This window comes from Hemicordylus capensis, chromosome 5 (genome assembly GCF_027244095.1).
Source record: "Hemicordylus capensis ecotype Gifberg chromosome 5, rHemCap1.1.pri, whole genome shotgun sequence".
Taxonomy (NCBI): Eukaryota; Metazoa; Chordata; class Lepidosauria; order Squamata; family Cordylidae; genus Hemicordylus; species Hemicordylus capensis.
Genome location: NC_069661.1, coordinates 169,715,223 through 169,832,890, shown reverse-complemented (window position 1 = coordinate 169,832,890; position 117,668 = coordinate 169,715,223). Strand labels below are relative to the sequence as shown.

The following is a 117,668-nucleotide window of genomic DNA, read 5'->3' as shown; positions in this document are numbered from 1 at the left end:
GGTTGTAAGGATTTCCTTAAGGTTCCTTCTCTGGAACTTCCTAGCATGGGATTCTTGGTCCCAATACTATAGATTTTTACTCAAAAGTATGCCCCAGAGAAATAAATGGGGTTTCCCCTTCAGAAGAGGGGATGAATAAATAAATGGGGTTCCCCCCATTCTATGCTTTGCTGAGGGGCTGGGAGGAAGGAAAAAAACATAATCCACATTCCTGGCTAGGATCTCTGCTGGTCTTGATTACCCAGCATTTGGATGGGGTGGTACAAATATGTAATTTAAAAAAAATAAATATGTTTAGTTACGCAGAAGTAAGAACCAGTGGAATCAATTGACTTACTTCCTAGTAATGTATTCCAACAAATTCTGAACAAATTATTACGCAAAAATCATTAGAGGGATGTTTTTCAAACCAGCAAAAGCACCAGTCCAGTATGGACCTGAGTTTTTGAGGAATTCTAAAAAGCATTAAAAATGCAAAAAATATAGATTATCTGTGCTGATAAAAGGTCACCAACACTTTGAACCCTCTTTTTAAAAGGTAAATGTTCACACTGCTGCTGTATCTCAGCCATTTTGCAACATATTTGCACTGGATTGGGCGCAGTGGTGCCTCTTGTCCCATAGTTGATGTGTAGTAACTTTCATGGGCCTTGGATGGGTAATTTTGATTTTATAAGCAATAGAATGTTCAGGGCTTATAATGGTGAAATGTTGAATACACTCCTCTATACTGTTGTTGCCAGTATAATTGTTGTTGCCAGTATACTGGCACAGTTTTGCCAATATAATCAGTAGAAGAATATGTGCTTTTTATGCATAAGATCACTGGTTCAGATCTTGGCCTTTCCAGTTAAGAGGATCTCAGGAAGCAGGTGTTGAGACTTTTGTCTGAGTCCCTAAAGAAATGCTGCCAGTTAGAACAGACAATACTGAGCTGAATGGACCAATGGTCTGACTCAGTACAAGGCTGTTTCACACATGTTCAATGCAGACACCAACATCATTTTTGGGAGGATTGATATTTCAGATCTAGAAGAAGAACACAAATGTTCTTGGTGTGTACCTGTTAGTTACTGTAAATGTTCTGTGCAGTTTATGTAGATGAGTAGGAATATGCCAGTTTGTCATTTGTATTTTGAATGGGATCATCTGAATGTGGCACAGTGGGGAGATGCTTGACTAACAAGCAGAAGGTTGCTGGTTCGAATCCCTGCTGATACTATATTGGGCAGCAGCGATATAGGAAGATGTTGAAAGGCATCATCTCATACTGTGTGGGAGGAGGCAATGGTAAACCCCTCCTGTATTCTACCAAAGAAAACCACAGGGCTCTGTGGGCACTAGGAGTCGGAATCGATTTGACGGCACACTTTACCTTTTACTTTGTATTCAGTCAGGCCATTGGTTCATCTTATATGTCTACTCAGTGTCTCAAGAAATGGTCTTGCTCATCAACTGCTATGCGACCCTTTAACTGGAGATGCCAAGGAATGAACTGCTCAGAAAACACGTGCTCTGCCATTAAACTATGCCCCCCTCCCCTAGTATTTGTACTCATCTGATTGTACAACATACCTTATTTTGCAATCATGGCTGAAAACTAAGCTATAAAAATAAATAACACAAACTTGCAAACAAAGAGCAATATAGTACTAGATTCTTCTAAATGCTCTTTGTACCAGTCAATGACATTCTTGAAAATGAAGCCTACTATCCTCTCTCCCAATCCCATGATATTCTCACCCTTTCATGATATTGTCTGTTGTCTTGCCAATAGTAACATGCTCTCCTGGCCCAACATCTTTTTAACTCAATGAGACCTCTATAATATTATCTGTTGGATGGATTTTACATATTCTTCTACATTTTAAAAATTGTCAGAATACCTTGGGGTTTAGTTCACTTTTCAAGTTTCTTCTTTCCAACTTTCATGTCTACATTTTAATGAGATTTTTTGAATGTTATATTAGAAGTTCCACTCTTCCTTACCTAATTGACCCTTAGTACTATCATAGGTGCAGAAGTTTTATATTAGATGGGATTTAATATTCACAAATTAAAAGCATCTCATAAGAACTATGAATAGAGATAACACTTCCTAGGCTAGAGCTGAATCTCTTAACATTGGTTTTATCATCACTGGCAATGTAAATCCATTTGTGGAGTCCTCTTCTGAGACAAATTCTGCTTTTTTCTCACCTTTCTTTTCTCACTCTTGTTTTGGCGTCGTTATTTTCATGCCACGTATTTTGGTACTAAGAGACCATAAGATAGAGAAAGGTGTTTTTGTTTGAAATAAGACATGAAGCTAGTAGGGGCGTAGCAAGTCAGTGAGGGCCTGTGTGCAATAAATGAACATTGCCTCCCCCCCTAAATATTTTTTTTGCTGTGCCTCTTACTTTTCCCCCAGCCTACTGCTGCTTCTCCTCCTCCTGTTTCTGCTGCTCCCCACCAGAGCAGGACTGGCTACAAAATGGAGGGTGTACATGCACCTGGATTAGGCATCAGGGAACATGCACACCCTCCATTTATTAGCTGGCTCAGGCAGTGCTGAGGGGTTCTGTGGCTTTTCTCCGAGGAAGGAGATAAGCCATGGAACACCCCCACCACTGTGCAAACTGGCTACTGAGTGAGGACCAGTGGTACTGAGGGACAACAAGCAAGCTGCTGTTGCTGCAGCAAGCAGCAGAAGTGGGAAGGGGCAAGGGACAGAAGGCAGGACCCCTGGGGCATGGCAGCCTGTGCACATTGGACACCATTGAACACTGCTAGCTATGCCTCTGGAAAGTAGGGATGAATTGTAATTCATTTTAGCTGTGCTTTAAGATCTAGTCAGACATTGTGTTGTATGTGCATATAGATGTGTATACACATGTACATGTGTTTATGTGAACAACTGTACATATGTTAACCCGAGTAGAGGCCCCCCTCAAATGCGGGATACAGATAGGAAGTATAACTCTACATGTGTTAAACATAATGTGTAAATAACTAAGTGTATACTCTGTACACAAATTGTATGTGTGTTGCACATAACCTATGAATTTAGTCTTCATCGTAAGTCAGCTGGTGTATGTAGAAAAAAAATCTGTTGAACTATAGCTCATGGATAGTGCATGGTTCATGACTCCATTTCTTATTACGGAGTTTGCCTGAAAATTCATGGACAAACATTCATAGCCTGTGGCCTTGAAAGCACACCAATTGATTTAATGAAAGAGTGATGTGTCTATTGAAAATGTGGAAGCCAGCAGAACTATTCAGACTGAGTATGTTTGTCTAAGGGGCAACATTTAGCAGAAATTTGTCTCCCTTTATTAATTTGGCATCATAGCTAAGTTGACACACCAAAATTACAGTGACTTACTCTAAAACTCCTCTACCTCTCAACTGCTACCAACTAAGGAAAGGAATTCAAACTTACCCAGTTACTTGGCTAAGGGATCGTACATCAATTCCTCTTTCAGAAAAGGCCGAAACCTTTGTCTCCTGCAGCATTTGAATGCACTTGCAGATAAATCCTCCCTCTAAATTGACATGTCATTGTATTTCTCCAAAAACTATTGCCACACTTGTGGCCTATCTGTATAACTCTAATAAAATGATGAGAAGCCTTCATGCAAATGCCCCCAGATAGAATGATAACAAAAAGGTTTATCCTGGCACCTCTACTCTGTAAGTAGAGTTCAAATGCCCAGTCAAAACCTAGATTTCCCTCCTCTTCCCCAAAGATCAAGTTTGGACCAAGATAAATTTTTTAAGTATCCCAAAATTCTCCCCCACTAATTCCCTGAAATGTGAGACACACACTCGGAACCTCAGTCTTCTCAGGTGCAAATAGCACCCTGAGCTCATTGGCCATGAAATAATAGAATCTCAGAATGTCTCTGCATTCTTGTAATTCAGCCCTTCCTGTAAACAGAAAATCATCTAAAAAATGGGTGACTGCATAATGACCCATCGAAAAAGAAAAGCACCATTCCAAGAAAGTGCTAAAGCAACTCAAAGGCCACACATGGGACAGAACAGTCCATTGGGAATGAATGCCTTGTCAAAATAGAACTGCCTGTGAAAACAAAGCCCCAACAAATTGAAATTGTCAGGGTGAATGGATAAAAGTCTAAATGCTGAGTTGATGTCACAATTGGCCAGTAACACCCCCTCCCCAAGACACATACCATGGCTACTGCAGAATCAAATTAAGCATATTTAACTGAGCATAAGCTTGGGCCGACGGCATCATTTACTGACTGCCCTTTGGGATAAGACAAGTGGTGAACCAATCTATACTGCCTTGGCCCTTTCTTAGGAGCCACTCTGAATGGAGAAATCAGAGAAAGAAGAGGCAACCAGAGAACCTGCCCACCCCTACTTCCTTGACTAACCCCTAAAGTGACATAAGGTTGATCATCCTATGGACCCACACCCTCTCATATTGAATCCTGAATGCAAACTGAAACTCCTCAGCTAAATAATCTGCCTGCTCCTGCTTATGATAAAGTGCTAGCGATTTAAGCTGGGCATGAATACCAGTCTTGATGCCCTTCCCTGTGACACCCCTTTAAAGGGCATCACCACTTCCTGGCTACTGCTGCCCAACTCCTGGTCTCTTCCTAAGGCCTGCCTTGTAGCAAGTAGAGCCACACATGCCTGCACTACTCTCAGGCCTCCAGCAATGCTTCTCTCCTCTTCCAGATGCCCCAGACTTCCACAGACAGCCTGCAAGGTCATCTCAGCTTCTTATTATCCAAAGCCACTTTCTTACTGACCTCCAGTGGGGCCTTTGTCACAGTGAGCCTCCCCTCCTCTTTGACAGCATAGCCCCTTACCTAGCACTGTTGTTGCATCCAGACCCAAGGAGACACGGAGACGTTACTATGGTGGAATTGGTCACTTTATTGAGGCTTAATTATATCATGTCTACAAGGAATGTCAGCTGGGATTGGCCCTCCTCCCCTTATTCCTGCTTCCCACTCTAAAGCCCTGCCTCCCACTCTAAAGCCCTTCGTCCATGGGCAGTTGAGGCTGGCGTGCCGGCCTCTGCAAAAGCCACATTCATGCCTATACTTGCACAGTGAGCAGGAGCACTGTCCGCTCCTATTGAACTCCCAGCAAACCAGGGGACTTTGAACCCCCTGGGCGCCTGCGGGCGAGGCCACTGATGCTGCTGGAGTTTTGGAAATCAAGTGGCTGCTTTCTGCGCGCTCCCCTGTCAATGGCCTGGCCGGTGTCATGATCCGGAGCCACCGCTCGGAATGCTGCTTCTCCCATGGCAGCCCAGGGTTGTTAGCTGCCCTTTCCTTAAAGGCCTTACCATAACACTCCCACGAGTTGCCTGCAAAGTCCATGAATGCCCTATGAATGGTGTCAAAGTACTTAATGAGTGTGGGGCCCTTCTCAGGGTACTTCTGAGTGATGACTCCCATATATATAATGAACCTGGAAACCCAGTTGTTCCAATTATGCTCTACTGGCTTCCTCTTTGTGAGTTCCTTGTCTTTTTCTTGCTCCCCCTCCTTGCCCACGGGCTCGGGTTCCTTGAAAAGCATTTGGAAGACGTCCATGTACTCGCCTTCCTAAATGCGCTCCTTGACATGAGGCAACAGGTGGTCCCCAAGGGGATGGGCCTATCCTCAGTGCTGCTGCTTGTGCTCACCGGGGCAGCTTGCGCAGGGTTGGTGCTTGCCCCCCCCGCCTAGCCCCCCCTTGCCAGACCTGATTACAGGTGGCATGAGGTGATACCCAGATCAACGGGCCTGGGTACCACCCATAGGGCCCGACGGGGGGGGGCGCTATAAGGCAAACCACATGGCCACACTTCCTGGGGAGACTCACCTGATCCCTACCCTTGTCCTTCCGTTTCCTCAGTGCCGCCTCCTGGTGTGGGTCCCTCCAGTGTTCCACTGCCCCCTGGACTGGGCAATGGCGACGCGGTCACCTCAAGTGCTGCTAAGCGATCAACAAAGCCCTACATTAGTTTAGCTCGCTTCGCAGCCCTGGACAGCCTCTGTGTGTGGGAACCCTCGATGGGCCACCTCCCCCACCTTCCCCCTTGAGTGCCGCACGTTCCCTTTCCAAAGCCTCCAGGTGGGTGATAAGCGCCCTGATGGATCCCAGTTCCCTGCCGCATTCATCCTCAGATGAAGAGTCCGGCAGGATTGGGGGCCACTTGGGGGTACGGGCCTGCTTCTTCCCCTTCCCTATTGGCACCTTCTTGGGGCCCATGGCTGAAGGTTCCCCCAAACCACCTGGCAAAACACAGGGTGTGTGTGTGTGTGCGCGCGCAAATCCTAACCTCCTGAGCCCCCCATGCACGCATTCGTAGCCCTAATGTCACGCCTCCTCCCCTCCCACACCACCGCTGTTGGGGCTTGTGGATCTGGCGCTGAAAGGATGCTCACCCCCCTTTAATTGCTCTGTCCCCACCCAGCCTTATTACAACCTGTAACTGCCCACCCCACCCCCCCAGCCAAGCCTCAAAACCTGAGCCGGGTTAACACCTGGCTGGTTTGCTGCCGCTGGTGCTGATTTGGCAGCCTCAGAGATGAGCAGGCCAAGCTGCTTCTTCTACTGCAAGGGAGTGTGTGTGTGGGGGGGGGGGGGTTCGCGCAGGCTCAGGCCACCGTGTCCAGGCCACGTGGACAACCCACTCCTTATTGAGGCCAAGATGGCGGCCGCGATCAACCAGCGTTCCCGGACCAGGCAGCGCCGTGGCTCCAGGCCGCACAGCACCAGGAAAAGAAAGGCGGGCGGGCCTCGCTGTTACAGGCACATGAGTGGCAGCCAACCCACTAAAAGGCGGTGGGCTTAAAAGCCCAGGACCTGCCGCTACAGCACCCCAGGCACTGCCGCTCCTAAGGCCCGGCCACATGCTTCGTGACCGGCTTTGGAGCACACGCTGATACATCCGACCTCTTTGCTGCCGAGAGGTGGACTGATGCCGGCTCAGGTGTGCTGCTGGCTCGCCTTTTCCGGCCCCGCCCCAAAGCCTGCCATGGCCAATGGGAGCTAGCTCCCAGGTCCCGTGTGCTCCTCCAAAGTGGGGGCTGTGGGCAAACCAGCCACACTGCCTAGGAGGGCAGCGAGCAGCTTGATTCCCTCAGATAATGCAAACTTCCACTTAGGATTTCACTTTGCACTCTGGTCAACCAGCACCATGGAGAAAAAGAATAACATCACACAATCCCATACCATAGCCAATTAAACCCCAAAAGCATACCACCAGTCAAAATCTGACAGCCACCGATGAAGCTTCGTGCATGTTCCTGGTTCTTCACCCATGCAGTCTAAACCATGTGCTGCAGAATATATAAAACCAGCTTTTTACCTCTTGAGAGTCACATCACAGCTAAACCAATTAGGGGTGTGCACGGAACCGCACAGCTGCGGTCCGCCACTGTGGGGTGGGTTCCTTTAAGGGCAGGGAGGGTTTACTTACCCCTCCCACCACTTGTCCCCCTCCAGCGCTCGTATTTATTGTAAGAACTGGGGCGGCAGGATACCTCCCTGCCGCCCCTTGCCCCTCCGCAATGCAAAAGGCTCCGGCAAGCCTTTTGCGCATGCGCACGTCGCGCGTGAGCTTCACGTTTCCCCGACGCCGGAGGCCCGGTCTACCCGGCCTCGGCCCCTGCCGGTGGGTAGACCGGGCCTTCCGGCGGCCGGAGCCCCACCCGGTCGGAGGCCCGGTTTACCCGCCGGCAGGGGCCGAGACCGGGTAGACTGGGCCTCCGGCGTCGGGGAGACGTGAAACTCGTGCGCAGCGTGCGCGTGCACAAAAGGCTTGCCGGAGCCTTTTGCATTGCGGAGGGGCAAGGGGCGGCAGGGAGGTATCCTGCCGCCCCAATTCTTACAATAAATACGAGCGCTGGAGGGGGTCAAGTGGCGGGAGGGGTAAGTAAACCCTCCCCGCCCTTAAAGGAACCCCCTCCACCCGGACCGTACTGGCCAGGTCCGAACCGGTCCGGACAGTCCGGAGGCCTTTATAATGGCTTCCGGACCGGTCCGGACCCATCCCTAAAACCCTTTAAAGAAAAACAGCTCCATCTAGGAACATAGACAGCTGCCATATACCGTATCAGACCATTGGTCCATCTAGCTCAGTATTGTCTACACATACTAGCAACGGCTTCTCCAAGGTTACAGGCAGGAGTCTCTCTCTGCCCTATCTTGGAGATGCCAGAGAGGGAACCTGGGACCTTCTGCATGCAAGTATGCAGATGCTCTTCCTAGAGTGGCTCCATCTCTTAAGGTGAATATCCTTCTGTGCTCACATGTGGTCTCCCATTCAAATGCAACCAGGGTGGACCTTGCTTAGCAAAGGGGTAAATTCATACTTGCTACCACAAGACCAGCTCTCCTCCTGCAAGGAACCAATCCCAGCCAACTGAGTCATGAGGGAGAAATTTGCTGAGTCATCCCTACCTCTGAGTTACAAAGCTGACTGGAGTTTTAATCTTTAACTTTTAAGGCAAGAAGTTAAAGAAATAAAAAGGAAAACTCTGGTAGTTTAAATTCGTTGCCACCAACACTATAAACTTTCAGAGATCAGACCATTGGACTAGAGCGCTTTAGTCCAGGGTCTCTCTTGCACTGGTTATTGGGCAAATACAAACAAAAACCTGCTCCCCAAGTGCTTGCCTGCATGTAGAGCTACTGATAGCTGAGCTGAACTCTTAGAGATGCTGTGCACTAGTGGGGGTCCCCTCCCTTTTTCTGAGTTAATAACCAACTCTGGGAGGCTTGTAAGAAGAAAAGACAAAAAAACTCAGTTTATTCAGTACTACAGAACGGTTTATCTGAGTCCTTAGCTTTTTACATGCATTTTAAAATGCTTAGGTTGTTTACAAGATTGTTTCAGAACGCCCAGATATTTTTTTTTAGGTGGCACACATTGAAATCTTATTTACCCAGTTACAAAGAACAGATATTTAGCAATTGATTGTATTTTGTTTTATTGTGTCTTAGTATTGATTAGTGATCTTTGTATTGGATGTATTTGCTACCTCTATTCTTGCTGGCCAATGGCTGTAATAAAATTGATGATGATGATATTTAGCAACTGCAAAGCACACACAGGAAGCAAAATAATTCCTGATGCAAGGTCTTTCTAAACATACTTTCCCCTGTGCTAGATTCCAAAAACCCCAAAGCCTGGGCTTCATTATCCCTTGAAAACTCACCAAAGATCCTGATGAGATCAAGCCTCCTGCAATCCTGTCTTTCAAGATCTGCAATCACCACGCAGAGGAGCAAACTCCATGCTGGATTTCCTGTCCCTCTGCACTCTCCTTTTGCACTTCCCGCTTCTTCTTCCCAGCAGCAGCCTCATGTCCCACTCACCTGGTGGATTGATTGGTCAGCCCTTAGGGTCACCAGCCTTTCAGTCAAGGCCAGGGGTTTACTTCCTGTCAGCTCTATTGGGGGTGGGGAGGCTGTTCACAACACCTCCCTAATCTGTTCTTGTTCTGTAAAAACACATGGAGGAGAGGAACTATAGATTAATAGATGATGTATGTTTGTATCTCTGTATTGCCATGCTGTGACTGATTATTTAAACAAGTTTTACAACAGTATATGTTGTAACTGGGCAAAGAGGCACCTTTTACCGTGGTGATTCTCTTTATTTAGCAGGGGGAGAGTAACTGGCCCTATCTACCCCCAGCACAGTACTTCCAGTGACTGTTGCTGGTGTCTATCTTATGTTTCTTTTTAGAATGTGAGCCCTTTGGGGACAGGGATCCATCTTATTTGTTTGTTATATCTCTGTGTAAACCGCCCTGAGCCATTTTTGGAAGGGCAGTATAGAAATTGAATTATTAATTTATTTATACTCAGTCAGATAGGTGTTATTGACTGGTTTGTTTTATCCAGACATAGAGTCCTTCCCAAGGACCTAGGATGGCTGAATTTTATTGTCAATTTTGTTGCTGTTGTTATAGATATCGTCGCAGAATATAGGCTGTTCCCAGTAAAGCTGCTTTTATTATTATTTCTTGTTTACACAGTCAGACAGGTGTTATTGACTGATTTGTTTTATCCAGACATCGAGTCCTTCCCAAGGACCTGGGATGGCTGAATTTTATTGTCAATTGTTATAGATATCGTCACAGAATACAGGCTGTTCCCAGTAAAGCTGCTTTTTGTAATTGGCTGATGGTGATTTCTGTGACTCCTATGGTGTTGAGGTGCTCTTCAAGGTCTTTTGGAACTGCACCCAGGGCGCCAATTACCACTAGGATTATTTTGGTCTTTTTCTGCCACAGCCTTTCAATTTCAATTTGTAGATCTTTGTATTTGGTGATTTTTTCTATTTCTTTTTCTTCTATTCTGCTATCCCCTGATATTGCTATGTCGATTATTTTGACTTGTTTTTCTTTCTTCTCGAGTACAGTTATATCTGGTGTATTGTGTGGCAGATGTTTGTCTGTTTGTAGTCGGAAGTCCCATAATATTTTGACATCTTCATTTTCTTCAACTTTTTCAATTTGATGGTCCCACCAATTCTTGGCTACAGGTAGCTTGTATTTTTTGCAGATGTTCCAGTGTATCATCCCTGCTACCTTGTCATGCCTTTGTTTGTAGTCAGTCTGTGCGATCTTTTTACAGCAGCTGATTAGGTGGTCCACGGTTTCATCTGCTTCTTTGCAAAGGCAGCACTTGCTGTTTGTTGTTGATTTTTTGACTGTTGCTCTGATTGCATTTGTTCTTAGTGCCTGTTCTTGTGCAGCCAGTATTAAACCCTCTGTTTCTTTCTTCAGGTTGCCATTCTTAAGCCATTGCCAGGTCTTAGTGATGTCTGATTTTCCACTTATATTGTGCAAATATTGACCATGCAGGGGCTTATTTCTCCATTATTCTGCTCGGTTCTTGACTTGTTCTTTCTTGTAGGCCTGCTTTGTTTCATTGGTGTTGAATAGTTTCTCGTTATTGACCATTTGAAGTGCATCTTCTTCACTGTCCTTGATATATTCTTCAAGGCCTCTTTTCTCCTCCTCTACTGTTTGATGGACTTGCAGCATTCCTCTTCCACCTGATCTGCTAGGGAGGTATAGCCTATCTACATCACTGCGGGGGTGCAGAGCATGATTGATGGTCATGATTTTCCTAGTCTTACGATCCAGCGTCTCTAGCTCTGCCTGGGTCCAGTCTATTATTCCTGCAGTGTATCTGATAACAGGTACAGCCCAGGTGTTTATGGCTTGTATGGTGTTCCCGACATTGAGTTTGGACTTGAGGATTTTTCTAACTCTCTGATGTATTCACTTCCAATTTTTCTTTTAACTTCAGTGTGTGCCATGTTATCAGCCTGGAGAATGCCCAAGTATTTGTAATGTTCTTTCTCTTCCAGGTTCTTGATCTTGCTTCCTTTGGGCAGTTCTATTCCTTCTGTTTTTGTTATTTTCCCTCTGTTCATTATTAATGCAGCACACTTGTCTAGTCCAAACTCCATTGCTATATCGCTACTGAATATACGGACAGTGTTTAGCAGTGATTCGATTTCTGACTGGGACTTTCCATACAACTTCAGATCGTCCATGTACAGCAGATGGTTGATTTTACTGGATGCTTTAGATGTTTGGTATCCGAGGCCTGTTTTGTTTAGTATTTGTGAAAGTGGGGTCATGGCAATTACAAACAACTGAGGGGATAGTGAGTTTATTATTTATTTATTTATTTATTTATTATTATTATTATTATTATTATTAAATGGATGTATTGGATATGAGCATTAAATAGTACAGTCGTTGTATACTGTCCATCCATTTATCTATTGGATACTGTATAATGTGATTTATGGAACTTATTTTTATATATTTATTATTTAAAGAAAAGAGGAATGTGACCATAGCAAGACAGGGGCACTCCTTTTGGTATGGACCACCTACACAGTTCCTTGGTGAAATAGCCTGGCCTGATCTTCAACAGTTGTGCAATTAAGCTAGACATGAAGAAGCCTCCAAGAGAGCAAGATATGACTGGTGTTTATCTATACCCTAGTGTATTCTGCTATTCCATCATATGGATGAAAATAGGAAGCGTAGAAAAAACCACTATTCCTAGTTCTCTCTCTGTATATATGCTTTGTAATGCAGTAATTGGGACAAGGTTGAAAAGCAATTCTTACTTTTAGCGTATATTTAGACTTTGCTTTCTCTTATCTGTCTTACTGCCTATTTTTGTAATACTTCCTTGACAATATTAAATGCCCACTGCAAATTAATCCTGAATATTATGATGATTTATTGGCTTTGCTAGACACCCACTTTTGGAATTACATTTGTTTGCCCCCTTTCTGTTTGATGCCATCACCTGATTATGTTTCTTTTTACAATACGACTGATCAGTTTGGGCTTCTTTCACAAACTGTAGGAAGCAAGAGTAATTCAGTGCATTAAAGACCTCAATCTGTTCTTCGCATTGCACTTCTTGCAATGGAAGTAACAAGCCTGGTATACATTTGAACTGCTTCTCCTGGAGGTCACACTGAATATGTTTGGTTAATCTATTTTAAAAGTCACTACTGATTTTGAAAATGTTGAAGAAAATGTTCCTTAGAACATTTACATAATTTCAGAATTTATTGTTGAATGACCCTTAGGGTCCCATCTCTTTACCGATTTCAAATGGCTGAAACTGTATCTTCATTAACTTATACATATGTAAATGGTGGCAAATCAAATGTAATAAAAGTTTATGCCAATCATTACAGAAATTGAATAGCTGACATTCCATTTTAGATCACCCATAAATATTTTATTTAGCTTAGTCACTCTTCCTGGAATATAACCTAGAAACAGGTCTTTAGATATGCTAACAAAATGCAGGAATATTACTGGAAATGAATAAAGTATATAGTCATGGCTAGTACATAATGAATCAACCTATGTAAGGTCATAATGCTTTTGACAGCTTCAATAGATTTCTTTAAAAAATAGTAACACTAATTGGAGATTTCTGATAATATTTGGTTCCTGTTACAATACGTAATAGCAGAAGAATGTGATGTTCCAGCCTTTTTCCTTTTTCCCTTTTGCTGTTGTGTGGGACAAATGCATCTAGTCTACCATAAAACATGACAGAGGAAATACAATTTCTTCTTTGGAATGTCTCCTGAAAATTCATGTATTATAAATTCAATTATAAATTCAAATTATATAAAAAGAAAATAGCAAATTATGATAGGGAAAAAGAATAAATGTACTAGATGAAATGCTCAGTCTGTGAAAAAGAAAGTAGCCAGGTATGAAGTATGTGTTTGATTTTGTAACTCAATGACAGTTTGACCACATAGCCAGCTAGGCCTATACATGGGGCCCCTGCCTCCTCAGGGCCCCACCCAGATGCAGGGCAGCTCCACATGACTGCTGGCAAGCATGTAAGTAGGGAACATTTAGGTCAAATTTGGGAACCAGGAACACACACTTAGCTTGTGCCTAAAAATCCAGCTTGGCGTAGTGGTTAGAGTGCTGGACTAGGACCGGGGAGACCCGAGTTCAAATCCCCAGTCAGCCATGATACTAGCTGGGTGACTCTGGGCCAGTCACTTCTCTCTCAGCCTAACCTACTTCTCAGGGTTATTGTGAAGAGAAACTCAAGTATGTAGTACTCCGCTCTGGGCTCCTTGGAGGAAGAGCGGGATATAAATGTAATAATATTAATAATAATAATAATAATAATAATAATAAATCCAACACTGTTCAAATGGATCCCTTGTGGAGGGACCCCCCACATTTCCTATGACTTTATCCAGAAATGTTGCTCATCTAGCCACATGGTAGAGCCAAGATTACCAACCTCCTCAAAAAGGAAGCAAAGCAATGCTGGATTTATCAAATGATTTGAAGTTATACACAGCCACTTCTACATTATTTACAGTTATTACACAGAAAAACTTAAGTGGCTGCTGCATGGTTTCCACCCTCTCTCTCTGATCTTCTGAAGATAATTATGGTGCAGTGAACAATGCAATCGAGTCCATCCTTCTGTAGCACAGCAAGTTATTTGGATGGGTGGAGGGAAAACAGACAGAAATATGTGCTTTTTGTTTTAATAAAGCAAAGATCAGTCCCCCCCCCGCTTAAAAATGAAGTGAAGCATGTGGTATTATCAGATAACATTGATCTCAGAGGGGCCTTCAAAGGAAAAATAAAATTGATTGACTTAAAGGTATAAGAAATGTTATCGTATCATTTAATGCAACATTTTCCATCATGTGTTTAAAGTGGCACAACAAAGCAGATTTTAGAAAACATTCTTGGCTCCTAATGTAAAAACCAACCAACCTAGGTGCTTCCTTTTAAATGAAAAGGTCATAAAAATATCTGTCTGATAAATTGCTTGTGTTATTCTTATTCTATCCCAAGTCATTTTTAAGCTGACAAGGGGTTAACAAATATTCCCCCAAATACCAATGCTATTCAAGAGTCAATTTGTATTCATGGAAACTCTGAGCAGCCCAACTCCATTGTGCTTAAGCTAAAATCTAATTCTTACTTTGGAAAACCTGTGCCTGCGTTGCACTATTCCAGACTGATGGAGTGAGCTACACATGACTGAATGCTTCTGCATACAAAATAATCCCACCACATGGACAATTTGATATTAGGGTCAAGGGTTCTGCTGTAACCTTTGTGTGACACCTGATTTTCTATGTGGAGGAGATGTTATTAATGGAGAAACCTTCAGGCATGTGAGCCTTTGCAGTCCAAAGTGGTACAGACACAAGTTTACAAGCTCAGAGAGAACTAGACTCATGGACATACTCAGCTGCCACATTCACACATAACAAGGAGGCAGAGTTGCCAAGTTGTCACATCCGAATGTGTGCAACTTCAGACCTGTTTGTAAAGCGACCCAAGGTTGTACTCTGCAGACTCCAATTTGAACCCTTGGTTTGTAGTGAGTTTTGCTTCTCATAACCAGGGTTTTGGTCCGGGAGTGTAATGTCTGAATTGAAATGAAATTCAGTGAAATGCACTGGAGGCTGCATTTGGTCTAACTAGAGTTAAAGGAGGAAGCTCCTTCCTCTCTCCAGCCATGATGGGCTGTGTGGGCTGTCCTTCAGGCAAGAAGTACCTCTCATATTTAGCAGGAGGAGAACAGCAGCCTCTCTTCAGTTCCAGCACAGCTTATTTCCAGTGGCTGTTGCTGGTGCCTACCTTGGATTTCCTTTTAGATTATGAGCCCTTGGGGACTATCTTATTCTTTTTTTCTGTGTAAACCATACAAGTGTGCAAACCACTTTGAGAACTTCTTAAAAAGCAGTATATAAGCATGCTTAATAGTAATAAAAATAATAATAAAAGTGTAAGCCTTTCCTCATAGGTAAGGTTCCCCACCCTCATGCTAATTTTAGTTGCCCTTCTCGGTACTGTCCCTTCCACCTCCTTTAACAGATCAGTGACCAGGGAATATGCATAGCTGAGAACTAAGATTCCTCAGTGTTTTCCCTTTGAATACCTTCCTTAATAAGGCCAGTTTTCTGAAAAGGGTGCTGGAACTAAGATCTGTTCCTTAATATTTTATGTTAATAAACTGAGCTGTTTTAGCATATGTAGGTCACATCCGAATTTGGGCTTCTCAAAGAGACTAGAATCTTCGCTCTTTTTTGCATTTCACTGAGCTCCTAAATCCATTAACATTCAGTAAGACCACTTAATATTGCTTCCCATTGCGAAGATTCAAAGGACTGAAGAAAGGGAGGAGATAATAAACACTGAAGAGAATAAGCATTAAGCAAAGCACATTTAATCTGAAAGCTAGGAGGAAACTATGCAGATTTATTATATATGGGAAATACAAGGGTGAATCACCTACCCCAAATGAGCTGAGATGAGGGATGAACAGATGTCCCCAGTTCTGTTTCGTTATGCTTCCTTTGTTTGGTTCTGCCCTGCATTTTGCTCTGTCTTCCAATTTTATGAGAATGTCTAATTATTTCAAAACTGGTGCATGCCGTTTGTCTCAATTTGTTCAAATTCCTTTTTTTTTAATCTCTTCAAGCTTTCCGTGTGTGAGCAATCATGAGCTGAAAGTACATTTTGTGTGTGTGCCAGCATGTGCAGGCACACACATATACATAATTACCAAATATGGGCCTGGATGGAGAGATTATCAGCAAACAATGCAGATTAGAGATGTACCTGAATCACGGTTTGAAGCACGGTTGAACACTTTTAGGGAAATTAGAAAAGGAACTTTAAGAAAAAGGAGAGCAGGTGCTTACCTGATCTCTGCTGCCCCTTCCAACTTCCTGCTGGGGCGGAGTGCATCCCCAAAACTCCCATGCACCATCAGCAAGCACATGAACAGTATTGCAGAGTGTAAATTCAGTTCCTCTCACTGACAGACAGGCACACTGGCAGGCTTCCTCTGCCTCTTCTCTCTTGAATCACTCAGCTACTTAGGTCCTTCCATGAGGTCCTTCCATGGGAGGCATGGGTGTCCTGGGGTGAGCAAGGAGGGCAGTTGCCCCACTGGATTGAACCAGTCCCACTGGATTTAATGCAGTTTATTCAGGTGTAGGATTGCACTCTTTGCCCAACCCCACCCCATCCCGGAAAAAGTCCTGCAGGTGTTTATGGAGGGAGGGAGCAGAAAGGATTTAACAGAATACTGGAGCATCAGTAAGGTATCTCTTGCCATCCCCTCATCCTCACTACCTCACCTGTCTTACTCTGCCATCTCCACCAATAAAGCAGGTCTTTGCTGAGCAGTGGCACAGCCACCACTAAATGCTGCTCCTCTCCTCCTTCTCACTTCCCCACTGCTGCTGCCTATATCAACCTGTGTACTCCTTTACCTCCTCTTTTGGGTGCCACCCTCCTGGTCATGACAAGAGGGAAGAAGCAGAAGAGGAAATGAGGGGAGGACAGTAGAGTTCCTGAGATACCTTACTGATGCTCCAGGGTTCTGTTAAATCCTTTCCTCATTTCTTCTTTCTCATTTCTACTCCCTCCCTCCATAAACATCTGCAGGACTTTTTCCGGGATGGGGTGGGGGTGCCCCAATAATCCACCACTTAGACAGCTCACCTCACCTCATGGAAGGACCACCCCTGGGAGCAGCTTTTGAGGTAACTCCTCCCAAAGACTGTGCTTGCTATTTTTCTGCTCCCAATAATGATTTTCCCCCAACCAACATACCAGTAATTCTTCCCTGTAAAATCTCTCAGTTCTGGGACACCCTGTCTCTGCCACAATGTTGATCGCTAAAGGAATATGAGACATATTAGTCTCCCTGAAGTATATGCCTCAGAACCAGAGCAGTGCCCCTTGAACTGAGAACTGAGGTAATCCAGGGAGGTAGAGACTAGAACACATTTCCATGCAGGAATAATTAAGCCTTCAGTGGGTTTCAGACTAGTGCTAGAGCAATGTCCCTATGTTATCAAAGGCCTTAGTTTTGCCTTCTAGTCCTATAGACTGCTATGCTGGATTCTGATGCAGGACTTACATTGTATGCTCCTATTTCCTACATGCCCGCAAGCCTGTGTGCATGCCCCCATGGACTAAATCAACTTTGAAACCCATCTCTGTATCCAGGACAATAAATATTTCACAGTCTCATCTTTCTCCCCTACTAAACAGTGGCCACACTGCTGAATTATTTAGGCACAAACAAGATAAAGCTTATTTACACATCTGTATTTGTGAATTCAATTACTGTGAATCATCATAGTTTTGCCTTAAAATGATACTTGATTATATAATGAGGCTGTTCTCACGAGCAGCCAAGCCCAGGCTTGGACAGGCAACCCTGGGCTGGGCTGCCCATGAGAGCTGCCAGAATCCACACAGATCCCAGTGCTGCTGTGCACCGCCAAACCTGGCTCTGTAGCCTGGCTGTTAGCCAGGGTTGAGGGTGCAAGTGAACCCTTAACCCCAGTTCCACGCTCGTGTGACTCCCTTGGGCTGCTTGTAGCTCGAGTGGTCATAGAGACAGGTGCCTAGTATGACCGTCTCATGGGGGAATCCCCCAATGCACTGCACTCACTTGCGTGGTGCCTTGTAGGATTCTTGCAGGACGGGACAAATTGTCCCAGCCTCCAGAAAGCCAAGCAGCTCATGGGACACCCACTCGTGTGTGCAGTTGAGCCTCGGGGCCAGGGTGCGGTTGGAAGGGCATGGGGGGAGGTATGTTTTGCTCAGCCTTCCGCCCGCCCCACCCACCCACCCCACCTCTGGTCATGTGAGTATCCTTATGGAGTGTGACATAAAGAATATTAATGTTGTTTCATATTTGGAAAGACCCCCCAGAATAAGCAATTCACTTTCAGGGCTGAAATCAGCTCAGTACTTGGCAGACCGAATATAAGAAATAGCATTCTGGCCATTTTCATGAATGCTGAGATTCTCTTTTCAAATTCTCCGTGGGAAATTTCAATTCTAATTCTAAGAGGGAGAATCATTCTCCAAGGACAGCATGGGGATCGGAGAACCCCTCTGTGCACTCCCTGCTGCTGTTCTCCAGAAGCGATCTGCAGCACATGTGCATCTTCCTGGTGTCCACCTGCTTATTCAGTTAGGCCACTGTATGCATGGCCAGTGGCAGGGGGGAATAGCTAAGAAGCATTTCATGTACAGCATCCATGGTTAAATAACACCTGGAAAGAGTGAGAAAGAGAATGACAGAGAGAACTGTGAATTGACAGAAGTCACCTTTGGGATGCAGGGCCTCTCCCCAGGCATGCGATATGGTAGTGGATTGACTGCTTTGGAGAGTGCCTGCTGCTTGTCTCCCCTTATGCTCTATTTGTAGAGCATAATAGTGGGGAAATAGCACGACTTGCTTAGTGAGCAAGAGGTTGCTGGTTCGAATCCCCGCTGGTATGTTTCCCAGATTATGGGAAACACCTATATCGGGCAGCAGCAATATAGGAAGGTGCTGAAAGGCATCATCTCACACTGCGTGGGAGGAGGCAATGGTTAACCCCTCCTGTATTCTACCAAAGAAAACCACAGGGCTCTGTGGTTGCCAGGAGTCAACACTGACTCAAGGGCACAACTTTACCTTTACTTTAGGAGTGTCTGCTGCTTGCCTCCACTTATGCTCTATTTGTATAATTGTAAATAAAGCAAATATTACACAGATGCCATAGATGCAGCTGTTCTCTCATCTAAATGAAATTAAACTTGGTATTGCTACCCTTGGAGTATCACTTGGGGAAATGGGAAGCATGTAACAATATATACATTACTGCAGGGACATTAAAGAAAGCTATAATTTTTTAGAATGCACAAATAAGTTGCTTTCAGGTGTGTCCTGAATGACAAATTGGCTAATCCCATCCCCAAGGAAATTAGTGTGCTAAATTTATTTGAAAACATAATTATTAGGATGGTGACACCTTTTAACACTGTTTGAAGACTTAAATGGAAAAGCTTCTTTCAACAAACCTGACAGAATATTGAACAGGAAAGTGGCATATTTCTTTTTCCAGGAAAATATATCATCATCTGCTCATTTAATCATCCTTGTCAATGTTGTTCTAAACAAAAATCCATCAAATGTTGGAAGACCTCGTGATGGAAGATAAAGTTGGAAATGCATTCTTTATCTGCCCTCTAAATTCTTTTGAGATAAGTTGCGGTGCTGCCGTTAACCTTGTCCCTATCTGTCCCTATCTGACATACATTGTCATACCAAGGCTATGGACCTGATCCTAAAGAAAATCTACTGCAACTCAAGCCACTTAGGGGTCTGATGGGGAGAATATACCCCAAAATATTCTCAAGGGGAGAATATGAGGGGAGAAATTCTGGAGAATTTCTACTGAACTTTCAATATTCTCCAAAATTCTCAAGAGGTGTTTTTCTTCAACCAAGCAGATGACTTTCCAGATATGACATTATTTTCCAGTGTGAAGCTCATTCAGGAGAAGAAAATAAAGGCAAAACAATAGTGGCCAGCCATCACTGAGGGGGACAGAAACAATTGAGACTTCTTGAATGTTTTTTTGCTTTCCATAAAGGGTAAGATAATCACTTCACAAATGGCTGATAAAAGCTATCTAATTTTATAACCAAGTTTATGAACACATTTCACTTTGTACATGCTCAGAAACTGTGGACATACTTAGATTCATAGAAATGGATTGGAGTCTCACACGCCACACATGCTCATAGTGAGCAGTATGCATAATTCAGTCACAGGCTTTATTGAATGAAGGGAGAAACTTAAGAGTAGAGGTGTGTGTGGAACCAATTTTCATGGTTTGGTCTGAATTTGAATCGAATTCGGACCAGACCGCGGTCCACAAACCAGTTCAGTCAGAACAACCGGCCGGTCCAGTCCATTTGACCAGATTCTCTCAGACCGGTTCACCAGTTACAGCTTCAAGCTGTAAAGGGGAATCGATGATGGGTGGCACTCCCACCCATCCTTGCAACGGCGGCAATATCTGGCCTCCATGCATGTATGGAAGCCAGATACTGCCATCGCCACCACTGCAGGGATGGGGGAGAGCACCATGGACCTGCCAGTAAGTGCCTTCCATTTGATTTTTAAAGGTGCTTCTGATTCGCTGCTCCCCCATCACCCTTTACAGTTTTTATTTATTTTTTACTCCAGAAGCAAAGGGGAATCCCCACCAGATTCCCCTTTACAGCTGCTCAAACTGGCAAACTGCTCTGCAGATGAACTGGGTTTGGTCTGGTTTGATCGCACCATACCCTTTTAGCAAGGGCCTGGCCAGTATGCAATTGAACTGGTCAAACTGGCCCAGTTCACTGCGGACTGGTTTGATCATGGACCAGTTTGGCACACCCCTACTTAAGAGGGGTTGATGAGGTACTGAATAAACCTCTCCGCATGATCTCTCAGGAGTCATAGTTCCCACAGGAGTTGGTGACAGTGAAAAGCTGCCAGTTTATAACCAGAGAGAATTTTTATCTTTCCTCAGGAGGGAACAATGGATTAGTCCTTTAATCCTTTATATCAATGAGTAAAGGGAAGCCACTGATGAGGAGTACGTGACAAAATGTGTTTGGCTTATCCTGCAGGTTTTAAAAACAAAGGATCTATAAGATAACCTAAGTAGGGATGTGCACGTATTGTTATTCGTTCACTGATTCAAAGCACAGCCTGGGCACATTTAAAAGGGAGGAGGGCAAGTCCATACCTGCTCCTCCTCTTCTTGTTCAGCTTCCTGCAGTGGCAGCACACCTCCCAGATGCCTTTGCACTCCTTCCAGCTGCCCTTGCACATGGCCTCCATGCATGCATGGCAGCCATGTGCATGCCACCGCTGCATGAATGCAGCTGGAGGGAGCACCGCCTGCACGCGAGGGCAACTGGGGGGCATGCTGCAGCAGCAGGGAGCTGTGGCAGAGGAGCAGGTACGGACTTGCTCTCCTCCCTTTTAAATGTATCTGGGCTGTGCTTCCAACAGGTGAATGAATTACACTTCATGCTCATCACTAAACCTGAGTGTGGGGCTATATTTGTGCCAGCGGGGGGGCGGAGTGGGGAGATTAGTAAGTGCACCCTCCCCCGCCCTTAGAGTCCTACCCCCACCCCTGCCAAACGTTCGAATCAACCAGTGTGCAAACTTGTTCGGAGGCCCATAAAAGGGCCTCCAAACAGGTTCATGCAGATCCCTAGTGCCAATCCCTTTCATTGACTGTTCTGAATAAATAAAGTTGTGGTCCATTTTATGCGGTTCTATTGTTTCACGTCTCCTTTGAGCAAAGGAGAATGTAGCATTAAGTAGATGAACATTGTCCTGCATTAGTTAAAGACAATCTGATATGAATGATTTTATCTTAGTAGCTTGACTGCAGCATTTTCAGACAGCAGGCTTTACTGAGGGTTTACTGCAAGGCTTTACGGTGAGTTTGAATTTGCCCCACAAAACCATTGCAAAAAATGGATTTTTTTTAAAACCCTGGACATAAATTGGGCTACTCTCTAATGCACAATGAAAAAGCCAAATTGTGTCTGGAGTGCTCCCCCATACCTCGCAGGGACTTTGGGGTAAATCTGGCCAATATGTCAACACACGTCCTCCAGAGGAGAAGCAAGCTAAAACGCCCCATCTGGAAATGTTCCTGCAGACAGAACAAAGGATCTACCATACCCAATGCAACATTTCTCAGAAACAAAACTCCATGGTATGTGTATCCTCCATGCATCAATTACAACAATGCTTCCTAGTGATTACAAAGTTTACAAATACTAAAAGTACCTCATATTCATATAGCACTTTCCAACAGTTCAAAGTTCTTTACATACCTTTCAGATATTCAGATATCTCAGTAATTCTTATAATAATCCCGTGTAAGGTAGACCACTATTGTTATCCCTGTATCACGGATGGGGAGAAGAGAGGCTGAGACATAATGGCTTGCCTAGGGCCATCCAGCGACTGAACTGAAATTTGAGCATAAGAATTCCCAGTTCACAGAACATACTGGTCGATCAGCATAGACTGAATTTGTGATGTACCAAATGCAACGTGTATGTTTACAAGGCACAGGATCAAAGGCTTTCTGAAGGAAGCTAGCCTTCTCAGAGCATCAAGGCAAATAAACTGTCATAATATGTGCCTCTTAAAAGGGCTGCCAATTTTCTGTAGTAATATCTGTCCCTGTGGAGGTCTTATGAGATTAGGTATTTAAATTTTAATTTAAAAAATTGCTGGTTGTTAACGCCACATAAGGAACCTGGAGTGTTTGCTGAGGTGAATCTCAACAGACAGAAGATCTGCTTTGCGTAAGTCAAATAGATTCATATTAATTAAGCAGCTGAGTTGTACTTTTTAAAAAGGAAATACAGAACGGTTGGCCTACATGGAAACCATTACTGATAGGACTTTTCCAACTACTGAATGTACAATTTAGCATAAAAATAACTTGAGCTTCAGTCCCCTGAAGAGAGAAAGAACGTCTTCTCTGAGGTCTTTATAGAATGTTCAAGTACTCCTACAATGCAGTTTTCAATAATACATTTTACTAATAAATTCAGATTTGCAGTTTCATAATTTGCGAGGATCCACCTACATTGTGGGACAAAAACTAAAATATATATATAGTGCAGTAATAATTATGTGAAAGATTTATAAAGAAGCTTTCTGGGAACCATGTGACATTTGACATATGCCTTACCTGCTTTTTGATATCATCTGCCTTCAGTGAAAGGAGAGCTGCTAAATGAGAATGTTTCTGTAGCTGAAAAAGAAGACCTTTTCTAGATTAATTTCAACTTTCTGAGGAATACTGAACATAATTAAACAAGTGGTGGGTCAAGCATAGCAGTTTCTCAGTATTCCAGTAACTAATATTGTCATTTATATTTCCCTACCACTTTTCTCTTCCTTCTTAAAACCACCAATGATAACATCAAAAAGCATCCAGAGTAAGCAGATAATTTAAAAAGAAAAGAGACTTCTGTGATAATTAGGCTGCAGAGATAAGTTGATTTCAGAACTAGAATCCCAATATAATATTTGGGGGGGTGGAATTAAATTAATTTCCAGCCTGGTAAATACCAGCCCTTGAATAAATACAGGGAGTATGCCTCCTGCTTGACACATTGGCTGCATTCACATGTAACACAGGTTCTGATCCCCCTTCCCACCACTCTCCCATCCAAATTTGGACATCATGGAGAGCTCTCTCTCTGCAGTCAGTGAGACTGCAGAGAGGAAAGGGAACTGGCTGCTGGGGCTTCCTTCTTGACTGAAGGACATCCCCAGAAGCCAATAGTAGTTGGAGTGAGCTTCCTCCCTCAAATTCCAGTTGCAGAACAGGCAGACTGTCACATTCGGATGTAACACTTGGCACCGCTAAACTGCAAATCCAGGAGGCAAACCTCACTACAAACTGAAGGTACAAATCGGAGTCTGGGGAGGGGAGCCATTTTTTGTCTTAACTGTAGTAGCCTGCATTCGGATGTACACAAATTCAAACCGTAGGCCCCTTCACCTCTGGTTTTGTATTATGTGTGAATGTGGCCTTTGTCATTGTGGCTAGAGTTTCTGTGTTTGCAGAAGCTGAATTCAGTTCTTGGATGGACACGTTGGTGAGAATGTGTCTGAGTTTAAGTTTGGAGACTTTACACTGTTTTCCCCTCTCCTCTATCTCTTCATTCCCTCCATTGTTGTGGTTGAGGAAGCAGAACAGACCAAAGCAGACCCATATGGATTCCTGCATCCTGGGAACTGGTTCATGACCAATTGTACCAGGTGCTGAAAGAACAAAATAGGTCCTTCTTGCTACATTTCACTTTCCATTGCAAAATGACAGGGATGACATAGCTCCCTCTGCTAGGGAACAGAGTCTTTAATATTGTCATCTATAACTTGAGTATTCCATGAGGTTTGGTTGGACCTATATAGGAAAGGGTACAGAAAAGAGCAGCATAAACATCAAGAGCATGGGGGAATATGTGATAGAATGATTAGAAAAGTATAGGTTTTCAGCTTTGAAAAAAGACTGCTGTCTTAATATGGACTGCTCTCTCCTATCCATATTTCAGTGACAGCAGCTGGCTAGACTTCACTATGCCTGTAGTGAAGTTTGTAATATTCAACAGTGCCTGCTAGTACTTAAAGCTTCTGTCCAGGTCTAGCAAAGTCTGATTATCAATACTGAGGAATCAATCATGGCCTTACTATAGTTAGACAGCATTATTACTTAAGTCTCCACCACTTAAATCATGGTGACAAGTTACTCTCTTAAGGAATAATTTAATAAAATAAAATGATTTTTAATACTTCCAAGTTATCTGGGTTAGCTAACCTAGATCCACTGGGTACAACCAATACCTCAAATGTTGAGCCAACTAATTTAAAGTGTTAGTCTGATACTAAATGGGAACCCTGCAGTATTAATGAGAGCAACTTCTAAGCCTGCTTACATGGTTTCCTGAACACGGTAATGTGAAACAAAGCCATTTATTTTACCTTTACAGCAGTGTTGCCAGCCACTGCTGTTAAGATTCATTAAATTTTGGTTGAAGCAGAAAATGGTCTGCAGTTCGGAGTGAATAATTTACTGCTGAAACATAAAGTAACAACAGACCATCATTAAATTACTAGTGCTCTTCCTAGTATTTTGGAATATGGCAATGGAGGATGTTCTCGTGATGGCTGTGATGTCTGATTGCCATCTGCAATGTATCATTTTAGCCTACTTTCATTAAGGGAAATAAGCTTATGAGATCACCCAGCAGTGTGTGTGTGTGTGTGTGTGTGTGTGTCCCACTATCAACTTCGTAATGCCTGGACCAATCTGAACCAAACTGGGCACAGTAGTAGGGACACCTAGGGACACCTCAACAATGTAGTTTGTGATGATGTCATCCACCTAGGTTCAAGATGGCGGATATGTAAATGTTTGAGGCACAAATGTGCTAACTTGTGAACCACCTAACTGATTTGAACCAAATTTGCTACAGCTGTAGGGACACGTAGGGACACCTCAATAGCGTAGTTTGGGATGATGTTATCCACCCCATTCAAGGTGGTGGACACACGAAAGTTTGAGGTGGAACTGGGCTAGCTCATGAGCCACCTTATCATTTGAATCAAATCTGCTACAGCTGTAGGAACACATAGGGATGGCCCAAGGGTGTAGTTTTAATGATGTGATCCACCCCAATTCAGTATGGCAGATGCATGAACATTTGAGGTGCAAGTAAGCTAACTTGTTGACCGACTAACCGATTTGGACCACATTTGGTGCAGTTGTAATGAGTTACACAAAGGGACACCTCAACAGCATAGTTTGTGATATCATCCACCTCAGTTCAAGATGGCAGACATGTGAATCTTTGAGGTGTGAGTGAGAACTGATTTGGACCAGATTTGGTAGAGTATTAGGGACACATAGGGAGACCACAATGACATAGTTTCTGTTGATGTCATCCACCCCAATTCAAAATGGTGGACACGTAAACATTTGAGGTGCAAGTGGGCTAACTTGTGAACCACCTAACCAATTTGAACCAAATTTCTTTAGCTGTAGGGACACATAGGGTCACCTCAATGGCGTAGTTTGTGATAATGTCATTTACCCCAATTCAAGATGGTGGCTGTGTGGACGTTTAAGGCTGAAGTAGGCTAACTTGTAAGGATGCTAATGTTCAAATAAGATTATGATGAAAGGAAAGTAGGCAGCTTAGTTCTTACCAGAACAACTTGTTTAATCTTCTGCTTCCAGATTCACTTGAGTTTAGCCAACTACTTGCAGTTCTTTAATGCTTTAAATTCGTTCATTCATTCATTCGATGTATATACTGCCCTTCCAAAATGGCTCAGGACGGTTTAAATTTGGCAATAATGAAACAGAAAGGAACCAACCATATCTTTAATGGAAATAAAGTTTTAGCTGTGGGTGCAATAAGCACGCTCTTTTCGTTCTGACTTGCTGTTGCTGACCTGTATATTCAGGGAGTTGAAATTCAGTGAGAAAAGAAATGCTAATTTAAATGAAAAACACTCATTATATTGGATGACCTATGGGCAAGTCATGTCCATATCAAAGGTGGATTTTCATCACACAGATGGCACCTACAACACAGGACTGGGGGAAACATATCTACTGGTAACATCACAGAAGACACTTCTGAAAGTGGCAAGTAATTAACTATTAATGTGCTGCCACAAACGATGGCCCTATGAAAGCTTTTGGCACTTTGGTCTTTGAAAGAAAATGAAAAATGAAAAATACTGACAAAACTTATTCAGATGTGCATAACAAGCAGAGAAAGCAGAAACACAAGCGATTTGATCTAGTAATTCTATTCTTATTCTGGGTCACCCAAAGTGGGAATTTGCAGTTTAGGTGACCTATAAAATAGGAGGACATCCCAGATTGAAATACATAAGAGGATGGGGTAGTTTGGTTCTGTACCTACCACATGGTACCAGCCAGGGTGGGGAGCCATTTAGAATTTAAATTCCCCCTCCAAATAAACACAATGGGGAACAAGAGTGGAGTTTTTAGTCCATCAGTGGATAGCCACCAGGGGTGCAAATCTCCCCCAAACATCTGAGAAGTCCTCTCCTCATTTTACTGAACTCTCCCCAACAAACCTAATCATGTGACATTTGGTGGGCCACTGTGTGAAACAGGATGCTGGACTAGATGGGCCTTGGACCTGATCCAGCAGGGCTGTTCTTATGTTCTCACCCATATCTCCTCCCAAAAGTGTTTTCATTCCCCCCCACCACACAAAAATAAGTGAGGAGTGGTTTCTCAAGATTTCCCTCTCTCTAAACCCCCGGGAGTCTCCACAAAGAATGTTTGCAAGAACCAACCAAGAGAATTGACCCAAATGCTGCCCAAACAAAAAAGCAGATTAGTTGGGTTGTCCAGCCACATAGTTCACAGCAATCAAGAAGCTCCATAGAGAGTAAGGGGCTAACATTAAAGAATGCCTATGTTTGTGCCCACAAAGCAATTGGCTATTTAGGTGCCTAGTCTGTCGAACGGAAACCATGCATGCACAAAATCTCATTTAACATTCTGAGCTAAAGAAGAGCATTACAAGTTGGACAAATGCATATACTGAACCAGGTAATTATGAACATTAGGGCCATCATTAGTCCACATTAACTTTGCATAAGTGCTTTAATGATGTCATAAGAGGCAGAAGAGGGAATATCTGTTCCCAGTCTTAATCATTTAGATAGATTCTGAATCATTTAGAATTTAGAAGATGCCTGCAGAATGGATGCACTCTTTGCTCCTCAGAGGAAACACGATACATTTAGCAAGGCCCAGCAATAGGACTTGAAACATATAGGAATCTGTCTTAGGCCAAACATCAGTAGTTTGCGGCATTTTGTAAGGAATATGCATTGGATCAAAAGATATGTCTGCCTTTTGATGAGTCTGGTAAAAGAAATACATAGATGTGTAAAAATTTGAAATTAAGAAGCTTCTTTCTCACTATAAAACAGTGGTCCAGTATTTATCCACATTTGCCACTACATTCAAATAGATGAGCAAGCTATACATCCCCCATATCCTCATTTTGTGACTAGAGTGATTGAATGCAATGCAGGACAAGAATTTGTACCTTTCAATACTGAGTTGAGGAAGAAATTTCAACAGATGTAGTTTTTCATGTCAAGTTCCATCTAGGGATGCCTCCAAAATCTCTCTAGATTTTACTACTTGGGGAGTGTGTGATATTATTTGCACAAGTGTGAGAGAAAAGACATGCCAAGGAAGTTTTGTTTTTCACCATGTCCTTACCATTCTTCTGCAGCAAAGATGAGGTGAGTATTACCAGTCCCACTCGCTTCACCATTTGGGGGTGCTTCAGTGTACCTCCTAAACCCAGCCATTTTCTCTCCATATATTTTGCTAAGAAGAGAAACGCTGGCTGCATTCCAGGCAAAAGATCGTTCTGGCAAGGCACTTTCCTAAAATGCACTGCTTAGGTTCATTTGCAAAGTCCTGCAGCAAGCCGGAGGAAATGCCCCTTGTTGAACGGCAAGAGAAATTCAGAACAGACTCGTCTTAGAGTTGCAAAAGGAACAAAGGAGCAAGTAATGCAAAATCTCTTCCTTTTAGGTGTTTTTTAATATCTTAAAGCTTTATTAGAGTTTTCCCCTTCAAAATACAATGACAGGTAGGTATCATATCATTGAATAAAAATGTCACACATTCATAACATCAGTTCCCCCTGCATTGTTCAATTAAATAACTGCTTTTGAACTTATAGAATAGAATCAACTGGCTTCTGCAAATGAACATTCACTTTCACCAAGAGTAAATATAATTTAGAACATTATGGTCATGCATTGTGTCCTTACCCTCTTCTATATATCTCCAGAAAGGTACTCACCTGGTGTAATATAATGCACTTAGGTTTTGATTGGTATCATTTTTCAGTAGTAAAGCAATTTTATCCATAACCATTGTGACCATATTCTGTTGAACCATGTTCTAATCGAAATGTGCCCTTTTTTCTTCCATTATGAAGCGATGACAAATTTTGCTGATATAGTTAGAAGGCTAAAGAGTTCTTTGTTTGAAGTGGTGAGTTGAGACTATAGCAGTGAGTCCAATAAATAATTCATTGGGCTTAACTCCAGGTCTATGTATAATATTGCTTTAATATATTTATGTACTTGTAGCCAAAATTTGTATATAAATGGGCAAGACAACCATGGGTGATAGAAGGAGACTTTTCTCTTGCAGCCTTTCCAATACAAGTGGGACATATCTGGATTTGTCACAGCTAAGTTTGAAGGGGAAAGGTGCCATCAGGTTAATATTTTATAAATTTCTTTTTTGATGTTTAAAGAAGAAGAAAGCATTGAGTAGGACTTCCAGATATTTTCCCATTGTTTTTCAGTGATTTCTTGGCCCAAGTCTTGTGCCCATCTCTTTTTAAATAATAAGGTACAGTTCTATTTCTTGTTTAATAATATATCATATATTTGAAAAAGTAGTCCTTTGCAGTATTGTCCATTATTATTTTTACAAAAAAGGTTTTAGAATGAGTAATATTTTTTGAGTATGGGTGTTATCATGTGAGTTATTTGAATATATTCATACCATAGAAGATGTGTATCCTTTGTTTTAGCAATCAACTCTTGTTACAAGAGTTGTTACAAAACAAGATGTTTTGAGATTATCTTGTTTCCACTAATTAAATTATATAATTTTGTAAGTCCATGTTTTCTCAAGTAGTGAAATGATTTAACTTCCACTCCAGGTTTTTTTTTTTTAAAGGTTGACCATGAATTGAGGTTATAGGTGGTGGGGATGGAGCTAATATACGATGCCATTTGACCCAAATTAAAATGGTGTTTAATTAGTATGGATTGTCTTTGCACATTGATGGTCTGCTTCTCCAGGTTTACCATAAAATTTCTTCAGTGTTGTATGGATAGCAAAACTGATTCTCCAGATCTGCCCATGTTTTGGTCATTGTGAGACTATATAAGTTTAAGTAAGTACGCAAGTATTGTGGAATCATAGTATAGTTGCAAATCTGGATATTTTAAACCTCCATTATTTGTTTGTTGTTTTAGTATCGCTTTTTGTATTCTTGGTTTTTTATAACTCCAGATAAACTTGTCCAGTGTCTGCTGCCACTGTGAAACCTGGGCTTTAGAGATAGGACATGGAATTGTCTGAAATAAAAAGAGGTAAAATTATCATTTTTATTAAATGAGTTCGTTGTAGCCATGATAACTTTAGAGAATCCCAGTTATGGAGATCTTGTTCAATCTTTTGAAAACGTGGTACATGGTTAATCTCAATGAGTGAGGTATCTTTAGTAGGTATCCAAATTCCTAATGACTTCCACTTTTCTTTTGCCCATTTGAGTTGTGTCTCCTGTTGTAGCTGTAGATTTTCTTCCATTGAAGTATAATAATTAGCAATTATGGATTTACTGATATTGATGCTAAAACCTGATGCCTTCTTGAAGTCTTCTATTTTTATTCACACAATTGCTTGGTTTGAATTGGTCAGGTACAGAGTGATGCCATCTGCATAGAGACTAATTTTATGCTCTCTGACCTTAATTTTAAGTCCTTTAATTTTTACTGATAATCGTATTGCATTTGCCAGAGATTTGATGGAAAGAGCAAATAGAAGTGAGGATAATGGGCAGCCTTGTCTAGTCTCCCTCTGAATTTTGAAGTCTTCTGACGGTTAGAAGGTTAGCCAATACTTTGGCTATCAGGGGATCATATAATTTTTTTTATTTTATTTTAGTCCAAATTGAATTTTGTCCAGTAGGTGTTGTTAGTAATTAGGTTCTAGCTTATCAAAAACTTTTTCAGCATCCAAAGCCAATATAGTGAGAGGAATGTTGCTTCTTTTAGTATAGCATATAATATTAAGGGTTCTTATTGTGTTATCCACTTAATTTCTTTTAGGGATGAATCCAGATTGGTCAGGATGTATATAATGACCAATGCAGTTATTCAGTCTTTTAACTAATATTGTTGTGAATAGTTTGGCATCTTGATTTAACAGAGATATGGGTCTATAAAATCTGAGATTTGTAAGGTCCTCATCTGGTTTGGGGATTACCACTATATGGGCTTCTTTCCAGGTCTGTGGTATTTGCCATTACTTAAAGCATCATTAATTAGTATAGTAAGAGGTTTGGTGAGTTTGTTTTTAAATGTTTTGTAAAAGTCGATTGGGATGCCATCTAGTCCAGGACATTTGCCCAGTTTAGTGGATGTTCTAGCTTGAGCAATTTCTGTTTCTGAAACAGGATACTCCATTATTTTAGCACGCAAAGTTGTTATTTTAGTGTGAAGATGCATATTTACAAATCTGAAAATATTTTCTGGTTGCAGAGATTCTGAAGTATATAGATTTTCATAAAATTTAGTTAGTTCATCCAAGATGGCTAGTTTTTGTTAAATCTCTGTGGTCTTTAGATGTAAGTAGTTTGATTCTTTTAGACTGAGTTTTATTATTTATTCTTCTAGCTAAATCTTTACTTGCCCTAGCACCTTTTTCATAATAGCTTTGTTTTTAAAACAATAGCTGTTTCTGGATTGCGTGGGAGTCTAATAAATCCGGTTTTAATCTAGCTTTTTGGAGTTCCGTGTATTTTTTTAATTGACTGTCATCTTATGTTCAGATTCTATATTTTTAATAATTTGTATAATTTTTTCTATTCCAGAGTTCCTGTATTTCAAGGCCTGTGATGCTTGGCTTATACATTCACCTCAAAGCATGGCTTTAAATGCTTCCCAGATTGTTTGCTGATTTACTGCACAATCTGTGTTAAATTCAAATAATTCTTGGATTTTATCTTCAAATTGTTTTACAATATGTTTATTGATTAATAAATATGTGTTTAATTTCCATAAGTTTGTTTTCTTTCCTTTTCTTCAAATTGTAACCACTCTGTGATCCAGTTATGATCTGTCCAAATTGTATCCCCAATAAAAAGCTTTTTGCAAACCTCTATGACAATTTGGGCAGATATGGCTTCTCACCGCAATATTTATTCACTTTTGGTCATGACGCTGCCAAAGAAATTGTTAAACAGCGTGTGGCAGATATGGAGAAGCAATTGGACTTAAGTCTGGTTATCACCAGTAGTACTTTAGGTGGTTTTTCAAACTACCCTTGGCCAGCTGCATGCCTAACCCACTTGACCACCTTAAATCAGAGGAGAGCCTTTTTGCTGGCGCAGTTTAATGCCTTGCCTTCTGCCATTTTGGATGACAGATTTAAGGGGATACCGCTAAGGAACCAGTTATGTCCATGTGGTTTGGGTGACATTGAGTCTGTCTCACATGTTCTTTTACACTGTGCCTATTATAAGGGCATTTGTACTATATGGATCGAACCATGTTTTAAAAATAGGACTGGTCAATCAGAAGAGTATTACATCTCCTGTTTTTTGCCGGATCAACATGCAGTTGTCACAGCGGGGACAGCAAGATCCTGTGCAGCAGCCTGTAAACTGAAACGGGAACAATTGAGTAGTTATAACTGAGATTTTTGCATAATATGATGTGGTGTTATCTAGTTTTACTGTTTTGATTTTGCTTTGTTTTATGCTGATTTATATTTTGATGTGTATGTTGACTGTTCAGTGACCGTAATAAATTATTACTAGTTTTTTACAAATATAGCTGCAGAGGTGCTGAGATATAGATATAATCAATTCTGGAGTATGTTTGATTTCTATTTGAGTAAAGCATATAGTCTCCTTCCAGTGGATGTACTTCTCTCCATGTGTGCATTAAATTGAATTTTTCAGTCAATTGCATTAACAGTTTTGCATTGGTGTTCAGTATGTTGCCTTTCTTTGTTGGAGGTGTCCAGAACTAGGTTCATTAATGTGTTAAAATCTCCTCCTTTAATCCAGTTTTTCGTTTGGGGTTTGTCTGTGTTTTTTAAAAAAGCAGTTTGAAAAAGGAGTGCTATTTGGTATTAGGGGCATAAATTGAGTCCTGTATTGAAGGTTTATCAAATAATGTGCCCTCTATAAAGATGTAATGTTCTGCTGGGTCAGTGTGTATCTTAGAAGGTCTAAAAGGACAGTCTTTAGAGATTAATATGGCTAACCCTCTTGATTTAGATATTCTTGATGCAATATATTGCTGCAGGAAATGGGAATAACTGAATAGTTTTACAACTGTGTGTGTTTCTTGCAAGGATACAGCATTGGCTTGTTGTTCACGCAGTGTTTTAAATACTTTAGAGCGTTTGACGCATGACCCCAAGCCATTACAATTGACATAGAGAAGAATTTTTAAAGCACCCACCATTGTGCATTATAATAGATATATTCATTATCCCATTCAGAGAAGGTTTGTATAACTTCTTGTAAGTGAAAGTCAAGCCAGCTGATATTCATGATTTTAACTAATCCCTCCCCCCAATTCCCAGAACAGTCCAATCAACAATTTAACAAGAACATAAACAAGATTGGTGGTGAAATCTCCTTTTATTTTTCTTTCTGAGGACAATTGAGAGCATCTTTTCATCCCAGGATTTCTACAATGGTTAATTTGCCCTTATTCTACCCTGGTAACTCAATTTTTACTATAGACCAAATTTTGAGAGTGTTGCAAGCCAGCACAGTGTAGTGGTTAGAGTGTTGGACTAGGACTGGGAAGACTCGAGGTTGAATCCCCATTCAACCATGAAACTCACTGGGTGACTCTGGGCCAGTCATGTAGCTTTCAGCCTAACCTACTTCACAGGGTTGTTGCGAGGATAAAAACAACCATGTACACCGTTCTGAGCTCTTCAGAGGAAGAGCGGGATATATTTGTATATAAATAAATAAATAAATTGATACATGATAAATCATATATCATGTAAACAATGCATAGTACTACAATGTATTGATTGTGATATGAATAAAGTAGACATATAGGAAGGATTAATTTCAAATATATATTTATAGCATTTAGCTATTTCCTTCCTTCCTTATTTAACTTCAAATTATTATTCAAAAGACCATTTCTGTGAAGTTCCCAAAAGAGCATTTTACTAACCTACTATATATAGTTGAGTAATCCCGCCCCCCATTATCATTGTAAAGTTGTAAGTGTGTTCAGATAAGGAGAAGAGGGATATATCTAATTTATATATTATCCAGATGATTCAATATATGTTTCCCTCTCATATTTCTTAATAAAGTAGTTGTGTTGTTGAGGCCACTGCTAGTAGGGGGATATAGGGATGAGAGAGAGATATGATTTGTGGATTACTATAAAGAAAACCCCTGCTAACTTGGCAAAGAGGCACCTTTTAACATGGGGATTTTCTTTATTTAGCAGGGGGAGAATAACTGACCCTATCCACCCCTATCACAGTACCTCCAGTGACTGTTACTGGTGTCTATCATGTTTCTTTTTAGATTGTGAGCCCTTTGGGGACAGGGATCCATCTTATTTATTTATTATTTCTCTTTGTAAACCACTCTGAGCCATTTTTGGAAGGGCAGTATAGAAATTGAAGAGAGAGAGAGAGAGAGAGAGAGAGAGAGAGAGGGAAGGGAAGGGAAGGGGGGGAGAGAAAAGAAAAATGAAAGAGTGAATAAATAAAAAAAGAGACCAATCCTTGGATAATTCTTTGATTAAGTTTAGGAATTCTTGCTCTCAGTAAGGTGAGAATTATTAGGTATTGATTAGGTTGTGTCTGGGTGGCTTCTTCCTGTATGCTCCTTGACAAATGATATTCATAAAATGGAGATAGAACATAAGAACATAAGAACAGCCCTGCTGGATTAGGCCTAAGGCCCATCTAGTCCAGCATCCTGTTTCACACAGTGGCCCACCAGATGTCGCTGGAAGCCTACAGGCAGGATTTGAGGGCATGCTTTCTCTCCTGCTGTTACTCCTCTGCAACTGGTACTCAGAGGCATCCTGCCTTTGAGGCTGGAGGTGGCCTATAGCCATCCGACTAGTAGCTGTTGATAGACCTCTCCTCCATGGAGTTATCCAAACCCCTCTTAAAGCCATCCAGGTTGTTGGCTGTCACCACATCTTGTGGCAGAAAATTGCACAAATTGATTATGTGTTGTGTGAAAAAATACTTCCGTTTGCTGATCCTAAATTCCCTGGCAATCACCTTGGAGTTAGTTGGAGCAATCACCTTGACAAAGAGAAGGAAGGAGAGAACATCATACATTCTGGCGTATACTGGCTTAATTTTGATAACGATGGGGAGAAATGGATGGATAGAGATTTCTACTCAACCTTGAAGACTCTTATCAAACTAAAAGGAAGAAGGAGGAAGTGATGTCATACCCATGGCGGACGCCTAATTTCTGAGCCCCTTATCCCAAGACTGAATAGAAACTTTTAAAGGCGTTAATGTACCCATTACCTTAAGGAAAATGAGGAAATCAAGTGCTGCAACATCTAAGGGTCACAACAAAAGAAAAAAAGACCTTACAGATTTCCTATCCACTCCTCGATCTCAATCGAAGCCCTCATCAACACAACAAAGAAAGGCCTTATCAACAGAGCAAAGAAATGGCCAAAGGAGGAGCTCCAAGCCCCGTGTTGACACAGAATCAACAAACAAATGCTCCTGCTAAATGAATTGCAGAAAGTCAAAGCAGACATTAAAAAAAAAAATCACATTTATATCCTGCTCTTCCTCTTCCTCAGAGCCCAGAGCGGTGTACTACATACTTAAGTTTCTCGTCACAACAACCCTGTGAAGTAGGTTAGGCTGAGAGAGAAGTGACTGGCCCAGAGTCACCTAGCTGGTATCATGGCTGAATGGGGATTTGAACTCAGGTCTCCTTGGTCCTAGTCCAGCACTCTAACCACTACACTACGCTGGCTCCTAATACAAATGCAATCATTACTGCAACCTCTGCAGCAAAGAATGGGATAATTTAAGCAAAAAAACTTCAGATATTGCCCAGACAGCAGCAGACAGCAGAAACAAGCTGAAATACAAATGATGCAGAAAAATGAAATAGACTATCTTTCTTGTATTGAAAATCTCGAAAACCAATTAAAAAGGGACTCAATCCGATTTAGAGGTTTTGAAGAAAGGGTAGGCATAAACAATATTACCTCTTTTATCTCTACGTGACTAAATAAAGAATTGCAATTGGAAGCTGGAATCTACCAGACTATAATAAACACATATAGAATGGGTTCCCCACACATAAATGCAGTGCAATTCCCAAGGGATATAGTTGTAAAATTTCTGGATATGCGTACAAAAAATAAAACATTGAAAGAAGCCAGAAGATGTGTATCCTTTCAATATTTGAATAAATCTATACAAGTTTTTCCAGACCTATCTCCAGAAACTTTGGAAAGAAGAACAATGTGCCCTGTAACAGAAGCATTAATAGCAGCAAATATCCCTTATAGATCGGGCTTCCCCTTCTCACTTAAAATTCATTATAAAGCAACAATGTTGACAGCCACAGATTTAGAATCCACTATAGATCTTTCTTCTTTGGGCCTCCAGATGATCCCTCAATAAAGTAACTTGTTTTCAAGGTCATGTCTCCATCCTCTTTCTTTCCCCTTCCAGTGTGTCCATGTCGTGGCCACCTGTTCCACACAACTCTTAAAGTATTTTATTTCTGTTCATGGGTCTGCACTCATTTGATGCTAATTTCCCTCACCAAAACATAGTCACTGAGGGTGGTAGCTGACATATCTCCTACAGACCTCATAACAGGAGGCAAAGGAGACAGAGGGCCTGGGGATGCCATTTTCACTTTTTGTCCCAGGGCCCACTGCAACTTTGCTATGCCCCTGCTGGTCTCATTTATAAATGCATTAGGAATTCTCCATTGTTAATTTTTGAATTTGTTCAGAGCACTCTTGCAGGTTTCAACTTTAAATGGACATGCTTGCATTGATCAAATATTGCCCCGAGGCAATCTTAATGTTATAGTACATGTGGTTACATCAAGGTTATTTTTGGGGAGGTCTTTTGCTTAAGTGTGCATGCGCTACTGCACATATACAACACTAAAACACCACACACAAAATAATCTTGGCATCCGGTCATATCAAGACTGGTTTTAGCAGTGTTTTGTCTATGTATGTGTGTGTATCACTAACACTGATGGAGCGAAAGATATAGATGAATGGAAGGGATGAAAAACTATGGCAAAGGGCATGTGCTCCAGTTCCGAAATGAATTTTCTAAATCCTCTTCATTAAGCCAGAATCCATGAGGAATGGGACTCTCTCGGGGCAGAGCAAACCAAAATTAAAGGAAGAAAATTGGGGAAATCCTTGCATCACTAGCTGCATCTGGTGAATTTTGTCTCTTTTACACAGCTCTAAGAGGCACAGAACATCTGATGTCTTTTGTATCTGGTCACCCTACTTGAGAAGGATCAGTTACAGTTTCTGCCACAGGAAGAAGAAAGCGATTGTGTCAGCTAATACAACAGGTGAAAGCTGATTCATGTTTTTGTGTTCATTGCCCATCAAGATAATATAGCTGAGAAATAAGGAACTGTATGGCCATCACCATTGCTCTCGAAGGAGGGGAGGATGAATAGTACTTATCCAAAGATGCTAGAAGGAAATGGCAGGCAGTAGCCATTATGCAAGACCTATTTCCCTTTGCAGAGAGCACACAGTTGCTTGGGAGAGCAGCTGGTGACATTGTAGTTAGTGCTTTCCAAAAGCTAATTGAGAATGATAGGGGGAGAAATTCTTACGTAATATATAGCTGCACACAGTTCTATTTCACCCCAGATGCTCATCATGCACATCTGTTCTTTGGTTCCAATAAACAACCAGTTCTTCTGAGCTTCTTCCTCCAAAATTCATCACCAGCCTGGAAGACAAAGAGGCACAAGGGAGGTGCATGCTGAAGCTTGTTGCTTCAATTCCTTCCCATACAATTTGAAACACATCATTAGAGGTTACTCACTTTACAAATCCCATAAGGAATTAGTTTCACGATCTGCATGCTTGTGTTGTTCACATTATGCTAACTATGGTGCGGCTACAGTGATGTGGGCATTCCTTTCTGCATGAAGCTTTAACTGGTTTAAAAAAAGGTAAACATTTTGGGTAAGCATTTAAAAATGTTATATCAGACTACAGTTGACATATTGTTAACAAGAAATGAAATTAATCTCTCCCTATAACAAACAAACCTTTAGTAAATGAACAAAAATTTGCCCTGAGAGTTTTCAACCATTGAATAAAGTTATTTGAATACTAATTGATTGCAAATTTGGGAGAAAATTAGTTTGGGAAGTGATCTTATAAGGTGAAATTGGATTGACTTTCAAGGAAAGAACAATTCCTTCTAATGCTAATATATATTTTTGAAAGGAACAGTTGGCAAATTGATACTAGGTTCAAATGCTAGGAAAACTTATAAACTTTTAAAAGGCGATAAAAAAGATTGCTTTCAAAAGTTATTTCCACAGAACTGAAAAACAATATATTTGGAGCCTAAAGCTCTGCATTTGCTGCCTAAGGTTCCCAAAATAATTAATCAAAATCATTAAACAAGATGCTTCCTGAATATTATTGATAATTAAAAGGCATACTTTACAAGCCTATTGATGAGTAATTTTCTGTCTGAATGATGTGTGTGTGTGTGTGTACCTGTAATAGCTAACACAGTTATTCCCACTGTATGGATGTGCACAAAGCCAGTTTGCTGGTTCGGTTCAAATCTGAACCTGTTTGAACCATTTCAGAGGTCTGCTGGTAAAGTGGAATCCATTGAGGATTCTCCTTAACCAGTAAAGGGACAGCGGGGCTTTCCTAACTATAGAGGGGGTGGGGGAGTAATTTAGTACATGCAAGTGTAAGCCATGGCTATAGTGGCCGCAGCTGCAGGATGGGTGGTGGGGATTCCCCCCATCCTTGCCAACCTCTCCTTGAGTAGCCATGGCTGCTGGCAGTCTGTTTCAGGCCTTCTCTGGCCCCGTTTAGGCCTCTGTGCATGCATGGAGGTAATTTTTTTTTAACCTCTGTGCATGTACAGGGCCCGTTTGTGTGACCACACAAACTGCCCCAATGCTGTTAGGGTGGCACCAGACTTCTCAGTATCAGGGCTGCTACAGACTCATAAGACAGCCTCAATGTTGTTTGAAATGAGCAGTTGCACAAGCAGCAAAGCCATAGTTATTCCCATTCGCTGCAATGAAATAGGGATATTCAAGCCAGCTCGGTTTGAACTGGGATCGACATTGATTGAACTGGGCCGTGTTCCTCTCTTGCCACAAGGTCCACAGAAATGACACCACCACCTTTGTGGGCCTAGTTCCACAAGGAGCTGAACCTTGGACACTTAGGGCACCCTATATATGGCCTCTCTTGGTACATCTTAAGGTTTAGGCATGCAAAAGATGTTTGGCAATGCTTAATCAATTCTTGTGGTGGGAAAAGTATCAATGTGTGATTGGCACTGTAAAAGCTGATGGCACTCACCATCTGTTCATCAGGATCATATGCACAGTTCATCTGCTGTATGGGGCAATGTATTGGCAAATTGCACCACGACTTCAGAGTAATTTTTAGTTAGAATGAAAATAAAATATTTCCGTTTCTGTGCTGTGCTGATTGGGATACATAACGTAACTTGTGGACAGGATATCTAACACAATTTGTATTGTAAACCGCCCAAAGATATATGTTTTAGGTGGAATATAAATATGTTAAATAAATACATTTTTAGCTCCTCGTTGATGGAATCTGATGCCTGACATCTTGTGATGTTATTCCAGAATAGAATACCTCTAATGTGATTGTATTGTTCTATGACTCACTCCGTCTCTATGTTTAGAGGGACCATGCAAACTGGCAGAGAGCACTTTTCTGAAAGTCCAAGTTTGATGATCATCTTAGTCCTTGATAAGCATAACTGAAGCATAAACAGACTAGAACGATTTATAACTCACCTGTCTGATTAATTTCAGTGGGACTACTCATGAGTAATTGAGTCCAGCTGTCAGTCATTGTCTGGAATGTTTTTCACCAATTGATTCAAGCTTTTTGGCACCATCTGCACTGGAGTGTAACTTTTGCTTGACAAACAATGTGATTGTATCTATAAAGGAAAGACCAATATTCTTTTTCTGATCAGATGCTATTTGGGAAATTCTGCTTAAAAGGGGGTGAATTTTCTGATCTTGTCAGCAGCTCACATCCCAGGAAAGAAAAATCTCTATATCAAATGGCTTGTCTAGTTGTTCAGATATATGTGGCGTGAGGGGAATCGTGTCAGAGGGAGATTGATTAATCTTTCTCGGCACTAGAAAACAACAGCACTAGGGCTGAATGCTTTCTCACAGTTCCACAACAAGGATTATTATGATTCAAGGGAACCTTCTAACAGAAACTGGGGAAATCTATATAGTTTTAAAATTCTGACTGCAAAACCCATTGAACTTGTTGTTTTCTTCCAAAGAGATCTCTTAGCCAATCTCAAATGCACAACAATATACATAGGAAAATGGGAAAAGATTTGGATCAAATCTTTGTGCAACTTTGCCTTCTAGACTTCATTACAGATTACAGTTCAACAACCAAAGCTATAAATGGCATGATCCCACCAAATCTGCTCCTTTTTTATCGTCATCATCATCATCATCTACTATATATCAACAAAACCTACATTTTATTACTACAGTGTAATTAATTTACAAGTTAAGTGGTTTCTAATCCCATTAAGCATTTCCTTTACTCCCATTCTTCAGTAAAATACAAATGAAAGTGAGCAGGGATGGGATGAAATCTCCATTTTTCCATCCTCCTCAGATCATCCCATGTTTACTTCATTCTTAATACAATAATATCAAACTCCTGTTTTAAAACTTAAATACTTTAAAATGATATATGTAATAAAATATTTGAAAAGCACTTCTTTCAATTTCATCACATTCGGCACTGTTTATTTACAATAGACATTTCTCAGCCTGTCCTGGTAATAAGGGTGTGCATGAACTGAGGTTCAGGCACAGATTCAGTGCCATGGGGAGGGGAGCGGGGAGTGAGTATTTTAAGAAAAAGGAGAGCCGGTACTTACCTGCTCTCCGCCACCCCATGCAGCTTCCTGCAGGGGTGGTGTGCGTCCAAAGTACCTGCACATGGTGCCAGCCCACATATGGCATCTGCACATGTGTGGCTGCCATTTGCATGGTCAGCAACACCATGCTGACCATGCAAATAGCACCCACACATGCATAGATGCCGTGTGTGCTGACATTGCACATGTGTACTTGGGACATGCGCCTCTGCTGAAGAAAGCTGCATGGAGTGGTGGACAGCAGGTAAGTACATGCTCTCCGCTTTCTTAAAGGTCTTGCTCCCCTCCCCACAGTGTCAAATCTGTGCTCGAACCTTGGATCATGCCAACACTGACCCATAATTGACAGATATGGGATAAAAATCAGGTCATTTATTATAGCAAATTAAGTTTTTGAGATCTTCTGGTAAGTGTCAGAAACAATTCTGCAGGAAAGCTGTTTTTTGACATTGATAACTATAACATGGTACACATTGTCCTTTATTGGCAAATGATGGGAATCTGCATGAGCTGTGGGGTTCCCCACCCCCGCAAAATCAAGATATTTGATTAGCCTTTAAAGATATCATTTGTCAAATTTAGGAGGAATTTTCCTCAGGCATTCTAAAATCTTAAGTAGTAATAGTAAATATCAACAGGCAATGTAAAAAAACAAACAAACAAGCTATACTGTGGAATGCCACAGAATTTTATTCACTGGCAAATGCTGTTAGGCAAAATGTCAAATTAAGCCAAATATAAATTATCTGACATGATCAATCCAGACATTGTTCTTAAGTGCTAGGAATTTTACAGGTTTGCAAGTAAGGCTTAGCAAATGTGAGGACAGTATTTCATGGTTTCTCAAGTCAAGAATTCCAAGGAAACATTCACTAAAAATAAAACACCAGAAAAATGAAAGGAATACTTTGTACCCTGTGTGATCAAATACTGTGTTATTTTTATCATTACTAAAATAACCATTTATTTGTCATTTCAGTGGAGGAAAATACTAATAATTGATTTGTAGTGTCTTTATGAACCACAAATAATCTAGACAGGATTCATCCAACATACTTTACCATTAATTATGTGGTACAACATGACACACCTGAACTGCACCAATTTAACACATAAATACCTTTTAGTCTGGCATTTAACCTTGCAAAAGCATTTCACGAACCCTTGCCCACTTCCAACTGATTTTTCTGTAAGAACAGGTTCCAATGACAGCTCTTTATTTATTGTGATGTCCTTTGAAGCAACATGGGTTTTCCTTGCACTTAGAAAATGGCTACTCTCTATCCATCTACGTCTACGTCTACATATCTATCTATCTATCTATCTATCATTGCTTAAGGATGCCCAAGGTGAAAGAAGCTGTCACCTGTCACATCCATGGGAATTGCTAATATGCTCTAAGATCCTATCTGCCATCTGGCTCTTCCCCTTCAAAAAGAACTTGTTGACCTGGAGCCATTTCCACCAGGCTGAGGTGGAGGCAAGACAGCAAGGCCTCTCCAGCGATGTGGAGGATACTGTACCTAAGCTACACCTCTGAAGTTTTTTAAATCTGTGTTTTATTGTGGCATTACCACTTTTGTATCTGAAAGGTGAGACAGAAGTCTCTTAACCCTCTTCCGTATTTTGGGGTGGATTCCACCTCCAGCTGCATAAAGATGCATAAACAAGCAAACCACTGCACTCCCACCTATGCTCTTGTAGTCATACTCTTACCTTCACTCTGATACATGATATATAAGCAAGTATGGCCCCTCACCAGTTATGATATTTTATTATTAATAAAAATATCACACAGGGTAAAAAACTATGCCAAAATGAATGGGCTTTCTATGTTGTGGTGGTTTCTGTGGCATTCCCATGTTAAGTATATTGGGAGAAAAACCACCCTAGAAATGAATGGGCTTTCTATGATGGGGTGGTTTCGATTCCATTCCCATTTTAAGCCCTTTGGAATAGGGGAGGAAACACTGTTTGGATTTGGAAACTTCAGTTTTATTTTTCTTTATGCTGATAGTGTCTCAAAACCAGTCTGAGGCATGATATAGTTTTGTGCTTTTGAGTTTGGGCAGATGAAACCAATCCCTCCCAAAATGTCAGACCTAGTGTTTGGAACAAGTAAATTTGGAAGCATCTGACCTCATGGAAGCAGGGATTTTTGCTAGCAGAACAAAGCCAAAAGGATCACAACAGCAACAACTGCAACAAAAGCTTCAGTTAGCCTGGCATCAGTGGATCAAACATCCATAGTATATCTCTGGTCTTTCCCCATTTGTCCTAGTGGGATACAGCCCGGAACCTCGTGGATGGTGGTGATTGGAGCTTCCTTCCAGGTGGAGAGTGCATGGAGATGTAGAGGTGGAATGTGTGGCACTGAACAGTCTACTGAATCTCATTCAGCTGCCAATGAAGATTAGGAACATAGGAAACTGCCATATACTGAGTCAGACCATTGGTCTATCTAGCTCAGTATTGTCTTCACAGACTGGCCATGGCTTCTCCAAGGTTGCAGGCAGGAATCTCTCTCAGCCCTATCTTGGAGAAGCCAGGGAGGGAACTTGAAACCTTCTGCTCTTCCCAGAGCGGCGGCTCCATCCCCTGAGGGGAATATCTTGCAGTGCTCACACATCAAGTCTCCCTTTCATATGCAACCAGGACAGACCCTGCTTAGCTATGGGGACAAGTCTTGCTTGCTGCTACCACAAGACCAGCTCTCCTCTCTGAGATTCTGAGATAATGGGTTACATGAGAAGCAGAAATAACAAAAGGTTGTCTACAACCAGCCTACCACTTGACTACTGCACAGTGGTGAGGTGGGATCAGGGTCCTCTGGCAGGGAGGGTGGGCGGGCGTGAAGGCAGGGTCAAACATACCTTCCCCACAGATGATCACAGATCCATTGTGTGGGGCATGGCTTGGAGACCTGGGTAAAGGGCACACTTGCACCATTTTACCTAGGTAAAAGCTCAAGTAAAAAACTTGGGCTACTCAAGGACGCAGTGGTGGGATCAACTTTGATTTTGGTACTTCACACGAGCAGTCCTACCCAGGTAAAGCTGCCCAAGCCTGGGTAGGGCGGCTTGTGTGAACAGCCTCAGTGCATCTTAGCCTGCTAGTCCTGGCCGGTGTGTTTCATGCTGATCATGATGTGCTGCAGAGACTCTGAGCATCTACATTTGGGGTCCTCTTCTGCCCCCCAAAAGCTGAAATAATTTGAGGACATAACAAGTAATTTAAGGTTCAACAACAAAGCCACATGACAGGAGAGAAGAGTGGTGTTTGTTTGTTTGTTTGTTTGTTTGTTTAATATGTCTCCTGACTCCAAAAGCTCTAGACGGTTCTCCTAGATTCACAATAGACAGTGCACAATAAAAACAAAATAAAACCAACTATTAGAACAGAATTTTTTAAAAAATAAAATATTCAGAGATTACAGCAATTGAAAAATTTAAACAGCAATTAAAAATTTAAAACATTCAGAGATCACTAAAAGCCTGGCTTTAAAAAGTGTCTTGAGGCCTCTTTTGAAGGCTGGTGAAGATGTTAAACAATGAATGTTTATAGGGAGCACATTCCACAGCCTAGGAACAACTACAGAGAAGGCCCGTTCCTGAGTCACCACAACATTAGTGGAGGCAGAGTGGAGACTGCCAAGCTGGCAACCATTAGATGAATCTGGACCTTGTTTGAGTGGGAGCTGTAGCACTCAGCATTGCAGCACTCAGACCCTGGGTCTGACCAGCAGTTGATGAGCAGCTGTTAGGTATTCGAAGTACAGTCTTTCTGGCAATACATGTGAAGCAAGCCAAAGTATTGTTTGAAAATATGGTGGTGCTGTGATGCAAAAACACCCTACCCACTGACAAAAGATGCTGACCTTGGAAGGCAAGCTGCAGGACTGCAACAAAGACAAGTAGGCCAGCAAGTTGTGGAGCAATGTGTACAGCCACGGAACAAGTCTTGGGACTGCTTCAGGTGAATCAATTCTCTACATGAACTCCAAAACCAAGTTGAAGGTCATTTAGAGCTGTGATTCAGATGAACATTCCTCTCATGTGATTAAAGAGTGTACTAAGAGCATACACCATCGACATCAGGGCAGGTGCATTCTTGCCACAGACCTGACATTCTCATCTATGCAGGGCAATGTTCATCTGAACCTGCCCTCAGAGAACTGTGGTGAGGGATAATGTTTTCCCCAGTGTATAGCTGGCAGTGTATAACTGGCAGAGCAAGGAGTTCACCTGTCACTATGGCACTATGAGACACACCAAGTCAGATGTACCCCCAGAAATGCAACCAACCACAGTTACAAAGGGGAACACGGTCATCTGTGATTGACTTGGATGGACAGAAGACATTGGTAATGGATGTACCCAGGAAGTCTGTGCCCAGGATTGCTGTCAAAAAAACCAAGTAAATGATGTGATGATTGTGGGTGACTGGCTTGTAGAATGCACTTGGCTAGTTCCCAGATTGCCTTTAGGTCAGTCTTAGTGTGTCCTTTCAGCTGAAATACTGAAAACTGAACTATTGAAGTATGGATCCTCATTAGTGTGGAATTTGAGATGTTCATTTTTATTTGCTAATGACTACGGATGTGCAAATCAATTCATGACCAAATTGATTTGGCTTGAATCTGGGTGATTCGAGTGATTCAGCCTCATATCAAGTCACCTTTGAGGATGCTTACCAGATTCAAGGTGAAATCAAACCACTGTCAATTGGAACTTAAATTGATTTGGCAATCTGAGCCTCCATTTTGTCCCCAGCGATCTCCATTTTATCCCCTCCGAGTTTCTGCCATCACTGCCAGGTGTGAATTTTTAGGAATTTTTATGTGTGGATTCTGGATTGTGAAATGACTTCTTCATAGGGAATCTCTATGAAGGAATCCCTATGAAGAAGTCATTTCACAACCGAGAATCCATACCACATTAAAAGTCCTAAAAGTTAATCCCTTCGCCTGATTCCTTTGGGGGCTGGGTGACAGTTGGCACCCATGTGAGTCGGCCACCCAACCCTCTTTGGTGCCCCCTAGCCCTTAAAATTTGGTGCCCCCTAGCCAAATCTATTCAAATTTGGTGCCCCCTAGCCAAATCTATTCAAATCCAAATCAAATCAAATTCGAATCAAATTAACCCAGATTCAAGGGGAGCAGATTCAAGCTCAAATCAAATCAGGCTGATTCAATTTGAACTCGCATTGAATAGCAAGAATTGATTTGTGCACATTCCTACTAATGATTCACTTTCTCAGTAAGTTGGGCATGGCACTGGGTACGGGGTATTGCTTGGGATGGCGGGGTCACTGTTGCCTTCGCCCAGAGTGAAATATTAAATTATTGTGGGTTCTATGGCCTGAAAATGTTGGGGGGCATCCAGTGTAACCAATGGGACTACTTGGGAATAGGAAGTCCTACTAGTGTGTCAAAAATCATGACTCCACATGAGGGTTAGTAAATAAAATTACATACATACATACAATGGGGTCAATACATACATACTCTGGTAGCGGGCAGAGGGAGATATGGTGGTGGGAGTTGGGCTGGCTGTTACAGGGGGAAACGGTTCAGGCAACTGAGGCCTGTTCCTTTTTCCAGCTCTTCTCCCAACCCTGAGACCCCTGGGAGCTCTGAGAATACTCCCTCGAGGATTAGGGTGCTGCTGCTAAATGCCAGGTCAGTTAATGCTAAAACATCTCTCATCCATGATTTGATTGCGGATGAGCATGCTGACCTGGTGTGTGTGACGGAGATCTGGTTGGATGAGCTGGGTGGAGTTGGTCTCTCTCAGCTCTGTCCTCCAGGTTTCCTGATTGTGCAGCAGCCCTGCCTGGAGGGTCGGGGAGGGGACGATGCAGTCATCTTTCGAGAGACCCTCCCCATTTCCAGGTGCCCGGTCAGGCAATCTCAGAATTTTGAGTGTTTGTCCTTGAGGATGGGCCTCTGAGATAGGCTGGGGATTCTGCTGGTGTATCGAGCACCCCGCTGCACTTAAGTCTCCCTTCCCGAGCCGGTGGAGGTGGTCTCGGATGTGGCCTTGGGTTCCCCCAAGCTTATTGTTTTGGGGAATTTCAATGTTTCATGCTGAGGCCCCCCCTAGTGGGTGCAGCTCAGGATTTCATGGCCTCCATGGCAACCATGGGCCTGTCTCAGTTGGTATCGATCCCTACCCACATGGCAGGACATACTCTGGACCTCGTTTCTGCCAATTGGGGAATAAATGATCTGGAGGTGGGGGAGTTTGAGATAACTCCCTTGTCATGGACAGATCATCATCTGGTGGGGTTTAGTTTGACTGCTCCATCTGCCCTCTGCAGGGCTGGTGGACTGATTAGAATGGTCTGCCCCTGGAGGCTTATGGATCCTCTTGGATTCCAGAAGGCCCTCGGGGAGTTTCCAGTGTCCAAAGCTGGTGGCACTGTCGAGGCCCTGGTTGATGTCTGGAATGGAGAGATGGCCCGGGCTGTTGACACAGTTGCTCCTAAACCCCCTCTCCAGCTTGGTGGAGCCCATTTGGCTCCTTGGTTTTCCTCGGAGCTTAGGGCGATGAAACAACTTGGGCGGTGGCTGGAATGACACTGGAGGAAGAGTTGTGATGAATCTGACCGAACACGGGCTAGAGCCCATTTTAGGGACTACTCTGGCGGTGGGGGCAGCGAAGAAATGCTTTTTCTCCACCTCCATTGCATCTGCTCAGTGCAGACCGGCGGAGCTGTTTCATGTAGCTAAGACACTGCTGCACACATCCCCCCAGGTAATGGGGGAGGAAACATCCACAGCCTGCTGTGATCAGTTTGCGTGTCACTTTGCAGATAAAGTTGCTTGCATCTGTGCTGATTTGGACTCCAGAGTTTGGGTAGTTCCGGCAGATGTGCCTCTGGTACCATCTGGTCCTATTGTGTTGGGTTTTTTTCAGTTGGTGCAGCCGAGGATGTGGACAAGATCCTGGGCAGTGTGCGGGCGACATCGTGTGCTCTTGACCCTTGTCCTTCATGGCTAATAAAAGCTGCCAGGGAGGGGACAGGTAGATGGTTGGAGGTGATTATTAATGCCTCATTAAGAGAGGGCAGGATGCCATCGTGCCTCAAGGAGGCGATGGTAAGACCATTATTTTAAAAGCCCTCCCTTGATTCCTCCAACCCGGACAACTATAGACTGGTCTCTAACCTGCCCTTTTTGGGCAAGGTGATAGAGTGTGTGGTGGCATCCCAGCTGCAGAGGGTCTTGGATGATACGGATTATCTGGACCCTTTTCAATCTGGCTTCCACCCTGGATATGGGACTGAGACTGCCTTGGTCACTCTAGTGGATAACCTATGCCAGGAACTAGACAGGGGGAGTGTGTCCCTGTTGGTTCTGCTGGACCTTTCGGCGGCGTTCGATACCATCGACCATGGTATCCTTCCATAGGAGAAGGCTGCCTCTCGAGTATGGGAATTAGAGGTACTGCGTTGCAGTGGTTCCAGTCCTTTCTTGGGGGGAGGGTCCATAATGTGGTGCTCGAGGACTACTGCTCGGCTCCGTGGCCATTGACCTGTGGGGTCCTGCAGGGTTTGGTCTTGTCCCCCATGCTGTTTAACAGCTACATGAAACCGCTGGGAAAGGTCATCCGGGGACTTGGACTGAGTTGTCAGCAATAAGTGGATGACACTCAGCTCTATCTCTCCTTGTCACCTGATCCTAGGGAGGAGGTGGATGTCCTGAATCGGGGGCTGGAAGCTGTGATGGGTTGGATGTGGGCTAATAAACTGAAATTGAATCCGGACAAGACGGAGATACTGTTGGTCAGTAGGAGAGCCAATCAGGATGAGGAGATTTTACCGGTTCTGGATGGGGTTGCACTCCCCTTGAAGGAGCAAGTACGCAGCTTTGGGGTATTACTGGACCCGGCTCTGCTTTTGGAAGCTCAGGTGGAGGCAGTGGCCAGGGGTGCCTTTGCACGTCTTCGGCTAGTGCGCCAGCTGCATCCCTTTCTCGGGAAGGCAGATCTGGCCATAGTTACCCATGCCTTAGACACATCACGGCTGGATTACTGTAGTGTGCTCTACGTGGGGCTGCCCTTGAAGAATAGCCAGAAACTGCAACTTGTGCAAAATGCGGCAGCTAGGGTTTTATCTGGAGCTGCCCAGTGGGAGCACATCATACCCATTTTGAAAGAGCTGCACTGGCTACCAGTTTGTTTTCAGGTCCAGTTCAAGGTGCTGGTTTTGACCTTTAAAGCCCTTAATGGTTTGGGCCCAGGATACCTGAGGGACCGCCTGCTCCCAAGGATTACTGCCCGCTTGATGAGGTCATCTGAGGGGGCTCTGCTCCCGGTGCTGACAATGAGGGAGGCTCGGTTGTCATGCACGCGGGACAAGGCCTTCTCTGTTGCTGCCCCCAGACTCTGGAATGCTCACCTGGTGGCCATTTGCTCCTCAGTATCCATCACAGCTTTTAGAAAGAGTGTAAAATCTTGGCTTTTTGCCCAGGCATTTATTTGATTCTCTGCTGCTGCTCTTTGTACTTTATATTGCTTTTATGCTTTTGTTTTAAATTATTAATCAGATTTGTTTAATATTTTTCACTTAATATTTTAATTGTGTCTTTTTCACCATCTTGTGTTTAAATTTTTGCTGTAAACCGCCTTGGGATTTTTAATGAAAGATGGTATATAAATTTAACAATAAACAAACAAACAAACAAACAAACAATGGGTGCACAAGCATTGGTGGCTCCCACCCTCTGAATTGAGAATAGGGTTTAGGGTGGGCAGGTGTTCTTTTTTATCCTGGAGAGTCTTCTATTATGAAGAGCAGCCCCATCCTGGACAAATACTGGCTGAAGGCAGCTGACATAATTATATGTGTCTGGGCTCCTTCCTGGCCTCACCAACACCAACCTCCCTTTCAGGCTTGGCAACTCTGAGCCCATTGATGTGGTGGCATAAGAACATAAGAACCACCCTGCTGGATGAGGCCCAAGGCCCATCTAGTCCAGCATCCTGTTTCACACAGTGGCCAACCAGATACCGCTGAAAGCCTACAGGAAGAAGTTGAGGGCATGCCCTCTCTCCTGCTGTTAGTTCTTTGCAACTGGTACTCAGAGGCATCCTGCCTTTGAGGCTGGAGGTGACCTATAGCCCTCCAACTAGTAGCAGTTGATAGAGCTCTCCTCCATGAAGTTATCCATACCCTTCTTAAAGTCTTCCAAGTTGTTGGCTGTCACCACATCTTGTGGTAAAGAATTCCACAAGTTGTTTATGCATTGTGTGAAAAAAATACTTCCGTTTGCTGGTCTTAAATTTCCCAGCAATCACTTTCATGGAATGACCCCTGGTTCTAGTGTTATGTGAGAGGGAAAAGAATTTCTCTCTATCCACTTTCTCCACACCATGTATGATTTTATAGACTTCTATCATGTTTTCCTGCAGTCATCTTTTTTCTAAACTAAAAAGCCCCAGGTGTTGTAGTCTTGCTTCATAAGAAAGGTGATCTAGGCCCCTGATCATCTTGGTTGCCCTCTTCTGCACCTTCTCCAGTTCTACAATGTTCTTTTTTAGATGTGGTGACCAGAATTGTACTAGAGATTTGCACAAATCAATTATTTGATTTGATTTCTGCCCAAAACAAATCACCCCTGATTTGTTTTATATCCAAATCTACCCCCTCCAAATGAACCCAGATTCAATTTGTATTTGCTTTGATTTGATTTGGATTCAGACAGATCTGAACCACTTAACAAGGTTCTATAGGCACCAAATTTGAGTGATGGGTAGGTTTCCATGGGTGCCACCGACCACCCAAATTTCAAGGCAGTGTAACGGTTGATTTTTATTGAATTCCTTTAGTTTTTACTGATTTTGAACATTTCTGCCATAGGAAACAATGGGGATTCGAAGTTGCCACAGCCTAACCCTAAAATGGATCCCCAGCTTTCATTAAAAAGAAAAAAGAAAAAGCTAAGCTCTAGCCCTTGCAGAAGTGGAGTTATGGAGCAAAACATGCAGTCATTATTTTTCAAGTGTTTGGATTCTTTAGTGTATAATAACTTTTACTCATAATGAATACCTATGAGGATTCATTGTACACCTTCATTTCTTCTGTTTATTTTAACTGTCACTGGACAGTGCCAACTGTCAACTACCATGTGCCAACTACACACACACCCCATTTGCAAGGCAGTGGAGTACTCATTTTAATTTTTAGGAATATTGAAATGTTTAGATTCTTTGGTGTCTAATAACTTTTCCTCATAATGGATCCCTATGAGGAATCATTATACACCTTCATTTCTTCTGTTCATTTTGACCTTACTGCTTTGCAGGTGGGGGTGCAGAATTAGTGGGATCCCATGTTCCAACTACCCTGTAATTCACAAGCCACTGGGTACTCTTTAGGAATTTTTGAGGTGTTTAGACTGTTTGGTGTGTAATGAATCCTCATAGGGATTCATTATGATGAAAGGTTATTAGACATCAAAGAGCCTAAATACTTGAAAAAAATCCTAGAACATAAACTTGTTATTCCCCTTGATGCTTTTAGCTAAATGTTCCTCAAACTCTCTTTACGGCTCCCTTATTGTCACCTTGCATTTCATTTGCCAGAGTTTGTGTTCCTTTCTGTTCTCCTCATTTGGGCAGGCCTTCCAATTTCGGAAGGAATTTTTAAAGAATTAATTTTTGGCTCCATTGGAAACCATTGCCTGAGCCTTTCCATTCAGAAATAACACTGTGTTCCCTTTCACCTTATTAGCTTATTGCTGTGACCCAAACTCAGATTTCAGAGCAATTCAGGTCAGTAGGTGAAAAGGCACTCTGTTATTTCCTATGGAGCCAATGCATGTCTATGGAGCCAAAAATTAATTCTTGATTAATCAGGAATTTTTAAACAATAAATCCTATCAACTTGGGGGTGCCTTGGGGGGTAGATACTGGCCCTGCCATGCCTCCAGGCCCACTTTTGGGTGCCCTGGCAGCCCCCAAAGGTGGGGAATGGGGCATCCTCAAATCCCCATTGTTCCCTATGGGAGGAATACAAAAACTGGGGAAAAAAATCTTCAGAAAATCATTAATAATCACAGGAGTGTCTGATTGCTTTTGTGTTCAGTGGGTGGTAGGCACCCCTGGGTTACCCACCCAGTTTTTTTGCCCCTAGGTACTCCACATAGGGAATAATGGGCAATAAAATTTTCAAAAAATCATTAAAAATCGTAGGAGTGTCTGATTGCTTTGAGGTTTGGGTAGTAGTTGGCACCCATGGGTGCCTACCACCCAACCCAGTTTTGGTGGCCCAAGCCAGTTCTAACCAGTTTGAACTGGTTCAAAATGATTCAAAACAGGTTCGAATTCCAATCGAACCAAAGGGGGGTTCGCGCAAAACCAAAACTGAACCACCCCACCCCAGTTCAAACCCAGCTCAAATTCAAACCAAACTGGGCAAACTGGTTTTGTGCACATCCCTACTAATTTAGAAAAAACCAGCCCATGGTTTTCTTCATCTGTAAAATTTTTATCTCAACCAAAATCTCCATCATTCACACCAGCACTTGACAGCTGGCTATTTAGTGCTGATTTAGTTCTAAAATTCACCTTGTTTGGCTGTGAGTAAAGGAATCCTGCCCTTAGATTGGTTAATTGTAGGCATCAGTGTAGCAACTCTCTCTCTCTCTCTCGTCCCCATGCTTCTTCTTCCTCTCACTAGCTGAGCTCCATCCCTTTTTCTGTCACCATTGCCTCTACCAGCAAGCAGCAGAAATGCAAGAGTAACGTACAAGCAAGAGAGGCAAACAGATAGAAAGACAGAGAGGAAGAGATGATATGTTTGGTGATAGAATTGGGTGTGGCAAAAATGTGGGGTTGGCAAGGGCAACCCCTCTGCCCCAAATGAGGAGCCTCCATTGCTGTACACTCATACACATATTTGTGTGAATGACTGTACCTTTGTTTATTTTAAAAGTGAACCTGGATACAGGCCCTTCAATGCACGGTACAGTTAGGAAATTTACTTCTGTATCTGCATTCAGTATACCATGTGAATGACAGATCTGTACAGATCTGTTTACAGATCTGTACTTGTGAACACTGTGCACTCATTGTATGAGTGTTGAACTTAATATGTGAATGGGTCTATACTGTTCCTAGTTTTGGATGGATGCCTTGTTAGTTTCTAAAATAAAAACAAAACATTCTGGAATGAGGCGCAGCTATTCTATTATTTGAAACTGTAAAGTTCTGCAATGAATCTCAACAGATTAATTTCTGGGTCGGGGAAAAATAACATGAAGCAGGTAAGAGACATACTTTCAAAATATGAGAAATCCATGTATTTAGAAGACTTATACTACGGAAATAAAGGAAACTATTGTATTGCTTGAGACTGTAATATTCTTGGATAAGGAATATCTCTTTACATTACTATCACCTGGCAACCCTAGATGACACTAAAAGAAAACTGATTCTCTTGCTATTATTTGTGTAATAGTAATCAGAAACAAGAATGACTTTACAGCCAGCCTTCTGCTACCTTGTAGGGAGTCACAGGAGATGCACCTAGGTAATCTTACAGCCTGGTCCTAAAGGTCTTTTGCCTCCACCCACCCACCCCCCGCACCGCCCCAAGAAACATCCCCCCCACCACAAACAGTATTTTTAACATGGACCATATAGTTTTATTTTTAAAAGTGACCATACAAAAGCAACAGATCCCTCTTTGAGGCCCAGCATGCTCGCTCTCTCTGCCTGGAAGTCTGGTAAAAGGGCACCTCTGGGAGTCACCAAAAGCACCCGAGTTTGTTGTTCTTCCAGGGAATAATGGGTCTAAGCAGGTTACCTCCCACAGCCACCACCACCACCACCCGCCCTTTTTGGATTGCATGTAGATGAAATATGAGCTATACATAAAAGGAACAGGGAGCAGATTTTTTTCTGAGTGAGCAATATTCTAAATATTATCTGTTATGTCTTTCTCAATCACAATCAAGCAGTTTCATAGATTATTGGTTACCCCTTTTCAAGAATAGCCTTATCTAAATAGAGTCTCTTCTGAAGACAATGAGATACATTAACTGCTGATATAGAACTTGGATTGTAGTTTAAGCATCCAAGAATAGTTCTAACTGTATTCACTCAGAAATGATCCCCAATGAATTTAATACAGCCTTTATCTACCACCATTTATTGCTTTACTCACAATTGTCCTTCCTTCCTTGCTGTGCCTTTTTGGTTTCCATTCTCTTCTTTGCTTTTATTCTCCATTGTCCTTAGTAGATATCCCACAGGCAGAAAAAGACAATTAAACTGAGCCAGGTGTAAACTGTTTACTCATTATCACTAATTGAAAAAAGAGCAAATGGAAAAGCCTGTGATGCCACAGATTCAGAGTTATCTCACCAATAGTTGCCTTCATGTTGTTGTTTTTTAAACAGACATTTTGATCAGAGATTGATTTTACAGATGACTTCTAGATGATGTTCCTTATGCAGGCAAGATCTAGCAAAATAATTTGAGTAGGCTGATACAGAGGGTCTTGTGGTTACCTGGCATTTAAATTTCGTATTTGTATCATAGATGATCTTCTCACAAGATAGCCTTTCTGTTCAATACTCTTTGTACTTGTTTGTGTTATGAAAAATGAGAAGAAAAAGTATATAACGGAGAAGAAAAAATAGGGCACGACACGTTTCCGCCTGCCCTTCCTTGCATATGATCAGTTCTTTATAAGCTGTAATCCTTTTAATAGTCCTCTCTTCTCTATATGCTTTGGAGACATATGCCTGATTTCATGATCCCTACATACACATATTCATAGTAATTTAGAATTGCAGACCTGGGATGATTCCACTGCCCTGATCAACACCGAGGAATAAGAATGCCTCTGATACCCAGGAACTCTGCTTTGATTACAGGAAAGAAAGTTCCTTCCTGATGTTGCTAAGATTCGAACCCTAGCTAGACGCTCTAGCAAAATCTGCAGTGCGTGCTTACAAGTGCCAAAAGCAGTTTGGAAGTCCCACCCTGGGGCATCACTCACTCCTTCCACTGTGCTGTTCGTGGTTACTGTGGCATTTTTCTGAAGAGGGAAATACTGTAACTGATGGTGCGTGCTTCCATAATTGGCAGCCTGGATCAACCAATCACAGAAGCACTTGCCATCACCATTACAGTCTTTCCCTCTTCAGAAAAAGCCACAGTAACCATGAGTGGCATCATGAAGGTGAGACCCATGACTGGACTTCAAATCTCCTTTTGGCACTTCTATGTTTGCATGGTGCATTCTGCATTTATTTTCTCATTCTTTATGTTCTGCTCAATTTTATCTTCTATTTAAGCCTCCTCTTTCCTGGGTGCTGTCTCCTCTTCAGTAATTTGCATTCAATTCTCCCTGTGACTGGAACTCTTTCCCATCTAATAGCTACGTGACATTTTGCATTGTCAATTATTGTTTGTTCAAGATGTTATTGATATATGTTTCAAAGTTTTGGTTATAGAACTGTGTGAAGGTGTAATGTAATACAGAGTAAGTTTGTGCAGCAGGGAGTTTGAGTGACAGGAAGATGCTGCAGCAGTTTTCCCTGCAGGAAAGATTGAAAAATGCAGAAGGGGAGGAGACAGAGAGAAAAAAGTTAGTAGTTTGTTGACAGTTGGCAGTTAAGAGGGTTGAGAGAGGATGAGCTGTAGGGTTGGGGGTCACACAGAGGCCAATTGCACAGGTGCAGCGGCCTCCAAAATGGCCACTGTACCAGAGGGGGAAGGCCTGAACAGGCTGAAGAGCCGGCCGGCCAGCTGATATGGGCACGAAGGGAGGCCAGCGGTGGGAGGGGGAACCTCTGTGGACACCCTGCCACCACCTCCAATAACTCTTCCCAAAGGGGGCAAGTTAAAAAATAATATTTTTTATTTTTTATTTTTTAAAAAATGTTCGCAACACACACACCCCGAACAGTCAGCGGGTGTTCGGTCTGGGGTTGGACCGAACAGGGGATGTTTCGGTTTGACCCCGAATGGTTGAACCTGTTTGCACATCCCTGGAGGAGAGGCAGGTCAGAAACAAAGTAACCAAGCAAGGCATTCTAACCCCGAAAGGAGAAAAGATATACAGCAAAGAAGGGAAACATAACTGTTTATCATCTTAAAAACATCAGTAAACTTTTTATAGAGCCTCAGTCTTGCTGGTTTCAAAAAGAATTTTCTCCTATGTATCGCTTTTAAGAGAGCTATCAGGTTGATTGATTGATTGATTAAGTGTCATCAAGTCGGTATCAACTCTTAGCGACCACATAGATAGATTCTCTCCAGGATGATCTGTCTTGAACTTGGCCTTGAAGGTTTCTCAGTGGTGCATTCATTGCTGTCGTATCAAGTCTGCTAGTACCTTGCTGCTAGTCATTCTCTCTCCTTCAACATTTCCCCACATTATACACTTCTCAAGGGAGCTGTGTTTTCGCACAGAGCCAAAAAATGACATAGTAACTACAACTGAAAACTACTCTAAGCTGTAAAACCATCCAAGATGGTGGGATGGTGAAAGTCTAGTTTATCACTACAATTCCCCTGCATTAGGAGCACTCCTCTTCAGGGGCGTAGCAAGGTTGGAGTGGGCCCAGAGACGAGATTTTAAAATGGGGGCCCCCCACTCAAAGTCCAGGGCCTCCGCACACCCCAGGCCCCCAAGGATTTAAGTCTGATATTCCAAAATCAGTATGCTGCCTGGAAATACATTTCACTGAATACACACACGCACACGTCACAATATATAGTGATATACATTGAGTACTATACATTTGTTCTACTTTTAATGCCTAGAACACACTAGAAAGATGAATGATTAAAATGGGCCCCTCGCTGCAGATTAGCAAAGGAGACTTTCAACCATGCAGGGTGAGCCTATGTTTGTTTTCTCAGAATTCTGAACAAATTCAGTAAAGTTCGATTCCAGGAGGTTTTTCACAGGAGGCTTTTAAAGCCCTTTAAGACACATCTCCTCTGGAATAGAGGTGCTGCATTCACATGTTGGCCAGATTTACCCTGAAGTCCCTGCAAGTTATTGGGGAGCAGTTCACACACAAGAAAAATAAAATAAAATAAAAGCACAAGACATGCTTCACAGTTCTCACTCAGACCTTCTGGGTTGCAAAACAACTTGAACGTAAGTGCTTTTATAAATGAATGAATGAATGAATAAAATAAATATAATACTGTTTCTTCCAGAAGTTTTTGTAATTTTCTGCCATGAAACAAGCCACTTATAGGACTTTTTAGATAGTTTTTTTTAAGCCAGCAAATTTTCCAAGCTGTTTAAAAATAAATATTTCTCAGTCCCTCCCTCCCCCCCCCCATATCAAAGCCCTATGGCAAGCAGATGCCTATATATCCGGGACAGGGAAGGTAACCACAAAAAGGAGTTCACACTCTACCTGGCAGCAAGGGGTCTTCTGCTGCAGAGAACAGTGGTGGCCACTCTGGCTGCCTCCTCCTTCCTGGCTGGCTTGGGCCCTACTGGAGTTCAGGCTTCACAGAGGCCTACACGAGGCCTCCATGGAAGCCCCGCCCACCCGCCGATCAGCTGAGAGGCGGGAGAAAAGGAGCTCTTTGCAGCTTGTCTGCTGCCTCCATTGCCGGCCAGGAGAACAAGCTGGAGAGATGGCGAACGGGGCAAGTGGCTGAGGGGCCTTGGGGCTGGGCAGGGGGCAATGGGGAGTCACATGAGGTGCCTCTGGGGGGCTCCTCCAGGCAGTGGGGCCCCCAGACAACTGTCTCCCCTTGCCCGATCGTTGTTACGTGCCTGCTCCTCTTCCTCATTATCATGTTAGCTAGCACTCAAAACATTCATTAAAAGAACAGAGCCAAAAATAGTAGTTATCAGGTGGCATATGATTTTTTAAAGTTGCACAGAATTCATCCTCAGTCAGAAAAGAAAAGCTTAGTGCAAACAAAATGCTTCCAACCATACCTACTAGGACTGCATTGCATCAAGCTGGTCATCAGAACTGATGAAATGCAAACCTTATTGGGCAATTTTTTATTGGATACAATGCAATTAAAACGTTGTTGTATAAAAATATACAATATGATACAACAAGGTATTGTATTTTATCGTATCAAATTGTTTCAGTGTGTGTGTGGTGGGGCTCACCTATATTCAAAAAGCAGACTTCCTTCTATCTTCTAGTTGGAAACTGACTGCCTTCCAAGCAGCCACAGTGGCAGCACTTTAAAAGTTGCCTTTGTTTCCCTGGCAATTGCCCACAATACCCTGGAGAAGGAAGCAACATCACAATCTTGCATACCTTCTCTGATACTTTACTGGGGGGAAATGCCACTCCTTGTAACTATAGAGGATGACCATTTTATTTACCTGTAATGCCCCGAAGAAAGGACACAATGTTGTTACACTACTTCCTTCCCTGGGGCAATGTGGGGCAATTGCTGAGGGGGAAAGATATCATTTTAAGATGTTGCTGCTGTGGCTGCCCAAAAGGTAGCTGGTTGATTTTAAGTTAGAAGATAGAAGGGAACCCATAGGGATGTGCACAGAACGGGATTTGTGTTCTGTTCTAAGTGCAAAATGGTTCACAGATCCCCAGAGGATTCCATTGGAACAACCAGGCAGGGCAGTTGTTCTGACAGAACAAGCTTGGAATGTTCTGAGTGTTCCGAGCATTCAGAGCACCCTTTTGGCAGGCTGTTTTCTCCTTGCTTTCTGTTTTGGGCAGTGGCTTTTGATTGGCTTGTGATCTCCTTGCTTCTTGGTTGGCTTGTTATCACACAAATCAACTTGATTTGTATGATCACTAGCGGAGCCAGACTGCGGGCGGCCCGTGTCCGGCTGAAATGGTGGTCCCGCTCGCCCTGCCCTCTACATCTGATGTCAGACGCGGGTGGCATGGTCTGGATCCTGTGCAGCCCCATTCAGGAGTTAGATCCAGGCTGGCACTGTGAATGCAGTGCTGGACATCCAGTTCCCAAACGGGGCCACACACCCTGTTCAGGAGCTAGATACAGTGTGGCCAGAAGCAGCTCTCTCCTGCCTTTAAGGTAGGGAAGAGCCACTGCTGGCCGTCCTGCAAATGCAGCGCCGGCCATTTAACTCAGGGATCCTCAACGTTGGGCCCCCAGATGTTCTTGGACTTCAATTCCCATAATCCCCAACCAAAGGCCACTGGGGCTGGGGATTATGGGAGTTGAAGTCCAATAACATCTGGAGACCCAGTGTTGAGAATCTCTGATTTAACTTCTGAATGGGGCCTCGCAGCCCTGCTCAGAAACTAAACCAGCACCCCCTCACATCTGGCATCAGACTTGGGCATGTCGGGGCTGTGAGGCATGGCCCCTGAGGGGCGGTGGCCCAGGTTCTTTGAATCCGGTTGCCCAATGGTGGCTACACCCCTGTGTGTGATAACAAGCCAACCAAAAAGCAAGGAGCTCGCAAGTCAAACAGAAGCCAGTGTGACAAACAGGAAACAAAGGGGAAACTGCCTGCAAAAATGGTACACGGAATGCTCAGAATGTTCCAGCTTGGAACAGAATCATTCCTTCCAAGCTCGAAACAGGCCCTTCAGTTGAAAGGCATTCTCTTTCACGCTAAGAACACTTGAAATGGTCTGTTTCAAGTTGGAACATCCCAAGCTCAGAACGTTCTGCACATCACTAGAAACCAATTTCTTGAATTCCTTGAATTTGGTTATTGCATCAGACTAATTTGCTATCCTAGCTTGATTTGATACATGAAACTCTGTGCCATCAGAAACACAATACAAATTAATTGGTATTGTATTGGAACTGATACCAATGCTAATAATTTGCTTGGTGCACAGCAATAATACCAATACAATTGGTTTAATAAAATGTATATAAGACCACAAAATAAACAAAAAAGGCCCTGCATCTCTTTCCACTATATCAGAGTGGTGTCCATTTTAGGGCAAAGTAAATATAAGCCAGTAGAGGAAGACTAGCACATGGACCCTCACAGTGGTAAAAGAGGACAATAGTTACCTGAGTATGCTGGGTTTGATTACCTGCTGCCTCATCACACAAGAGAAAATTAAATTGTTATGGATAAAGTAGGAGATAATGAAGATACGGTTGATGTGTTTAGCACCCAAACATGTTCCAAGGAAGAAATTTTGTTTTCAGGGTGTTCAACATCATAGGCTAGTAATGAACCAGTAGAAGAGCCTGATGATTTTGTGTCATAAAACATATTTGTAAAATGCTAGAAATGTGAATCTGAGGAAATAATCTAATCAGTGTCTGTCTAACAAATATGTGGGCCTTGGCTTTTAAAGTTGGAGAGCTTTGCTCAGAAATATAGTAGACATCAGCAGGAATTAAATAATTGCCTTTGTCAGCTAGTTTCAGAGACATTTAAATCATTTTCTTGGAATTTTGAAAGGTTGGGTACTATAAATTTAATATATAGGACATGATTTTATTTTATTTCTTCTGTAGAGCCATGAAATATCAAGATGGCAGGCTTATTTATATTAAATAAGACAGCAGGTTTATTCAAATATATATTTATTTTCAGTTGACATTAGCAACAAAGGGTGTGGAGTGTTTTGATCAGCTAATAAGACGTCATTGCATTATTAATTACAATATGTGTGAAAAAAGAAAAAGACAGGAAAATTTGCATTTCCACAAATTCATTTGTTTCATTACTGATGATCAGAATTAAAGCACTGTGCTTCTTTGGCAATGAAATTTGCACTAATACAATTCCATGGAATGCTCCTAAGTTAAAGAACTCATTGCAACAGACTGCCTTGAGTGAATGCATTGACCTGGTTTGCTTGGTTGCCACGTGCTGATGAGTTAATCTAGTAACTCTGTAGTATGGATGTGAAGTCTCAGTATTTGTGTGCGTGCAGTTCTAACACTGCAGCGAATGTCAGCCATTGCATATGAGGCAACACATTGCTGGAGACTTGCTGGCATCTCCTGAGTGCAGACTGGGCTGTAAGTGGCAGCACAAAGAACTTGAGTGGTAAAGGTGGCAGCCACAAGGAGAAGGACAGACATGTGTCAGCAGAGAACCCTGGCGGGGTGCGGGGCCCACGGCAAATCAGCCAGTGTGGGGCCCCCTTCCAGTTAATTCTAATGGAGGTTAAAAGAGCGAGGCCCGGGGTGGTCGCCCTGCTTGCCATGCCCAAAGGACAGCTCTGTGTGTCTGTCCATGACATTTTAACTGCCTGAATCAGGGCACAGAATGGATGCACCTAAACCTATCAGAAGTTTAAAGACATTGATAAGGACAATTGTAAGATTGATGATATCCGAGAGCTTTGGAATAATTGTCTTGAATGCCCTAAACTAATGGCAGGTAGCTTTGAAGGCAGTGAAACGTGCCTCAAAATGAGGCAAATACAACAGAAACCTTTATTTTGTGCTTATTGGACACCTCAGAGAATGTTTAATAAGGGTTGGTTGGTTGCGGACTACTAGATGCTGGAGGTGTAATTTGTATGAGGTGTAATTTGTAATTTGTATACACCTATGCATTTGGTTGGGTCTGGTCCAGTTATTGTTCCAATTTGGCTTGAAATCCATAAGATTGTTAACATGATTTTGCAGCAATCATTGCTTGCCAAGGATGTTCATGTTTTGTTGGGGTACTTCCACAGCACATGCAATCTAGCATTACATCAAGAACTGTGGATTCTTCATGCTTGGGGTGTGTAGTGATTGGCTAGTAAACACTGTCAGTCAAGAGGAATTTAAACTTAGAAACCTTCTCTAGAGAGAATTCCTAAGAGAGAGGTGTTGGAATGAAGTGAAAAGGTGGCTATAAAATTCAGTTGAACTTAACTAACAGGTTCAGATAGCGATGGTTAAGGCCAGAGAGAAGATCTCTAGAGCCCGACTGAGGGTGGAACTGGGAGGTTTGTGGCTAAGTTTTATACACCAGCCATGACCTCTGTAAAGCAAGCTTGACTATCAAATGCAAATTCATGGTAAAATGTAAATGTATGGTAGATTATACAGGTTATACAGGGAGGTTATACAGGTTGTATCCCAGTAATGGTGTTGTAAGTCTAAAGAAGCTTGGTATTTCTAAACAGTCACCTCAGTAACTTGAAAGTAAAGCCTTTATTGATGTACTGAAACAATCTTATATAAGTACCTGAGTTTGAATACCAGTTCAAAATATAAGAGATGATATACAGAAAGTTATTACTTTGTCTCAGAAACAATTACACGTTTGACTCGACATTGTAGTGAATAAGAAACCACTGAAGGAACAGGAATAAAGTTATTTTCTTTGGTTTAGAACTTTAAAACTGTTTCAACTGTATCTACTTATTTCCCCCACCCCCCCCCCCCACATTACCACTCAGTTGCAATACCCAAGTAAATAAATAAAAGGTTTAAAACAAATCAAAGGTTCCGAAATGTATTGTTTACTTTAACATTGATATATTTTAAAAATTAATCTCCCAGTTCCAACCTCAGTTCCTGACAGGGGGTCACCAAAAGGATTTTAATACAGCACTGGAAGGACAAATTTATTCCTGAATTGCAACTTTTGATGTGTGTTCCTTGGTAGCATCTGAACTGGGTTTTTCCGACAGAAAGTAAAGAAGTTGAATTTTCAGCAATTTGGTTGAATTTCAATGAATTGTTTATATGAAAAATATAAATCCTTAGAAGAAGGTGTGCCCCCTCCCCCCCCTTTCACGGGCAAGCTATATTTTATTATGTTTAAGCACGTGCTTAAGGGGTTTTAAAATTATCTTTTCCCTCCCCCCCTTCCCCCCTTTCAGTTATACACATTTATAATTGCTATACTTGATTATGTTATATGTATTGCTGTAATCTTATATGAAATAGGGATGGGGGGACAACATAACAGTATGTCACCTCTGGAGGAGGAGAGCTGGTCTTGTGCAAGCATGACTTGTCCCCATAGCTAAGCAGGGTCTGCCCTGGTTGCATATGAATGGGAGACTTGATGTGTGAGCACTGCAAGATATTCCCCTGAGGGGACGAAGCCGCTCTGGGAAGAGCAGGTTTCACGATCCCTCCCTGGCTTCTCCAAGATAGGGCTGAGAGAGATTCCTGCCTGCAACCTTGGAGAAGCCGCTGCCAGTCTGTGAAGACAATACTGAGCTAGATAGATCAATGGTCTGACTCAGTATATGGCAGTTTCCTGTGTTCCTATGAGGAGGTTCTGCCCAGTGCAGTATTGAGGAAATCAGAAAAGTGGACATTTATAATTTGTGGCTGCAATCTTGAAAGGATCCCAGTACAGAGGTTCCGCCTTAAGCAGGCATCAGACTCTCCTGCACCCACTTTCAACCAAGGAACTCTAGCAGTGTGTTCCAAAGCTGCATTCATGCCATCTTTTTTATTATCTCTTTTTCTAGGTAAACTGTTTTGAAACCTTTTGTTGCAAAGCAGTATATCAATATCCAGAGGAGGAAGAAGGTAGTCTTCTTCTTGGGGTTCTCCTTGTCTTCTCTCTGGGATCAAGCAGGCACTAGGCAACCTCATACCTCTTCTAATAACATTGTGATCTGATACTAAATAAAGACAGAGGCTGACATCCTGCCTACATTTACTAGAGGATTTAATAGGCCTTTAGAGTAACTCCTGAGTAGTACTATTGACTAATTTATATCAGAATGTTAGTAAATCTTCTAAGCATTTAGTAGCAGGCATAATGCAGAGAATAGATACAATGCAGCCAAAGTTATGCTCTAAAGTCCTATTAATTTCAATGGGAAAGTTAAGGACATACTTAAAAATATCCTCGAAATCAATGGACCTTAACAGTACTTAACACTGGCAAGTTTGTGACCACAGTTATGTGCACTTAAAGAAATGGAATACACCTATTTAATTCTGCAGTGACTTCAATTGGCCTTATACGTGCTTTTCTTTCCCTGGGTTGTGTCAAATAAATATAATTTAACATGTTTGTTTTTTTAAAAAAACAAACTAATTTAGACATATTCTGACAAGATTTCATGTTAAAGGGCTCAAGATGTTAACTTTAATGATGCGTGCCATTAGAGCTTTAAAATATTTTATGAAGAATAATGCTGAGGTCTAATGGCACAAAACCTGTTCATAATTACCAAACAACTCTTAAGTCTAATTTTAAAACTGTAGTAATTGATCCTACAGTGAGATTTATTCCATAATCATGGAAGCGACAGCATTTACAACCAGAATAAATTAAAGTAAATGAAGAGGAAAATTGTATTCTGTGTAACATTTAGTTCATTATAGGCTTAAACAACTACACCAATCCATGTTCATCAATATAAGTTATGATGCTCGCAGACATAATTAAATAAAATGTTATCACCAAGAAACAGTTCGTGTTCCACAAGCATAGAAATTGGTACATTACAAGTGAGTTGCTTGTCTTAAGGGCTTATTGGCAATGCTTAAGAATATGAATGGCAGGCACAAGTATGGCAAGCTCTCTTGTGTTTTGATCGAGAGGTAAAAATATGACACATCATAGCTGTCCCTTGCTGCGGAACGCATGTCTTCTGGGTTCTTTTCCCTTCTGTTTTTTGTATCTGCCTGAAAGGGTGCTGCTATTTTTCATACTCAAGTAATCTTCAGTATAGGGTGTAAAAATTTTTGTTTGTTCAGTTAAGGGTCTCAATAAAGTTTCTGTAAGTGTTCAGAATCTTTATCTGCATTTGTGAAAAAGCAGAGGACATTGGCAACAGAAAGCTGCTTATTCAAAATAAATAGGTTTTGATCCAGAGACAGTGGCAACTCATGAAGGCAGTTCACTGGAGGCTTCCAGCAAATCTTGGCTGACAACCTGACTAATATCACTTGCGGAAGGACCTTTTACTAGCACAAAGTTTTGTTCTAGCTCCTTGAGCTACGTCTGGAGCTTGCATTCCAGACTAGTATTGTGCAACCACCAGCATGCTTGCACAACAGTTGTGCAACCAGTGGCACATCCCATTTGTTTTGAAATGAACAGTGTCACAAGAGCACTGGAGTGCAAGAGCACAATTCCATCCATCCCTGCTTCTTAGCGCAAGGATCCATTATTCTTGCACTAGAGCAACTCAATTAATTATGCGAGTGCTTTGTTAGGACATCAACCATTCATTTCTGGAAATACTGATGGTCATAGCATGGGAGAGAGGGGCCAAGGTTGGCTACCCTCCTGGATGGTGTTGTGAAGCAACAGAGGTGTGGGACTGCTATCTCTTGGCTGCTGAATGGCTATCAGTGCCCAGCATTCAGTGTAAGAGCAGACAAGGACCTGATATCTGTTGAAGATGTAGCTCCCGATGGCATCTACTCTTAGCACCAGCAACCCTACTGACCACTAGGGACATTAGGGGTAGAAATAGCAAGTAAGGGCATTCCCCCTCTGACCATGCTTTCTCTGCTCTGTTCCCCTTGATTAGACTGATAGTCCCAGGTTTCATTTTCTCACCTGAAAAGACAGACTTCCTTCTTCTCCCTTCTCCAACTTCCTGTATGAAGTTAGCAACCAAGCATGTAGGTCTTCTCTATCTCCCTGACAGATGTCCTGCTTTATTTGGAACTGTGACTCCATGTCTCCAGACAATATTAATTAGCAGTGTCCCTTTACCTGTTCACTTCCTCTGTAGCTGGAGCAGATAAATCTCACCCCCACCCAGCTCTCTAACAATATCTGCAGTCTGTGCTCAGTGCTGCTAGCTGCACAATGCTGAGCTAACACCCCCCATCCCTCTGCTGCTACCTGTAGAGTGCCTACATCCATTCTGATCAATGGGAGACATTGGTAGCTTCCAGTGGATCACCTGTATAGTGGTCTTACTCTGCTTACTCTTTCTAGCTGTAGCCCAGTGTATCCCACAAAGCACTCCTACAGGTCAGGGGATTATCCAGAATGACATTTTACATGGCATTTAGCAGAGAGATGCAGCTGGGGGGAAATCTGCCGAAATCAAGATTCTCCACTTGTGTAGAAGGATGCTCCTCCTCCTCCTCCTCTTCCTCCTCAGGACTCTCTGAATCCAAGCCATTAGCAGGGCCATACTAAACAGGACTTTAAACATTTATCTCCCTGTCCCTCTGTGTGTTTTATTGCCTCAGGGAACTTCATGCAAATCTAAGCCTTGTCACATAGGGAGGAGAGGGGGTTAGCCCTTTCCCCCCTCAAAGCAGTCCCAATGAAAGTTGCCCATCAAAGCTGCCATTCGCTGCAGGAGGGAAACTACTATTGATTTCACTCCTACAGCAGTTATTTTCAGGGAATGGACTACAGGGTTTATCACACACACACACACACACACACACACACACACACACACACACACACACTCCTCATTTGCTATGGCCCCAACTCAGATCAGCACCTCCTGTAGCTGCTATTAACACACATGGCAGGGAGCAAAAATGTGTTTAAAGTAACATATAGTTTGGGTCTCAGAACAATTCGTGTAAGTGAATCACCATTCATGGGAATATAGTCATGTGATAGTGCCATCTGGCATCCAAAGAACTCCACAACAAATTCTTTATACCTTTGGCTGTTTGCATATCTTGAACAGCAGCTCCTCATGCTGGATGGCAAACCATTTTGGAAACTGAGGAGTCTTTCAAGAACAGATAGTGATATGGCATAGGGATCTATTTTCCAGAGAGTTTTAAAAAGTCAAAAATCCTAATAGGAATGTTTAAGCCCTTAGGTATACAAACAAACAAATCCTTTTCAAAACAGCATTTCTATTTGCTAACCCCTGCTAACTTGGCAAAGAGGCACCTTTTAACGTGGTGATTCTCTTTATTTAGCAGGGGGAGAGTAACTGGCCCTATCCACCCCTAGCACAGTACCTCCAGTGACAGTTGCTGGTGTCTGTCTTATGTTTCTTTTTAGACTGTGAGCCCTTTAGGGACAGGGATCCATCTTATTTGTTGTTTCTCTGAGTAAAAAGTCCTGAGCCATTTTTGGAAGGGCAGTATAGAAATTGAATTAATAATAATAATAATAATAATAATAATAATAATTAATAATAATAGTAGTAGTAGTAGTAGTAGTAGTAGTAGTATGAACTAATTCACACAACTCTGCTGATATCTGCAATCATATAACAATGATTGCTGTTTCAATCTGGATATCTTGACAACACAAATGCCCTGCATATGCATCATGTTAACAATTTGATCCAGGCATTTCGGACTTTCCCACTCTCCACTTCTGCAGATCTGGGCAATTCAGATTCATGAGACTGTATTCTGAATGGCAGCCTCCTTTATTAAAAAGAGCTAGAGATTCTGGTATTTGATTTCACTGGTTATAATACAATTAGAGATGAACATAATATTTACTCAGAATTTATTTGATTATTTTGGGAGGATCCTGACTACATAGGATTGTTGTGCTGCAGGGCAATAGTAAGTCCTCATTATAAAGGCTGAATATCATTGGAAAGGATATTAATATAACTTTTATGCACACTGAATACTAGTAAATTATGTGAATATTTTTCAGTACTTTAATTACCCTAGTAGGTTATCTCAGAAGGATCCTACCTAACCTGTTAGTCAACACTCATTCCAACAGGAATGGCATACTGGAAATTTAATACTTAGTGGAAATATTGTCACATACAGTCATGCCATTAGAAAATGTTTGCTCACAATAAAGTTTTCTGTATGGCAACTTATTATACTGCCTTCCCATGGAGTTGGATAATTATGTGTACAGCCATACACACTGTGCAATTATAGTTAATGAGCTGGAGAATTTTATTCCATTCTGTAGCTACAACTATATTGGATGTTCATGTTATGAAAATAAAAATTGCCCTTCTATCAGTTCAGAGGTCCATAGTCCAGCATTAAAACAATAGTCAGCCAAATTACTTTGGAAGCAAGCATCTTGCTTCCCTTTTCTTGCTATAAATTAATATAGTGTACATACATAGTGTAATTTCTAGCATGTTTTCTTATCATGGCTGCTGCTGCTGGAAATAGAAAGAGTGCTTCAGTAGATGGCCCTTTGGTCTGATCCAAGAAGGTGATGCTCTCATGATTTCCATTAAACACACACTGTCTGATATATTTTTTTAGAAACAAGTGGGCAGAGATTTGAGTGGAGATTTGATTTAGTTGTGAATGCAGACTTGACGATTTAATTAGTTAGGGTTCACTGGGCTTCAGCTCTCAAGGATTCTTCTTATGGAATTTTTGTACACAACCTGCCCTGAGCTGGTACAAGGATTCATAGCCATCCTCCTCACTGCAGAATGCAACAGAGACCAATTTAAGGTTCTGATTTTGGTCCTTCCCTAGCTCTAATTAACTACAATATAGAATTTTAAATGAGTTGGATGGTCTTAACTTAATACATGATTAGCTTGTCAAAATGGACTGCTATGAATCTACTTGGGGCAAATATACTGAACAGAAGTTCACATGAACTTTGACAAAAGATAACATCAAATAAATATGTTAGTCATTCAGACACAATATATATTTATTGATGAAGGAAAACTGTAATAAAGAGTGCTTAATTTTCTAAATTATTGACCAATTCAATAGAACACTTTAAGAATAGTTCCCCGTGTATTCATAACTTTAAAGGCCAAACTCAACATATTAGTGGCAGTCACATGAATTAATGCATGCATCTGGTCCATGAAATGGTGGCAGTGGTGAAATAACTCCATTTTAGCCCTCATGTGGGTGAGAGCAGCTAAACCTTCAATTCTACCTAACATCCTGGATAGGAATTCAACCTTGTATGTGTTCATTGACAATGGGGAATTTGAGAATGGAGACCTTTGCCATGTTTCCTGTCTTGTGAGCAGGGCTGGCCTGTCCACTAGGCAGACCTAGGCCATCGCCTTAAGCACCAATTCATGGGGGGGAGGTACAGAAACAGTGCCAGAATAGAGCACTGCCAGTTATTATTTCCTTCCCTCTTGTATGGCATCACTGAAGTACTGCACAGTGGTATAAGAATGTAATGTGTAATACTACATCCTGTCCCTCAAAGGGTCTGCACATTCTGTACTCCAAAATACATAGTCTTATTTCCTCATTGCACCTCAGTCCCCAATAAACAGCTAGAATCATAAGCTGTACTCCCTCTGTGGAATATATGAATTGCCTGCCTCAGCATTCATTTCCAAAAAGAAATGATCTTGGACTGGATTTCCAAATTAACAGCAGCATCTTTTCATCTCTGAAGTGTTAGAGTTTTGCCCTCATAACAGATGGGAAACACTGTCCCACTGGATTCTCAAACCAGCGTGGGATAATCATTCACTGGCCATTTGTGTGGGCAGGTCATTCAACTTCATGAATTAGCTGCCTGTGTGGCTCAAATTAAAAGCTGAGGCTTCACACTTCTCAGCCGGCAGCTGGGCACCAACATCAAACTTTGCCTAAGGTGCCAAAAACCCTAGGGCCGGCCCTGCTTGTGAGGGCCAACTCATGCATTCAAGCTCAGGAGAGACTCACGAGGGTGATCAGTTGCACTGGTCTAGAGGTGATTCAGGCATGCCAACTTGTCCGCTCGATAAATGGGAGCTATGTCTATGTGGGAATCAGGAGCTGAAGAAAGGTCAGAAAGCAAGAAAGCAAGAGCCTGGTCTGAGAGAGGGTACTACAGTACCTTGGAAAGCTCTCAAGCTACAGAATGTTTTTCTAAAACATTCCCAAGCCAAATGAACTCCTCCTATTCCTAACCAGTTTGGCTACCTGTCACAAGCTTTGCCTTATTTTTGAGGGATGGAAAGCCTAAAGAGATAGTTTCCTTGCCTGGAGTACCATACTCCATGTTATGACATTTTAACCCCTACTAACTTGGCAAAGAAGCACCTTTTAATGTGGTGATCCTCTTTATTTAGCAGGCGGAGAATAAATGGCTCTATTCGCCCCCAACACAGTACCTCCAGTGACTGTTGCTGGTGTCTATCTTATGTTTCTTTTAGATTGTGAGTGCTTTGGGGACAGGGATCCCTCTTATTTATTTATTATTTTTCTGGGTAAACCGCCCTGAGCCATTTTTGGAAGGGCGGTATAGAAATTGAACAAATCATCATCATCATCATCCCCCAGTGAGGCACTACCTTGGCGTGGTTGTGGGGCTTGCGTGCTCTGAGGAAGGTGAGAGCTATGCCGGAGGTCCAACCATACTGGACAGGTCTCATCAGAGGAGCCAGACGAAGAGTGCCTCTCCCATTAACAATATGGTGAGACGTAACTTTAATAAATCTATACCGGATCGGTCGTCGCCTGGGTCATCAGGTGCTGGAGTCCCTGGACATCTGGTGGCAAGTGGGTTACAGGACTCAGGATCTTCAATTGAGAAACCAAGGCTGGCGACTGCAGGGTTACTGGAAGAAATGCCACTTAACTGGGCGGGGGGGGATACAAAAAATGCCCAACAAGGAAATAATAATCTGCTATTACAAGTCTAGTCCAACTAGAAGAGGTTATTTTAAAAGAATATAACAAATTTGGAAAGAGAAGCATCCAGATACAGAAATAACAGAACAAAGGCTAGCAGACCAGAGAAGATTCATAATAAGAAATAAAATATCCACAGAAGTTGAGCTGAAAGAACTGCAAAGAGCAACACAGCCTCAAGGAGCCATCTTATTTTTTTGTTGTTTCTCTTTGTAAACTGCCCTGAGCCATTTTTGGAAGGGCGGTATAGAAATCAAACAAACAAACAAACAAACAAACAAACAAGCAAGCAAGCAAGCAAGCAATGGAAGAAGAATTACCACCAACTGAAGAAGTTGCTCAGGCGCTGGTGAAGGAGGTGTTGGAAATAGAGGATGCCACTGTTGCTGAACTGTTTCAAAATCAAAACCAGGCAACCTCCCCTTTGCCTTCACCTCAAAAACCTGAATGCCATTTAACAGAAAAGCAACAAAAACTAAAGCAAAAAAATAACGGGGCACATAAACCAAACAACCACCAGGGCTCGGATTCCAGCTCAAAAAACAGTGGCCAAAAAACAACTTGCTCAGGCATTAAAAGATGTCAATGCTGCACTTGCAGAAATAACAACCAATAATTTGCAAGAAACAAACCAACTAATGTACAGTGCAGCAACAATAACAACACAAGAGCTCGGATAAAAGATCAGTGGACCTGTCAAAAAAGAAAGTAGTACATCACCTGAATGGAAGATTAGATTAGAAAATAAAATCTCCAGGTTCAGATCAGATGCTAGTAAATTGAAAGATATGAAAGACAAGAAGCCGAAGAATGAAAACACCAAACAGTATCTGATCCAAAAGTACCATCTAGATTAAAGGAAAATTCGAGAAGTCCTGGAAATAATAAAGCAGCAAATAACAGCAGTGTCAAAGAAGATTAGCCAATACGAAGCCAGAATTACACAACAAAGGCAGAATCTCCAATTCCAATCGAATCAGAGACGTTTCTACCAAAGCATAGAAGGAGAAACTACAAGAAACGTAGAAACACCAAATAAAGAAGAAAACACTGCAATTCTGGGAGAAATTATGAGACAATCCAATAGATTATAATAAAAAAGCAGGCTGGGTAAAAGAGGTCGAAAAATGTAACCAACAAATGGAAGATATAATAATAGCACTTATAATAATAAGTGAAAGAGCAAAGAAAATAAAAAATCAGACTGCACCGGGCAACGATGAACTGCATGGCTTTTGGCTTAAACACCTAACAAGCCTTCATAAACAAATATCAAAACAGTTCAATCACATTTTGCAAGGAGGTGATATTGAACAATGGCTAACAAGTGGGAAAACTCATCTCATCATGAAAGACCCAGCAAAAGGTGCAATTCCAAATAATTATAGACCGATAATAACCTGCCTGCCAACCATGTTCAAATTATTAACTGGAATAATAGCAGATGAAGTAATGCAACACTTATTAACTAATGAGCAGCTTCCAGTTGAACAGAAAGGAAATTACATGAACACCAGAGGCACAAAAGACCAGCTGCTGATTGACCAAATGATTTTAGAAAATTGCAAGAGAAGAAAAACAAATCTAAGTGTTGCATGGATTGGCTACAAGAAAGCCTTCGACTCATTGCCTCACACATGGATACTAAAATGTTTAGAAACAACTGGTGTCAGCAAAAACATTCAGATATTTATTTTAAAAAACAATGAGCATGTGGAGTACACAGTTAACAATCAATGTCGAAACACTTGGACAGGTTAGCATTAGAAGAGGCATTTTCCAAGGGGACTCACTATCCCCTCTGTTGTTTGTAATCGCCATGACTCCACTTTCCCAAATACTAAACAAAATAGGCCTCGGATACCAAACATCTAAAACATCAAGTAAAATAAACCATCTGCTTTACATGGATGATTTGAAGTTCTATGGAAAGTCCCAATCAGAAATCGAATCACTGCTAAACACTCTCCGTAGCCATATAGCAATGGAGTTAGGACTAGACAAGTGTGCGGCATTAATAATGAACAGAGTTAAAAATAACAAAAACAGAAGGAATAGAACTGCCCAATGGAAGCAAGATCAAGAACCTGGAAGAGAAGAACATTACAAATACTTGGGCATTCTCCAGGCTGATAACATTGCACACACTGAAGTTAAAAGAAAAATGGGAAGTGAATACATCAGGAGAGTTAGAAAAATCCTAAAGTTCAAACTCAATGGTGGGAACACCATACAAGCCATAAACACCTCGGCTATACCTATTATCAGATGCACTGCAGGAATAATAGACTGGACCCAGGCAGAGCTAGAGAAGACCAGGAAAATCATGACCATCAATCATGCTTTGCACCCCCACAGTGATGTAGATAGGCTATACCTCCCTCACAGCTCAGGTGGAAGAGGAATGCTGCAAGTCCATCAAACAGTAGAGGAGGAGAAAAGAGGCCTTGAAGAATATATCAAGGACAGTGAAGAAGATGCATTTAAAATGGTCAATAACGAGAAACTATTCAACACCAATGAAACAAAGCAGGCCTACAAGAAAAAACCAGTCAAGAATCGGGCAGAAAAATGGAAAAATCAGCCACTGCATGGTCAATATTTGCACAATATAAGTGGAAAATCAGACATCACCAAGACCTGGCAATGGCTTAAGAATGGCAACCTGAAGAAAGAAACAGAGAGTTTAATATTGGCTGTGCAAGAACAGGCACTAAGAACAAATGCAATAAGAGCAAAAGTAGAAAAATCAACAACAAACAGCAAGTGCCACCTTTGTAAAGAAGCAGATGGAACAATGGACCATCTAATCAGCTGTTGTAAAAAGATCACACAGACTGACTACAAACAAAGGCATGACAAGGAAGCAGGGATGATACACTGGGACATCTGCAAAAAATACAAGCTACCTGTAGCAAAAATTGGTGGGACCATAAAACTGAAAAAGTTGAAGAAAATGAAGATACAAAAATATTATGGGACTTCCAGCTACAAACAGACAAACATCTGCCACACAATACACCAGATATAACTGTAGTTGAGAAGAAAGAAAAACAAGTTAAAATAATTGACATAGCAATACCAGGTGATGGCAGAACAGAAGAAAAAGAAATAGAAAAAATCACAAAATACAAAGATCTACAAATTGAAATTGAAAGGCTGTGGCAGAAGAAGACCAAAATAATCCCAGTGGTAATTGGTGCCCTAGGTGCAATTCCAAAACACCTTGAAGAGCACCTCAATACCATAGGGGCCACAGAAACCATCATCAGCCAATTACAAAAAGCAACTTTACTGGGAACAGCCTATAGTCTGCGATGATATCTATAATAATAACAGCAACAATATTGATAATAAAATTCAGCAATCCCAGGTACTTGGGAAGGACTCAATGTCTGGATAAAACAAACCAGTCAATAACACCTGTCTGACTTTGTAAACAACAATAATAATAACTAGCTGAACCCACACAGAGCATCTGTGTGGTAGTTTACTTACTTTTTGGAGTTTAGTTGGGAGAATTTGTTTGGTTGGTTGTTCCGTTTCTGTTGTGTATACAATGTATTTCTGCAGTCCTTTCTGAGCATTGGTACACTTTATTCTAGGTTTTCTTTGTGGGGTGGGCAGGTGCATCAAGTTTTTGCACAGGGGTGTTTTTGTCATTGCTGCTTTGTTGATGTTCATGTTTTTTCTTATAGCTGATGTTGGCTTGGATTTCTCTGTGTCTTAGCTTGTTAGTGTATAGTCAGTGAGGCTTTGTTTTGCTGCTCTGTTTGTATGATTTGTCTGTAGGCATTTCTGCATTGCCGGGCACAGTGTCTCTAGTAAGCGTGGGTCATTTTAGAGTTTTGTGTCAGCCAGTTAAAGCATTTTCACTTTTTTTTTTTTTTTTGGTTGGGGCAAAGGTGTTTCTCTTCCTGCTTGTTTGATGATTTATGCTGGGTTTTCTGTGTTACTTAGTCTGTGAATGTATGGTTTTTGTGGCTTTGTTTGGCTATTCTTCATTTTGTGCTTGTGTCTGTGTTATCTTTCTGCAGTTCTCTTTGCACAGCTCCCCCCACAACTCTCTTGTTCGCTTTCTCCACCCCCACAACTCTCTCACTTGCTCTTGCCCTCCACAACTCTCTCTCTCCCCCCCCTCTCGCTCACTCTCACCGCCCCCCACCGCAGTTGTTTGTGCTCACATTTCCCAGCATTGTAGGCAATGCTGGCCCACACAGTCCCTTTTTTTGGTGGGATGACTGAGAGCTGTGGCTCCCTTAAAAATTTTTTTTAAAAAAATGAGGGTATCAGGAAGACTGGGTTTTTTGGAGGGAAGCTGCCAGTAGCTGGTCGATGCAGTCCCGTGGTGGTTTTTTTTTTTTTTTTTTTTTAAGGGGTTACTGGGAGCTGAGGATTTTTTGTTTTTTGTTGGTGTGGAGTGTGGAAGACTGGCTGGTGTTTTTTAGGGCGGGAGGGGGGCCCGGAACCATGGCATTGGTTTTTTTCTTTGGGGGGCAGGAAGGTCAGCAACGTGCCCTCACAGTCCAAACGGTTTTTAACGGCCCCTTATCCTAGCCAGTGTTGTCGTCTCCCTCATCTCCTTGATTCTCCCAGCGATTTTGGGCTTCATTTGACATTCATTTACCTGCCAGCCACCCCTCTTTGTGGTCGGTTTCCTCTGCCTTTACTTTTGTTCCTTTCCTTTCCCTTTCCCTTTTGTTCCCCAAGTCTGCCGATTCCACCTGCCTCCCTCGCTCGCTGCCGCTCGGTTTGTTTGCTCTGTTTGCCGTTCCCCGAGTCCCACCCCAGCTGCCCTTCTTCCTCTGTTCCTGAATATGCCGGCTGATTCCCACCAGCCTCCCTTCTTCCTCTGTCTCTGTTCCCTGTGTTTGCTGGAGTTTGCCCGTCCTTGAGTCCCGCCAGCTTCCCTTGCTGCTGCTGCCTCTCAAGGCAATGGCTTCAGGCATCCGCACGGCTCCGGACACCTCCACACGCTATCTATCTCTCTCCACCACCACCCCCATCTCCGGCGGGGCCGAGTGCGGCTGCCGCTGCCAGTGGCCTAGCCGGGCCCGCCAGCCGCCGCCTCGCATCCGCGACCTGGCCGGGCCCGCCAGCCGCCACCTCACATCCGCGGCCTGGCCAGGCCCGACAGCCGCCGCCTCGCATCCGCGACCTGGCCAGGCCTGACAGCCGCCGCCTCGCATCCGCGGCCGGGCCAGGCCAGTCCCGCCACCTCGCCTTCGCGACCGGGCCAGGCCAGGCCCACCGCCGCTGTCTGCCCAGCCAGTCAATTCTCCTGGGTGTGCCTTACCCAGTCAGGCGCCCCTGCAGCCCAGCCAATCAGCTGGGCTGCCGGGACGAACGTTCAAAAGGCACACCCAGGATAATTATATATATAGATAATAAGACATAAAAACATAAGAAGCTGCCATATACTGAGTCAGACCATTAGTCTATCTAGCTCAGTATTGTCTTCACAGACTGACTGTGGCTTCTCCAAGGTTGCAGGCAGGAATCTCTCTCAGCCCTATCTTGGAGAAGCCAGGGAGGGAACTTGGAACCTTTTGCTCTTCCCAGAGCGGCTCCATCCCCTTAGGGGAATATCTTACAATGCTCACACATTAAGTCTCCCATTCAGATGCCGCCAGGGCAAGCCCTGCTTAACTGAGGGGACAAGTCATACTTGCTACCAAAAGACCAGCTTTCCTCTGTGCATGCTGTGGGAACTTTACCATGAGGGCTAACGGTGTGGATGCGGAAAAGACAATGCTTCTAATGCAAATTATTATACATTTATTGAATGACAATCAAATATATATATTCTCATTTGGGGAATCAGTAGAATAGGTACCTAACTTTATTTCTAGCAAACCAAATTGTTAAGGTGGGAAATTTCAATAGTCTAAACTCACTTGCATGTATAACAACATAGAAAAGTAGGACATTCAATTATGATCATGGAAATGAATGGAACAACTACAGAGCTCTAAAAGACATGACTTCTAGTGAGTCTGTTGTTGAACTAGCTGCTTAACAAGGCAATGCTACATAGGCATGTTTTCTAAGACAGGCGGGAGTTAATTGACACAGGGAATAACAAATCAGAGAAAAAGACAAGTTACAAAAAGAGGGGCTAGGCAAAATACATTAATCCAATGCAACTGTCTTTCAGGTGAATCAGGTGGCTTATCTTAGCAGTGGCTGTATGCGATGCAAAAACTGCAGGAACTATTCAGACCGTGCAAGATGCTGAACATGAGAAGGCTAGACTCCTGGTTTCACTATAACATAGGTGACAATGGAAGAAGTCTGGATGGAGCATTTTAGAGGTTAAAGCCAATCTACTGTTCATCAAACAGGGAGATGGTCCTCAAAGGGCTCACAATCTAAAAAGAATGCCCCTTCCAAGGCCTCGTGCTGCAGGGAGGGCTGTTTGTCCCAGCCCTGCCTATGCATGAGCCCCAGAAGTCCTCTGATTTGCCAGGTACCCTTAGGGGGCGGGGCTTAGGTTGCAGCTACTGTTGCTCCCCGCCCCAAACAATCAGTCGGGGCCTGGCTTTCCATATCAGCGGAGCTCTTCACTGTAGCTCCGCTGTTAGGACTCTGGGCTGATCGGGCTCGGCAGCAGCAGCTCGAGCAGCGGCGGCTCCTGAGGGAGCATTTGGGGCTGACATCAGAGCCAGCCAGTGATCAAGGAGCGGCTCCGGCAGTGGCGCAGTGGTGCCAGCAGTGGTTTGGGGGCTCTTTTGGGGGGTGGCACCTGGCCAGGCCTAGCTCGTTGTGGGCGTGGGGGCCTTTGCGTGGCCTAGTTTGTGGCGGCTGTGTGGCGCATCGGCCTGATTTGGGCTGGGTGGCTGAAAAGCCGAAAGGCTTCCAGCAGAGGCCACACGGCCTAAGTTCGGGCCTTATTAAATTCTGGGCCTGACCTGGCCCTCTCTCGGGGCCCTCTCTTCTCAGTGGGTACTGGGCCTGGGGTTCAGGCCAGTGTCTATATTAGTGGCTACCAGATAGTTGGGGCCTGTTGGCCTTGTGGTGTGGCGGCTCTTCAAGGAGCGGGGTGATCCCACCTTGGGGACTTTATCTGTTGTACATTGGCATTCTAGTTATCAAACATGCCTCCCAAGAAGGCCCGGGGCAAGACTGGTGGTCAGCCAACTAGGCCCCCTCGCCAACCCGTTCCCCAGCCTTCTTCCTCTGACGAAGATGATGTGGATATGGCCCAAATTAGGGGCTTTATCCAGCGGATGGTGGCACTGGAGCAGGCCAAGAAGGATCCCTCAGATAATGGGGCGGGTCCATCCGGGGTGCCCTCCAGGCCTGGTAAGCGGACCAGAGGGGCTGTTAAAGTGCAGCTGCTGAAGTCTCTGTCTGACAGGCTTACATCTCTGGAAAGTAGAGCAGCGCCTGTCAAGCCGGTCGATGGAGGGGATCCTTCCCGTTTGGAGCCCAGCAGTCCGGCTGGTCCTGTGCCAGTGGAAATGCCAACACGAGTCCAATCAGTGCTTGTGGATCCCAGTGGAGGGAGCGATTCCATGCCAGGTGACAACACCACACCATTGCCCATGGAGGGTACCGGCTTGTGGCCTATGTATCCCTGGCCGATACCTTCTTTGGGGGGCTGGGGCACCCCCCCCATTCTAGACATCACCCACACACACATGGCAAGAGGGGGATTTACATGGGTTCCCTGGGGTTTTAGCTAGTACACAAGGCATGGCTGAGCAAGCTTGGCAAGGCTCGGCGGTTCCTGGCACGCCAACCATGGTAAGTTCCACTGCAGGAGTGGGATTTTATCCAGTGGGTGTGTTGCCTTCACCACAGCATTCCCCTTATGGGGCTGTTGGGCCCCCCCTGGGTGACCAGTTATTACCCGCCACCAAGGATAAGATAGTGAGGGGCGAATACGTAGATATGTTCAGCCTTCAGTTTAGGGAACCTGAGGTTAAACACAAGGAGGGGGAGTCATGTAAGGACCATGAGGTTACCAAACGGAAGCCCGTGGAGAAAACATGGAATAATTTGCTATCTGGGTATACTATATATATATATGGGGGTGGTCCTGCGGGCACAGCCGGCCAGAGGGCTAGCGTTAATTAAATACCTGGATATCATTCACTGGGCTGTTTCCGATTTTTCTGGCTCCGCATGGCTCCACTATGATGAAAATTTCTGCATGCGCGCTGCCTTGGACCCCGCCTTACCATGGGATGCTCCCCTCCAGGAATCTTGGCTTCTTATAATGTCCCCCTCCTGCCTGGTGGAGGGTGAGAGGTCAGATAGCGGGCATTTGCTGTCATGGCCTTTGGGTGCTCTCACCCAGGCCAGTGGGGGCCAGCAGTAGGTTCAACCCCAGCTGGTCTGTTGGGAGTTTAACCACAGGGGTAAGTGTTCCAGATCCCCCTGTAAGTTCCGCCATGCCTGTGGCTTGTGTGGCGCAAAGTACCCAAGCTCTGCCTGCCCACGGGCTAGAGGATGGGGTTCTGGTCCCAGGAATCGGCCAGGGGGTAACAGAAAAGGTAATCCCCTTCCCCCACCTGCGGGAAAAGGGCCCCAGTCCAGTTAAGTTGCCAGTGTTAGAGTTGTGGCTGCGGAACTAACCTGATAGGGGGGCGGCGGCCTTTATATACAGTGGTTTTTCAAATGGCTTTAGGATTCCATCAGAATCCAGGCGGGTTGCCTTTATGGCCAACAGTTTGAGTTCAGTTGAAGGTATGGAAGCTGTGGTTAGGAAGAAGATAGAGAAGGAGGTGGTGGCCAGTAGGGTGCTTGGCCCCTTTGACACCCCCCATTTCCTAACTTGAGGGTGTCCCCTCTTGGGGTTGTTCCCAAAAAGGTCCCGGGTCAGTTTAGGCTTATCCATCACCTGTCTTACTCGAAGGGGGCATCTGTTAATGACGGCATCCCCGACCACTTGTGCTTGGTCTGATATACCTCCTTTGATGAGGCCGTGCTAGTGGTGCACAGGTGTGGGGTGGGTGCCCTTCTGGCAAACTGCAACATTGAGTCTGCATTTCGCCTGCTGCCAGTACATCCGGCAGACTTTGACCTCCTGGGGTTTTCTTTTGAGGGCAAATATTATTTTGATCGGGCCCTTCTGATGGGCTGTTCAATTTCGTGTGCAGCATTTGAGGCTTTTAGCACATTCTTAGAATGGTGCTTGCGACAAAGGACTGGTTTGCGATCCACGGCTCATTTCCTAGATGACTTTCTAGTGGTGGGCCGGGCTTGGCTGAATGTCATCAGTTATTGGATGGTTTCATTCACCTGATGCAGGAATTGAGGGTTCCCTTAGTGCAGGATAAGACAGAAGGTCATGCCACTAGATTAGCCTCCTTAGGGATTGAATTGCATACATTGGAGGGTTGTTCCCGGCTGCCTCAAGAAAAATTGGCTGCTTTGCTTAATTCAGTAAGGGCCCTCAGTAGGGCCCATAAGGCAACACTAAAGGAATTGCAGGTAGTGGTTGGGCACCTCAATTTTGCTTGTAGGGTCATGGCCCCTGGTCGGGCTTCCTGAGGAGGCTTTGTGACTTGATGGCAGGCCTTAGGGTGCCTCGTCATCGGGTGCAGCTTAATATGGGCATTAGGGAGGATTTAGTTGTTTGGGAGGAATTCCTCAGGAACTTCAGTGGAGTGTCTTTTTGGAGGAGGGAGCAACTTCTGGAGGCTGAGCTCCAGATCCACTCCGATGCTGCTGGAGGAATAGGTTTTGGTGTATACTTTCGCGGCCAGTGGTACGCAGCAAAGTGGCCTCCAAATTGGGCTGCCCGGGGAATAACTAGGGACCTTACCTTTTTAGAGCTATTTCCCATTGTGCTCACAGTTGGGCACCCAAGCTATGGGCATCCAAGCTAGACAACTCCACAGTGAGATTTTGGTGCGACAACCAAGCAGTTGTACAGGTTGTTAATGCTCAAACTTCGCATTCACAGAGGGTTATGGGTCTGCTTTGGGTTTTTGTACTGCAGTGTCGTAAGTTTAATATTCTTTTTGTGGCTAGACATGTCCCGGGGCTTCAGAGTGAAATCGCTGATGCCCTGTCTTGTTTCCAGGTGGACAGATTCAGGGACCTGGCACCCGAAACTTTGGCAGAACCAGAGCCCATGCCAGAAGCCCTGTGGCAGCTTGGCAAGTGAAGACCCAGCAGGCCATTGAAGCCTCATTGGCGCCCAGTATTAGGGTTGGCTATTTCACCAAGGTGGCTGCGTTTGCTGTTTTCAGAAAAGGCAAGGGCCTCCCAGAGGTTTGGCCTGTTCCTCCTGCACATATAATGCAGTTCTTGGTTCATTTACATGAGGCAGGTAGGGTGGTTTCAACATTAGCAGGGTATGTGTCCGCTTTGTTCTTTACGGCCCAAGCCATGGGGGTTGCTGATAGCACCGGGGACTGCCGGGTATGCCGTATGCTAGAGTGTTGGGCCAGGGGGCTACCCAAATGCGTGGATCAGAGGCAACCTCTGACCTTTGAGTTGGTGACTACGATGGTAGACAGGTTGCAAGGGGCCTGTAGTTCAGAATGGGAGGTGATCCTTTTTAGGGCGGCCACGTTGGTCTCATTTGGGGGGGCTTTTCGGCCTAGCAAAGTTTTGCCTCGCAGCGGGAGGGCGTCACGAGAGAGGTGGCTGCAGTTTCAGGATTTGCTTCTTAAAGATGCTGAGGCACCGCTACTCCTGCGATCTTCTAAAGCAGATCAGAGAGCTAAGGGACAGGTGGTGGTGTTGTCCGCTGCCAGTGATCCGGGTGTGTGCCCTGTGGCCATGTTGTGGCGTTATCTGGCCTTGCAACCCTACACTGAGGGCTGCCTTTTTGTACATATGGATGGCCGTCCGTTGACACAGTTCCAACTGTGGTCTGTGCCGAAAGTGGTACTTTCCTCCCTTGGGGAGTCAATGCAGGATTTTAGTCTGCACAATTTTAGGATAGGTGCAGCAACTACCGGCAGTCGTCTAGGCTTGCCAGATGCTGCCGTTAGGCGGATTGGGTGGTGGCGCTCAAAAGTATTTCTGCGTTATGTGCGCTAAGGCGCTGGTTCCCAGCGGCGGCTGGGTTGTTATCCACGCTTCAGCGCTTAGAGCCAGCAGCTGCTGGTTTGTTCTAATATATATGTTCTCTTGGCAGGTGCTGGTGGGACAATGTCTTCAGTGTGTGTCCTCATTTGCAGCCACTCTTTGGTTTTCTGGGCCTTCAAATGGGCCAGCACCTCCAAGTTCAGCACCCAGCTTGGGTTGGGCCAGCAAGTCTCAATTTACTGGCTGGGGATGCGTGGGATGCTTTGGGACCAGTTACTCCCAGTGTTGGGTGATTATTTAGCTAGAAGAACCCCTTCTCAGGTTTTGGTGCTTCACTTGGGTGAAAACAACTTGAGTCAGTGAACGGTGCTGTCCATCATAAGGCAGGCCTCCTCGGATTTTCTAACTTTAAAGTCATGGATGCCCGGGGTTCATGTTATATGGGTGGAATGGCTTCAGCACAGGGTTTGCAGCGCGGCTTGCAGTTTGCAGGGGGTCAAAAGGGCAAGGCGTAAAGCTTCTGCCACGATTGGAAAGGCGGTGGTTGCAGCAGGCAGGGCGCATATACCGCAGCCGGGCCTTTGCTATGCCCAGCCCCTGCTGTTTCAGCCTGATGCCATCCACTTATCGGTTGAGGGGTATGACATTTATTTGTCCAATCTGAAGAAGGGGCTTGGCATAGTGTTGGAGAGTCTTGGGGCTGGCAGGTTAAGCTAGGCTAACCTGCCTAGGTGGCATAGCCTGCCTGGGTGGCAGGGACAGTGAGGGCTGGGTTATCAAAAAAAGGGGATTTAACATCGGTAAGCACCCTTGGGCAGTTTTAATCAGTTGAGTGGTCAATCGCTCCCTTGTGGTTCTCACAGCCCAGGGATGATGGCCATTAAACCAGCTTCAGGACTTCACAAATCCTAGGGCTCAGCGGTCTGGGAGATGCAAACCCCTGGAAGTGTCCAGACCCTTAGGGGTTGATCGTGAAGGGATAGAAGTGGGTTCTTACCTGCTTCTTTCCGGAGTGTTGCCCGTTTAGGCCTTGGGCTAGGACTGAGAAATCTGAACCCGGTCTTTGTGAGGCCCGCACTGTCAAAAGGGGGGTGGAGTGTTCCCCTCTTTTGTCTGCTACTCAAGTTTCAATTGGTTAAATAAAGTTGTGGCCAATAAAGTTACACCAATATTTTGTGTCCGTGTCTTCTTGGGGCTATGGGTCTGGTGACAATCATAAGGCAGATACCAGCAACAGCCACTGGAGGGATGCTGTGCTGGGGCTGGATAGGGCCAGTTGCTCTCCCCCTGCTAAATATAAGAGAATCACCGCTTTAAAAGGTGTCTCTTTGGTAAGTTAGCAGGGGTACTAGTGATTACTTGTAATTTCCTGAGGCATGTTCCATAGGATATGCATAACAAACCTATTTAGTCTTCCCAGAATGTCTTCCCAAGTAATCTGCATTACTCAGAGACTTGTCCAGCCCTTTCGTTTTTGAGATTCCTGAGGGGAGTGGGAAACCTTCTCTCATCTTCTATTGCCAATGGTCCCCCCACCCCAGGTTGGTCTCTGGTAATGTCAACATGGACTCAGTCATGTTGATTCTGTCAGATATCATTCAGTCAGCATATGTCTGAGGACATTTTACAATACAAGAATCAATGAATTAACCAGCATATGTTTGAGGACTTCTTATATACTATGCCTTAAAAAAAAGTCCTTGTTAATTTTTATGTATTTCTATCAACTACCATCAACTTTTATTATTAACATATCAATTTATATATTTATTTTGTATAGACATATTATTAATCTAGTAATACATTATGGTTATGCATGGAAAAACAGTATTCATGTAAAAATGGCTGACAAAATAAAGTATTGGGGGAAAGCTGAAAACTTCAGTGTTTTGAAATCAGCTCTGAAGAAGCCATGCTACTTGGTGAGCACCCATGCTGAGAAAGATACTCTATAATTCGCACCTGGACTTCCCTTCACAAACACACTTCTCTTTGGGATGTCTTTGTAACACATGACTCACACAGCATCATTTGATCTGACTCTTGGGGAAGGGGTGTGCACGGAACCGCCACACTGCGGTCTGGCACTGGGGTGGGGGGTCGCTTTAAGAGCGGCAGGAGGGTTTACTTACCCCTTCCGCCGCTTTCTGCCGTGGCGCCATAATTAGTAGAGTAATTGGGGCAGCAGGATACCTCCCTGCCACCCCTTCCCCTTCCCCACTGTGGCTCTGCAAAGCTCCCAGTAATGCTTTGTGTGCGCGCACGTCAGTGACGTGAAGCGCGCGCACGACATGCACGTGCGCAAAGCATTACTGGGAGCTTTGCAGAGCCGCAGCGGGGAAGGGGAGGCAGGGAGGTATCCTGCTGCCCCAATTAATCTACTAATTACGGCGCCACGGCGGAAAGCGGCGGGAGGGGTAAGTAAACCCTCCCGCCGCTCTTAAAGTGACCCCCCACCCCCAATCCAGACCACCCAGGTCTGGACCGGTCAGAGCTGGTCCGGAGGCCATTTCAATGGCCTCCGGACCGGTCCAGGCCCATCCCTATCTTGGGGCTGGATTGGTATGTATGGCAAGAAAGCCAACTCAGAATGCTCCTACCATGTTTGAGCAGTACTAGAGTCGAACATTTTCACCAAGTTAAAACCATCAATAGCTACTGCATTGATGTCAGAATGAGTGCAGTCTCTGCAAAATCTGAGAGACACTTCATTATGTCAGACTTTACCAGACCTGCTCTCCTTGCTAAAATAAATGAGATCCAGGGATAGATTTTCATGTCTGAAGAACCTTTTGAGATCTTCTGTTTGTGACTGGCAAGCAGGGAACTATACTGAGAAGATATGAAGGTCACTTTTCAAAGCAGCACTCACTTCTTTTGATTTGGAAGCAGCACCCTTTCTCTGTTTTCAAAATAACAGGACACAGTTCTCTTGAGTTCTTATCAGCGAATTCCTTTGACCAGCCAAGAAGTTAGGGGTGTGCCCAGAACCGTTTTTTGTGGTTCAATTGAAATTTGAACCGAATTCAAATCGAACCTCTGGTCCAGGTCCAGGAGCCAGTTTGGTTGAATTGGCTGGCAGTCCGGTCTGTTTGGCTGAACTGGGTCAAACTGGTTCAACCCGGTTCTAGGGACTCTGCTTGTAAAGGGGAATCCAGTGAGGTTGCAAATGGTCAAATCTGCAGAGGCCGGAATCGGGCCACTGCCGGCTTGCGTTGCTGGGGCAGAGTGCCAGTGGGGTTTAGAGAAGCTGCCACCACCTCTGAAGCCAGTCAGGTGCCCTTCCACTGCCCCACCAGCCGCTCTTAGAACCCTTTTAAAACCAGCCGCTCCTCACCGGGTTCCCCTTTACAAGCAGAGCCTCTCGAACTGGGTCAAACCAGGTCAAACTGTTCCATATTGGACTGGGCCCAGTCCAGTTCAAAGTCGGACTGTCCCCTTTTTTGAGGTTGGTCCGGTTAGAGTTTGAACCAGTCGAATTAGCCCAGTTCAAATCAAGCTTGGTTTGACTCGAACCTACAAGAAGTATAGATTGCCAATACCTCTTCAACTGGCCTGTTTCCATCCTTGGGCCCTGTACTCTATCCCTGTCTCCCCTTTCCCCCTTCCTTGCCTACATAATTGTTCCTTCTTCTTTTGGGTTCCTCATTTAGTTATTCCTAAACGTATCTGAGTCCTTAACCACATTGTCTGCAGATATGGTCTGTATTCCTGGCACTTATTGCCAAATGCTTCCATTTTGCATTATGCTTCTGCTATCTCAATGAATGTGTGACTTTGTTTTCACAAGCCTGGCTCGAATCTGTTGCTTCCTTAGAAGTACTCTAACACTGGTCTTGCCTTTACCAAAACACACAATCCTTTGTTATTGCACACTTGCAGATTGGTTTCAGAGCTGTTTTCCCCAACTTGACTAAAAGCATCGTCACAGACCATGGCTGTTGGCGCGAACCAGAGCAAGCCTAAGTAACATAGTGTACATTTTAGTAAGATCAACCAACTTGAAATCAGGTGCATTATATCTGCCTCTTTCCTGACATGTTCTATTTATGACACAAATGAACAAAAGTAATGCATATACTGTGCTTCTAGGATGGCACGTCTGTAGAATTTTGTAAGGCATTTAAGGTGATAAACTCCACCAACAGCTATTAAATTGCTACCTGATGACAGCTTTGTGAGAACTTTGGTGTTTCTCAACTCTCTCAAAACTGTTCTCATTCAGTAGCTAAAGCTGAACATTAATGCCTTTGGCAATTTACCTTTTCCACTTTCATCTTAAAAAATACATGAGCATCAGCTTGTGTATATTTTTAGTAGAGCCTTGGAAAGAGGTGCTGTAGCTCAGAGGTAGAGCAGATGCTTTAGTTCCTGGCATCCCTGTGCAGGACTGGGAAAGACTGAAACCTTGGAAAGCTTCTGTAAGTCCATGTAGAGACAAACCTAAAATGGACCAATGGTCTGACTCAGTTGAAAGCAGCTTCATATGTTCATCTTCTAGTTTTTATAGGGTTTGTGGAACATGTTGGTAGGTTTCTCTTGCGTGGTGTGTAAGATGAAATCTCTGCACAGATTATTCTGTGAAGGTGCAAATACTGCTAATTTTGTCTCCATTCTGGTCTAGGATTAAGTCTCCTACAGTATAAAGTGTTAAAGCACCAAAGATGTGGAATTCTAGCACCAAAGATGTGGAATTCAAAGCACCAAAGATGTGGAATTCTTGATATTCATATCAAGCACCATTAGTCACACCGATCTGTTTTTCATCTTGCTCAGCTTTGAAACTTTTAATCCCATTTCCACTGGCAAATCACACACTCTTCCTCACAATTGGGATGCTATTATCATGCCGTGATCTGTTGTGCAGAGCTTGATTTTTCAGATGCCATGTTGATTTGAGAACATTACCTACTTATTAAAACCTTCCATTTGATTGCAAACTTGAGACTGTAAAGCAATTAGCAAAATTAATACAAATGCTTGAAAACCAAGCACTTCAGAATGAACAATGTATACTGTACATAAACTATGATTATTGTGCAAAAATGTTAGTATAAAAGCTGTACAAAGTCAGAATTGGCTCAATGCCAGTATGTGATCAGCAGGCAAAACTCTGCATTTGAGCAAAGTTCCTGCAGTTCCGCTTGCTGAAAAGTAGCCGCCATCCTTGAAATACTCACAAGAGTTTCTTGGTACACTGTTTCTGAAACCCATGCAAATAGACTATTTTAGGTGCATGTGGTTAGTTTGAGTGGGTTTTGGAAACATTGGCTGACATCTGGGGAACAATGAAGTTCTCGCCTTCCCTTTACAGCTGCCTGTCTCCTGAAATTATTTCCCTGGAGGTTGAAGGCCGCAACATCATTTCTATCAACATTGAATGGGCTGGTTTAGATGCTTATTGTACACTGTTACAATAAACCATGGAACCATGGTTAAGCCTAGCTCTGTGCAGCCTTTGAGAGCTCCCACTCCTCCCACTCCCATGTCTGCAGTTAATTTCAAATAAGTAGCCGCTCTTCCTACTCACCGCCCCAAACCGGTCCTATCTGTCATTAGGAGGGATTTCCTAACTGTAAGAGCTGATTGAAGGTGGAACAGTCTGCCTCATGCAGTGGTGGGCTCTCCTTCAATGGCTTTGTTTAAACAGAAGCAGGACAGTCATTTGTCAGGGATGTTGTAGCAGTTTCCTACACTGAGCAGGGGTTGGACTAAATGTCCTCCAGCTCTAAAATCCTACAATTCTAAGTCTCCATTGGCTGTTCTGTGGCCAAATCTAAACAATGTTCTTCTTAAGCAGTCTCATCTCAAGATCAATCCAAGTGCACATAAGAAGCAGGGATTCCAAAAGTTCAAGTGAGTTCCTCTGAAGCTCACAGAACATAATGCAGGTGATATCTGGCACCACTTTGATTTTATACTTCTGCAGACCCTGATTCTTATTAATGTTTAAAATCCACTCTATCCAGAAAGAGCACACGGTGCAAACTTCCTGGTCCCATACACTCTCACAGTGTAGGCAAGAGGAATGTATGTTTGACTGATGACACACTAAGGCCAAATCTGGATGTACTGGGAAACCGGAGGTCCCTTCACCTTCGGTTTCCAAAGCTGCATGTCGAAACTTGGCAAACCAGGGTTAAGGGCAAAAAGGGGCTTGCGGTTTTCCTCACCAAACTCCACTCTGTACCTTCGATTAGAGTGCAGTTGCACCACTCTTAACTCCAGTTTAGCAGTGCCAGTGCTATGTTTGAATGCTGACACCGCAGTTTGGGCCCAACGGTACAGGAGTTGAGGGAGGAAGCTCCTTCCTCACTCTGGTTTGATTGGCTGTGTGGGCTGTCCTGTCAAGAAGGAAGCCCGCACAGCCAGCTCCCCTACCTCTCTGCCGTCTTGCTGACTTCAGAGAGGCCCCTCCCCCCAACGTTCGAACACAAACAGGAGAGCAGGGGATGGGGCATGCCATTGGACCCATGGACCCATGCTACATCTGAACCTGGCCTTTCATTCTGAAGTGATAAAGTTCTTGTAGGATGAAATCATCCCTCCCCCCTCTAAATGGAAGATTGATGGGAATCAGTTTAGAGGTAGGCAGCCTGCTACACAGGACACTCCTATTGTTTTAAGATCTTGAATTATTGTAATTAATTACATTTATCTGAGTTACGTACTTATATATGGCTTGAGGTTGGTAGATAGTAGCTTAGTGGAGATTTAATAATAACTAATGGGAAGAAAGTCCTGCTACATTTGGATAGATGGAAATACTTCCCCCTTGATTTAGGGATGTTTCAGACAATGCAGTTTTCTACAGGGAGACAATTGTCTGCTCAAATCTTATTGAGATTATCTCTAAAAGAATGGCAATGTGTGAAGTGGCCCTTAGGGAGGTTTATTGTAACAGTGTACAATAAGCATTTACAGTGCTAAAAGCTCATAATCCTTTTAGTAATCCTTGCAACAACCTTGAAGGTAGGCAAATAAGGATCTGTTATATAGCAGATGAGGTACTGAGGCTGAGATGATGGCTTCCCAAAGGCCAACTGGTGAGTTCACAGCTGAGGTGAGATTTGAAATGATGATTTCCCAGCTTATTTTTCACAAGCCTCCCATGCATACCAACTCTCATTGCATGGAACCTCTGTTCATACAAAAGCAGGTGGCATTCTCAAACATATTGTGTATGGTATTAATTAGACTGAGGTTTCAATAGTAGGTATTAACGTCATGAAGCAGTAAGTATGAAGTAAGATCATTTCAGGAGTGTATTTCAAACTAAAAGGAAATATTAGTCAAGTCCATAACAAAAGAAAAGAAAAGAAAAATGAGCCTCTGAGTCATCTTTCTTTGTACGAGCTTTGAGAAAGTCTGTAATATTGGTAAGCCCAATTTTTAGCAGCTCTGCATTATTTTATTTATTTATTTATTTATTTAGCTTATTTTTATACCACCCAAAACTTATGTCTCTGGGCGGTTTGCAACAAAAAACAACACAAAAGTTAAAACATTCGTTAAAACAAATAGTGACAACAGAGAAATTAAAACAACGTTAAACTTTTAAAAGGGTATATTTAATTAAAAGTCTGGGGTGAACAGATGTGTCTTTAAAGATTTTTTTAAAATGGTCAGAGAAGAGAAGGCTCTTATTTCACCAGGGAGCATGTTCCAAAGCTTCGGGGCAGCAGCAGAGAAGGCCCTTCCCTGAGTGGCCACCAGACGAGCCGGCAGCAACTACAGACGGACATCCTCTGATGATCTCAGTGGGCAGTGGGGTTCATGACAAAGAAGATGTTCTCTTCAGTACTCAGGGCCCAAGCCATTTAGGGCTTTATAGGATATAACCAGCACCTTGTATTTTGCCAGGAAACTTATTGGCAGCCAGTGTAGCTCCTTCAACACAGGAGTAATATGATCTTTCTAAGATGACTCAGAGATCAATCTGGCCACCGCATTCTGGATCAGCTGTAGTTTTTGGACTACATACAAAGGCAGCCCCACATAGAGTGCATTGCAGTAATCCAGTCTGGAGGTTAACAGCATATGTACCACTGTTCTGAGGTCATTAATCTCAAGAAATGGACATAGCTGGCGTATCAGCCGAAGCTGATAAAAGGCATCTCTGGCCACCCCCTCAACCTGGGACACCAGGGAGAGGCTGGGATCCAGAAGCACTTCCAGACTGCGTACCTGTTCCTTCTGGGAAAATGTGACTCCATCCAGAACAGGCAGATTAAACTCACCTCCTGAGTTTTGACCTCACACAATTAGTACCTCCGTCTTATCTGGATTCAGTCTCAGTTTGTTATCCCTCATCCAGCCCATCACTGCCTCCAGGCAGGTATTTAGAGAGGTTATGCCTTCTCCCAATGAGGTTAACATGGAGAAATAGATTTGGATGTCATCAGCATATTGATAACACCCTGCACCAAATCTCCTAATGATCTCTCCCAGTGGTTTCATGTAGATATTAAACATCGCAGACTATACGGAGCCCTGAGGGACACCATATGAAAGTGCAGATTCTGAAGAACAGTAGTCTCCAAGGGATACCATCTGGAACCTGCCTGAAAGGTAGGAGCGGAAGCACTGCAAAGCAATGCCTCCCACGCCTAACCCCCTCAGACGCTCCAGAAGGATACTATGGTCGATAGTATCAAAATCCACCAAGAGGTCCAAAAGGATCAACAGAGTCACACTTCCTCTGTCAATTTGTAATTGGAGATCATCCATCAGGCTTACCAAGGCAGTCTCCACCCCATAGCCCGCCTGAAAGCCAGTCTGAAATGGCTCTAGATAATCGGTTTCCTCCAAGACTGTCTGGATCTGGGAGGCCACCACCCTCTCAATTATAATGCCCAACCATGAAAGATTGGAGACAGGCCTGTATTTACTCAACTCTGAGGGATCCAAGGCAGGCTTCTTCAGAAGTGGCCTAATAATTGCCTCTTTAAGACAAGGAGGCATCCTGCCCTCCCTCAGAGAAGCATTTATGATCTCTACTAGGCCTTCTACCAGATTCCCTGACAGATAGTATAAGCCATGTCAGGCAAGGGTCAAGAGAACAGGTGTAGGCCGCACTGCTCTAAACAGCTTGTCCACATCCTCAGGAGTTACAAGCTGGAACTGATCCAACCTAACCACACAAGAGGTGTCGCTGGACACCTCCACATCAGACACTGAAGTAATCATGGAGATGGAGTCTAAGTCAGCCCGAATATGAGATTTCCCCCACAAAGAATTCATTAATCACATCACAGTGGGTAGTCGATGGTTCCAAATTCTGATTCAAAGGAGGATGGGCACATACTAGCCATCTTACAACCCTGAACAACTCCACCGGGTGTTAACTTGTGGGTGCAATACAGGCAGAAAAGAATCACTTCTTTGCTGCACGTATTGCCTGAGCATAGATCTTCAAATGTTCTCTATGTTGTAATATGTCGGATTCGACTCAAGTCTTTCTCCACTTGCGCTCCAGCCATCTACCTTGCCACTTCATTCCCTGTAGTTGTTCCGTATACTAAGGGACCAATTTTGCAGCAGATCGAAGAGGACCCTTAGGAGCAATCATGTCTACTGCCCTGGTGAGCTTGCTGTTCCTGTTCTCCACCAGATCATCAACAGGATCGCTGGCAAAGCCAACACTAAATCCCTCCAAGGCTTTTTGGAATCCTATTGGATCCAATAACCTTCTTGGGCGGACCATCCCAATAGGCCCTTCAGCCCTGCGAAGTTGGGAAGTGACTGTGAGCCCAACCTTAAACTAGATAGTGGTCCATCCATGATAATGGGGAAATCTTAGGAGTCTCCACTCACGGAACACCACCCTGATCAGAATGAAAGACCAAATCAAGTGTGTGACCAGCAATGTACGTTGGTCCTGAGACCACTTGGGATAGGCCTATAGTTGCCATGGCTGCTATGAACTCCTTAGCCACTCCGGACAAATTGATCCCAAAATGAACATTGAAGTCCCCCAGCACCACAACCCTGGGGGATTCCAACACCAAGTCCAAGACCAAGTCTGTCAGCTCAGTTAGGGACTCTGCTGAGCAGTAGCGTGATTGGTACACCAACAGAAGTCCCAATCTATCCCTGGTCCCCAAACTTAGGTACACACATTCAATACGATCCGACACTTCAACAGGGATCCCGGTAAGGGAAATATTATTCGTATAGACCACAGCCACTCCATATCCCCATCCTCAACCTGCTCTTCAACAAAGTACCCTGGAGGGAAAAGCTGGGACCAAACCACCAGCCTCCCGCAACCAGGTCTCTGTAATACAAAACATCATTAATTATAAGTTACTAATTAACCCAAAATTAACTTGTAGAAGTCATTACTGCAAAACACAACTAAGAACAAAGAATTTAATTTAGTGAAATATGAGAAGAAACCTCAACTGCCTCTGTGATGAACATGTTTTGGCAAGGCCTTTGTAAGGGCTCTTGTTCCAATCTCTCACCGTGGTCAGCTGAGATGAAGAAAAGACATCTACTCTTCCTATTAGCTACAAAGAGCCCTTAAAAGGCCTTGCTGAAACATGTCAAGCAAGTAATGAATTACATCCAAGAGGCATTTGATATTTCTCCTCCTTTTTCAATTGGCTTGGTGTCTCTTCGTTTCCTTTTCTGGCAAATAATTTAGTGAAATCTCATTTTATTAGAATCACCTTTCAAATGAATCATGAGAACCTCTATTGCTATATTATGTAGATATTCCTTGAAGCAAAATCACCTAACAAAGTATGTGGCTGGATGATGTCATAAATGCTTCTGAGAATCCTGTACCCCTTTTTAACGTATTTTATTTTAGCAGTGTTTTTTTTTTAAAAGCCAATAGGGAAAATACTCAAAAGACTATTATTATTTACTCTGCATACAGGCTCTCCAGAGACACCTAATGGTGCAGTGGGGAAATGACTTGACTACCAAGTCAGAAGTTGCCAGTTTGAATCCCTGCTGGTATGTTCCCCAGACTATGGGAAACACCTATATTGGGCAGCAGCGATATAGGAAGATGCTGAAAGGCATCATCTCATACTTCATGGGAGATGGCAATGGTAAATCCCTCTTGTATTCTACCAAAGACAACCACAGGCCTCTGTGGTCGCCAGGAATCAACACCGCACACTTGACAGCACACTTTACAGACTCTCCATGATACAGTCAAACTCACAAATAATTAGTTGATGAATCCTTTTAGATTACATTTTGGACATTAAAAGTATGTAATGCATTCCTATGTAACCTACCTTGTCATGATATCTAGTCTTGTCTGTTAAAGCTTAAAACTCAGTTAAGCATGTGTACTGAGCAAGAGTGTGAGTTTAGCTATGACTAGAACCCTGTTTAGTAATTATGCTGTCTGTGTACACAGATGCTTGAACACATGTATATGTTTTGTGTGCATGTACATGCATTCACTTCACTGTGCATGCATTCACTTTACTGTACATGCATTCACTTTGAAAATGAATTTGGGAAGAAGTATAATACTGTAAGTCTGTTGAGCATACATTGTGAAAAACTGTTTGTGTGTACAGGTCTGTACATGTATATACTGTTCACAGGTTGTACATGTGTTGCATTATGTGTGGGTAGGGCTTAGGAGTTCCCTGGCTCCAGTATCACCTGATCTACAAGCTTATTTGTACCCTTAGTCAAGCTGTAACTTCTATAGGGAAGGGTTTAAAGTGAACTAGGGGTGGGTGGAGTGCATTGAACCCTCCTTTCCTAAGCTTCCCTCCAGAATCACTTTTCTCCAGCTGTTTTTCTCCAAGAAAAACACTTTTATCCAGTTGTTTTTCTCCCAGAAGAGGCTACTTCTGATCTTTGACAACACCAGGAGAAAAACAGCTGGAGAGAAGCAGTCTGAAAAGGAAGGGGAGTGCACAGGGACAGTTCACAAACCACCTTCCCTCCCACCCTAAGATGTTTCAAATTATTCCCTGCTTGATGGGAATTCTGTGTTATTTTATTTTATTTATTTAATTTATTGTTAAATTTATATACTGCCTTTCATTAAAGCAATCCCAAGGCAGTTTACAGCAAAAAAAAAAAATTTTAACGCAAGATGGTAAAAAAGACACAATTAAAATATTGAGTGGGGAAAAATATTAAACAAATCTGATTTAAAAAAAATTAAAACAAAAGCATAAAAGCAATAAAAACTATAAAGAGCAGCAGCAGAGAATCAAATAAATGCCTGGGCAAAAAGCCAAGATTTTACACTTTTTCTCAAAGTTGTGATGGAGACCAAGGAGCGAATAGCCACCGGGAGAGCATTCCAGAGTCTGGGGGCAGCAACAGAGAAGGCCCTGTCCCACGTGCATGACAACCGAGCCTCACTCATTGTCGGCACCCGGAGCAGAGCCCCCTCAGATGACCTTGTTAGACTCAGTGTGTCCAGTTGTGACACACAGGTATGCCATTGCCCTATCTAATCTATCCCTAATACTAGCTCACTTTATAAGGTTGTTATGAGGAACACTGAGATTATGGGCTGTTTCAGACGTAACATGGATCCTTCTCATTTGAATTTGAGAATCTTTGCTGTGTTTATCCATCCAAATGCACCTCTCAAATTCACCTAATCTTCAATCTGGCCAAACAAGCTGAGCTTTAAAACCAAGGTGTGTAGTTGGCTTGTTCGTTTTAAGTGTGGCTGACTGTGCCATTGTGTTCCATCTGAACAGACCCCTAGGCTTTGTTCTCGGCTTGTTGCAAGTGGCTTGGCACAGAGAAGCCAAGCAGCACATGTGTGGAGGCCAGGTGACATGGGATCTGGTCAGAGATGTGGAATGCTGGCTGGAACGCCATAGTGGTGGCAGCTTGCAATGCCAGCATTACCACTGGTAAGAGAGAGCTTTGAATACATTAATTTATATCAGGTACCTGTAAGAGCTTCTATTAATGTAATATTAAAGGTTCCTCTTGGCGCACCCCAGCACTGTCCTCACTATCTTAACTTTTTTTTTTTAAGGCAGGAACACTCGGAACGTTCCAAATGGAACAGGCTTGTTCCATCAAAACACCTGGCCACCCTCAGTGTTTCAGTTGGAACATTCAGGCCATTTTGCATTCCGTTCTGAGCATTCCAAGCTTGGGATGGAATGCAAAACCCATTCCATGCCCAGCTATAGTAAATACAGTATAGTTGTACCCATGAGGACTCTTTCAAATATTACACTGAATGTGTGGAGGTTAGGCATGAGTGATCGCACTCCTCTGTGCATTCTGATAACATCCAAATTGGGCTAGAGTGATTCAAAAATTCCTTGCCTAGCTGCACATAATATAATTCCACTGATGAAAGGCATCGTTCCCCAAAAAAGTCATCAGAGTTTGCTCCTGGATCATGCTTGCTATACTTCCACCATGACATGGGAGCTGCTCCAGTCAGTGCCAGTAGATCTATAGAAGCAAACAGCACAAGCCATCTTCTTTATGACCTTCATATCTCCTTTGTTCAGATGCAGAGGAGACTCTAACTCACTGTTCTAATGACTGGGGTTAGAGAAGCTAATTAACACTGCAGTACCAAGATCAATGGTAGAAATAATTGGGTTTTCTCTTTGTATACCCATAGTCAAGAAACAGGATTATGAGGGAAGTTGATGGGATATGGAAATAACATGAAGAAGAAAGAGAGGGGTAGGTTACTAGGCCTATGCAAATTAACATTTTTCAGTTTCTTCTTTTTAAAAGATTGATGCTGTCCATTCATGCAAGGAATGGAATTTTGCCATAATAGTCATGCAGGTAGTATAGTATAGTATAGTATAGTATAGTATAGTATAGTATAGTATAGTATAGTATAAATTAATACTGGCAACTAAACAAAATAAATATTTCTGCACAAAGCAAAGATACATAGAAAGGAAAACCAGTACTGACATGAGTAATACAGTGTCACATTAGCCTCTTACCAATGTTCCACTGGAGATAATGAATGTGCAGTAGGGAAGTGGCACTGTGATGGCAGGTGACTATAAGAGGAGAGCCTTGCAGGGATGCTCCGTATGCTACAACCATCAAGTCAAGATTATGAGTGCAGCAGGGGGAGTCTGCTGCCATAATGCCGCTCCCCCATGCACATTCATTAATCGAGATGAACATCTGGAAGAAGTAGAGAAATGTGAACAAAGAATGAACTAAGGTCCAAGGTTCCAGATACCCAATGCAGATCATGAACATTATTAAAATGAAATTATTAATATTTAGTTTAAATGAGATTAACAGCTCTGGTGCATTTGAGGATATCCTTTCTAGGATGTGCACCAACCATTCCATTCCATTCTAGACTGGTTCACCTCAAACTGAGCCAGTTTGGCACCTTGATTGCAAACTGAAATGGGGTGGTTCGGTCCTTGAGCAAAATGAACCAAGCCCAGTCCAGGAGAACTGGTTTGGCATTGAACAGGCAGCTGGAGCAGGGGAGAGAAGTAGTTTAAGAGTCTTACCCAGCTAGCATGGCTGCCAGCATCCCTGTTCACACTCCCCACCGCACTGGTGCAGCCCAAGCATGCACAATACCTCATTAGCAAGCTGCCGGCCTGGCTGCCGTGTGGTTTGGGCCTCTGCGGATGTGCAGAAGCCATTTGCATTGCCTTCGTGCATGCACAGAGGCCACACAAATAGCCTCTGGGCATCCACAGAGGCTGGAACCATGCCACCACGCAGGCAGCTTACTAACAAGGCATCCTTTGCACTCTGACTGCACCGGGGGAGAAGCAAGCACAGGTGCTGGCAGCCATGCTGGCCGGGTAAAAGCCTCAAATCTCTTCTCTCACAGCTCCCCCACCCTCCCTTTAGAGGATTCCCAGGACCCCCACCCCTTTACTTGTAAATGGGAATCCTCACCAGATCCCCCTCTATAAGTATTAGCCACCTGAACCGCTGAACTGATTAAGTCAAACGGACCGGACCAGACTGGTTTGGCAGCATGTGGTTTGGTTCAAATTCAATCTGAATTCAAACCGAACCATGATTTTTGGGTCTGTGCACAACCCTAATCATTTCAATAGTTCAAAGTTACAAGCCCTTTTGATTTATTTATTTATTTATTTACCTATTTATTCAATATATTTATTTATTTACTTACTTAATTCGATTTTTATACCACCCTTCCGAGCTAGCTCAGGGCGGTTTACAATTAAAAACAGAAATCATTAAAAATACAAATATAAACACCAATTTAAAAACATCTTAAAAAACAATTAAACTATCAAAACAATTAAAACCCTGAAAACCAGGTTAACATTAAAACTGATTAAAAACCCTGAAAGGCCAGGCCAAACAGATAGGTTTTATACACTATTTTCATACATTATGATCTGCACATTCAATGAACGAACATGGGGGGAAGCAGACTCGCCTCTAATTTACATGCATTAATTTAACACCTGTGTACATGGGGACTCTGTTCAGGCACTCGATGATCTCATGTAGATTAGTGAGGCAGAGCATTTGCAGGACGAATAAAGGGGCAACTAGTTCCCCTAAATTCATGGCTGGGTATTATATCCATTTTGATGTTTAATGTATATATCCCCCACAACACCGGGCCCGGAAAAATTCCTATGGGCTCCCATTAAGTAGAGCCTGCTGTGATGCGGCTCCTTCAATTGGCTAGTTTGGTTTCAAATTAGATCCATATTGATGGATGGTAGAGTCAAGAATTCAGTTACTCGCTCACTTACAAATCTGAGAAATTAATACTTAGCTATCCAGATCAGCCTAAAAGAATAAGTTCAAATATCTATAAATACAAATAGAGACTGAAAATCCTCCAATAGGCTTGAGGAATGCCTGGGAAATGGATTTAAGTGCAAATATAGAGGAGATGCACTGGCAATTATTATGGAGACCAGGGGCCTTTCTATTGGCCTCTATTCAAGAATTTCTCTGGAAAATACTACATTGTTGGTATTTAGCACCTTCGGTATTAGCCCAATTTTCTCCACAAAATTCTATACAATGTTGGAGGGGTTGTAAACAGAAAGGGACATATTATCATATGTGGTGGACCTGGGAGAAAATTAAACCTTTTGGGGAGAAATCTTTTGTGGAAATGAGCAATATAATGAATCAAAGAGTAGGATATTCTCCGGATCTAGGTTTATTACATATTTTTATAGGAAACAATACTAAACCTGAAGATAAAGAACTCGTTATCTTTTTAATCCTGGCTGCTAAAGCAATTATGGCACAGCAGTGTAAATTGTTGGTTAATTTAAATCTGGAGAAATGGTATAGGTATGGTCACTGGCAATTTTAGAGAAAATTTCAAACAAAGTAAAGATAACGAAAAATCAGAGAAAATAATCACTATTTTGTTGTATTTGGAAAATATATTTATTATATAGAGTGTAATGAAGATAATTCTGATCCGAGTTTGGAAAGTATGATTATTCTGATATGTAGATATATTGCTTGCTTGTATTATAAATATGCTATAATAATTTGTATTGAAGTAAATTGAATAAATGCAAGATTGTTACTATTAAAAAATGGCTCATTGAACATGCAAATTATAACATATGAAACGGACTCACTCAATAAGTAAATGATTTACAAGTCACATCAAAAGTATCAGAAACGAGTACTATAGTGCAGATAGTGCCTATACATTCATTCATTCAACTTAGTATACCACCTTTAAGCAGACAAACCCAAGGCAATTTAGACAGCATTAAAATTACAGTGTAAAAACAACAATCCAGTCCAAATCAATCATATTAAAATGACATGGCAAGAAAAGATCTGTCCTGTAGCTACACATGCAAAACTGGGAAAGCAGTGGCAAAAACTAGCTATTTTAACCACCTGGCTCTTGTTGATTGTAAAAACTCAGATGAGTAATATCACCTGCAAAAAGTCTGCAGAGAGGTAGCAGTATGGATCCTATCAAGGAGGGCATTCCACAATCTTGGGGCAGCAACAGAGAAGGTTCGGTTCCACATATGTAACAGACTTGTTTCTTGAGGGGTTGGAATATAGTTCAGAGCCCCAGATGATCCTGTAAGATGGGCAATGTCCTTCTGAAAGAGGCAGTATATAAGGGGAATATAGAGCTCTGGGTCTTGATATTTTGTTCGTTTACTCGGCCAAAGTGGAGAGCAGGGAGGCAGGCAGCAGCTCAATAAAGAAGAAGTAGGCAGAAGTTCAGGCTTGATTCTATGCCATTGCCAAGCCCACGAGTCTCCTGCTGCAGTCTAAGAGGGCCACCTAACCTTTCTTCCTATGCCACTGGTGAGATCCCTACCACAGACTGATCACCTATGGTTTAACCACATGAATCATAGAACTATATTAGTCATACCAGTAACTGAGCCTCCTGGTTAAGAGACAATATGCTCCTGAATAAGATTTGCTTGGCAACAACAGTGGGAGAAGTCTATAGCTTTCAAGCTGTGCTTGTGGGCTTCCGAGATGCATGTAGCTGGCCACTGAGAGCAGCAAAATGCTGTCTTAGATGGTCCATCTAGCAAGATTATTTGTATATTCTAAAGCCAGAAGGATAGTGAAATGCTTTAAGCATCTACACAAAAGGTAATGCAGAAAACCAGAAGGCTTTCGTTCAGAAATGAAGAATTTTCAGCTTGTATTGTGGGCTTACCATACAAGCTCCTTTTCTGACCTTGGCCCCTCATCCTGGGGAAGCAGGGCACATGTCTCCTTTCTGCATCAAGATAACATCCAAAACTGCAGTTTGCAGCTGATTCAGAATCCGTCTTAATCAAGTATGCTGACAAGTGTCGGCAGCATGTTGCAATGTAGACTGATTTGTTGCCATTCAGGTCTTAGGAAAGAAAATTCTTTCAAAGCTACTGTACATGTTTTGTGTTCCTTTTTGTATTCCATCATTCATGACAAATAATATTTTACCCTTTTTTGAGCTTGCCTTTTATGTATTTTAAAAAACTACAACTGAAGCTTCTAGCCTGAGGCTATCCACCACAGGAAGTTAAAATAAATAAATAAACAAATAAAAGTCTGGGGACATTTTAAAAAGGTTTGTACGCAGACTGCAGACCGATTGGTAAGGCTACTAAAGAGGGCCATTAAATGATCTTGTTTCTAATTATTATATTTCCTAAGTCATGTGTTTGCCTTTACGTGCTTCTTGTTCTTCAGGTGGTCCCCCCACCACAAGAGCTACTAACTTTACTTCATTGTACAAAACAAGAAATTGTTCACGTCCGACAATCCCTCTGAGCTGGAAATCTCTTTCATTTTTTTAAATTTACAATTTCTATATTTCTGAGCCTGCAGTTGTCTGGATTTCAGTAGCCTGTTGCCTTATCCGAATTTAATAGGCATGGAATGCATAAATATTTGAAATTTTCCAGTGCAGGCAGTTGGCAGGTACTGATTTTATTCATTTTTAAGGAACTGTCACACTGTAGACTAAGGGAATCCTGGATTTTGATAAACCAGTCCTTGCAATGTCAGCAGCACTGCACATTATTTTGACAGTAACCTATTCATCTTCCTTAAAAAAAAAAAATTCAAAAAAGGCTCCCTCAGAATTCCTCTAGCAACAAGGAATATGTTGTTTTACTATCACAGCATTAATATTATAAGCCGTCATTGTCTATTCAAAATAAATGCTGCAACTCTACGAGGCTGAAAGACAACAGGCTTGAAAAGGCATCAGTTTCTTGTTCTTCGTGAACCAATGTACCTTTTCTAAGCAATAACACCTATCTATCTATCTATCTATCTATGGCCAATATAAAGCAAATTAAGATAAAAATGAAAACCTTAAATCAATTTAAAACCAGTCAAGTTTAAAAGCTTGGGTGAAAAAATGAGTCTGGAGGTTAACAGCATATGTACTACTGTTCTGAGGTTGTTTATCTCAAGAAATGGACGCAGCTGGCATATCAGCCGAAACTAATAGAAAGCATCTCTGGCCACTGCCTCAACCTCAACCAGGTAGAGGTTTGGATCCAGAAGTACTCCTAGGCTGCATACCTGTTCCTTCTGGGGAAGTGTGACCCCATTCAGAACTGGCAGATCAAAATTGTCTCCCAAGTTCTGACCCCGCACGTAAGTACAGGAGAACCCCATTATCTGTGGGGATTCTGTTACGCTAGTGGGGGATGGATAGTGAAACTGCAGGTAACAGGGCATTAGGGCAATGGGAATTGGAGGGCTAGGTTCCTGATGCAATGGGGCAAAAGTGCAAAAACGATACAAAGGGGCTGCCAAAAATGGTACAAAGGGGCTGTGGAAAATGGGATGCAAAATGGACTGAAAGTGGGGGAAATTCAGGGGGGAAGTGCCCTACTGTGCTTTGTATGCCTCCCAAAGTTTTTTTTAAAAAATCATTTCCCCTCTCTAAAAATTACATCTCTATCTCTCTTTTTGCAAAATGGAGCCATTTTGTGGCTCCTGTTCTCAAAATGGCGGGCGGAAATAACCTAGGAGATCATTTCTGCCCATCTCCGACATGCCGATATGCAATTCTTAACTCTTTAAATTACCAATACCAAGGTTGGGTGGCAATTACCTGATCGCAGATATGAGAAACCACGGATGCTGGGTTCACAATTAACCAGGTTATCCTGTACCTGGTAATACTATCCTGTAAATAGTATTATTTGGATTCAGCCTCCATTTGTTATCCCTCATTGAGCCCATCACTGCCTCCAGGAAGGTATTTAGGGAGTTTATGCCTTCACCTGATGATGCTGACATGGATAAATAGATTTTGGCGTCATCAGCATACTGATAACAGCCTGCACCAAATCTTCTGATGATCTCTCCCAGCAGTTTCAACTTTCATGTAGATGTTAAAAAGCATTGGAAACAGTATGGAGGATGACATATAAAAGTCCACATTTAGAGGAGCAACAGTTTCCAAGGGACACTGTCTGGAATCTGCCTGAGATGTAGGAGTGGAACTACTGCAAAGCAGTGCTTCCCACCCCCAACTCCCTCAGACACTCCAAAAAGATACTATGGTCCATAGTATCGAAAGCCACCAAGAGATCCAAAAGGACCAACAGAGTCACACTCCTTCTGTCAATTCCCAGTTGGAGATCATCCATCAGGCCAACCAAGGCAGTCTCCACCCCCATAGCCTGCCTGAAAACCAGTTTGAAATCAGTCTAGATAATCAGTTTCTTCCAAGAGTGTCAGAAGCTGGGAGGCCACCACCCTCTCAATTACCTTGCCTAACCATGGAAGGTTGGATACAGGCCTATAGTTGCTTACCTCTGAGAGATCCAATGCAGGCTTCTTCAGAAGAGGTCTAATAATTGCCTCGTTAAAAAAAAGAGGCATCATGCCCTCCATCAGAGAAGCATTTGTAATATCTACCAGGCCTTCTACAACAACCCCCCTGCTAGATAGTATAAGCCATGTCAGACAAGGGTCAAGATAAGTGGTAGGCAGAAGCATTTCAAGGAGTTTGTCCACATCCTCAGGAGTCACAAACTAAAACTGATCCAGCTTAACCACGTAAGAAGAGTTGCTTGACACCTCCACATCAGACACTTCAGTAATTGTGGGATCTGAGTCTTCTCTGTAGCTGCTCCTAGGCTGTGGAATGCACTCCCGGCAGAAATCCGCAGTTTGAATTCTTTACTGGCCTTCAGGAGATCCGTCAAAACAAATCTGTTTGGCCTGGCCTTCCAGGGTTTTAAAATAGTTGTACCATATTTTATGGACTATAAGACTCACTTTTTTCCTCGAAAAATATCCGCCAAAATTCAGGAGCGTCTTATATGTTTTAACAGTTTAATATGTTAAAACTCTGAAAAACTGGATTAAAATTAAGGTGCGTCTTATGGTCCGTAAAATACGGTAACTGGTTTTAATGTTGTAACCTGTTTTTCAGGGTTTTTTAAATTGTTGTGATTGTTTAATTACTGTTTTCTGATGTTTTAATTGTTAATTGTTTTACACTGTTTTATAATTTTTGTTTTAATTGTTAACTGATTTTAATGGTTTTGTTTTAATTGTAAACCGCCCTAAGCCATTTTGGAAGGGCGGTATAAAAATTGAATGAGTGAATGAATGAATGAATGAATGAATAAGTTGGCCTGAATATAAGAGATTATTTAAATAAATAATGCACCTCGTTGGAAATTTGAGTGTGTTAAATTAATGTGGAGGTGTCTAACGTCACTGACAGGAGACAGGAGAAAGAGAAAATGAATGGTAAGGAAGGTCTTTCTCCTTGATTTTTCACACTTTTTTTTTTAAAGTATGCAGTCTTAATGATATAACGCTGGCTTCTCTGATGATGGCAGATCTGTTTGCCTCTGCCTCTGCCTCTGCCTCTGCCTCTCCACATGCCTGTAGTCATTGCTCAGCTACTGGGGAGTGTCTGTCTGTCTGTCTGTCTCTCCCTCCCTCTCCCCATGTGCGTCCAGGCTCCCTTTGAAAACATCTAGTGAAGGAGTGTCCTTTCTTGCATGACTCTGGGTACACATTTCTTAGCCAGAGAATCTTTGTTTCCATTTTCCTTTTCCTTTTTGTTTTTAAAAAGCAAGTTTCTAATCCTTCATGCCTGAGGAAATGTTAGAAGGGAGATGGGAAGAGAGAGCAGATTACCTGCAAGCCCATGGGTGGGGAGTCTCTCTCTCTCTCTCTCTCTCTCGGCAGCTGCTGTTAGTGCTGCTCACTCTGTCTCAGAGGAGCTCCCTTGCAGCAGCCTCCGCTCTCACTGCCTTGCCTCATGGCACAAGCAGCACATGTGCCATCCATCACATCAAGTGCATCGTGTCACATGCATCACTGACTGTGCAGGCACAGGCAGGCAGCAGAGGCCCAGCTGCACTTGGCACTGAGCACCCCTCCCACCATGCAACAGGAGATCGGCTAGGCAGATGGGCTGTGTCAGCAGGCTGCAAGCTTGCATGATTGGCAGGTGGGCGGGCTGCTGCCAGGCACCTGGAAATGACATAGTGCAGGCCACCAGGACATTTGGGAGGGTCCCAGGTGGTGGAGGACCAGACTTTGGACCGGAAGTCCAACTGAAAGGGCGCCACTGCTCTCATAACCCTTCGCTGCCAACTCACGAGAAAGAGACAGCAATATCGGATCCAGCATGTACTACATTCATTTGAACATGGTGTGCTTCTAACCAAAAAGACTGTCCCAAAAAGAATTGGGATTTTCGGTAACAGTGAGAGATATTGCATGCACATAAAAATGATTTAGCCTGGATCAAATGTTAGTTTCTGTTTATGGTGAGGGGACAGGAATGAGGCCAAGACACTTATCTGATTGAGCTTTCTCCCTCACAAAGTAAGACCTCTTCAGTATGAAGAGGTCCTTCATACTGGAACAAATGCCCCATACTAAACAGGTACACATAGTCACTGACATGACTCTCAATCATATGGAGTGATAAGGCATTGCTCCGGGGCTGCTGCGTTTTCAGAAGCAAGCCCTGATGGTGTTCAGAAGCAGTGATTTCGCCAGCAGTGTTACTGCAATTTTCTCAATTCACATTAGAATAAATGCAGTAATGCTGCTTGCAGATTCTGAACAGCATCATGGCTTGCTTCCCAATCTTCAGCATCCCTGGTTGTGCAACTAAGTAGAACTGTGCATCATGTAAGCCAGTGACTTTTCCTTAACGTAAATGGTCATACAAGCTCTCCATAGCTCACCATGGTAAAACAAATATGTGTTTTCCTGTTTTTAGGAAAAGTCCATACAAACGTGAAACCATTTAATTTGAGAAGGAGGTTTGATAAACCAGGGAAATAAGTCTGGACTTAAAGAAAATGCTCTGAAATTCAGTAGATGATGCTGGGGCTGGAGTATGGTAATAAAATTTCTCATTGAAGTGAGATTTTGCAGTTTTTTGAATTCTATTACTAAAAGATTAATCTCATTTTAAAAGCCTTGGAGCCTAATACCATCTGGCTGAAACATTAGTACTGTATTTAAAACGTGACTAAAATCGCATTTTTACCAGCTTTTCACAAAGGTGTATACAATACATCAGCCAGCTAAGTGCTTAAAAATAGAAAATAAAAGTTCCAAGGCAAAATGATTACAGATAATTGTCTGCAAAATCACAGACTTTAAGAAGTAAACAGCACTGAATGAATTGAAAGAAACAACTAATGTACACTGAGAAATGTACTATATTTTTGTTAGTATCAACAATATGCTTTGATCAATTTAAGTCAGCCTTTTAATCTTTTTCATTTTAAAGGAAGCCCTATCCTGGATGCCATCTTGTAAGCTGAATTCCATCCCAGTAGGAATTAAAATCACTGAGTCATTAAAAAAGGGCCCCCTAAAAAAGCAAAGATTATAATAGAACAGTGCTAGGAGGTATAGCTATAATTAGTTTTTAAAGAATGTCAATGACAGTAAAATAACAGGTTTAATGCACTCCTGCAAAGGGGGGGGGGAATCCTCAGCTTCCTTATGTGGCAACGATAAAATGAACCAAACTGGTGATGATTAATTTACTAATTTGTTTCCCCTTCAAGCAAAAGAGCCGAGTTTTAACTTCCCAACCCCAAGAGGTAGGTTAAATTAGCTCCCAGAGCTGCACTGAGAGCTTTGAAGCAAAATGCAAATTTGAACCTGGGTTTCCTACATCAAGCCCAATGCACCAGACAGAACTGTACCACCAGTTCTCTCAAGTGATACATCTGCTAGGCACATATGTTTCTGGGATGTCAGACTGCTGTGTTTCTCACTGGCACTGCAAAAGAGCTCTGTGCATGTGGTACATCAGCTCTTGTAAACAGCAAATACTAATGGTCTACATCAAGCATTCTCTGCCTTGGGTCCCTAGGTGGTGGTGTACTCCAGTTCCCCTCATTTAGCCACTGTGGCTGGGGGTATTGGGAGTTGTAGTCCAACAGCATCTGGGGACTCTATGTTGGGAATACTTGCTCTACACTATAGGCAATATACTTGTAATTTCATATGTGCTCCATATGTGCAGAACTTGGTTCTGTCCTATAGGTAAAAATATTGTGCAGTATCCTACTGTCTGGCTACATATCCCTGTCCCCTTTACCAAGCCTAGCAAGGCTTACTGGTTCTGGCCTCAGAGCAGGGACAGGGAGGGTGTTGAGCATCACCCTGTGCCTCCTCAGTCCCAGGCTGCTTGCTCCTTGTGCCTGCCCCTCTCCGGGGCCCCCTGACACTCAACACCAGCCAGCCTCTCATTCCCAACCAGCTCCTTCTATGCCTCCTCATAGGCTATGCATTGCCTGCCCCCAATTACAGGGCCAATGCCCCTCTTTATTTCCTGAATTGTCTAGCCCTTACAGCTGCTGCCAATGTCTCTCCCCCTTCCCCTGCTCAGACCCCCTCCCTTTGGGGGCTGTGCTGCTGATGTTATCGTCACACACCTCCCCTTCAGCTCTGTCAGGGCTCCGCCCCTCTTCCACTGGAGCTGATTCCCTGCCTGTTGGCAGTCTTTCCTCCACTTCTCCCTGGCTACCACCCATCCCTGACTTCTCGAGACCCCTAACCACTCCATCGTCGAAGGTAAGGATAGCCGGCCTTGCCAGACACCTACTGAGTGCAGGAATAAAAGCCAAATTCAAACATTCACTTTGCATGTATGTAACCAAAGCCCGAATACAGCTGCATTGTGGATGAGCCGATGGTTGTGTGCAATGTGGATTATAGTCATTCATGAGGCCCCTGCAGCTTTGCTACACATATACAATGTGGACAGAGCAATGTATCTCAAACGGGATTAGAATGTCCATCCCCATACACTAGTTTGGATTACTGTGCGTAATTTCCCCTGCCTTCCCCCATGCATGTTGTTAGTCATATACAATGTTTTATTGCGTTCAGTTCTTCCTAGCTCAGGTCTCCGAGAAGGACTTGGAGTAGGAGGGAGGTATGATCTTTCTTTTTCATTTGCTACTCACATTTTTTGACCTGCTTGTGAAATTTTACAAAATGAACATTGAACAGCTACCAGCTTGGGAAAGGACAGAGAAGCAACAGTCTGCAACATTTACAGGAGTAGGTGAAGGACATGTTTCCCCTATATTGTTTGTATAATTATTTTGCTATCATCAATATTTTCCTGTAACCTTTGATGAAGCTGTGGTCTCAGCTTGATTGTTTTTGATGTTGCTGCAGGAGGACTAAAGCACCTCTTTCACTTCCATTTTTTGCCAGGGAAAAAAAATCAAATTGACCTAAGTCACTTTACAAATGACAAAATACATAAATATCTATCTATTTTAGTAGAAGCCTTAAGAGCTTAAGGTTGAGAGCCAAATGGTATTAAAAGTCATAGAATGTTACTGATAGGATGTTGCTCTTTATAATAGGTTTGCCAGAATAACATCACCTGGGCCTATTAGCATTGTGATAAGGCTTGTTCATCCCTTCAAGTTTCAGACACATTACAAAAATATGTCTCTGAGGGTTGCACAGCCCTCAGGGACATATATTCAAAAGGCACAGAACACTTCTGGAGGCAGAGAAGATCAGCAAAAATAGCTCACCTGTCCACACACATGGGCACAGAGATAGTGGGGAAACCTCAAGATGTGTTAAGAGCAGCCTTCTGCTGCAAGGATACACCTTCCATTGCATCCTTGCCATGTTAGAATGTCAGCCACTTTGTATATTTGCTTATATATCCAATATATGTTACCTTTGGTGACTACATCTCCTAAAAGAGTCCCATCTTCTCAAGTCCATATCAGAGATCAAACCATGAAATTTCATCTAAAGAATAATTAGAAGTGAATTTCGAAGTTCCTGCTCAACTTAAAACATTTGAGTTGAAGTTGGAGGAATTTCAAGGAAAACCATAAGTGTTTCTATAAAACTAGCAACCTTTCTTAAAAATGCTTCCCTAATTTTTCAAATGCTTCCCTAATTTTACCACTGAGAGACCTTAAAGGCCAAGTTGAAGACAGATCATCCTGGAGAGAATCTATCTATGTGGTTGCTAAGAGTCGACACCGAATTGACGGCACTTAATCAAATACATTTTATGTAACTCCTTTTCTCATTTTAGGATTACCTCAGAGTTATCAGCCATATATTCAGTGTCTTTATGCTAACCTTCCTGGTTGGCAATTTAAAAAAAAATCCAGATCAATCCAATCTGAGGATTTGCACTTCATCTGCTTTCTTGTTCCTATTCCATTCTTGCTTCATACAGCTCCTGTTCCTGTGAGCCTCTTATTCAAAGAGCTGAGTCAAACATTCAGAGGAGATACATGGTAGAGTTCTACATTCTGGAATGTGACATCTTGGAATGTGTGTGGGAGATCACTTGTTTTGAAAACACTTCCACAGTCAAAACTTCCCGAGCTGTCTGTTGGATGTGTAAACTTTCACATGGGCATACCTTTCAAACAAGCAATTCACTCACATTCATTTTGAGGACTAATTTAGCTCAGTGTGGCAACTTCTAGAGATCTCTTTGTATTGCTGCTGCCCTGACCACTAAGCCTAGCTGTTATTTATCTTTCTCCCACAAATAATTTTAACATTAATTCCCTGCTCCCCACTAAACTGAATGCCTTCTCACCTAATTCAAGTTATAGTGAGCTGTAGCTAATTGGCATGCCTATTCTGCATATAAGTGCTTTCGTTGAAGCTCTCCACCAGAAGGGCTAGTTTAAACATGATCTTGTGAACCAGAAATGTCCAGCGAGCTATATAAGTTATCACCTAACAGTTACTATAGTGAACCAGAGAATTTCATTCCAGTCTTTTCGACTAAGCTAGCTGTGGTAAAATGATTTGCCCACTCGTGCATGTTGTATGCAGCAAATTTGCCCCACCCAGCCTTTCATAAAGCATGGGCTGGCGGGGTTCTTTGACTGGTGAAGGGTTCAGGTAGATGGAGCCAGACAGCCACTCTCTCCTGCCCAAATCTTCATTTGGCATTTGAGAGGCATTTCTCTTTCTCTCCCTAGAGAACAGTTTGGTCATCTTTTTGCGGGGTGGGGGTTGGGGCGTCAAGTAGAAATCTTTGACTCCTCCTCAAATTGGACAGTGATAAGGTATTTTTTTGTTTTGCCTACCTTATACTGTTCTCCATAGTTAGCCAGGAAACAGCAGGTACAGTCTAGGTTGGAGGGTGGTGAGGCACAGCTTATTGGTGAGTACATTAAGGTACCTGGTTTTTATATGAAGTGGGGTTCTAGCCATTGCCTGGAGGCATCACAGCTTGAGGTAGTTGGCCTCTAGTTTCTTTTGGCATTAGGGTATCTTCAAGCCAGGCATAATAGCCCAACAAAAGTTATACCTGTACTGTAGTGGGGTGGAGAGTATTGAGTGAATTTGAATAAATCAAGTTGTGGCCCTTAAGTTCAAGGAAATTTTGCCTCATGTATTTGGTTTGGGGGGGGAGGCGCTGGGGGCAATGAGTTGCATACAACTAGTTTTACCTAGTGAGTAAGATTTCAGACCATCCTAAGTTTGGAGATTTCAGCTAGTAGGATTTTCCTTTTTATCCCCTCTCTTTTCCCTCCTTACTCAATCAAAGTTCAGAGTCACTGCCATCAGCCAGGATACCGATGACATAGGTACTGCCTGTTAAATGTCTCTGCACATTTAATTACTAGATTAGGGGGGAGACTAGCTGGTCTTTCTTGCCCCTGGCATACACCCACATGTGACTATGGGACAAAGAGAGGTCTTGGAAGTTTCATTGGGCTACAGCATCAGCAATTACAATGCTGAACAATTTTCTTTCCCTTCATTTTCTCTTTTGAGTACATCGTAATTAGAGTGATGTATTAAGGAAAGACTAGAATCGAAACACACAAGCTGTATTTTCAGGGTTTTTAAAAAAACATTTACTAAGCAAATGATTCTACCAAGATTACAAAACAACCAAGCCAAAAAAACGAAATCAGATTTCACAAGTTCTTCAGCAAAGAATAAATCATACTGGAATACAAATGCTCCTCCTGCCTTTTACCGTAGTTTCAGACTGTGGTAACTTAGTTTCTGAAAACTGTTCTTCAATTATATCCAGAATTTTTGGGCCAACCTCAGTGTAATGTAGGTGACCCTCAGCATTCCTGGAGAAATCTTATGTGTATCCCAGAGCCCCTGTGTGTCTCCACTGGAGTGATGAGAGGAAATAAAAGTGTTTTGCTGAACAAGGAAATGCTTCTCCCTTTCTCTTGACCTAACCTTTTCCTCTCTGGAAACTTCTGGCAATTTCTCTTAACCTAACCTTTTGCTTTCTGGAAACTTCTGGCAATAAACTGCAAATCTTTGGCTGGAGAATGCCATGAGCCTTTGGGAAAGACAATGGCATAGGCATTAACATATGAACATTGGACCCAGACAAAATGAAGACACAAGACACCATTACTTTGGGTAAAAGGGGTCACAACTTTATTGACAATTCAGATTTGAAGGAGACTGGCTCTCCACCCTCTACAGCATGGTCCCTAAAGACTCACCACCCTGGGTGGGTCTGGTCTATAATGCAAAGGACAAAACATCTTGGCTATGGACAACATCCTGCCTAGAGCTGATGCTGCTGACCTTCTTAGCCAACCTAAGGTCAGGTAACTGCTTCCACATCACAGTCCAAAGCTATCCCCACTGGTATGTTTCCCAGAATATGGGAAACACCAATATTGGGCAGCAGCGATATAGGAAGGTGCTAAAAGGCATCATCTCACACTGCACGGGAGGAGGCAATAGTAAACCCCTCCTGTATTCTACCAAAGAAAGCCGCATGGCTCTGTGGTTGCCAGCTGTCAACTCCGACTCGAGGGCACAACTTTACCTTTAAAAGCATGGCTGCTGCTTGTTGTGATCAGGGTAGGCTAAGGTGCTGTGTCCCACAACAGGTGACCAGCCAGATAACCTGGGAAGCCAGCTAAGCATTCTGCATGCCCTCCAGCAATCTAAACACAAAGCTCTCTGCAAGTAAATTTCAGACAGAGAGAACACTTATTGTGCTTTGTCTCACAGAGAGGAAAGAAATGCAAAATCATTAGCTTCCAGTCATTACACAAACACAGTAAATAATAGGGGAGAGAGAGGAAAATATCTGTAAACTGCTGCGCAGAACAACCTGCCTTAGGCTAGGGATGTGCTTGCCAGCTTGATTTGGACTGTGGTTCGAATCGAACTGGCTCGGTTTGGGCGGTCTGAGTTGAACTGGACCAGCCCTAGTTCTAAGAACTGGTTTGTGGGCTGGTTTGGGGGTATTCTTGTAAAGGGGAATCCGGTGAGAATTCCCCTTTACAAGTATGGGGCAATGCTGGGGGTGGGGGCAAGAGCAAGGTAAAAATACTTTTTACCTTTAATTTTGAGGTGGTGAAGACAGTGGAGGTGGCAGAGGCAGCAGCTGTGGAGACATGGGCAGCGAAGACATTGGTGGGGGCTCCTCCAAACCCCCATCGGCCTGCCTGGCTTCCTGAAGAGCATCCTGGGTAGGCTGTGGCCCACTTCATTTTAGTGACCTCTGTGCATGGTGACCTCCATTTGCATGGTGACACAAATGGCCTCTGCGCATGTGTGGAGAGGTCACAAAATGGCTTCTGAGCATGTGCAGAGGCCCGAACTGGGCCGCAGCTTGCTCAGGCTGCTCTTCAGGAGGCTGGGGAGAGGGTGGGCTGGAGGAACTGCCGCTGCCACCGATGTCTCTGCCACCGCCGCCTCCACTGTCCCTGCCACCCCCACCATCATATTATGTGCATGTATTTAATTACAGGGCTGCAATTCTGGAGTTGGTCTTGTGCGCCTTCATGAAAAGTTACAAATAAAGTGCTTGAAAACAGAAGAGCTGGATCAAGTCAGGCAGTTGTTGGACAGTTGTTTTACTTTCCTTCTCCAAAGCAGACTTTTTAAAGACCAAAGTGGGAGAGTGGGAAAGACATGTGTGAGAACTGTTAAGTTAAATCTTTCTGTTAATGCATATTTGCATAAATATACTGATCAATTTTTATTTTTATTTACCTTTAATGCTCTCTTGCAAATCCCTTGCTGTTTGGGTCCTTCAGAACCCACATGTTACATGTGCCAAAAGTTTAACTGAAGTTCTCACACTTTAAATGTGAATGAGAATATTCTGTTTTGAGGGACAGATTGCACACATGTTTAGCCCAAGAATGTTTCAGAGTTCACTAAAAGGTGCACAAATATTAAATACTCATGATTAACTATATTGCCTATTTTATAATTTTGAAAAACAGAATACAATTTGATGCAACTGCCAAATGTCCAATAGGTCTTCTGTTATGTCTCTATACCTTCTGGCTTAGAGATATTCAGAATTGCTCTCTTCATGTCTTCCAAATAAGCATATAAATCCATTTCTTCCTCCATTCTAGCTGAGGCATTGATTTCAATGTATAAATTCAGAAAGCTTCTTTCTCTTCTGTTCTATTTTATCTATTACTTCCTCTCTTTAATTACAGCACATGATCTATTGCTTGGAACTATTGCTTGGAACTGAAATTGGATCACCAAATATTTCAAACTATTAACATGACACAACCTCAGGGATGTTAGCTCATTATTTCTCACAGCATGTCTGTGCTCCAGCATTCTTATTTTTCAACATTCCTAGTGGTGTCCTCAGTAAAAATTAAACCATATAGACATTTTATTAAATGAGAAACATACTCATTATGACAACTCAGACAAAAAGTAATATGAAACTGGCTCCACAATGGAGGATAATAGAATGCTTGCCTCATTGTAACATTCTTTCATTGGGTTGTACATAGGAACACAAGAAACTGCCTAATACTGAGTCAAACCACTGGGTCATCAAGCTCAGTTTTGTCTACACTGACTGGCAGTGGTTCTCCAAGGTTTCAGGCAGAAGTGTCTCACAACCCTACCTGGAGATGCCAGGAAGTGCACCTGGGTCCTTCTGCATGCAAAAAAATGCTCTACCACTGAGCTTTGGCCCCATCCTCTAAAGGGGAATATGTTACAGAAGTCAGTGCTTCCATTGAGTCACCCATCCAAATGCAAACTAGGGCAGAGCCTGCTTAGCAAAGGGACAACTCATACTCACTTCCACAAGACCACACACAGTTCTGCTCACACAAGGGAGAGGGATGATTTTCGTCAATTTTCCCTTCCTTCTTCTGTCCCCTGTGTGCTCTTGAGGGTTGGGAGACCCTCTGGAGCAGGGTGGCATGCGGATTGAGAAGGCTGCAGCAGGATGGAGGAATCAGCAAAAGGAGCGGGGGAGTTATGTACAAGCATAACTCTTTCCATTTGTGCTATGAGCTCTTTGGATACAACCCATTCTGTGCAACTTCTGTAGAACTATTGTCATGGCATCGGTGCTTTGGGTTTAATTAACAAATCTTCTGTGGACCATGGTGACTTGCTATCTGTGCTTTGGGGCTCACTGTTGTCTCTCTTGTGCTCCCACTATATGAGAGAGAGATAGAGATAGATAGAGAGAGAGAGAGAGAGAGAGAGAGAGAGAGAGAGAGAGAAACTTGGCCAACATATTTCAAGTTTTGTAACTCTTCTTCAGGCAACTATAAATGTGAAATTACGTATATACAACCCTTGTAAAAAAAACCAAGAACACCCATATCATAAAAAGTGAACAATATAGATTGGCTAGATGGATTGTATACACAGTAGGGCTGTGCACAAACACAAATGTCAGGATCTCGTCTGAACCAATCTAATTCAACCCACAAATGTCAGTTTGGGTTCCTTTGGGTTCTTCTGAATGTTGGGGTCAGAATCGGTGTCAGGATCAGACCAAGTATAAAACAAGTTTTTCAAACTGGAATACTCACTTTGAACCTGGGAGGAAAATAATGTAACACCAGAGAATAGCAGGGAAAGTGATGCAACATCAGAGAATTGTGGGAGAAACCTGGAAATTGGCCACTTGTGTCAAAATGGGCTAAAACCCTTTTAAAACTTTTTTTTAAAGGATATATGCACAGGCAGGCATGAGGACACAGAGTGGGCAATAAATTGGTTATTTCCCCAGCCACAATTCCTAAAAGAGAAAGAGAGAGAGCAGACTCTTAGTGCCATATGGAGCTCCAGAAAGGTCTGATATTTTTCTGAACAGGGTCAGAAAACTCCAAGCCAAGCTGGGCTGTGCAAGTTCAGGTTAGGACTCTCTCTGAACCCCTCCAATCTGTGTAAAATTAGCCCAGTTCCAACTTTACCAATCTGTTTTTGCATAGGCCTAATACATAGTGTTGTCTCAAATCCCCACCCCCCACCCCACATTTTTGCATTCAGTTGCAGGTAGTGACAATTGGGAGAGGTCAACTGTTTTTCAGGGGGGTGAAACTGACTGGCAGCAGAGCTCCTCCCAGCAGCTGTGGGATAGTAGTCACAATCCCCCCCCCCCAGAAGCTGTTGGGAATGACTGCATGATGATACAGCAGTCCTTTGATGGAGTATGGCCTCTGGGAAGAATGCTAAGAAAGTATACAATAGCAGTGCAGAGAAAGTAAGCTGGGAGGCCCTTTCACTACTCTCAAATTCAAGCTGAAAGTTCTCATAACTTGTGGCTCAGCTATAGTATATATGTTGACTTTTATGGTGCTCTTGAAGAGAAGACACAAAACTTGAAACACGATCGAAATCAAGGTTGCACAAGTTTGGCCCCCATGCTGTTGTTGGACTACAACTCCCATAATCTCCAGCTACAGAGGCCAATAGTCATGGATAATCAGAGTTGTAGTCCAACATCTGTAGAAGGCTTAAAGTTGTGCATCCCTGATCTAAATAAAGTAATTTTGGTTCACCTTTGACGTCCCCTCCCCGCTCTCATTGTGCTTGTGTAATAGGCTGCACTATGGAAATAAAAGTAAGTCCAGAATCATACACATATTTTTGCATTGGTGCCAGGGCTGCAGAAATGTAACCTGGGGAAAACTTAGTCTTGTGGTCTTATTCCTGCATCCGTCCGAACAGTCAGTGGATAACAATAGTAATAGTATATTGGGTGCCTTCAGCCTTGTGGGCCTAATTGGGAGCCCCTGCTTCCTTTTCTGGGCTCCTAAAATGTAGACAGACTGATCTGGAGCAAAATTACCATTTTTGGCGTCAGAACTGCACACCTGTTGGTATTTTGGGGAGTACTACACAACCCGCAAAAATATCAAAATAAATGCATCATCAAGCCTCCCTTAGGAAGGCTTCTCATGCTAATTTTTGTTTTTATTGATGACTGGGAATGAGTGGTTAGTATTTGGTATTGGCTGCGTTCAGATGTAACACTGAGCCATGGGCCCTGTGCCCCCCTGCCTCTGCTCTCCCGTCCACATTCGGATGAAACGAAAAGCTCCCTCTCTGTAGTTTCACTGACTGCAGGGAGGAGGGGGAACTGGCTGCCGGGGCTTCCTTATTTAATGAAGGACAGCCCCGGCAGCCAATAACAACCGGAGTGAGGGAGGACCTTCCTCTTTCAACTCCAGTTGCTTAGGGGGGAAATAGCTGTGCCAGCATTCACATGTATGCTGGCACCACAGAACTGGAGTTAACAGTAGTGAAACTAACTACAAACCGAAGGTACAAAACAAAGTTTGGGGAGGGAAATAATGGGTCAATTCCTGAACAAAACTAAGGTTGCTCTCATTTGGATGTACAGTTAACAAAACTGGTGGTGAAGAGTCCTCCGGTTTTGTGTTATGTGCAAATGCGGCCAGTGTAAAATGTGATAACACCCATCATCACTTTAGTGAATGCACACCGCTACACATGATGTGTTCTGAGATCAATGTCTTTCTGTATGATTTCCCCAAAATAATTAAACAAGCAAACAATTGAAAACATGTATATAATTGCACTCACATATTGTATACACAAATATCAGCCTGTTTTGTGTATAACTAATTTTTCAACAAGTGTCACAACCAAAGACCAGCCAAAACTTCTAAATCTAGTACAATAACAGGTAATAATAGGTAAATGGAATCCTTTATTGATTTATAGACCTCTAAGATTATTTCCAAACTCGCACAGGGAAATAAAGTCTCTTGGTGCTTTCTGTACTCTCAGCTAAGAGTAAGAGACAACTGATACGAATGTTATAACTGTCAACTGCAGAAGTCACTTCAGTTTATACTTATATTATTTGATGTACTTAGTTACTTTTACAGGACTGAATGTTGTTTGTCAGAATGACATCTCCAGTAACATGACAGAAATGTCAGATGTCAAGGGAATTGTCATCATATTAGTTCAAAGTCTTGGTTGTTCTCCAGTGTCCACTCTTTGACAGGGGCCAGTGCCAAATGTTTCATGGGAAAATAATAAATTTCCCAATATATTAATGCTTTGCACATATAGATAATGCATTATTCAATGTCCAGAGCCTTCATATACATTATTTCAGCAGCCCTCATATTGGAAGTAACAAGCTGAGGCTGAGAAACGGTCTCTTTCTGAGGTGAACTAGTGAGTTCATGGCTGTTGTGCGATATGAATGAAAAGAGGAAATTTCCTGTCTCTCAGTTCACACTCTAATTGATTCTACGGTAGCAAGCATGACTTGTCCCCATAGGGTCTGCCCTGGTTGCATATGAATGGGAGACTTGATGTGTGAGCACTGCAAGATATTCCCCTCAGGGGATGAAGCCATTCTGGGACGAGCAGTAGGTTTCAAGTTCCCTCCCTGGCTTCTCCAAGATAGGACAAGATTTTTTATAGGACAAGATTTTTTTATTGAACCAACAAACTACCAAAGCATACAGTACGTTGCCAAAGCACAATTATATACAAAGTGGTTGTTTGTACATGATATATCTACAAAGATTTACACACAAGGATTTGGAAACCCACAAGTATATGCAGGTAGTACTGTAACCCGGGGATGAGGGATTACAAGGCACATTAGGTAATGGGGGGGGGGGTGGTTTACGTCCAACATCCATTTCCATAATTCGTCCCATTGCTGTTTAGAAGAGATACTCTTGTCTTTTTGCACATAACCATACAAACTTTTCAAGAAGAGATTTACTGTCTCATCTGTGTGAACCTCTTGGTTGCATCTTCCCTCCCTACTCCTAAGATAGGGCTGAGAGAGATTCCTGCCTGCAACCATGGAGAAGCCGCTGTCAGTCTGTGAAGACAATACTGAGCTAGATAGACCAATGGTCTGACTCAGTATATGGCAGCTTCCTATGTTCCTGTTTCTGATGGTCATAGTATCGTTCATTTTGAACTGTCAGAGCAAACATTCACAGCTCCTCAGCCTTTTGATGGTTAATGGCATATGAGTGGCCATTAACCATCATGGCACCTTCGGACTCAAGACGCAGTATGCCCCTGAATCCCCTGTTGCTGTAGGGAAGCCATGACAGAGGGCTATTGCCGTAAAGTCCCACTTCTGGGCTTCCTGGTAGCATAAGGTTTGTCAGTGAGAACTGGATGCTAGACTAAATGGCCTGTTCTGATCCAACACACTTCCTTTTATCTTCATAGTATAGTAGTTTGCTATTGATCAATCAGTGCATATCACATCTTCCAGCCAGAAGGTTGCACATATTAATGTTTACCTGCAACACACATATGAACATTTATCTACACATTACTATAGGAATAATACACTTATTTAAGAAAATCCTAATGTGAGAATTGAGTGTTAATTGGCTGCTAATCGTTTCCTTCATTTCACAAAGCCACTCCACAAACCCTTTGCTTAACTATATATTGTACTTACCCAGCTTATTGCACTCCTGGGAGACCTACATCAACTCATAAGCAAGTTTTTCCCCTGATATGGACTAGTGGCAGATGATCCATTTCCTCATGGTAAGAGTATTGTGTGCTTTTCAGTAGTGACTCACTCAGCCAGTAAAGAATCTGCTTTCATGGTTTGCTTATGGACAATTGCATAGGTTAAGTTTCTCTCCCCCCCGCACCCACTCCTATCAGTGTGTGTGATTCCACTTCTATGACATTCTTTAATGCAATGGCACTCTGTTTAGAAGTTTTAAAAAATGAGAAAAGATCAACTTCTTTAGCTTTTAAAATGTAAAATATTTAAATTCTAGGATCCAGATATAATACTTACTTGGAGTTCTGTTTACAGCTTTAAAAATTCTCATACACACACACACACACACACACACGTATATACTCTATTTCACCTTACTTCCCAAGGCGACACTACTGGACAGTGAGTGAATGATAATGGAAGCAGTGATTTTCCCTGGAGAGTTTTTAGTGCTCTGCTTCATGGCAATCCAAATCCAGTAATGAAGCTCTAAGCTGAGAGCTGTAAACTATTTCTGTGCACTCTCTGATAGGCTGTGCTTCCAGAACTGCAGGCCCTTTTTGGATGGCAAGAGAAGGGCATTATCACATACAGCTGTTCGGTCACACTTGACCACATCTTTTTAATAACTAGGTGTAGCTCACCCTGGGCTTTAATGTTTATAGGCTGA

The 117,668-nt window shown here is 42.9% G+C and overlaps 1 protein-coding gene and 1 long non-coding RNA gene across 3 annotated transcripts; one reads left to right on the top strand and one right to left on the bottom strand.

Annotated features, from left to right (window-relative positions):
* Positions 1–28,519: 28,519 nt before the first annotated feature.
* LOC128326427 (uncharacterized) lies at positions 28,520–55,051 on the bottom strand. 2 transcript variants are annotated; one of them, XR_008308041.1, is made up of 5 exons: positions 54,119–55,051; positions 43,085–43,144; positions 39,819–39,967; positions 37,829–37,943; positions 28,520–37,732 (listed from the first exon to the last, which is right to left on the bottom strand). It is a non-coding gene; the product is annotated as an uncharacterized LOC128326427 (long non-coding RNA). The 2 variants fall into 2 exon arrangements; XR_008308042.1 differs by lacking the exon at positions 43,085–43,144 and having other exon boundaries at positions 54,119–55,050.
* Positions 55,052–76,620: 21,569 nt separating this feature from the next.
* Positions 76,621–82,484, top strand: LOC128325837 (uncharacterized). Its single transcript, XM_053251672.1, has 2 exons — positions 76,621–77,847; positions 80,360–82,484. Exons 1-2 carry the CDS (start codon positions 77,421–77,423, stop codon positions 81,325–81,327), a joined length of 1,395 nt encoding a protein of 464 aa, XP_053107647.1. The 5' UTR covers positions 76,621–77,420; the 3' UTR covers positions 81,328–82,484.
* The last annotated feature ends 35,184 nt before the right edge of the window (positions 82,485–117,668 follow it).

Excerpts from the sequence above, each read along its gene's own strand:
- LOC128325837 (XM_053251672.1), top strand. The coding sequence starts at position 77,421 with ATGCCTCCCAAGAAGGCCCGGGGCAAGACTGGTGGTCAGCCAACTAGG. Across the intron at positions 77,848-80,359 it reads AGGGAGCGATTCCATGCCAG|GTGGACAGATTCAGGGACCT; the intron begins GTGACAACACCA and ends TCTTGTTTCCAG.